General features: G+C 41.7%; 2 protein-coding genes and 1 long non-coding RNA gene across 3 annotated transcripts in view; 2 read left to right on the forward strand and 1 right to left on the reverse strand.

Moving 5' to 3' along the window:
• Positions 1-655: 655 nt before the first annotated feature.
• stard10 (StAR-related lipid transfer (START) domain containing 10) lies at positions 656-81,564 on the reverse strand. Its single transcript, XM_034168190.1, has 6 exons — positions 81,269-81,564; positions 27,370-27,517; positions 25,022-25,125; positions 16,020-16,137; positions 12,966-13,018; positions 656-3,037 (listed from the first exon to the last, which is right to left on the reverse strand). Exons 1-6 carry the CDS (start codon positions 81,425-81,427, stop codon positions 2,828-2,830), a joined length of 792 nt encoding a protein of 263 aa, XP_034024081.1. The 5' UTR covers positions 81,428-81,564; the 3' UTR covers positions 656-2,827.
• Positions 81,565-81,619: 55 nt separating this feature from the next.
• Positions 81,620-82,704, forward strand: LOC117508429. The gene is made up of 2 exons (XR_004560090.1): positions 81,620-81,755; positions 81,863-82,704. It is a non-coding gene; the product is annotated as an uncharacterized LOC117508429 (long non-coding RNA).
• Positions 82,705-112,193: 29,489 nt separating this feature from the next.
• clpb (caseinolytic mitochondrial matrix peptidase chaperone subunit B) overlaps positions 112,194-121,596 on the forward strand; it is a 128,828-nt gene continuing 119,425 nt past the window's right edge. The window contains exons 1-2 of the mRNA XM_034168191.1: positions 112,194-112,755; positions 118,014-118,065. Of these exons, the coding sequence (XP_034024082.1) occupies positions 112,332-112,755; positions 118,014-118,065 (476 nt within the window). The 5' untranslated portion in view covers positions 112,194-112,331. The remainder of the gene's footprint in view (positions 112,756-118,013; positions 118,066-121,596) is intronic.

Genomic DNA, 121,596 nt, shown 5'->3' on the forward strand with positions numbered 1-121,596 from the left:
TTTGCTGCATTATGGAATTCCACTTTTGTATATTCAGCAGCAATTTGCTCGGATGAGAATGTTTCTGTGTAGGCTCTCAGTTGTCCAGGTGGTTTCCATAGAGAAGCTTGAATCTTCGACTGGACTGGGTTGCTTGACGCGCGTCAAGCAACCCAGTCCAGCTGAATCGATTTGCTGATATCTCAGTGTCGAGGAAGTGGTGATTTCACCACTTCCACCATGGTGATTTTAGTAGTGTTTTCTCATGTATGCATACAACACTTTTGTACATCACAGGTTTCCCTTTTGTTACAGTTTGTAAACCAATATACCGAGGCATCCTGATGGATAAATGATGCATATGCACCATGCAATCACAACATCCAAGGTTTGAAGTCCACCTAGGGGCCATTGCTGTACACTGTCCCCTCTCAAACCCAGGTTTTTTTTTTTTTGTTGTTGTCAAGAATACAAAATCTGTCAAAATACGCTCTAAAAAAGAAATAAATAAAAAATCTGTGAGTGTGGGTGATTGTTTAACTGTTACTCAGGTCAGTGATTTTTTTCAAGCCCCCTTTTTTTTAGCATCAATGCAATTACACAAAACTGCAGCCAGCTGACAGACACATTCAACGGCGCAAAGGTGTCTCTAGAAATCAAGACTCTTGACAGCCAGTGAAATTTGAAAACCTTTGTAGGAGTCTATTTAATTGTTAAACTCTACCTACACTCATACATTTCTCAAACAGAGTAGCAGACAGTACAGGTGTGTGTAAAATGTGTATGTGTGCACTAAAGTGGGTTGGGAGGTCCAGCTGCCTTTCAGCACACCTGCATATTTATGTGATCCAGAAAGATCATGGAAATATTTATGCATGTATGCAGGAATATGGTCTGTATGTGCACACAGAATGTATGGACATATGTACACATGGTGAGCAGCAGCAAAATTTACACAGATGTTTAACTTTGAGAAGGAGAACTGTACAAGTTCATTCATATTTTAGAATAAAGGTCAAATTATCCACATTTTCAGCAAAACAACACTGATCACCAGGTGTCTTAAAAACAGACATTTCAAGTCTTCACACAGAAATACCTCACAGATGTTGGGATGACGAATCATTTAAAAATAACTTTCAAATCTTTTAACAAATAAAATCCAGATAAAGCTTTTCACCAAAGATTAAACCAAAAAACTTAAAACCCAAATTGTTCCTTATAGCCAAGAATGTCAACATGCACAATAACAGAAATGTGGTACTTCATGAATGTTTGACATAACACCTCACACAAACGCAATTCTTAAAAAAAAAAAAAAAAAAAGTAGATTAAAACAAATTATGCCCAATATGACCCCTTTCAATGGAACAGCAGCTGGACGGGCACTGCCCAAGGTTTACATCAGTTTAACACTAGGCTGTACTGAAAAATATATTTAACAGGAAACCTGTTAATCTGCATAGGGCTCGGCAATGTATTGTATCACAATAATTCCTGTACAGAAATGAAAAAATTGATCAGTTGCACCCCCCACCACCTTTTCTGTTTTTTTTTTTGTTTGTTTTTTTTGTTTTTGAACAAATAAACTGAATCTCAACTCAAGTTCTAAAAAATAAGTCGTTTGGCCATTCTTTTTGGGCAGGTCTGCACAGCACCTGTGCAAACATCTACTACAGAATGTTCGTGATTATACATCGTATGTAAGTATGAGACGGAGATGGTGAAGTATGAATTTGTCTATTTAGATGAATGTGCACATACATACAGTATGTGCACATTACACCTGCATATGCATTTGTACAATAATTGCATACACACATGATTACGAAGGTGTTCTCTTGTGTACGTACAGAGACCTGTGTTCATGGCATCAGGACAAATGAAGATTTTTATTAATAGGCATATTTTTCTGGTTCCAAAATGTAGCAAAAAGTGGCAATTGATTAATCTACAGCCACATTTTCTAATTTGATGCCTCATTTTAAGTAAGACTTTCATTTTAGTAATTCAGCCCCTTAATTTGATGGCTTCCTCAAATGCCTGTAGCAGTTTTTACAGACAAGTATTTCATTTAGCTTTTTTTGTGTAGGGGTGGGGGAGAGGGGAGAGAATAATTTGTAATTTTTTGTCAAGGAAACACCTGGCAGTACCTGAAAATTTAATATTTGAGAGGCACTTTAATCAAATATTGCATTAGGACAAATTGGGTCATGATTCTCCAAAATGCACACCAACTGTCGCAGGGCTTGCAGAATATTGTGCTGTTGCAATCCTTTGTGCCTACAGCAAAATTAATGACTTTTTAAAGTGTAAAAAACTAAATAACGCAACTCACTCCCCCCAAAAACCTGCCTTACGATATCATGAAGATATAACCTTAAGAGCGTGAGTCTTTACTCATTCATTTGCTGATCTCAATGTAATTTAAACTTAAACCTGAACTATGTTTCACTCTGATTTTGGTTTTTTTGATTAGATTCATTGAGCCTTTATGGTCGTTTTGCTCTGATCACACACACCAGCATAGGGTGTAGCTGCAACGCCAGTATCCAACAACATTTTTCTTTGGGCATTCACAGTATTAATATTACTATTTATGACATTTAGAAAGTTGTTTTACACAGCTGCTGAAGTTATCAGTTGTCACTATAACAGGGGAGAGTTGTAGAAATTAGGAATATTTAGTCAAATCTGTTTTAGTTAAAACAAGAGAATGAATATGATTTAGTCGTGCTATGCTTCTGTTTTTCCCCTGATGTATTTGGTTCTCTGTACATACGTACATGTTTCCCTGCATTTCTGAATGAGTCTGTGTATGAATACATGACTGATGTGTCTGTGTGTGTTAGTCGCTGTCTTCTCTTCCCTCCTGGGTCTCAGCCAGGGAGCTCTCATCAATATTCTCCAGGCTCTCAACACGCTGAATGCTTAGCTCAGAGAGTGGGATGCTGGGTAATGTAGTCTGTTCAGGGTACAGCCAGGGCTTGAAACCAGGGTTGTGTTTCTGCTTCCACTCTAAGTACTTGGCACAGGCTTTACCAATCTTCTTCATTACCTACAGAGAAATGATCAAATAACACAAAGGAGAGAACATGGTTATTTTCATTTATAGCTATGTATTAATTCTTAACAGCTCCAACTAACAGTCCAAAAACGACGGCACTGACCATCAGCAATAATTGATAGCAATATAAAAAGATCCACAGATACAATTCAACTCAATGCTTTACAAGGGGTGTAACACAAATGATAAATGGACTGCATTTATATAGCGCTTTTCCATCTGGGTCCGAAGCTCAAAGTGCTTTACAATGATGCCTCCAATTCATCCATTCACACACACTGAGACTACTGCCATGCAAGGGGCTTAATTGCACAGTAGGAGCTGGGGGGGGCGCCAAAAAATGCAGGGGAGGGGTGTGGGAAGGGCACAATAATGTAATTAATGTGAGATATGACAAGAATTGTTTCAGCGAGTCTTTCCCCATAGAGTCTATGTTTTTACCTCATGTCGAAAGGTGGAGAAGACATTGTTCAAATTTTAAAATATTTACAGCCCCCAGTTATGTTTTGTATGTTGTGAAAGGATTCTATCAAGCAGTTCTCAGCTTTTTATGGTTATACTATATTAAAGGTCTACTCAAATATTCATTTATTTACCATGACTAATTTATTTGTAGCCCCGGTGCATCTTAGCTAACTCCAGGCATGAAACTCTTCTTGATTTCTCAGATTAATTTTTTCTGTGCTTGGCAGGAAAACTGGACACCGACTTGATCCCCAGCGTGAACAAAGACATAGATTTACGTTATACCAGGAATAATTTAATTACTGTGTGTGTGAGTGAGTGAGTGAGCGAGCAAGAGATGGCATCACGATGGTGGCTGCACATTGTGATGTCCATGTCCAACTTTAGAACTCTGCACTATATTGCAACAAAATTTGGCTGTCATTAGGTGCAATTGTAAAATCTTTCCAAATATAAAAGAGATAAAGATAATATGTACCAAAAATCAGCTCACATGCTGCAAATGTGGTGAAATGACCCTGGTATAAGCAGGGCTGAGACTTTGTACTCACCAAGTGTGTGTGTGTGTGTGTGTGTGTGTGTGTGTTTCACATCCTTTAATGCTTCACTGACACTTATCCTTGGTCATCACGTGAAACACATAATGGTATCAGAGCCGATACTGTATTTTTGTTGTTAAAAGAACTTCATCAGCGCTGTGTTGGCCAATACACTCAGACTTTGTTTGTATTGGACATTCCAGGTATCAATCAGATCTGTAATCAGCACTGTGTCACTGCAGCACCGTGAGGAGAACCCTATCAGCAGAGCGACTAGCAGCAACCTTTACTGCTTATTTCAGCTTATTTTCTCTATTGTGCTGCATTCTTGCAGCTTTGCCGTAAGTTGTAAATGCCACAGATTTGGTTCAATGTTTAGACAAAGACAATGAGGAAGCTCTGTTCATACCACCTACATCTCAAGACAGTGTATGACATGCAAATCAGAGCGAAGTCTAATTAGTTGTAACTAATAAAATAAGACAGCTGCAGTGACACATCTATACTGTTAGTTTGTCACAAAAGAAGTTACATCACTTGTTTTATTATGAGACGTATGAACTATGCGTTTGTTACAATGTGTCCTGCCATGGGGTGTGTGCAATATATTTAATGTGCAATTTATTAATAATTTGTGGCACAGCTGGTGCTGTCTTGTTCATATTTAGTTTTTCTGGTAATTGTGAAGGCATTTACAGTGGATGAAGAAAGTATTCACAGCACTGCACTTTTTCCCCCCAATTTTTTTTTTTTTGTTACAGCCTTATTCCGAAATGGAAATTTAGTATTTTTCCTCTTGAGATTTTTGCAAACATTACACACACACACACACACACACATATATATACACACACACACACACACACACACATGTATTGGTCATATAATTAGAATATCATGAAAAAGTTTATTTCACTAATTCCATTCAAAAGGTGAAACTTGTATATTATATTCATTCATTACACACAGACTGACAAAATTCTCTGGTCTGATGAGACAAAGACTGAATGCCAGGTGTCATGTTTGGGGCAACCAGGCAACATCCCTACAGTGAAGCATGGTGGGGGCAGCATCATGCTGTGAGGATGTTTCTCAGCAGCAAGAAATGGGAGACTCGTCAGGATTGAGGGAAAGATGAATGCAGCAATGTACAGAGACACCCTGGATGAAAACCTGGTCCAGATCACTCTTGACCTCAGACTGAGGTGACGGTTCATCTTTCAGTAGGACAATGACCCTAAGCACACAGCCAAGATATCAAAGGAGTGGCTTCAGGACAACTCTGTGAATGTCCTCGAGTGGCCCAGTCAGAGCCCAGACCTGAATCCAACTGAACATCTCTGGAGAGATCTGAAAGTGGCTGTGCACCAATGCTCCCATCCAACCTGTTGGAGCTTGACAGGTGCTGAAAAGAGTAACGGGCAAAACTGCCCAAAGATAGGTGCACCAAACTTGTGGCATCATATTCAAGAAGACTTGAGGCTGTAATTGTTGCCAAAGCTTCATCAACAAAGTATTGAGCAAAAGGTGTGAATACTTATGTCCATGTGATTTCTTAGTTTTCTTTATTTTGAATACATTTGCAAAAAATGTGGTGGGGTGTTGTGAGTAGAATTTTGAGGGACAAATGAATGCAACATAAAATGTGGAAAACGTGCATAGCATTGTGTGACAGAATTACATATGAGACAAAGTGTATCATATTGTAAAAATGTGACAGTGGAGAAAACTTTCAATCCAGAAAAAAATGGTCAAATCTGGCTCAGTTCTGCTCTCCTCCTTCTGGCAAACTATTAATGAAATGTCATCTTTTTCAGCAAAACCTTCTCTATTTCACTCCATGAATATGTATAACTGCTCATACAGACTAAACTTGCACAATCCCCAGTATGGTGGCTCCACTCACGAGTTGTCTTCTTGTGTAGCCCAGTTTTTTAGAACTCCTTACTGCAGGCAGATTTAACATAAGATAGTACACAGTTTTTAACTTCTTAATGATTGATGTAAATAAATTCCAAGAAATATTCAGTGACTTGGAATGTATTGTATCTATACCCTGACTTGTCTGAAGAAAAATGAGTGTAAGATGATTTACTATAAATTCAAAGTGTGCCATTAATTGTCATGCATATATGTTATGCTAGCATTTTTTAACAATGTTTAACATTTTCTTAAATATTGTTTCAGGTGGCTGGTGGTGGTGGGGTAATTTGTATCTATTTGGAACATATTTTAAAATCCGGACTTCAATTTCAGAGGTGCCAACATTACCAGGGGCGTAGCACCAAATTCTGGGCCCTAGGTACTAGCCACACACACACACACACACACACACACACACACACACACACACACACACACACACACAGTTATTTTTATTAACGCAAACATCAAATTTCTAATGCGTATTTAAACCAGGTCTAAATCATGTATATCTTAGAACACACCTGGGAGTCAGAACCCTTATTAATGTTGGGGGAGCAATATTTAATATTTAGCAATATTTATTTATAATGGAGCAATGGTGCAATTTGGTGCATTTACGTCTGTTAAAATGCACAGGAATGCACCAAATTGCACCATTACTGGTTATTATTACTATTATTGTTGTTGCTATTATTACTAATATATAAATAAAAAAATTAAAAAAATTACAATTTGTAATACATTTAACTCTTTTACATCAAACACTGAGCCATGAATTATTATTATACAGAAAACAAATGCACACAAATGTGATGACAGCTGCAACAGCTTAATGCTAACTTTAACACAGAAAACGCCATAGACATGCTAACGCGTTAGCATCGGTCCCATTTTTAAGTTATAAAATACATCTAAAACTGTTTCAGAATACCATAACAGGTCAGATTAACATAAAAAGATAATTACTCACAGACATATACTCTGGGGTTTTAGTAGGGAAAAACTGAGATAAAGCGAAATAAAATAATGAATCAACAAAACAGCAGATTGAGTGCTTCGATCTGCGAATCACTGCTTCAAGGTTCAAAGTAAAGCCGCGCTGCAGAAATGGTTGATTTACGAGGTCTGTCCGTAAAGTATAGGTCCTTTTTATTTTTTCCAAAAACTATATGGATTTCATTCATATGTTTTTACGTCAGACATGCTTGAACCCTCGTGCGCATGCGTGAGTTTTTCCACGCCTGTCGGTGACGTCATTCGCCTGTGAGCACTCCTTGTGGGAGGAGTCGTCCAGCCCCTCGTCAGAATTCCTTTGAGAAGTTGCTGAGAGACTGGCGCTTTGTTTGATCAAAATTTTTTCTAAACCTGTGAGACACATCGAAGTGGACACGGTTCGAAAAATTAAGCTGGTTTTCAGTGAAAATTTTAATGGCTGAGACATTTTGAGGTGATTCTGTCGCTTTAAGGACTTCCCACGGTGCGAGACGTCGCTCAGCGCTCTCAGGCGGCGTCAGCCTGTTCAAGCTGAAAACCTCCACATTTCAGGCTCTATTGATCCAGGACGTCGTGAGAGAACAGAGACGTTTCAGAAGAAGTCGGTTTCAGCATTTTATCCGGATATTCCACCGTTAAAGGAGATTTTTTTAATGAAAGACATGCGGACGGGTCCGCGCGTCGGGACGCAGCCGCCGTGACGCTCCGCCACAGGAAAAACACCTCTGTTGGAAGCCTTGAGGACAAGTTGGAACATCTCCAGCTGATAAACAATTTCTCATATACTCACTCCACTGAAAGCCATCAAAAGCCAACTGGATTTTAACAAATGGTTATCAACACGGAGGTGTTTATCCTGTGCCGCCGCGCCGCGTCGGCTGCGTCCCGACGCGCGGACCCGTCCGCACGTCTTTCATTAAAAAAAATCTCCTTTAACAGTGGAATATCCGGATAAAATGCTGAAACCGACTTCTTCTGAAACGTCTCTGTTCTCTCACGACGTCCTGGATCAATAGAGCCTGAAATGTGGAGGTTTTAAGCTTGAAACAGGCTGATGACGCCGCCTGAGAGCGCTGCGCGACGTCTCGCACCGTGAAAAGTCCTTAAAGCGACAGAATCACCTCAAAATCTCTCATCAGCTGTTAAAATTTTCACTGAAAACCAGCTTAATTTTTCGAACCATGTCCACTTCGATGTGTCTCACAGGTTTAGAAAAAATTTTGATCAAACAAAGCGCCAGTCTCTCAGCAACTTCTCAGACAAAGGAATTCCGACGAGGGGCTGGACGACTCCTCCCACAAGGAGTGCTCACAGGCGAATGACGTCACCGACAGGCGTGGAAAAACTCACGCATGCGCACGAGGGTTCAAGCATGTCTGACGTAAAAACATATGAATGAAATCCATATAGTTTTTGAAAAAAATAAAAAGGACCTATACTTTATGGACAGCCCTCGTATATGGAAAAAACAAAACATTTGCGGGAAAACAAAGTTATTTAACAACTAATCGATGACTAAATTAGTTGACAACTATTTTAATAATCAGTTGTTTCAGCTCTACTAAATACCTCCTCTTTCTGTCAGATCCCATTTGGGGTGTGTGTGTGTGTGTGTGTGTGTGTGTGTCAGCTTGCCACCTGTGCGCCTGGACTAAACCATTGTACAACTGTGCAGGGGTGGAAAGGGCCATCAGAGATCTTGCAATATTATTGTTAGAGCAGAATTATGTTTCGCAACATTTATACGTTCATTCTAATTATATTTTTACAACATGAATTGTATGGACATTAATAACATGTAACACAAAAAATGTATTTAATGCCAGTTTTTTGTGTGAACTTCCTATTTTTTGGCCATGTTGGCATATTTTAACATACAGTGACCATAACAAAAATTAACAAGCCTGGCATGCTCACTGTGAAGCCTTGCTAGTACTCACAGGTCTTGGAGGCCACAAAAGCTAGTGTTACTTTCTCTGCCTGGGAATCATCCTGGAGGAAATTTAGGATGCGGTGGCGGAAATCAGCTTCTGGGTTATAGTTACCACAGTGACCCATACTCAAATAAGTGGTGGACAGTGGTAGGCACTTCAATAACAGATAATCAGATAACTGAAAAGTTATCTTTGATAAAGATAAAACGATAAACCACCCAAAAATGTATTGGAAGTTACAGATAACCGATAAATTCCAGTATTGTCTCTGGTACATTTGCAACTACTAACAAACTGAATTTGTGTTTTAACACCACGATCGCTTCTGGTAGCATCAAAAGCGACAGACCCAAACAATGAGCCCACACTTCTGTCTTTGAACTTCTTGCCCCCTGCTGGAAGCTCTTGTTTACTACATGGCTTCCACCAGAGAAGCAAGCTAAGAGCAGCCGCAAAGCCCAGCTCTCACAACACTCCGGTCAGGCGGAGGTCTTGGAAAATAAAGCCATGCTGACTTATGGTTTGGTGTATAAATAAAATGAATACTGATAGAATAACTCCATTAATGTCAATTCTGTCATTTGGGCAAAGTTAAAATATAACATATCTTTTAATGTTGAATAATGCACTAATTCTGAAGTTTTGTAAAAAAAAAAAGACAGATCGCAAAGGATTCTGGGTAAAATGTGCCTCTTCTGTTAAACACTGATTGGTTGAGTCATTCATTATGTAAACCAACACGTTAATGTGACGTGTGTCGTGTGTTGGTGTTTACAGATAAATGTGCTTTTGTAAAATATTCCATTTTTAATTTGTAAAAACAGGCATTTTTACGGAGCCCTGGAAGTGTCATCGAAAAATGTTTTGCATATGGAGAGAATGTGCGCTCATTTTATTATATTGTGCGCTCATTTTATTATATTGTAAAATGTGCACTCGCCGCGCTGTGAGATCTCAGTAACATTGAGAACTGCATTGAGATGCTCTGATCATGCTGCACTAACCACTGCACACAAACAACACCATTAACATCGCAACATTAAACTATTTTTATATTGTGCTTAAACTCTCGTAAATATATTCTCTGGGTTTTTAGACGTTATTGTGTTTATTTTATGTAAACATGCGAGAATCACAGGCTGTCTCTCCGGAAATTGAAGTTTGCTCTTTAACGTCTTGATTATTGTTCTTTACAACACTGTTTGTCCTCTTTGTTAGAGACTAATATATATGTCTGAAATTCGGTTTGCATTTATTAAATTCCACGCAGATTAAACGTAACAGACATGGATTATTTGTTATAATTGTTTTAGCGATTTTTCAGGGTATCATGCAGCAGTCTCTTATTAACGTGACGAAAAACATAAAAAATTAAATTTTTGTAGTATAATATTCATTTACAACTGTCACCGTGTTGATTATATGTTATTGACTGCAGCGACTCTCTGGCATGCAAAGGATTATGGGATACGTCAATAGGGCGAATGAACACTACTGGCCAGTAGAGACCTTGAAAACTTGCCAAAACAAAAATTCCAGATAATCGTGTCTGCTACATTTAAGATGCGTGGAATTTAATAAATGCAGACACAATAACAACGTCTATAAACCCAGAGAATATATTCACAAGAGTTTTAGGCACTAGCGTTTAATGCTGTTGTCCGTAGAGCCTGATCAGTGTCTGAAATGCATTTCTCATGTCGTGAACGTACTGAGATTACCCTATCCTACCCATAATGCACTGCTGGGCACAGCATATAGCCACACTAAACCCTTAAATATTAGCGCATTACTTTAAAACTAAAACATATATCTGATATTTTCACTTTATAAAGCTTCAGACATGATATTAATTTAAATAACTTGTCCGAAATTAGTTTGGTTAAAAGTTGAACCATAAGTTAAAAATATATGCCTCTGGATGACTTGGGTGATACTGCCCGCGTATCAGTATGGGGTTAAAAGAAATGGTTTTTTTGCGACTACATCTCCTTTGCCTGCAGAGGATAGAGCGGTTTCTTCTTAAAGCAGCTCTTCTCTGTTTTGCAGAGGGTAGAACTACACATCAGCTATGAAACATTTAACAGGTAGGTGTTCAATTGATTTTAAGTTTTATAAATATTTGTAGCTGTTCAGCTTTATTTATCACATTATCGGTCTAAAAATTATCGGACAAAAATTTATTGCAAGATAATTAGTCCGATAATGGTTTTTAAAGTTATCTTTTTAAAATGATCTTCGATAATTATCAGTTATCGGATTATCGGAACTGTGCCCACCACTGGTGGTGGAAAATGGATTGGTGGATTATGAATAAATTCACATTAAAGTTTGTGTACATTTATTAGCCATAATTACGCTGTCATATTCACAAGATAAATGTGTTTCTCTAAGCTGCTACTTTATCTTTTAGTTTTCAATTCCAGAGTGTTCTCTTCACACGTGCCCAGGCTCATACACAGACAAACACAGCATCTTTATTCTAATCGCCAAGTGGCCTCTGTGTGCATGTATGCATGTGTGTGTATGGCCTCGATCACGGAGAAACTGGGGAGAGCTTACATTTGCTATTTGTTATGCTTATGTATTTTGGGTCAAGGATGAATGCTGCGAAGTCAAAGTTGATAGGACTAATTTTTGGAGAAACGATTGATATTAACTAATAACAGTGAACAATGGATGTTGTGCTGCAATGCACCATGGGAGTTCAGGGTTTTAAATAGTTATTGTGGTTCATGGTAGTTTAACAGTGTTAGTGTTATTGATTTGCGTTTTTGTAGTTCAATTGGTTGAGTCAGTTTAGTTAAGTGCCATGTTACCGTTGCCATGAGTGGGAAGTGTAGTGGGATTGATGTCTTTTGCACTGTCTCTGTATTTGGGTGTGTAACAATAAAAGCACCTGCTTGGAGCAGAATGCATAAAAGACCAAAAGCTCTGGCTCATTTTTCGTTCTGCGCAGCTTGCCGCAATATATTAAAAGTGAAGTGATGTCTGTTTATATGTGTGCGTGCGCATGTGTATAACTTTGACCACAGACAAACTGTGGATAGCTGACACTAGCCGTTTGGTACGCTTATGTATTTTGGGTCGAGGATGAACATCGCCAAAATGGAATGTTGAAAGGACTAATGTTTTTGGAGAAACTATGGATATTAGCCAACAACACTGAACAATGAACATTGATTATTACATTCTGGACTCGCACGTCTTTCTAGCAGGGGGCAGTAAATCTATATATTAAAAGCGACGTGGTGTCTGTGTATGTCTATGCATGCCTGATTTTATTTACTAAGTTCAACATATGTACATAATATAACTGTAAATACGTTAAAAAACAAATGGATGACAAGAAAGGGAAAACATATTTACAATTATATTATGTACATATATTGAACTTAGTAAATAAAATCACATAAGCACGCACTCACGCTTTCAATATAAAGATGATTTCCTGCTCCCTGCTGGAATGGCATTAGTCCAGAATGTAATTAGCAACAGCTAACTAACGTTAGCTTTACGTTTTGGTGGTGTTCATCCTTGACATAGAATACATAAGCATACCAAATGGCAAATGTCAGCTCTGCACCCTTTCTCCATGATTGAAGTTACATGCATGCACTCAGAGCTTTTTCTCTTTTCTGCATTCTGCCAGAAGCAGGTGCTTCTAATTTTAGACATGCAGAAACAAAGATGGTGGCAGAAGACATCAAATGCAATACATGTGTCACTTATGGTACCAGCAACATAAGACTTAACTAAACTGACTAAACCAAATGAACTACAGAAACCCATCAAATAAATAACAACACTAACATGTACCACCACCACAACAACAACATTTATAACCCCAAAACCCTAACTCCCATAGTGCCCATGGACCCCACGGGCAACACGCTAGTCCAACATAATTTGGGAATCTGTAGGAGAGAGTTTAGTCTTGCATAATATAAAATCTAGATATTCCTCAGACAGATGCTGCTTTGGGAATAACCTTAATATGTGCATTGAATAAATCCCACACATAAAATGACAAAAATAATTAAATAAGTGCAACTGACTTACATTTGGAGCAAAGATTTGATAAGACTTGTTAACAACCCACTTGGGGAGCGAACCTGCAAACAGACATAAGATGACACATCATGGTATCAAAGATCAAAGTACAGCTTTGTTAGTCACTGCAGCTCAGGTATTTCAAAGGGGTGTTTAAAGAGATTAACAAAATCAGTACTACTGTGCATCATGTGAGCAAAAATAGAGTAAGAAGAAAGAAGTAAAGAATAGGAAAAGAGTGACTGGAAAGAGTGCAAGAGATGGAATCGGTCCATATGGTTACTATGGTGACAGTGTGACAAGGTCAGGAGAATAAATCATTCATTAGAATGTTGGGCTCTGAGTGTGTCTGTACCTATGTGCTTTTATTCATTTGTGTTTCTTTTATTCGTTTGTACGTTAGTGCACATACAGACCTTATGCCAATTGTAGCCTTTCCATAAATGTGATAACTTATTTCAAACTATTTAAGCCACAATCTTAAATGTTTAAAAACATTACTGAATTTGTATGTTATCACCATCAGCACTATTTGGCAAGTATCCATAGCTTGGTGATATTAGCTCCACTGTTACTGTTATGGATATTAAGGCAATAATCTGGTCATAATTTAATAGCCACATCCAAGTCACTCGTTGCAGTGGCGGTGGCCAAGTGGTTAAGTGCGCTTGTTTCCAGTGGTTCCCAGTTCAGGATCACCCCTGCATATTGTTCATTTAATGTGGAGTTGCGTCAGGAAGGGCATCTGATAAAATGGGTGCAAAATCAACATGCACATTCACCACGGATCTACTGTGGTGAGCCCGAGTGAAACAAGGGAGAAGCCGAAGGGACATACTATCCAAGCCACTTATGAAAACCACTGCCCAGTCCACAAACTATGCACTGCTTGAACCAAGATTAGTCTTTTCATTTAGCTTTTTTAGTAAGTATGACATGGGTGGCATGTTCAAGATTAGTCACTTGCTCATACAGCAGCTAGTACTCTGCTCTTCTGCCCTGAGTTATGTTTTTGACTCCTCCCACTCGCTCTCCTTGGGATGCAAGTGCACCATTTCCAGCAAGGGAGGACAACGCTTTGACCAGTCAGCTAAAAACCCGGGCTCTGGCCTGAGTGGCCAGAGAATCCTTTAGCTGTCAGTGGAGTGAGGCCTATTGACTATAATATGCACAGTGACTCCTGCTGGTCTCTGTCACACTCAAACTCCACCTCTCTACCCATTTATGGGTTGGCTGGGAATTATGCGGTATCAGACACTACCAAGATGACGACATTTGTAATCACCACATTTGAGCTATGTGTGACATCATGGAGGGTTTGCCCAGTATATTGTTTTGAAACAATTGCTTTAAAACAGTTGGTGACATAATGGGGCTCCAATTAACACTGCATATACACTCACTGGCCACTTTATTAGGTACACCTGTTCAATTACTTGTTAACACAAATAGCTAATCAGCCAATCACATAGCGGCAACTCAGTGCATTTAGGCATCTAGACGTGGTGAAGACAACCTGCTTAAGTTCAAACTGAGCATCAGAATGGGGAAGAAAGGGGATTTAAGGGACTTTGAACATGGCACAGTTGTTGGTGCTAGATGGGCTGGTCTGAGTATTTCAGAAACTGCCAATCTACTGGGATTTTGACAACCATCTCTATGGTTTACAGAGAACGGTCATGAAAAAGAAGATATCCAATGAGCTGCAGCTGACTGTCCGATGCCTTGTTGAGGCCAGAAGAGAATGGGCAGACTGGCTGAATGAGTGACTGCGTGAGGCCATCATGTCAATATGGACCAGCATCTCTGAGGAATGCTTCCAACACCTTGTTGAATTTATACCACAAAACAATGAGGCAGTTCTGAAAGCAAAAGGAGGTCCAACCCAGTATTAGCAACGTGTACCTAATAAAGTGGCCAATGAGTGTATGTTCCTTTTGATATGGATTCTGGAACAATGTGTTGAAACAGCAGTGCTGCAAAGGTTTTGAAAATGTGCCAAACAGCGTTTTGAATTTGCAATCAATAATTTGCAGCACCAAAGAAAAGTGTTGGTATCATAAAAAAAAACATGAAACAAACACAAAGAACATAAATTGTAATATGTGGAAGCATAAACATGTAGATTCCCAAAAAAGTTGAGCATGCGAAGATCAGATGACCACCAAGATGCAAAAAATTAAATGAACTTTGAGAGTAATTTCTATTCAATATAAACTTCACAGTACAGAAAGTATTAACCAAATAAAAAAAATACTATGAAATAAAAATGTGGAAGATGATTTTAATCAACAAATTAATTGATTTACTCTGGCTTCACCACCTTGAGGTGATGGATTACTATATAAGCTCAAATAGGAACATGTATGATTTTAGGGCTCACAAACATTTTTTGACCATCAAACTGTATTCAATAGAGGCAGGGCGTCTACTCTAAGCAGTACAGGTCCTGGTTCGTACTTGGATAGGAGACCTCTTCGGAAGACCAGGTGCTGTATGTGTTTCTCCAGGTAAAACTGGAGTTGCGACAAGAAGGGCATCCAGCATAAAACCTTGTGCTAAATACCGATGTGGATCTGGCTGTATGTGCTGTAGCGACCCTGTACAAATGTGAGCAGCCGAAAGGCAAACAACAACAAAAATTGTATTCAAAACATTAGCCAAATTAAAGTTAGCAGAACTAAATTTAGCAGATGTTAACTGTCTACTAACGGTTTTACATGTTAGCTGAACAGCTAATCGGATGACAAAAAGTTAGCTTTACTAATTAGCTGTTAGCTGAACTGTGCCCAGCTACACTAACCGTCCACAAGGTGGCAGACATCAATTGAAATTTTTGATTGCTCACATCATAGTTGATCACAGTCTTATGACTACATCCTCATCATTTGTTCTTTTAAGTAGGAGAGATTCAAGATTATTTTTGAGTTGTTGCTTACAGAAGGCTAAGATGGACAAATACACCCACTTATCTGAACACTTTGCTGTTACCAGCACAGGGTATAGTCTTTGTTAGTGTCTTCCCATGTGACTAAGACATTTGTGTTTCTTGACATTTCATACCTCGTGGATCTACCTGGGCCATGTATGTGAGGTTACTGGTTTTAGGTCCTTGACTCTGGATCAGGTAACCAGTCTGAAGGGACACTGCTCTTACCACACCCTTCTTTGGAGGATATTTCTGCAAAGACAATAGGCGCACACACAGAGAGAGGGACAGAGAAGACAGAGAGAGTTGGTGTTCATCTGTATTCCATACATGTCCAACAGTTGTAGGTCCTGCCAAAATGTCATTCATCAGGACAAGAATCCCAGAAACATTTGCCATCCATATAAATTACTCGAGAGTATTTAAATTATCTAATATTGTGTATAAATGTTTTAGAATCACTAGACGTTTGACACTCAGGGTGTTTTCACACCTGTGCTTTTTAGTCTGGTTAACATGGACTCTGGTTTGTTTTCTCCCTCACTACAATTTGTTTGGACAAGTGTGAACATAGTTGTCACACTTGGGTGCAGACCAAAATAATGTCACAAGACCTCTTAGAAAAGATGTTCTCCGTTCAGACCTCTGAAGCAGTTGTTTGTGGTGATGCAACAAAAAAAACACAAAGAAAAAAAAACCCCTATCAACCAAATAACTGAACATGTGAGTAACTCATGTTAAACATTTTATTTAGCTACTAACAACATATCAAAGACACTGATCTGCCTCTGACAGATCAGCTGATAGGACGTGTCTCAGATGCCAAACAGGAGTTCAGTGACATATGTCACAGTATCCAAAGGCAAAATGCTTCAGGCATAAATTTTGCTTAAAGCAGGGGAGTGCGTATAATTCCAACATAGAATCATGTGAATTTGAGGAAGTTTAACATGAACCCCCAAATACATTAAACTGTAAAATGTAGCGTAAATTTTTATTACAGTAATTGAACACCTAAAAGACCATTTTAAGATGGATCTGTCTATTTATTAAATAATCTTAAAATTGCATTTTTAAGCAGGACAAACAAAAATAATTAACACAGCTATTACCTTTTAGCTTAGAAGTATTTCTTCCAAAGTCCTATTCCTATTCCCAGCATGTAAACATGAAAGCCTTACGTCTACATGACGTGTATTTTTTGGGCATCCCACTTGACATCTTACTGCTTCAAATCCAATCCACGCTTCCCTATGAATAACAGAGCAATAACAGCCAAATATAGTGCAAAATTCCAGCACCTTCTATTCTATCTTTTACTGCATAGCTTATGTTATCATTTATTTTAATATATAGTGCTGCTTAGCCTGAGCCAATTGAATACGAGGTCTGTCCAAAAAGTATCGTACCTTTTTATTTTTTTCAAAAACTATATGGATTTGAATCACGTGTGATTACATCAGCCAAGCTTGAACCTTTGTGCGCATGCGTGAGTTTTTCCACGCCTGTCGGTTGCGTCATTCGCCTGTGGGCAGGCTTTGAGTGAGCACTGGTCCACCCCTCCCGTCGGATTTCTTTTGTCTGAGAACTTGCTGAGAGACTGCCACTTTGCTCCATGAAATTTTTTTCAGAAACTGTTAGAGACAGGCAGTTGGAAACCATTCGATAGATTCAGTTGGATATCGGTGAAGATTCTGTCGGCGTCACGCGGATTATGGACTGTTAAAACCTTTTTAAAGACGGCCCACAGCGGCGGAGGGCGCGCGGCGCGCCGAGCGGCCATTCGACAGGCTGGATCGACCAGATCATTTCTAAACTGAACGCTGTGTTGATCCGGGACATCATGTGACTACCACAGAAATGGCAACAGAGCTGGACATAGCACTTTTGCGGCACATTCCACTGTTACAGGAGATTTTGTAATGAAAGACGTGCGGAGGATTTCGCGCGTCGGTACGAAGCACCTCAGGACGCACAGCAAAAAAAAAACAAAACAAACAAAACTAAAACAAAAAACACCTCCGTGTTGGAAACCATTCAGAAGATTCAGACTGCTTTCGATGGCTTTCAGTCGAGTCAGTATCCGAGAAATTGTGTAACAGCTGGACATGCCCCAACAAGTCCTGTGAGACTTTCAAGACGGAGGTGTTTTTTTGCTGCGCGTCCTGAGCTGCTTCGTGCCGACGCGCGAAATCCTGGAATGTGTAAGAAGCAGCCAGCTGAAAACCCTTTAAAGCCCCTTTCACAATGGCGTATTGTGTGTCTGATCAAACCTGTGACTTTAAAATAAAAGCGCACTCGCTGCATGTCGGTTAGGATCGTGGCATTAATGCAACTGTTATACCTCTGATACAGTCCACTGTTTTCCAAGTGCATGTGTTCTGCACAGCCAGCAGGAGTGAACTGGGTTTAAAGAGCGCAAGGTACACGCGACTGTGTGCACACATTAAAAAAAGCGAACACACGCAGCTGCAATTATGAAACGAATATGGAAAAAGGCTGAGTACGCACGCATTTTGGGCGTATTTAAATGAAACAACACTGCAATACACAGCTCTACGAATACGCCAATGTGAAAGGGGCTTAAGAGAGGAGACCTTCAGATAACACTTCATCTTTCCCCCAGCTTTACTTCATCTATCTTTCTGGCCGATACACTGCTGAACTTAGAAGTTAGACTGCACAAGTTCTGCTGATATGCTTCATGTGACTTATATCTGCAGCTTTTAGAAATTCAGACAGCGACATGATGATTTGATTGAGTTAACTGACGCTGCTACACACACGCGCACACAAAAAAATCCACTCCACTTAAGCCTCTGGATGCATGAAGATGCATGCAACGCTGATGTGATTTTTGGCTGGACTGAGAAACTACATAGTCTTTTTTTTTAATGGAAGTCTGAAGTCAGTGCACAGTATCACTGGACTACACATCACAGTGGAACACCAAAATGTAAGTCCCTTTTCTGTTGTTTATAAATTAATAAAATATCAAATGACAGTGATCTATTTCAGCCATTATATAAAAAAATAATGAATGTTTTTACATTCTTTCAGTGGTACGAATATTTCGTACCATTGAACTCAAACATTCATTATTTGTATATTATGTGATACTTTACTTGACCATTCACTTCACTTGATATTATATTTATGCATAGCATTTTTTAAACAGTTTTCCCCCCAAATGGCAGTTTGATCGTGACCTCTGAGAACAGGTTAACTTGCATGTACTTTGAGAGCACAGACTGTATTTTAACAAATTCTAATGAAATTATTTTAAAAATATATTAAATTAATTTCATGAAGAGACAGGGTTTTTTTAATTTTATTTTTGACTTGTTGATGCAGATGTTTAGATTTTTTTTGTAAACTATAAAATATCAAAAAATAAGAAAAACTGTTTATTCTTGGTGGATGCATGAAGTCAGTGTTCCAGTATCATCTCAAATTACACTTCACAAGTCTAACTTCTCAAATTCTATCAGCAGTGACCTTGATTAATCATGCACACTGTTGGTTGTGTGCATAAGGACTCACTGAAGCAGGAATGCGGAAGACAAGGCGGACCTCTACAGCTAATAGTCACATGAAAGATCTTATCCGTCTGTAAACATTAGTGAGAGTGAAACTGAGAAGCAAAGACGTAAAGACATGACAAACTGAATGACTGACAACAGCAAGACAAAGACAGGGAAATGAGACACGGAAAAGGGAGACAAAGAAGAGACAGGCACATGAAGACGAGGAGAAGGACAACAAACATGCTTTTACACAAAGTAATTCCTGCTCCCTTCCTTTTGCTGGATACGATGCATCCGGCAAGTATTCAGTGCCTCACGTTTTTCTGCATTTTGAAATGTACACAGAATACCCCATAATGACAATGTCAAAAATGTTTTTTTTTGTTGTTTTTGTTTTTTAGATTTTTGCAACAAAAAAAAACAAAACAAAACAAAAAAAAAACAAAATGGCAGGGGTGGTGGCCAAGTGGTTAATGCACTTGGTACTTGGTTTTAGTGCAGAGGATTCGCAGTTCAAACCCCACCCCTGCCACATTTCTCCATGCAATGTGGAGTTGCATCAGGAATGGCATCCGGCGTAAAACTTGTGCCAGTTCAACATACAGATCCACCTCAGATTTGCTGTGGTGACCCCAAATGCACACAAGGAAGCAGCTGAAGGGACTTACTATTAAAAAAAAAACTAAGAAATCACATGTACATAAGTATTTACAGCCTTTGCCATGAAGCTAAAAACTGAGCTCAAGTGCATCCTGTATCCACTGATCATCCTTGAGATGTTTCTACAGCTTAATTGGAGTCCACCTGGGGCAAATTCAGATGACTGGACATGACTGGAAAGAAACAGACCTGTCTGCATATAAGGTTCCACAGCTGAAAGTGCATGTCAGAGCACAAACCAAGCATGAAGTCAAAGGAATTGTCTGTAGACCTCTGACACTGGGGAAGGGTACAGAAACATTTCTGCTGCTTGGAAGGTCCCAATGAGCACAGTGGCCTCCATCATCCGTAAATGAAAGAAATTCAGAGCCACCAGGACTCTTCCTGGAGCTGGCTGTCCATCTCTAAACTGAGCGATCGGGGGAGTCAGAGAGGTGACCAAGAAGCCGATGGTCACTCTGTCAGAGCTCCAGCATTTCTCTGTGGAAAGAGGAGAACCTTCCAGAAGGACAACCATCTCTGCAACAATCCACCAATCAGGCCTGTATGACAGTGGCCAGACAATAGCCACTCATGTCAGCCCGCCTGGAGTTTACCAAAAGGCACCTGAAGGACTCTCAGACCATGAGGAAAAAAATTCTCTGGTCTGATGAGACAAGGATCCATTTATAAAGTTTGTTTAAAAATCTATTTTTTTCTCCTTGGCTTTTGGCCAAGTTTTTAAATTGTACTTCTTACTCATTTATTTAAATATCTTTTAACCCTCTGGGGTCCGAGGGCATTTTTTGGACAGTTCACTCACCTGGCATAAATGTTTTATTATTGCTGTTAACAGCTCTCCCTGCATCCCACAGTCAAGTTTTATGTGTCTATTTTCAGGACAGCCTGTACTTTCAGAATATATATGCTATAGTGATGTTTTATAAGTGTAATAAAGATTTACAATCAGAAATAAGAAAAGAAAAAGTAAAGCGGCAAATAATTTCCCACACACACATTTATTCAAAACACACAGCAAACTATAACAACTGTTTTGACACTTTATAAAGGTAATCTGAGGTCTTGTGTGAAAGACTGTACAACAAAAAGGTTCAAACAATAAACAAATGCACATTTTGAACAATATATACAAAATGGTCTATGCGTTTTGTTTGTCTTCATCTCAAAGCAATTTCTGTCTGCTATTACACAAAAAGGTCACATCACAAACTTCTAATTCTATGAAGTTGAATGTGTTTTTGTTCTCTCCTGCTCTGAAAGCAGCTTTAGCATGGGTCCCACCGAATAATGAAGGATGAATAATGAGCCACGCAGCATATTTTCTTTGGTACGAGAGGGTTTCTTCAACTATTGTGGGAGTTTCATGGCTCTGAATGGCTCTTAGAAGCATTATCTTCAGTTAACGAGGTTCCTCTCTGAGCGTGGCGCTAATTTCAAGATGTTCAAATTTTAGCAACAACAGCGTGGCGCAGTTTGTGTTCGAGAAACTGCGACAGAGGCATTTGCGTGGCTGCTAAAAGCCCATTATCCGGGCGCCTGGAAGCTATGCAGGACCTGAGAGGATATTTTTGGAGCAGCTGCCCTCTTGCGCACACAATTCCACCTGCTCTGGACTTTATATAAAATACTTTTGTAGCGGATTAATCACTTTCTGCCAAACCTTGGATGCTGAAAACACTGCTAATCTCTTCCAGAATCACAGAGGACTGTTTCATCTGGACACTTTTTTCCTCTCTTTCCTGCTCCATGTGGAATGTATTTTAAACAGCTTAAAGTAACTAATTTTAATGTTTTTTATAGCGTGATAAAACAGTTCCTAGCTGTAAAAGTATGTCTGTTGTATGTTGATGTCTGTTGTATGTAAAAGTACATTGATTTAATATCTTGTTAATGGATCACATGAGCTCCGCTGTGTGTGCGCACTGAGGCAGTGACTCATCACGCTTCAAACAAGCGTTTAGGCAGAACGACAGGTCACAAAAGAGTGATTTTTCAGTCAATACTGGATGAACACAAAGTTAAAATTTGGGTGACTATGTGAAAGTGGCTGTGTGTTTAAAGGCGCAGAAGAAATAACTCCAGTGAAGCCGCTAAAAGCAGAGCAGAAGCTGTGCACCAGCACAGAAGGAGAACACGCAAAAGGCCGATTTTGAAGACATAACAGTTAAAAGTTGTAATCACGGTGATTTGTAAGCTGCGGATATACACACACACACACACACACACACACACACACACACACAGTCTATTAGAAAAGTATCCGACATTATTAAAAAAAAAAACATGGATTTGAATCACGTGTGATTACATCAGCCAAGCTTGAACCCTCGTGGGCATGCGAGAGTTTTTTCACGCCTGTCGGTGACGTCATTCGCCTGTGAGCACGCCTTGTGGGAGGAGTGGTCCAGCCCCCTCGTCGGAATTCCTTTGTCTGAGAAGTTGCTGAGAGACTGGCGCTGTGCTTCATCCAAATTTTTTCCAAAATTGTGAGGCACATCGGAGTGGACACCATTCGACAAATTAAGCTGGTTTTCGGTGAAAGTTTTAACGGCTGATGAGAGATTTTGGATTGTTTCCATCTCTGTAAGGACTTCCCACGGAGCGGGACGTCGCGCAGCGCTCCGAGGCGACGTCGTCATCCTGTTTCAAGCTGAAAACCTCCAAATTTAAGCCTCTGTTGACCCAGGATGTCGTGAGAGAACAGAGCACTTTCAGAAGAGGTCGGAATCAGCAGTTTATCCGGACATTCCACTGTTAAAGGAGATTTTTTTAATGAAAGACGTGCGGACAGATTGGCGCGTTGGCTCGCAGCCAGCGCGGCGTGCCCGCCACAGGAAAAACACCTCCGTTGGAAGCCTTAAGGACAAGTTGGAACATGCCCTGCTGTTAAACAATTTCTCAGATACTCAACTGAAAGCCACCAAAAGCCACCTGGATTTTACAAATAGTTAACACGGAGGTGTTTTTCATACATATACACATATATACATACACATATACACATATATATATATATATATAAAATGATCCACAGGTGTATATAATTAAAGCGGCCACCTCATTGTGCATGCAGAACGGCACCGCGCGCAAAAGAGCGATTTTGCAGAAATAAACGGACAAACAAAGTTTATAGTGGGCTCACAGTTTGTATGTTTAAAGCCGCAGAAGAAATAAAGCCAACGAGCCGCAGAGCCAACGAGGAGCACAGAGGCAGCTCTCCAGGAACCCGTGGTTCGGTTCTAACTGGTCTGGCGCACTACATGTGGACAGCAGCCTGGTGCACAGCGCACAACCATGGGACTGTACTGGAGCATCTATTTTTTGGACTGCGTTTAAAAAATGTGACATCTTTAAATGCTGCTGTGAATCTGAATTGAAAACCCACACTTTAAAAGGGACCAGGTGTGGGAGGGCTGGAGGTTTGGACCAAACCCATGCCTAAATGTGCGCCAACATGGCATTATCACAGCACAGTGCTTTACGCCGGAGCTTGCCACAGGCTTGTCCAATAACATTCACAGGCAAACTAGTGGAGCAATCCTGATACTCACACACTCTGAGCACGTGAGATTGTATGAGAGGCCCTCCATTTGCTCACTTTCACTGATTGCTGTGCGTAATGGTGCAGGGTGCATTGGAGCCAGCAGCCAGGGGGCTATTCAAAACAGGCCAACTAGTAACACGTCACTCCTAAAAACAACCTTTGGTTTATCACGTGAGGTAAATCTGTCCTACGATTGGATTTTGGAAAACCATGTGACGGTGAACCAATTCCGATTGGACAGTCACATTGGGCAGGTCATCACGCAGCTTCTATTAAAAGTACAAAGATGGTGGAAAGCTGGCTTGAAAGTCCGCAGAGTTAACTCTTCATCCAAAAAAAAGTAAATTTCTATCTCATTATCATTAAAACATTATTTATAATTTAGTAAAACTTGGTCTCAGCCATCATATACGACGGCGTCGGCCCCAGAGGGTTAATGTACAGCACTTTGTCTCATCTGTGGTTGTGTTAAAGTGCTTTATAAATAAAGTTGGCATGGCAAAGATTGAACTCTTTGGTGTGAATGCCAGGTGTCATGTTTGGAGGAAACCAGGCGCCATCCCTACAGTGAAGCATGGTGGTGGCAGCATCATGCTGTGGGGATGTTTTTCAGCAGCAGGAACTGGGAGAGTCAGGTTTGAGAGAATGACAATGACCCTAAGCACACAGCCAACATATCAAAGGAGTGGCTTCAGGACAACTCTGTGACTGTCCTTGAGTGCCCCAACCAGAGTCGAAACCTGAATCCAACTGAACATCTCTGGAGAGATCTGAAAATGGCCCCATCCAACCTGATGGAGGTTGAGAGGTGCTGCAAAGAGGAATGGGCAAAACTAACCAAAGATAGGTGCACCAAGCTTGCGGCATCATATTCAAGAAGACTTGAGGCTGTAATTGTTGCCAAAGGTGGATCAACAAAGTATTGAGCAAAGGCTGTGAATACTTACGTACATGTGACTTCTTAGTTTTTTATTTTTAATTTGCAAAAATAAAAAAAAATAATTATGGGGTGTTGTGAGTAGAATTTTGAGGGAAAAATTAATTTACTCCATTTTGGAATAAGGCTGTAACATCACAAACTGTGGAAAAAGTGAAGCACTGTGAATACTTTCCGGATGCACTGTAAGTAATAGAATTTGGAGGAAATCTGAAGCCTGAAACTTCTCAGCGAGTTTTGCCACAAGTATCTCAGCCTTCACTGATCACAAGGCTGGACAGGCCAGAAATCATGGGGAAACAGTGTGTTAAACAAAACCTAAAGATACTGTACAAAAACTCAAGTGAGCTGAATTTTCAGTACATCTACCACAGTGTCCCTGACAGGCATGTTCAGAGTTTTTAAACATGCACGTGAATGAGCAGCGCTTCATCTGATGGGGTCTGCACTGTGTGTGCCTTTACTCACAGCATGTTTAACAGAATAGTTCATAATGATGTAATCTTTTCCCATCGGCAGCCAAGAGCGAAGCGTGACGACATCTCGGTCCAGAAGAGGCTTGGGACACGACCCTGTGAATGAGTGACAGAAATCTTGTGAATTCTGTCTTGCGAGCTGTTATACAGAGTACAGTATGCATGAAGAGAGGTGATGACTTATTAACAATCTGTTTATTATTTGTGTTGTTAACTGAGCGAGTGTTCATAACTTGACCACATAACTGTGTGGTCTTTTGGCACTGGAAAACTAATCACTATTTTTATTTTTTTTTTTCCCCCTAATTGCAGCTTACAGACAAACATTCTTTTTACAATTCCTAAACTGTATGATTGTTAAAACAGATCACATTATTAACAATGAATGGAAATATTAGTTGCAGCCTAACAATTTTTTTCCCCATTCCCAAAATGCCATCTTAAAAATGATCCAAATTCATCCCCTGCTCTTGTTCAGGATTTGGGGGATGGTTGTAGTGCATCTTAATGAACAAAGGACAGAGTTCAGCAGCAATACAAATTAAAAAGGTGTTGAAAGTACCACTGTATAAAACAATGGGAAGGGGGGAAATCTGCATTTGAAAACTGTAATTGGTAAAAATCTGGTGTTTTAGTTGCTAAATACCTTCAATGCTCAATTATCAAAATTGATGATGTTTTCAGTGCCGTTTGGTGTTTGTCTGTTAGCAGGATTACACAAAAACTACTGTACTGTAGAAATGTTCTTGATACTTGATGTAAAGGTGGTTTACAGGCGAAGGAGGAAGCCAGTAATTTCTGGAGTGGATCTGATGAAGGTGGCAAATTCACAATCCCCTTACTTTCCTTAAGACCCCTTCACATATAACAACTGCGGCAGAATGGTGCATGGAGGAGGATTCGAATGGCACTCATGGGAAATCGGAGCCGCACTCTGAAGCCTCGTACAGCAGTTGCCACATCCATTTAGCACAGCACATGCACTCTATGTTCCCATGCCGCTCGCGCCGGAAAACCATTCCAACGGCGGGCAAGATGAGGTTGCACTGCCATCTGATTGTGTTCGCAACATTTGCACAGCATTTTTGGCCAAATGGCATGATTGAGGCAGCCTTCACACCAGTGGCTAAATGTCACCAAATGCCATACAAATGGCCACTCGACGCACTCTCAGCCAGAATCCAGGTGCCACCTATGAACATCCAACACCACTCGTGGGGCACTTACAAAAAGCAGAGCCATTCATGCAGCCAACGCACAGCTGGGGAACACATATGTTACATGTGCGCCAATCACCCATGTGAATGGCACGGTGTTGCACACGTGTCTGCAAACGATGACGACATGGGGAGAAATAAAAAATGAACTGGATCATCCCAACCACATCTCCGTGCGCATGGTGATGACCATGCAGTCAAAGCTGCACCTGACCGCTGCATCATCGCTATGCACAGCAGCGGAACACACGTCGTCCAATGCAGAATATCACCTAACGAGACGCCATTGCGAGGCGCATGCATAGGCAGGCTCTCCTCACGCTGTAATAAATTAAACCACATATCACCTTTGCAACGCAGTCACCAGCGCTCCAGTGTGCGATGGACAGAGGGACACGCGGAGCCGGGCTGATGTGTTAATGATACGAGCGGATCAGGTCACTTGTGGAAAAAAATAAAAATAAAAGTCATCCATATCAGTTCAATACTTCCGTGTTTATGTCAAGGAAGAGAATAAATCTTGTATTGTCTACTCTTTATAACAGGAATTAAATGTTGAAAAGTGCGGTTGTGGTTTTTGTGTGTGCATTCATTGTTCTTATGATATTCTCTGCACTCATTTTGTGCTTTCACATTTCTGTTGATTTATGCACAGCATAAATACGTCCAGCATGTAATCGCTGCTGCTGCTGTTGTCTGAGTGCGATGTATGTCCTCGCAGTGTGTTTGTCCACGCTCACATGCATGTGCACAAAACTGTGGCCACAGGATTGTTCACACTTGTCCGACCGTGTGTCCCTCCCAACAGCGGGTGGAATCTTTGGCGGCTCACCAATTCCTTTTTTGTCACTCGTTTCTGTCTTCCGCCCAACTTTTGTTATGTGTGAAAGGGCGATTAGCATTGCGAGAGACAACATTTAAATAATAATAATAATAAAAAAATCCAAGGATGCACAACAAAACTTTAAAGTTTCCTCCATAGTAAATGCCCTACCCTTCCACCAAGTTTAAAGAAAATCAGTTCAGTGGTGTTTGTTTAATCTTGCTAAGACAAACAGCATATAGCCTTGTTAGCAGACATAAAGCTTTTCATGAGAGTGAGTGGTGCGAGTGTGAGACATACATGAATAGTACCCAACATCTGCATTGACTGTGAGTTTCCCAATATCAAAGGTCTCGATGACATTTTTGTCCCACTTTTTTCGGTATTCAATGTCGTGAAGCATGTCATACACCGTCTCAGCTGACACGTCCTTACACACCAGCTGACACTGAAAGACAGAGAAGTTCATTTTTAGTGCAGTAATAAAGAAAAAGGTAACTGTATGGAATATAATTGAAATACAGATTTTATTTATATCAAGCTACTGTTCTGAAAATGCAGTGTTTCACTTTAAAAAAACAACAAAAAAAAAAACAGCTCAGACATTTACACAAGTTAGCTGATTGTAAAAGACTGAGGACTCAAATATTACATAAAATGTATTCCACGAGTATCATAAAGCTTTTTTTTTTTTTTTTTTTTTTTTTACATTGAAGACATTTTTTTTTTTACATTAAAGAAAAATAAGTGCGGATGCACCTCAATTTTGACCTTCATGGCAAAAGGTATGAATACTTATGTACGTGTGATTTTAGTTTTTTGTTTGTTTGTTTGTTTTTGGGGGGAGAGGTGGATTCATTTTAAATAAGTTTGCAAAAATCCAACCCCCCCACCCCCAGCTTTTCACATTGTCATTATGGGGTATTGTGAGTACATTTTGGAATAAGGGTGTAACATAAAATGTGGAAAAAGTGAAGCTGTGAATACTTTCTGGATGCACTGAAGGAAAAACATCTAAGAACCATTGGGCTACAGCCTTTAATAAGCTACATCCTGTCTGCTGATGCACTGCGTTGGAGCTCTGCGGTTGAAGTGTAGGACTACCTTATAGTTTACACTAGGATTCCCTTATATTATAATTTACTGGAACTGTACATTAAATTTAAGATTTAATCAGTACTATCAGTGTGAGGTAGTGAAGGGGGCAAAGCCATTACAATTTTCCAACTTGCTTCCAATGGAGTCACTGCAGTGTGCTGCTGCTAAAGAGAGTTAAGAAGACAGAAACACTTTGTTGGTACTGATATATTAGAACAGGGGTGGGCAACCTGTTCCAGAAAGAGCCAAGAGGGTGCAGGTTTTCTTTGCAGCCACTGACTCCACCAGGTGATTTTACTGATTAATATCACTTTGAGCAGATGGAATCAGTTAATCAGTGAAATCACCTGGTGGAGTCAGTGGCTGCAAAGAAAACCTGCACCCTCTTGGCTCTTTCTGGAACAGGTTGCCCACCCCTGTATTAGAAGAACTGTGTGTGGGGTTCGAACATGATGAAATTTTTAAGATGAAATTAAACATGCTTCAACTGATGTGCAAATGCAAGTGGAAGATGTACACATGAGAAAACATACGGTTATTACTCCATTAAAACAAAATCCAACAAATGTGTAAATGAATGAATGTGACCTCACAGAGAGAAAGCGAGAGCGAAGGAGGAATGGCGAGCAAGAGACACAGGCCACTGACCACAGATGAGTCATAGACCTGAGCTTTTAAATGGACACCATCAGTACAGGAAACAGACAGCTACAGTCTGACCATTAGTGTGTGAGTAGAAAGATAAGTAAACACAGGGTCAGAGGATGAGAGTATGGTGCACATCCACAGGGTTCTCACTGCTTTTTTTTTCTTTTACTTTTGTATTATGAAGCATGCACAGTTTTTAATGTAGATACCAATATGAGATGAACAGACTCTTCTTGCAATCCAGATTTATGAATTCTCACTTCATGCAAGTCAGATCCTGGAATCAACTTTGGATCCTTTAGTTTACTTAAAGGGGCAGTTTTTTAGTTGGTTGCCATCAAGGACGCAAAGAGGTTCTGTCGTGTGATGGATGCTGTGACTTTCTGCAGTCTGCACTGCATGCTCCCAGACTTGACCTGTATTTAAATCTTCACAAATATAAATAGATGTTACCATGTGTGTTCACAAATATGTAAACTAATCAAGAGTTTCTAAAAACAATTTAATTGCCTTGCATTAGCCACCTTTAAAATATTTGTCAACTTTTTCAGTTTCAGTGCAGACAGGTTTCAAACCGGTTTTTGTACTTCTGTTGTAAGGTGACACTTCTGCAAATACCTGTGTCACATGTTGCTGCAAAGAAGATTGTGATGTTTTAAGGGGGCCACTGATATATTAACGGTGGCGTAGAATAGATAAAACTTGAACAATGTCACTTCATTTAAGCACAACCAACAAGGTTTTGCCAGATTCTGCAATTCTATCAGGACTCTAGACAGAAAGACTTCTTCAGATTCCTTAAACATTTGGACAAGAAGTTTTTTCAGGTCCAAATATACTGAACAAAAATATAGAAGCAACACTTTTTTTTGCTCCTAATTCTCATGAGCTGAACTCGATCTAAAACATTTTCTATATACGCAAAAGACCTATTTCTCTCAAATAGTGTGCACAAATCTGTCCAAGTCTGTGTTAGTGAGCAGTTCTCCACAATCCATCCCATCTCACAGGTGTAGCATAGACAGCATAGTTATCGTACAGGTGTGCCTTAGGCTGGCCACAATAAAAGGCCACTCTATCAGTTTTCAGTTTGAAATAGCACAATGCCAGAGATGTTCCAAGTTTTGAGGGAGCGTGCAATTGGCATGCTGACTGCAGGAACGTCCACCAGAGCTGTTGCCCATGAATTGAATGTTCATCTCCCTACCATAAGCCGTCTCCAAAGATGTTTCAGAGAATTTGGCAGTACATCCAACTGGGTTCACAATCACAGACTACGCATCAGCCTAGAGTGCCTTAATTGAGAAAGTGGTGACGAGTCGTTCGCTGTTATCTAATCTGTCTGCATGGAAATCCAGCTATTTTATTTATTTATTCGCTGAAAATGCTGGGTTGTTGTGTATTTGGATGCACAAATAGACATAGCAAGGACTTCAAGATGTACAGATTCCCTTCAGATCTAAACAGAAGAAAAGCTTGGGAAAATAAAGTCAGCTGTGTGGGATGAAAGACGACATCAAAGTTTTGAGAGGTAAATTTATTTTTCAGTCCGATGTACAGTAAAACTCACCTAAACCGTCACTGTATAAACCAGATGTTCGCAGTCAGTGGACAAAAAAAAAACAAAAAAACAATGTTTTTGTATCGTTTTCCATGTACTAAACAGTGTATAACAGATTTTGTATAACAGATTTTTTGCTCACATCGGACAAAATGTCTGGTCCGATCGCAATGTATTTCCATTAAAAACCCACAGCAGTCTGGACGTGCACAGTAACGGTACAAATTAAAGTTCAGCACTCTGACACTCGCAGATTTGAGTAAAGTGGGACCGGAGTCATTTCCCTGATTAAAAGCCTGACCGTTTTTTGTGTTTTTTTTTTACACTGTGCTCAGACACGGATCCGCAGCCTGACATGCACCTGTTAAATCAGACAAAAGGTTGTTATTTGACACTTTTCTGCTTTTACTCCTTCGTCTGCCATCATATTATAGTAATTTTTGTAGTTTGCATGCCGATTACAAACGGATCAGAAAAGTCCGCACATTTACAGCACAAAGTTGGTAACAAAGGAAATTGTACACCTTACCTTTGATTTGGAGGTGATTGTATAAAGAAAAGCTTGTTGAGGATCAAATAAGTAATAAAGCATAATCCAGAGACAGAATTTTGAAACTGTCACGCATGTCATTGCATGACACGGAGTTAGAGCTGCAGCTGCATAAATCAGGCTTTAAATTAATTAAATAAGTCATCATAAATTGTAAATTTGATAGCTTAACTATTTTTAGATTTATTTTGATAGCACCGGTACCTGGATGTGTTGCTGTATGTGGTTAAATGATTTTAAAAGTGTTGAAAACAAAGGTTCATTCAGTAGTTCAGCGCAGTTGGAACCGAAATGGCGCCATGTTCTGAGTTCACGCCACTCTCTCAATTAAGGCACACTCCATCAGCCTAGGACCTCAACATCCAACATGTTCACCTCCAAGATGGTCTGAGACCAGCCACCTGGACAGCTGCTGCAACAGTCGGCTTGCAGAACCAAATTTTTTTAAACATGTTTAATATTTTTGCAGACATACAGTGAGTCTATGCAACACTCCGCTAATGTATGCAAGTCTACGTAACATTGCGCTACTGTATACCAAGCCTCCACAATTGTACACTACCCTACCCCAGTCTGGCAAAAAACCCTTCAGTACCTGCATTGCTAGAGTTTATTCATCCTGGTGGACTCTGCTGAACTTTGCTGACAGTGAAGCCACAGAAGAAGGGACAGTGTGAAAGGGGCTTTAGTCACACTGTGGCAGATTGAGGAAAAATTATGAGTCACAGATACAAAATTTTGATATCCATTTGTGTCAGTTTTTGTACAAATCTTTCACATTTGTTAAATGCTTTCATTGTCAGCTCATGTCTGGTAAGTCCCACGGAAAGTTTTGTGGATGCTCAAAACCTTGAGCAGACATCTGACAGAGCTTCTCTGGTGGTTGCACATTTGTTTTGTCCTGTACTTGTTAGCAGTTTTCCAGTGGATGTTCGTTTTATCCGTACATTATCTTTTTGTCTTTCATTTGCGTCCAGAAGCACTGTCCACTCATTCCATTGGAGCCCCAAATCTGTGCATTTTTATATCTATCTATCTATATCGTCTGATGAATGAAGAAAATGAACGAGAGAAAAGGGTGGATGATGTGGTGAGAGTAAATCAGGAAGTACAAGAGATTAGTAAGGAAGAAGTGAGGGCTGCTGTGAAGAGGGTGAAGAGTGGAAAGGCAGTTGGTCCAGATGACATTCCAGTGGAGGCATGGAAATGTCTAGGAGAGATGGCAGTGGAGTTTCGAACCAGATTGTTTAATAAAATCTTGGAAAGTGAGAGGGTGCCTGAGGAGTGGAGACGAAGTGTGCTGGTTCCTATTTTCAAGAACAAGGGTGATGTGCAGAGCTGCAGTAACTACAGAGGAATAAAGTTGATCAGCCACAGCATGAAGTTATGGGAAAGCGTAGTAGAAGTTAAGCTTAGAAAACAGGTGAAGATCTGTGAGCAGCAATATGGTTTCATGCCGAGAAAGAGCACTACAGATGCAATGTTTGCTCTGAGAATACTGTTGGAGAAGTACAGAGAAGGCCAGAAAGAGTTACATTGTGTGTTTGTGGACTTAGAAAAAGCTTATGATAGGGTGCCAAGAGAAGAGCTGTGGTATTGTATGAGGAAGTCTGGAGTGGCATTGAAGTATGTTAGGGTAGTGCAGGACATGTACAAGAATAGTGTGACCATGGTGAGATGCGCAGATGACAGACTCATTCAAGGTAGAGGATCAGCTCTGAGTCCTTTCTTGTTTGCAGTGGTGATGGACAGGTTAACAGATGAAATGAGACAGGAGTCTCCATGGACTATGATGTTTGCAGATGACATTGTGATCTGTAGTGAGAGTAGAGAGAAAGTTGAGTCTAGTCTGGAGAGGTGGAGATATGCTTTGGAGAGAAGGGGAATGAAAGTCAGTAGAAGCAAGACTGAATACATGTGTGTGAATGGGAGAGAGCCCAATGGAATACTGCAGTTACAAGGAGTAGAAGTGGTGAAAGAAGATTAGTTTAAATATTTGGGGTCAACTGTTCAAAGTAATGGAGAGTGTGGTAGAGAGGTGAAGAAGAGAGTGCAGGCAGGGTGGAGTGGATGGAGAAAGGTGGCAGGAGTGATTTGTGACCGAAGAATATCAGCAAGAGTGAAGGGGAAAGTTTACAAGACAGTGAGACCAGCTATACTGTACGGCTTAGAGACTCTGGCACTAACAAAAAGACAGGAGGCAGAGCTGAAGATGTTGAGATTCTCTTTGGGAGTGACGAGAATGGACATAGAGGGACAGCTCAGGTGGGACGGTTTGGAGACAAAGTCAGAGAGGCGAGATTGAGATGGTTTGGGCATGTGCAGAGGAGGGACCCAGGGTATATAGGGAGAAGGATGCTGAGGATGGAGCCACCAGGCAGGAGAAGAGGAGGCCAAAGAGGAGGTTTATGGATGTGCTGAGGGAGGACATGCAGATGGTCGGTGTGACAGAGGAACATACAGAGGACAGGGTGAGATGGAAACGACTGATCTGCTGTGCTGACCCCTAACAGGAACAGCCGAAAGACAAAGAAGAAGGTACAGGTGCTATCAAATTTACATAAATTGACAATTTGATGATTTATTAATTTAAAACCCGATTTATGCAGCTGCTGCTCCTTAAATCCGTGTCACGCAATGACGTGCGTGACAGTTTTTAAAGATCTCCATCTCTGGATTATGCTTTATTATGGACTAATTTGACCCTCAACAAGCTTTTCTTTCTACAATCATCACCCCCAAATCAAAGGTAAGCTGTACATTTTCCTCTTTTACTGACTTCATGCTGTAAATGTGATGCAGACTTTTCTGATCCATTTATCAGCGTGTACGCTATAAAACCCATTACAATATGATGGGAGACGAAGGATTAAAAGAAAGATGTTTGATTTAACAGCTGCACGTCAGGCTGCGGGTGCGAGTCTGAACAGATATGAAAAAATAAACAGACTTTTAATCACAAATGATTCCTCTCCTACTTTCCACAAATCAGCGAGTGTCAGAGCTGAACTTTTATTTGTACCCGAAATACATTGCGATCGGACGGGACATTATCTGATGTGAGCGAAAAATCCGCTGTACAAAGTCTGTTATATATGGTGTTTACTACATGGAAAACAATACAAAAACTTTGGGACATTTTTTTGTCCGGTGACTGCGAATATTTGGTTTATACGATGACAGGTTAGTTGAGTTTTACTGTACATGGGACTGAACAATAAATTTACCTCTCAAAACTGATGATGTTGGCTTCCATCCCACACAGCTGACTTTATTTTCCCAAATTTTTCTTCTGTTCGGATCTGAAGGGAATCTGTACATCTTGAAGCCCTTGCTGTGACTATTTGTGCCTCCAAATGCACAACAACCTGGTGTCGCAGACCGAACGGTCCCCCTAAAAATCAGTCCCCCCAATGACGTGGTTCACGGATTAACACCTTGTTTCTGCTTCAAACTGCACTGCAATCATCATCTATCTCAGCGACAGATATCTGAAGCTTTTATACAACAATCATCCACAAATTCAGCATTATTTCATCATTAAAGGCTGCATAAGCGATCAGAGCGCCGCAGCTAATGAGCTGCTAGCTGATGCGTTCACTGTGCGTCTGTCATTTCAAAGCGTCACAGAATTTTGTCTCATTTCTGCTTAAAACTGACTTTAGAATGATTTAAGAGGTTTTACCTTTATCATCTGATGATAATAATCCCATTAATTCATTTTAAGAGACTCCATCTCACACATGTTGCTGTGGTCCGAAATGATGCATGCATAGATGCTAAAGGCGGACCGATTTATGGGCGGACCGTTCAGTCTGACACTGACATTTTCAGCGAACAAATAAATAAAACAGCGGGATTTACATGCAGACACATCAACAGCCAATGCTACGTTTGCCCCAAGATGGCACCATGAGTCACATGACTGATTTTTTTCGGCTTTTCATGTCACCACTCTCGCTAATAAAGGCACTAACTCTAAATTCCCCCCACCCCCATCCCTTTCAATCAGGGATTCAATTAGGAAAATATTTACCATCACCATCATAACTTAAAATTAATGTAGCAGCTTTTCAGAGATCTTCAGTCATAGTTAAGATAATCAATCCCTAGTGATTCCTCCCTCCATAAATCAGGACATGAGGGCGACCTCTCCCACATGAAATGACACCAGCACGTACATTATGGTGGGAACACATTTAAAACAACCATGTCTTCTCATACTGTAGTTGTGAACAATCAATTTTTGTTAGACTCTGGGGCTACTGGTGTTAAATGTGGTATCGCGCATATTATCATTGCAACAGTGCTACAAGGAATACCTCAGATCAAATTTATTTAACAGATTACATTGAACATGACTAGAAAGAATCATGGATCTGTCACACAAACAGGCACAGTGAAAGAAGGAAAATTAATTGAAAGGGTACAACAGCTGTAGAGAGAGACCAAAAGATACGAATGAAGGTAATGAAGACAAACAGCCTGATAAGTCCATGGGAATAAAATTCTATTCCATGCTAAATTGGCAGACAAGGAGCAGTGCAGATAGACAGACATACAAGACGACCTCTTCACATCCAACCCAATTCATCTGCTTTCCCATTTTGCCATATGCCTCCTTCATTTGTTCTCTCCCTTCCATTCTGTTTTCGTTCCACTTGTGCCTCCTTCCAATGTGTTAACTCTCAGCATTTGCTCCTCTAGGCACTGATAAATACTGTTGAAGTCAATTATTACAAACACTCAGAGCAGAGTTTCTCTGTGTCAGCAGGGAAGTCAGTTTGGTTAAAAGAGCCTGCTGAACATGCAAGGTAGGTGTGCAGTTTTCAGTCCAGAGTAAATCCCAAGATAGCTCTGATTCTGAGGGGGACACTGGCCTGGTCGTCACAAAGGAGTCATTCATTTTTATACCTAAGACTAGGTTTTTGGATTGTTCTACCTTTCGTAAAGGTCAGAACATTTCTAGAGATGTATGTACGAGGTCTGTTAGAAAAGTATTGGACCTTTTTATTTTTTCAAAAACCTGATGGATTTGAATCACGTGTGCTTGCATGGGCAAACCTTGAACCTTCGTGCGCATGCGTGAACTTTTCCACGCCTGTCGACTGCATCATTTTCTGGTAAGCAGCCTTTGTGTGGGACGTGTGTCGTGTGCTCTGCATTTTTTCATCCAAGGAAAAAGACGTCTGAATAATCAGAAATGTTTCCACCTGGTTGTCGCCCAGTTTCTGGCAAAATTTGATGCGGCGCTACTCCAGTCGTTCCGTCTTTTTCCTTGGAATGAAAAAACGCCGAGCGCACAACACACCTCACACAAAGGCTGCTTACCAGAAAATGATGCAATCGACAGGCGTGAAAAAGTTCACGCATGCGCACAAAGGTTCAAGGTTTGCTCATGCAAGCGCACGTGATTCAAATCCATCAGGTTTTTGAAAAAAATAAAAAGGTCCGATACTTTTCTAACATACCTCGTATGTACACACACACACCTCAATCAATCAATAAGTCGATGCATCGTCAGCAGAAGTGAAATACGAGGTCTGTTAGAAAAGTAACGGACCTTTTTATTTTTTGCAATAACCATATGGATTTGAATCACGTGATTGCATCAGCCAAGCTTGAACCTTCGCACGCATGCGTGAGTTTTTTCATGCCTGTCTGTTGTGTCATTCGCCTGTGAGCACGCTTTGTGGGAGGAGTGGTCCAGCCCCCTCTGCGGATTTTCATCGTCAGGAAAATGGCCGAGCGACTGCCGCTTTGCTGCATCAATTTTTTTTCAGAAACAGAGACAGCCAGGTGGAAACCATTCGGAAAATTCAGATGGCTTTCGGTGAAGATCTTATGGGCATCACACAGATTAAGGAGCATTACAACCGGATTAAAGATGGCCCACAGCGGCTTAAGGTGCGCTGCGAGCGGCCATTGACAGGCTGAAACGACCAAATCATGTCCAAAGTGAAGGCTGTGTTGATCCGGGACGTCGTCTGACTACCAGAGAAATGGCAAGAGGTGGACATAGCACTTTTCCGGCACATTACACTGTTACAGGAGATTTTGTAATGAAAGACGTGCGGCGGAATTCGCACGTCAGGACGGAGCCGTTAATGGCACAGAACAAAAAGCACCCCCATGTTGGAAGTCTCAGGGGAGATGTTGTGACATGCCCAGCTCTTCCACCATTCGGAAGATTCAGACGGTTTTGGGTGGCTTTTCAGTCGAGTGAGTATCCAAGAAATTGTGGAAGAGCTGGGCATATCACAACATGTCCTGTGAGACCAACACGGAGGTGCTTTCGTTTGGCGCCATCAGCGGCTCCGTGGCAAATTCCTCCGCTCCTGTTTTCATGACAAAATCTCCTTTAACAGTGGAATGTGCCGGAAAAGTGCTATGTCCACCTTTTCTGCCATTTCTCTGGTAGTCAGACGATGTCCCGGATCAACACAGCATTCAGTTTGGAAATGATCTGGTCGTTTCAGCCTGTCGATCGCCGCTCGGAGTGCGGCGCGCCGTCCGCCATTGTGTGCTGTCTTTAAACCGGCTGTACCACTCAATCTGTGTGATGCCCATAAAATCGTCCCTGAAAGCCATCTGAATTTTCCGAATGGTGTCCACCTGGTCTCTCAGTTTCTGGAAAAATTTGATGCAGCGCTGCTCCAGCCATTCAGACATTTTCCTCACAATGAAAATCCGACGAGGGGAGAGGACCAGTGCTCACTCAAAGCCTGCTCACAGGCGAATGACAACCGACAGGTGTGAAAAAACTCTGGCATGCGCACGAAGGTTCAAGCTTGGCTGATGCAATCACATGTGATTCAAATCCATAAGGTTATTGCAAAAAAATAATAAGGTCCGATACTTTTCTAACAGACCTCGTATGCATGTGCTGAGTGTGTATTTAAGAATTTTCCAGGATGCACATGGGACAATCGAACTTAGAGTTTAGATTTTCTTATTTTCTTTTGTGCCACTCAACCATGAAGCTGTGACTGCTGAACCAACTGGAAAAAGTGACTGCATGGTGTCTAACAGTCAGAGGCATCTTGGTAATTTCCTTTGTCTTCTTTGACGTTCCATGCAGCTTTACAATACTGTACTCTTTCCAAATCTCGACAACTTATTTAAATAAAAGATATTAACTTAAATTTCCTTGTATCCACCCCTAAAGCACTTCATAGGAAGAAAGCAATGACAGATTGTAGGAAAGTGTTTCCCTCTGTGTGCATCACACACGAGCATGAGTACTAGTTATGTGCACCCCTGTATACAAATGGTTCCACCAGTTTGGCTTTTACCATCACTATATATGCAGACAGGGGAAACGGGAAGAAAAATAAAGTGTCGAGGTCGACATTTGCTTAATTTTTCTTTCGTTAGTTTCATTCCTTTTTGTGCTCTTGATTCGCAGGCTTTTTGGTGATGGGAAAGGTGCAGGATCATTCGTACACCTTGTCTTGATGATGTGTGACTTTTTGACTTTATTCTTCGTTCAGCTATCACTGTGTGTTGTGTGACTGGGCCCTAACATGGAATAGTCAATTGTCTGTAGAAACTGACTTACATCATAAGTTGTAATATTTTATTAGGACTAAATATTCATTCAAACTATTCTTTAGTGTTTTCTGTTATTAGATTTAGAAAATATGATTGAGATTGTTTTTCCACATTAAGACTGACAACCGCAATTTAAAATCTCTGTCACTTGTTCATGAAAACTGCACCTTTCCACAGTTGGCGAATTTGAAAGTGTTTTTCATGTGACTGCATCCTGAATTTTTTTATTTTGATTTGCTGTCACAAAATAGCTCGAGATGATTTTTTTTTTTTATTAGGTACTGTATATCTGATAAAGTAAATTAGTTAAAGCTTTAAATAAGTTCATTTTAACAAGATGGTCACAATTCACTTAATTTCGCATTTTGAGTTTCATATACATACATATACATACACACACACACACTCAAAAATATAAACGCAACACTTTTGGTTTTGCTCCCATTTTGTATGAGATGAGCTCAAAGATCTAAAACGTTTTCCACATACACAATATCACCATTTCCCTCAAATATTGTTCACAAACCAGTCTAAATCTGTGATAGTGAGCACTTCTTTGCTAAGATAATCCATCCCACCTCACAGGTGTGCCATATCAAGATGCTGATTAGACACCATGATTAGTGCACAGGTGTGCCTTAGACTGCCCACAATAAAAGGCCACTCTGAAAGGTGCAGTTTTATCACACAATACAATGCCACAGATGTCGCAAGATTTGAGGGAGCGTGCAATTGGCATGCTGACAGCAGGAATGTCAACCAGAGCTGTTGCTCGTGTACTGAATGTTCATTTCTCTACCATAAGCCATCTCCAAAGGCGTTTCAGAGAATTTGGCAGTACATCCAACCAGCCTCACAACCGCAGACCACGTGTAACCACACCAGCCCAGGACCTCCACATCCAGCATGTTCACCTCCAAGATCGTCAGACCAGCCACTTGGACAGCTGCTCAAACAATCGGTTTGCATAACCAAAGAATTTCTGCACAAACTGTCAGAAACCGTCCCAGGGAAGCTCATCTGCATGCTCGTTGTCCTCATCGGGGTCTCGACCTGACTCCAGTTCATCGTCGTAACCGACTTGAGTGGGCAAATGCTCACATTCGCTGGCGTTTGGCACATTGGAGGGGTGTTCTCTTCACGGATAAATCCTAGTTCACACTGTCCAGGGCAGATGGCAGACAGCATGTGTGGCATCGTGTGGGTGAGCGGTTTTCTGATGTCAATGTTGTGGATCGAGTGGCCCATGGTGGCGGTGGGGTTATGGTATGGGCAGGCGTCTGTTATGGACGAAAAACATGTGCATTTTATTGATGGCATTTTGAATGCACAGAGATACCGTGATGAGATCCTGAGGCCCATTGTTGTGCCATACATCCAAGAACATCACCTCATGTTGCAGCAGGATAATGCACGGCCCCATGTTGCAAGGATTTGTACACAATTCTTGGAAGCTGAAAATGTCCCAGTTCTTGCATGGCCGGCATACTCAGACATGTCACCCATTGAGCATGTTTGGGATGCTCTGGACCGGCGTATACGACAGTGTGTACCAGTTCCTGCCAATATCCAGCAACTTCGCACAGCCATTGAAGAGGAGTGGACCAACATTCCACAGGCCACAATTGACAACCTGATCAACTCTATGCGAAGGAGATGTGTTGCACTGCATGAGGTAAATGGTGGTCACACCAGATACTGACTGGTATCCCCCCCCCCACCCCAATAAAACAAAACTGCACCTTTCAGAGTGGCCTTTTATTGTGGACAGTCTAAGGTACACCTGTGCACTAATCATGGTGTCTAATCAGCATCTTGATATGGCACACCTGTGAGGTGGGATGGATTATCTCAGCAAAGGAGAAGTGCTCACTATCACAGATTTAGACTGGTTTGTGAACAATATTTGAGGGAAATGGTGATATTGTGTATGTGGAAAAAGTTTTAGATCTTTGAGTTCATCTCATACAAAATGGGAGCAAAACCAAAAGTGTTGCGTTTATATTTTTGTTGAGTATATATATATATATATATATATATATTGTTTGGACACAGTAGCTGTAATGAATAATATTGGAGTTAAGGTATTGCACCAAACAAGGGTGCACATAACAATGAACAATCCAAAATTTGTACACCGAAATAAAATGTCCCCCATTTATTCTAATCATTAAAAACAAACGATTGCACAGCCCCCCCCCCCCCCCCCCCACACACACACACACAGTGTATGTGGTACGTGTAATCATGCCTACATTCTCATGAGTACATACAACTGTGATTGTACTGGGATATTAAAAGATTGTTGCTGATTAATTTGGCAATGATAATCAATTTAATGAGGGCAACAAGCTGTTTATGATGCTGGTCAATTCCATTTCTGATCGTCTTTACTTTTGCTAATGCCGCAAGTGTGAATGCATTACATCACATCAGTCATTAATCACTTGCCATGCATTAGCTAAGATCCAAGCATTTATTCACGCTATAAATAGAAGAGCTGTAACTGTGGCATTATCAAAAGGCTCCTCCTTCACAAGCATGAGAGAGACACACACACACACACGATTCTTTTCACCTGTGTTCATTTGCAGTGAAAGATATATACATATATACACACACACACACACTTTACAGACACATTGTTTCTTTTTAACTGGTAAAACAGAAAATGCGTGAATACTATACTGAACATGGGTTCCCCCTCTGCGTACAATTAATTCAATTTATTTATATAGCGCCAAATCACAACAAACAGTTGGCCCAAGGCGCTTTATATTGTAAGGCAAGGCCATACAATAATTACGGAAAAACCCCAAAGGTCAAAACGACCCCCTGTGAGCAAGCACTTGGCGACAGTGGGAAGGAAAAACTCCCTTTTAACAGGAAGAAACCTCCAGCAGAACCAGGCTCAGGGAGGGGCAGTCTTCTGCTGGGACTGGTTGGGGCTGAGGGAGAGAACCAGGAAAAAGACATGCTGTGGAGGGGAGCAGAGATCAATCACTAATGATTAAATGCAGAGTGGTGCATACAGAGCAAAAAGAGAAAGAAACACTCAGTGCATCATGGGAACCCCCCAGCAGTCTAAGTCTATAGCAGCATAACTAAGGGATGGTTCAGGGTCACCTGATCCAGCCCTAACTATAAGCTTTAGCAAAAAGGAAAGTTTTAAGCCTAATCTTAAAAGTAGAGAGGGTGTCTGTCTCCCTGATCCGAATTGGGAGCTGGTTCCACAGGAGAGGAGCCTGAAAGCTGAAGGCTCTGCCTCCCATTCTACTCTTACAAACCCTAGGAACTACAAGTAAGCCTGCAGTCTGAGAGCGAAGCGCTCTATTGGGGTGATATGGTACTATGAGGTCCCTAAGATAAGAAGGGACCTGATTATTCAAAACCTTATAAGTAAGAAGAAGAATTTTAAATTCTAGAGTTAACAGGAAGCCAATGAAGAGAGGCCAATATGGGTGAGATATACTCTCTCCTAGTCCCCGTCAGTACTCTAGCTGCAGCATTTTTAATTAACTGAAGGCTTTTCAGGGAACTTTTAGGACAACCTGATAATGAATTACAATAGTCCAGCCTAGAAGAAATAAATGCATGAATTAGTTTTTCAGCATCACTCTGAGACAAGACCTTTCTAATTTTAGAGATATTGCGTAAATGCAAAAAAGCAGTCTTACATATTTGTTTACTATGCGCTTTGAATGACATATCCTGATCAAAAACGACTCCAAGATTTCTCACAGTATTACTAGAGGTCAGGGTAATGCCATCCAGAGTAAGGATCTGGTTAGACACCATGTTTCTAAGATTTGTGGGGCCAAGTACAATAACTTCAGTTTTATCTGAGTTTAAAAGCAGGAAATTAGAGGTCATCCATGTCCTTATGTCTGTAAGACAATCCTGCAGTTTAGCTAATTGGTGTGTGTCCTCTGGCTTCATGGATAGATAAAGCTGGGTATCATCTGTGTAACAAGGAAAATTTAAGCAATGCCGTCTAATAATACTGCCTAAGGGAAGCATGTATAAAGTGAATAAAATTGGTCCTAGCACAGAACCTTGTGGAACTCCATAATTAACCTTAGTCTGTGAAGAAGATTCCCCATTTACATGAACAAATTGTAATCTATTAGATAAATATGATTCAAACCACCGCAGCGCAGTGCCTTTAATACCTATGGCATGCTCTAATCTCTGTAATAAAATTTTGTGGTCAACAGTATCAAAAGCAGCACTGAGGTCTAAGAGAACAAGCACAGAGATGAGTCCACTGTCTGAGGCCATAAGATCATTTGTAACCTTCACTAATGCTGTTTCTGTACTATGATGAATTCTAAAACCTGACTGAAACTCTTCAAATAGACCATTCCTCTGCAGATGATCAGTTAGCTGTTTTACAACTACCCTTTTAAGAATTTGAGAGAAAAGGAAGGTTGGAGATTGGCCTATAATTAGCTAAGATAGCTGGGTCAAGTGATGGCTTTTTAAGTAATGGTTTAATTACTGCCACCTTAAAAGCCTGTGGTACATAGCCAACTAATAAAGATAGATTGATCATATTTAAGATCGAAGCATTAAATAATGGTAGGGCTTCCTTGAGCAGCCTGGTAGGTATGGGGTCCAATAGACATGTTGATGGTTTGGATGAAGTAACTAATGAAAATAACTCCGACAGAAACCAAATTAGAAACCAAAATAGAAATGTAACGCAATGCTAAAATACCCTCGGCCTTACGAGCATTGGCTTATTTATAATTTGCAGTTTAATTGCTATCCCACATAATTAATTACAATTTACTGTTATTTACATCAATTAAGATCCTATTGTCTTACGTACAATTTACACATGTTCAATAAATCTCAGTCAAACAATCACAAAAATGACATTTTAACAGTGTCCACGCTGATGTCTGCGAAATGTCTTGTAAATCATTCCAGAGGTGTTATGTTCCAAAAACCACATTTTCAGTTTTAGAAGTGTTTATTTCTTAGAAGCTTTTACATAATATATGACAAAGAGGCTATATTTACACACAAATGAAACAGAGTTTGCACCTAGCTAGACCAGCCACTGATGTCAAGGTGCCGCTCTACTCTGATTGGCTGTCACGCCCGCCCCTCAAAATAATAATAATAAATCAACAAAAGAAGAGAATGAAACAAAATGAGACTTTTTAACCTCTTAAAATGGGTCAAGGTTAGCAATCTTTGAACTTGTCCAAGGTCTGTGTCCCAATAATGTTCCCTATGAATCTGAAGACTCTGGCAGTACTAGGACTGGACTTATGATGAGCACAGACAGACGGATGGACCCTAAGTCTTCGCAATACCCAATGGCCATATCTGATGGCCTCGGGTAAAAATTCTAACTTCATAGGAACAGTTATCCATGGTGATGTTTCAAAAAAGGTCTGTGTTAAGACGATGTATTTTTGTGTTGATTATCCACATAAACACACAATTCAGACAATTCACACAGTGCATCCGGAAACTATTCACAGCACTTCACTCTTCTGCATTTTGTCATTTTACAGCCTTATTTCAAAAGGTAGTACATTCATTGTTTTCCCTTCAAAATTCTACTCACAATACTCCATAATGACATGAAAAAAACTTTAAAAATTTTTGTGACGAATTTATAAAATCACATGCACATAAGCATTCACACCCTTTGCTCAATACTTTGTTGATGGAGCTTTTCCAGCAGTTACAGCCTCAAGTCTTCTTGAATATGATGCCATGCCACAAGCTTGGCGCACCTATCTTTGGACAGTTTAGTCTATTTCTCTTTGCAGCACCTCTCAAGCTCCATCAGGTTGGATGGGGAGTGTCGGTGCACAGCCATTTTCAGATCTCTCCAGAGATGTTCAATTGGATTCAGGTCTGGTCCACTCAAGGACATTCGCAGAGTTGTCCTGAAGCCACTCTGATATCTTGGCTGTGTGCTTAGGGTCACTGTCCTGCTGAAAGATGAACCGGCCACCAGTCTGAGGTCAAGAGCACTCTTGAGCAGGTTTTCATCCAGGATGTCTCTGTACATTGCTGCATTCATCTTTCCCTCAATCCTGACTAGTCTCCCAGTTTCTGCCACTGAAAAACATCCCCACAGCATTCCACAGAGGAATGCTGGAGCTCTGACAGAGTGAACATCGAGTTCTTGGTCACCTCCCTAACTTTGGCCCTTCTCTCCCAACCGCTCAGTTTAGACGGGTGACCAGCTCTAGGAAGAGTCCTGGTGGATCCCAACTTCTTTCATTTATGGATATTGGAGGCCACTGTGCTGAATGGGACCTTCAAAGCAGCAAAAATGTTTCTGTATCCTTCCCCAGATTTGTGTCTCGATGACAATCCTGTCTCAGATGTCTACAGACAATTCCTTTACTTCATGCTTGGTTTGTGCTCTGATATGCACTGTCAACTGTGGGACCTTATATGTAGACAGGTGTGTGCCTTTCCATATCATGTCCAATCAACTGAATTTGCCCCAGGTTGACTCCAAATAAGCTGTAGAAACATCAAGGATAATCAGTGAAAACAGGATGCACCTGAGCTCAATTTTGAGCTTCATGGCTGTGAATACTTATGTACATGTGCTTTCTGAGGTCTTTTATTAATAAATTTGCAAAAATCTAAGACCCCCCCTCCACTATTTTCACAGTCATTATGGGGTATTGTGCGTAGAATTTCAAGGAGAAAAAATTCATTTCATCCATTTTGGATGTCAATTCAACAGAGAATCTGCCAACATGTCTTGAATTTTCATGAAAATTGGTGGAGTGATTGGGACATATGAAAAACTGCCAGAACTCAAACATTTTTGCTAACAGACTCCTAATTAGTGAGCTAGACACGAAGAAACTTGACTAATTAGCGTGTAGTCACATTCAAATAGCTATAACTCAGAAACTATAGCACCAACAGAGTTGGTTCTAGGGATGGGTATTGATAAGATTTTATCGATATCGATGCCATTATCGATTCTGCTTATTGATCCGATTCCTTATCGATACCTCGTGAATTTTGTCCTAAAAGTAGGCTTTACAGGTTTTATATGTATTTCATTGAATCTTAAAGTAAATAAATATGAAATTGGTCAATGTATCTTTGATCTCTGGACATAAATAAAAATATACGAAATGGTGTTTCGCTTTGAAAGTTATTAATTCAGACTGGATTCTATCGTTCTAACTTGACTCGTCAGACAGCCGCGCAGCGTTTGGAGCTGCGTGAACAGAACAGAGGAGGATTCTCTTTTCTTTCTCGCAACAAGACAGGAGTCCCAGTTAGTAACTTAAATCCACAGAAAAGTAACTCATGATTGACATATTCAGGGATGAAAGTGGTAAAAAATAAAAAAGCTGAAACCCAAAAATTACCCCCCAACCCCATGTGCACGAAAATGTTTGAATTCTAGAAGCTCTGAAATGCAATCTGGGACTATTCCAGACAATAAACTGGAGTGAGTGCAGCATCCATTTAGTGAGAAAAAACAAAACAAAAACAACTTTCCTTATTCAAATTCATTCCAGTAGTATTCTGCTCTTACTAGGATGCAGCAGTTTTCTAGTTTGGCAGATAGTTCTGAAGGAAATCACTGAAGAAATTAACACATTGAAAATGTGGATGAAATGGAGGTGTAAGAGTCACTAGGTGTTCACAGAAAACACTTATTTCTATATGTATGTATTTATTTATGTATGCTCATTGTTAGTTGCTTTTATATTTTCTGTTGTGTTTCTATTCAGGTTCTTTTTGTCTCTAAAATTGTATATAATAAGTATATATTGTATATAATAATCATTAGATTATTAATATATAAACAAAAATAAATTTAAGAAATATTACAATTTGAAAACAAATGCACCTGAACGTGACGACAGCTGCAACTGCTTAATGCTAACTTTTAACACTGAAAATGCCATAGACATGCTAACGCGTTAGCATCGCTCCCGTTTTTAAGTTATAAAATACATCAACTGTTTCAGAAGACCATAACAGGTCGGTTTAACATAGAAAAGGTAAATAATACTCACAGACGTAAGTTCTTTAGGGTTTTAGTGGGAGAAAATTAAGCGAAAGAAAGAAAAAATAAACAAAGCAATAGATCGAAGCATTGCTTCAATCTGAACCACTGCTTCGACTGGTTCAAGGTTCAAAGTAAAGCCGTGCTGCAGAAAAGTTGATTACGGACCCGCTGCAGGGTCTGTAATCAATGTAGAGAAATTATAGTTTTCCTGACAAACACCCCCCAAAACAACGGCCACTCTGAAGGACCAATAACAATCATTAAGCACAAAGCTTATTGATGTAGGTGGATCGAATCATTTCGTAACGATACCCGAAAGGAACCGGTTCTCGATACCCATCCCTAGTTGGTTCTGGTGTCATTTTAAATGTCTTGCATAGCTCTGTTCTGAAATTCTCCACAAAAATGTTGTAACTACAACCCTTGGCAAAAATTATGGAATCACCGGGCTCAGAGGATGTTCATTCAGTTGTTTAATTTTGTAGAAAAAAAAAGCAGATCACAGACATGACACAAAACTAAAGTCATTTCAAATGGCAACTTTCTGGCTTTAAGAAACATAAGAAATCAGGAAAAATTAAATTTTTTTAAATTTAATATTTTGCCAGTGTACGAGGTCTATTAGAAAAGTATCCGACCTTTTTTTTTTCAAAAACCATATGGATTTGAATCACGTGTGATTACATCAGACATGCTTGAACCCTCGTGGGCATGCAAGAGTTTTTTCACGCCTGTGGGCAGTCTGAGTGATGAGTGGCCAACCCTCTCGTCGTTTTTTCATTGTTTAGGAATGGCTCACTGACTGCTGCTTTGTTTGATCAAAATTTTTTCAAAACTGTAAGGCACAACTGAGGACACCATTCGATAAATTCAGCTGGTTTTCAGTAAAAATTTTAACGGCTGATGAAAGATTTTGGTCTGGTAGAGTCACCGTAAGGACGGCCCACGGCGCCTGATGGCGATCTGCGCTTCGAGGCGGCAGCGTCTCACCGTTTCAAGTTGAAAACTTCCACATTTCAGGCTCTGTTGATCCAGGAAGTCGTCAGAGAACAGAGAACTTTCAGAAGAAGTCGGCATGAGGAGTTTATTCGGACATTCCATTGTTAACAGACATTTTGTAATGAAAGAACGTGCGGGCAGAGACGCATGTCGGGCCGGACCCGACCGCGGGGGATCACGACAGGGAAAACACCTCCGTTGGAAACCTTAACGGGCAAGTTGGAACATGCCCAAGCTGTTAAACAATTTCTCAGTTACTCACTTGTTGAAAGCCATCAAAAGCCGCCTGAATTTTACAAATGGTTCTCAACACGGAGGTGTTTTTCCTGTCGCGGCGCACACAGATTTGCCGAGTCGTCACGGAAACGACTCGGCGAATTTGCGCGCACGTCTTTCATTACAAAATGTCCTTAAACAGTGGAATGTCCGCATAAAGTCCTCATGCCGGCCTCTTCTGAATCTTCTCTGTTCTCTCACGACGTCCTGGGTGAATTAAGCCTTAAATTAGGATGTTTTCAGGTTGAAACAGGCCGATGACGGCGCCTGGAAGCGCTGCAGGACGCTGTGGGAAGTCCTTACACTGACAGAAACACCCCATAATCACCGAAAACCAGCTTAATTTCTCGAATAGTGTCCACTCGGATATTCCTCACAGGTCCAGAAAAAAATTTGATAAAGCAACGCGCGCCGTCTCGAGCAGCGTGTGAAACAAAGGAATTCAGCTGAGAGGGCGGGACCACATCTCACTCAAGGCCTGCCCACAGGGAAATGTCACCGACACGAGTGAAAAAACTCACGCATGCGCATGAGGGTTCAAGCATGATTGGTGTAATCGCACGTCATTCAAATCCATATAGTTAAAAAATAAATAAATAAAAGGGTCGGTTTATTATCTAATAGACCACGTACAACAGCTTGCAGTCTGAGGCATGGACTTAATGAGTGACAAACAGTACTCTTCATCAATCTGGCTCCAACTTTCTCTGATTGCTGTCGCCAGATCAGCTTTGCAGATTGGAGCCTTGTCATGGACCATTTTCTTCAACTTCCAAAGATTTTCAATTGGATTAAGATCCGGACTATTTGCAGGCCATGACATTGACTGTCTTTTTGGAATGTTTTCACAGTTTTTGCTCTATGGCAAGATGCATTATCATCATGAAAAATGATATCATCCCCAAACATCCTTTCAATTGATGGGATAAGTGTCCAAAATATCAACGTAAACTTGTGCATTTATTGATGATATAATGACAGCCATCTCCCCAGTGCCTTTACCTGACATGCAGCCCCATATCATCAATGACTGTGGAAATTTACATGTTCTCTTCAGGCAGTCATCTTTATAAATCTCACTGGAACGGCACCAAACAAAAGTTCCAGCATCATCACCTTGCCCAATGCAGATTTGAGATTCATCACTGAATATGACTCATCCAGTCATCCACAGTCCACGATTGCTTTTCCTTAGCCCATTGTAATCTTGTTTTTTTTTCTGTTTAGGTGTTAATGATGACTTTCGTTTAGCTTTTTTGTATATAAATCCCATTTCATTTAGGCGGTTTCTTACAGTTCGGTCACAGACGTTGACTCCAGTTTCCTCCCATTCGTTCCTCATTTGTTTTGTTGTGCATTTTCGATTTTTGAGACATATTGCTTTAAGTTTTCTGTCTTGACGCTTTGATGTCTTCCTTGGTCTACCAGTATGTTTGCCTTTAACAACCTTCCCATGTCTGTATTTGGTCCAGAGTTTAGACACAGCTGACTGAACAGCCAACATCTTTTGCAACATTGCGTGATGATTTACCCTCTTAAGAGTTTGATAATCCTCTCCTTTGTTTCAATTGACATCTCTCGTGTTGGAGCCATGATTCGTGTGATCACTCCTTTTTAGATGCAGACTAATGAGCAGATCTGATTTGATGCAGGTGTTAGTTTTGGAGATGAAAATTTACAGGGTGATTCCATAATTTATTCCTCAGAACTGAGGAAGTCCATATTTTTTTCCCCTCTGCTTGGTCTAAAAAAGTAACCGTTACTGACTGCCACAATTTTTTTTCTTGATTTCTTAGTGTTTCTTAAAGCCAGAAAGTTGACACAAAACTAAAATCATTTCAAATGACATTGCCATTATATACTTATGCAAATTCCAAAAAAATTGTTGTGTGGGCCGCTGAAGAGGAGGTACTGCTGGCCCACCACCACAAGATGGCGCCCTGCTTGAAGTGCTGGCTTCAAGCACGAGAGAGCGTCGGAGCGACCAGGAGTGACAGCTGTCACTCATCATCCGTACCAGCTGTCACTCATCCACTACTCATCACCACCACCATAAAGGCCGGACTGCAACTCCACCTCCCCGCCGAGAAATCAACTACCAATCAGGTAACTTTCTCTGCTGACTCAAAACATTGAGTAATCTGTACTTCTTTGCAGCCGTTTTCCTGTGGTGTGTCCTTATCTGTGGGATTGGCGTTTGGTGTGATCAGCGACGGCTTCGCTTCACACCCCAACCAGATAAGTGGTTAGACACGAGCTGCACGAGTGTGTAATTGGAGGTGGAGGTTCTCCCTCCTTTAATGAATACAGACTGTGGGATTACTGAGTGTGCGACCTCACACATCTGGACTGTCTCTGTTCTCTGCCAGCAGTACCGGGTCTGACTGCTGAAGACAGTGGCCACCTGGGGCGCAAGGCTTGGCGGCTCCGGTGTTGTTCAGCTCCGTTGGCGGTGGAAGCTGTGTGGATCCGGCTTTTCTCTCGCCAGGCGTCTTCTATCGTCGAGCCTGCCCACACGTCACCTGGTGTATGATTGACAGTCACTGTATTGTTATTGTCTGTACATCGTTGTGTGATTCACAACATTAAATTGTTACTTTTTGGCTTATCCATTGTCCGTTCATTAACGCCCCCTGTTGTGGGTCCGTGACACGACACTAACAAAAATATCCCCTTCAATTTTTTTTTTCAAATTTCTACTAGAGATACCTTAGGCTGTATTGATTCATCCCTGAAAGTTTTGTGATGGGCACTCTAAGAGTTATAGAGCAGTCAATAATAAGTCGCATATCTACTCGACAATGTACTGTCATACATAATAGCATCATATTACTAAATTGTAATATACACATGGAGAATACCAATCATACTATATCCAAAGTAAGACATTTTCCATTTTAATCTGTGCTTTAGGGTAATTCCTGTATACATGTCCATAAATGCTTTTCATGTGTATGTAGATACATTTTTCTGGAGAATGTCTGGGGTGATGATGTTGATCGCTGAGCTTAAGTCCACGAACAGGATCCTCACGTACATCCTTGCAGAGTCCAGGTGCTGCAAGATGTAATGCAGTCCGTGTTGACTGCATCCTCAGGTGGTAGGCAAACTGCAGGGGGTCCAGAAGGGACCCTGTGATGTCCTTCAGGTGGCTCAACACCAGCTGTTCAAGAGACTTCATGACTACAGATGTCAGGACGATGGGCCTGTAGTCATTTAGTCCTGTTATGGAGGGTTTCTTTTGGACTGGCATAATAGTGGAGCATTTGAAGCAGGAGGGGACCTCGCACAGCTCCAGAGAGCTGTTGAAAATCCAGGGGAAGATAGTAGCCAGCTGATCAGCACATGCACTCTGTCATGAGGGAAAAACTCCATCAGGTCCTGGAGCCTTCTTGATCTTTTGTCTGTGAAACTGCTGGCATACATCCTCTTTGCAGATTGTTAGTGCGCATGGGGTTACAGAGGGAAGAGGAAGGGAGAAAGAGGTGTCCAGTGGGGTGGACACTTGTCTGTTTTGGGGGTGGGTGAGGGATGTGTGAGGGTCTCAGCTAGTTCAGCTCCTCAGCTAGTTGGGGGGTCTCCATAGGGTGGGGGGGATTGTCTCCTGTAGTTGGTGGCATGCTGAAGACCTGTCCACACTGTCGCAGGTAACTGGCTGAGAATTATTTTTTCAACCTATCAGAGTAGCTTCTCTTTGCTAATCTGATCTCCTTTGTGTGTTCCTGGCCTTCTTGTACAGGAGCCTGTCCCCACTTCTGTACGCCTCCTTCTTGGCCTGGCCGAGCTGTCTCAGTTTCTCAGTAAGCCAAGCTTTGTTGTTGCTGTATGTGCAAATATTTTGGCCCGCCCACACAGGTCCTCAAAAACTGATGTAAGATGTCAGTGTCACAAAGTTCATGAATGTTTGTGGATGCAGCTTCAAAGATGCTCCAATCTGTTAATTCAAAACAGACCTGTAGCCCCCTTCTCGGCTCATCCGTCCACTTCCTTACCATCCTCATTACAGGCTTTGCAGATTTTAATTTCTGCCTGTAGGTAGGAATGAGATGAGATCAGACAGTGATCAGAGTCCCAAATTTGCACAGGGAACATAGCGATAAGCGTCCTTTATAGTGGTGTGACAGTGGTATTTACAAAGTTTTTGGCTGAGATTTGCTCTGTTAAACTCCCCCAAAATGATGAGCAGGAAGTCTGGATGCTTTCTCTCCGTGATCTGGTTAGCGAGCTGCTGCTGCGCCTGTTACGCACATCCGTGATGGAATACAAACTGACCAACACAAACGCGGAGAACTCCCACAATGAACAGAATGGGTGACAGTTTATGAAAAAAAAAAAGCTTCCATCTGCAGGCTGCATGTCCTCTTCAGCACTGACAGCTGTTCCTCAACCTTCATTTATATAAAAGCAAATTCTGGCTCCTCTCATCTTCCTAGAGAGCTCTGTTACGCGGTATATGCACAGCAATGGGAAACTGGGAAGGTGCAGAGCACTATCAGGGATATGTCCACTGAGCCAGGTTTCAGTGAAACATAATGCTGCGGTTCTGCCAAAGTCTGAGTTATTTCTGTTGAGGAGCAGCAATTCAGAGCGTACGTTGGCAAGGTGAACTGACGGGAGCGCAGAGCACCGCCCCCACTGTCTCAGTTTCACGAGGCTCCTGCCGGCTTCCCTCGCTGGCGTCTCCTGAAAACTCCATACACGTATGCTGCTCCTCCAACCAAAGCATCTGTGAAACTCCCTGGTTCGGTGCAATCCAGTGAAAATGTTCCAAGCAATGACAGCCCAATGTTTATGAGCTCTTCCCTGGTGTAAGAGACCAAAGAAGGCATGCAGAGGGCAAAAAAAAAAAAAACAGAACGCACAAAGTAGAGTGCAGTATTGTGGTGGCCATCTGCGGCGCCATCTTGAATAATGAAGATAGATTCTTTATTGTCATTGTAACCAGTACAACGAAAGGTAAGGTTCAAGCTTTTCAGTACAAATATAAACCTGCGTAAACCACGCGCAGACTTGAAAGGTCTGGAGAAGAAAAGAAAAACATAAAATTTAACCAAATGAAACAAGTATGTCTGGAGCACAAATTAATAATAAAACAAATATAAGAATGTAGTAGCAATAAAAAAAATTGCATATAAAAAAGAGAGAAAAGTATGTACAAAACTGGATATTTCAGGGGCAAAGGATATACCACAAAACAAATATTGCACTCATTTCAAGTATGGCATGTGATATAGCCATTTGGTTCCAGTGGCATTCACAGCTCTATCAACAGTTGGGTAAAAACTGTTTATTATATTTGTACTTGCTTTAATGTCCCTGTACCTGATGGCAGTAGCTCAGAGAGTGGCCAGGGTGGGACGAGTCCTTTAGGATGGTGTTGGCTCTCCTGAGACAGTAAGAGCCATGAAAGAATTTGTGATGAATGCATGAATGGGGGTTTTATCTGCAGAGGTGGTATGTGATGGGTGGCGTCTGGAGATGTTAAACATGAGTTAACATCATGTTAAACTCATCAGGTAAATATCATGGAAACGAACTGTTGCAGGGCAATGGTGGCATTGTTCAGCAGAAATTAAAATGACTCCCCGGCATGTATCAGGTACAACCCCAATTCCAGTGAAGTTGGGATGTTGTGTAAAATGTAAATAAAAACAGAATACAATGATTTCCAAATCCTCTTCAACCTATATTTAATTGAATACACCACAAAGATATAGAAAACTGATAGAGTTTTTTGTGCAAATATTTACTCATTTTGAAATGGATGCCTGCAATACATTAAAAAAAAAAACGGACAGTGGTATGTTTACCACTGTGTTACATCACCTTTCCTTCTAACAACACTCAATAAGCGTTTGGGAAATGAAGACAATTACTGAAGAATTCTTTCCCATTCTTGCTTGATGTATGACTTCAGTTGTTCAACAGTCCAGGGTCTCTGTTGTCGTATTTTGAGATTCATAATGCGCCACACATTTTCAATGGCAACAGGTCTGGACTGCAGGCAGGCCAGTCTAGTACCCGCACTCTTTTACCACGTGCAAAATGTGACTTGGCATTGTCTTGCTGAAATAAACAGGGATGTCCCTGAAAAAGACGTTGCTTAGATGGCAGCATGTGTTGCTCCAAAACCTGGATGTACCTTTCAGCATTGATGGTGCCATCACAGATGTGTAAGTTGCCCATGCCATGGACACTAATACACCCCCATACCATCACAGATGCTGGCTTTTGAATTTGCGCTGGTAACAATCTGGATGGTCTTTTTTCTCTTTTGTCTGTAGGACAACGTCCATGATTTCCAAAAACAATTTGAAACGTGGACTCAAACCACAGCACACTTTTCCACTTTGCGTCTGTCCATTTCAAATGAGCTCGGGCCCAGAGAAGATGGCAGTGTTTCTGGATGTTGTTGATGTATGACTTTCACTTTGCATGGTAGAGTTTTAACTTGCACTTTTAGATGTAGCGACAAACTGTGTTAACTGACAATGGTTTTCTGAAGTGTTCCTGAGCCCATGCGGTAAGATCCTTTACACAATGATGTTGGTTTTTAATGCAGTGCCACCTGAGGGCTCGAAGGTCACAGGAATTCAATGTTGGTTTTCGGCCTTGTCGCTTACATGTAGAAAGTTCTCCAGAGTCTCTGAATCTTCTGATTATATTATGGACTATAGATGGAATCCATAAATTCCTTGCAATTGAACATTGAGAAACATTGTTCTTAAACTGTTGGACTAGTTTTTACACAGTTCACAAAGTGGTGTTCCTCACCCCATCTTTGCTTGTGAATGACTGAGCCTTTTGGGGATGCTCCTTTTATACCCAATCATGACACTCACCTGTTTAACCTGTTCACCTGTGGAATGTTCCAAACAGGTGTTCTTTGAGCATTCATCAACTTTCCCAGTCTGTTGTTGCACCTGTCCCAGCTTTTGTTAAATGTGTTGCAGGCATCCAGTTCAAAATGAGCAAATATTTGCACAAAAACAAAAAAGTCTATCAGTTTGAACATTAAATAGCTTGTCTCTGTGGTATATACAATTGAATATAGGTTGAAGAGGATATGCAAATCATTGTATTCCATTTTATTTACATTTCACACAATGTCCCAACTTCACTGGAATTGGGGTTGTATTATTTAACTGCTGAGTGGATCCTTGTCATTTGATTGGTGCTTTGTATGTCACATGGATCATACATCCCATTTGTGTTGCATTGCATTTAGAGTGCAGTTTGGTTCCATTTAGACTGCAAATTTGGTTCCATACATTTGGTCCCTCTACACGCGTGCCCTCACACACACACACAACAAATCCACTGCACTGTCTGGAGGCTGTTAACAGGAAGAAAGAATGAAAGCTGGACTAATTTCTGACGTGTTTTTTTTTCCCCACTGCACTGAGGATGCACACAGTCTTTTTTTGGTAGCATACATGCTCAAGTGCCGACCCGGTTGTGTGCGCGCATGCGGGGGACAACAACTCTACCGAGACAATGATTTGATTGAGCTAACTGACGCTGCTAATTCTTGTAACACACACACACACCACTCCGCTGTAAGCCATCTGGATGCATGAAGAACTGCTCAGATGAAAAGCCGACATGATTTTTGACTGGACTGAGGAACTACACAAAGTCTTTTTTTTTTCTTTTTTTCATGGAAGTCCGAAGTCAGTGCACAGCATCACTGGACTACATGTCACAATTTGGACTTTAGCAGCAGTGGAACACCAAAATGTAAGTCCCTTTTCTGTTTATAAATTAATTAAATATCAAATGACAAGGATCTATTTTAGCCATTATATAAAACAAATAATGAATGTTTACATTCTTTCAATGGAACAACCTATTCAACTCAGCTTCACCTCATTGAATGGTATGTTCCAGCTTTCACCTCATGAAATATTTGTACCAGTGAACTCAAACATGGTAAATGGACTGCATTTATATAGCGCTTTTCCATCTGCATCAGACGCTCAAAGCGCTTTACAATTATGCCTCACATTCACCCCGATGTCAGGGTGCTGCCATACAAGGCGCTCACTACACACTGGGAGCAATAGGGGATTAAAGGCCTTTTTCCAGTCAGGTGGGGGTTTGAACCCATGATCTTCTGGACTCGAGCACAACACCTTAACCACTAGACCATCACCTCCCCATTCAAATCAAATCAAACATTCATTATTTGTACACAATATGTTGTGCAAGAAAGTTGGAAGAGCAAAGACATTTAGCAACCCTGAAAGACTCCCACAAACCACCTCAGCATGTAAATTTTTCTCCCTGCAAACAAACTACAAGTTTGTTTAGTAGATGGGTTGCAGTAATGAAATGGAGCCATTTGAATTGAGCTGGAAGGTAGAACAGGGAAAACATGCTCCAGTGATGACAGACAAAAGCCCAGCTTCAGAGACACTTATTTTGATGATTCACTGCAACTGTTCAAGAGGATGCAAGATAAAAAAAAAAAATGTACCTGCAGAAAGTATGGGATGGAATGTACCAGTAGATGTGGGCACTGCCAAAGAGGCAAGTGTCACAATATAATAAAAACTGGACCTTTCATGAACAAAACTTCATCCAATCTGTCAAAAGACAGCCAGCTATTTGTCATGACATCAGTATTTTTGTTTCGTTCCATAATTGATGACATCAGTTCGAGTTATTTCATTTCAAATGCTCACATTTGCACATATAGTCAACAGTAAGCATGGTGTACATGCGTCATTAAGCAGCTTAAGTAAGGCGCATAAGAATAAGATTGTATTTAAATACCACAAATACTTAAATACAAAAAACTTTTGTTTCCATGCAAACATGCCAGGTCTGTGCCCGACCACACCTCATTTTTAAACCAACATGCCAACAAGTGCTGAAGTGGAATCCTGATTTAGAGGACGTGGGGACAGTAAAATGTGAAGACCATTCAGCACTGGTGGAAGCTCACAATAATGCTTTAGTTGTGCGCCACCATTTGCTGGAAAGAAGATAGGGCCTACGGTCTGTTCACATGGCCAACTTTAAAATCAGCCAGTAAAGGTTGAGAGAAATCACTCTGGCCACTATGCAATATTGCTTCCAGCATACAAACACAAACAAATAAAACTGACAATTTTTACTTTGACACAATTTTGTACCATTGGTTTCTCAGTACAGCCACATGTTTGCACTACATTTGTCTTCCTCAGGCTATTTGTTCTGGAAGAATAAAAACTGCTCACCTCCCCCAGCAAGAGGGAGGAGGGGCAGCCCTGCAAACTAGCTTCAGAGGAGGGGCACTGGTCACCCCATCTGGGTGCAGGCTGGCACTCCCTCTCACCTGACAAAGTTTGATCCTGATCTGTTCCAGATCAGGGATTTTGTGGACATTTGAATTTAATACTGAAAAGCCCATTTGGTGTACATTTTGCATTGTATCTCAATAAAAAGTGCCTCAGTTATTCTCATTTTTCAGCTATGGATTTACCTACACCACCAAATTTGGATGAGGTTCCAATTTTATGCCTGTTTGTCTATCCTTCGGTTATCAGTCAGAAACCAAGTGCCAAAAAGCAATGACAAATTGTGCATAGCAAAGATAACCAATGTTCTGATGTTCTGTGAAAATTATCTGAAAAAGAATTCAGAAACTGAAAAAGTTGAGAAAAAAGAAAACCTGACAATGACAAAAAAAAAAATAAACTTTGATTCAAGTCAGTGAACTAAATACATACTTCTGACATTTGATCACATCTAATTTAGCTTATGAAAAGCCACTTCAAACAGGACTCTGACCTTGAAAATTTTTTCCAAGGTAAAATTTTGTGGAATGGAAACTAGTGTTGGCGGGGAACAAAAAGGAACGTCGGTGCAACACAGATGTCTGTGCAAAAAAATTATTTAAGGTGCAAAACACATTGCACCTTCAATATTTTAATTTGCACAGACATTTGTATTGCACAGGCATTCCTTTTTTTCTTCACGTTTAGTCCTGACCTGGTTGCATTGGCTTATTGTGCTTGGCAGAAGTGCAGGGAACTTTTCCTTTTTTGTTTACTGTTGGTGGAGGTTTGCGTGGTGTTCTAGTTGTAAGTAGTTGAAGATGAGCGAGTGAGTGTTTAATTACTCCTTTTGTGGTGGGGCAAGGCCGTGCAAAAGAGTACGCGCGCTCGATGACGTGTGTCAATATCTACATGCTCTGCCTAACGGACAAGAGGGTCCTGCTGGAGGTGGAAACCCAAGGCAAGCCAAACTTAACTGTTCCAAACTGCACCATACCAAACCGGACTGCTTGGTGGAAACGGGGATGTCGGTATACGCTGACTAAATCTTTATGGTGTGACAGCTGCATAACTTATTCGATGTATCCAGCATATTCGCAAAAATTTTTCGTAAGTCAGCATATGCCGGCTAAATCATCAAGGTGTGACAAGCCTATAAGCAGTGACAAAGAAAGTTGTTTGGTTGCAGGCATATTGTCATATTCAGACAATTCCACACATGAGGTACACAAGAGTGTGCTGCATCATCTGAATGGTTCTCTTTTTAAAGACACCATTGCTGGGTTGCAGAAGCTTCTGAAACCACAATGGGAAACAAAAATCCAGAAAATCACATTGTAGGATTTTTAAAGAATTTATAAATTATCATGGAAAATAAGTATTTGGTCACCCACAAACAGGCAAGATTTCTGGCTCTCACAGACCTGTAACTTCTTTAAGAAGCTGTTCTGTCCTCCACCTGTTACCTGTATTAATGGCACCTGTTGGAACGTATCTGTATAAAAGACAGCTGTCCACAGCCTCAAACAGTCAGACTCAAACTCCACCATGGCCAAGACCAAAGAGCTGTTGAAGGACACAAGGAAGAAAATTGTAGATGTGCACCAGGCTGGGAAGAGTGAATCTACAATAGTCAAGCAGGTTGGTGTGAATAAATCAACTGTGGGAGCAATTGTAAGAAAATGGAAGACATGCAAGACCATTGATAATCTCCCTCGATTTGGGGCTCCACGCAAGATGTCATCTCGTGGGGTCAAAATGATAATGAGAATGGTGAACAAAAATCCCAGAACTACATGGAGGGACCTGATGAATGACCTGCAGAGAGCTGGGACCAAAGTAACAAAGGCTACACACTACGCAGACAGGGAATCAAATCCTGCAGTGCCAGGTGTGTCCCCCTGCAAGTGTCCAGGCCCATCTGAAGTTTGCCAGAGAACATATGGATGATCCAGAGGAGGGTTGGGAGAATATCATGTGATCAGATGAAACCAAAATAGAACATTTTGGTAAAAAAAAAAAAAAAAAAAAACTCAACTCATCTTGTCTGGAGGAAGAAGAATGCTGAATTGCATTCCAAGTATTCCATATCTACTGTGCAGCATGGGGGTGGAAACATCATGCTTTGGGGCTGTTTTTCTGCAAAGAGGACAGGACGACTGATCCATGCTAAGGGAAGAATGAACAGGGCCATGTATCGTGAGATTTTAAGCCAAAACCTCTTTTCGTCAGTAACAGCACTGAAGATGCAACGTGGCTGGTTCTTCCAGCATGACAATGATCCCACTCGGGCAACGAAGGAGTGGCTCCGTGAAAAGCATTTCAAGGTCCTGGAGTGGCTAAGCCAGTCTCCAGACCTCAGCCCCATAGAAAATTTGTTGAGGGAGTTGAAAGTCCGTGTTGCCCAGCAATAGTCCCAAAACATCACTAGATCTGCATGATCTCTAGAGGAGATCTGCATGGAGGAATGGGCCAAAATACCAGCTACAGTGTGTGCAAACCTGGTGAAGACTTACAGGAAACGTTTGACCTCTGTCATTGCCAACAAAGATTATGTTACAAAGTATTGAGATGAACTTTTGTTATTGACCAAATACTTATTTTCCACCATAATTTACAAATAAATTCTTTAAAAATCTGTGATTTCCTGGATTTTTTTTCTCATTTTGTCTCACAGTTGAAGTGTACCTATGTTGAAAATTACAGACCTCTCATATTTCTAAGTAGGAGATCTTGCACAATCAGGGACTGACTAAATACTTTTTTGCCCCACTGTATGTATGTATGTATGTATGTATGTATGCGGCACAGTTTGTGTTCGGAGTGAACTGCCACAGTCATTAAGCAATCGACACCAAACCTGGTATGGTGTCTGGGGGCACCAAGGGGGATGTTTTTGGCACCCTTAAGTTGAAAGCACATGTGCACAAACACACACACACACACGGTCAGCCTAATAAGAATTTTAGCCATGTCATTGTATATTTCATGTCACTTTAGTTAAGGTGTAGTAAGTTGCATTGCGTTGTGTGTATGCTGTTATTAATTTTCATAGAGCAATATGTGACCATAGACATCCCATAATAGACAGATATTTTGGTCACGTGACCTGAAGCGCTGAGCCACCCAGCGATCCACTGCAGCAGTCTCGCGCTGTGAGTGGAAAATGCATGCTCTGGCTTGTACTCACTGTCGATTCTCTGGCCGACTTCTCCACCGTTATTTACATTTAAGACGTGAAAACTTGTGCTTAGGTCAATTCAGATAAGTAGATTTGATTTCTGAAGCCAGATTTATCATAACTGTTGATCGTTTCTGCAAATGGAGCATAAAGTGAGGCTCCTGTCAATAGAAAACTCATGTCATTGTCATCTGGCTGATTCCTCTTTTTTCTCTGTGCTTTAACAGCGAGGGATTAGAATGAAATCATGTGCAGAAGAGGCAAAACAGGCGGATTGCAGTTTCCAGTTTTTCTAAATATAAATATATATATGCACCAAGGGAGAGGTCACTGGGGCCCTTAGGTTAAAAGCGCATGTGTGTGACCACACACACACGGTCAGCCTGTTTCCTATACGAACAGTGAAAACAAGGGAGCAGCAGAAGGGACTTAATTATAATTTGATTAAAGCCATAACTTCATACATTTTGATTCAAACTATAAATCAATTCTGATGGATCGATCAATCGGGTTCTTACTTTCTGCAACTGCTTCCTACTTTTTGAAAGTATACAAAACAATATATGCCAAAGATTTGCAGCTCTGTGGCAAAAGAGTGGCAAAACTATATGGCATCTGCATCTAAAAAGCACAAAGATGGTCAGCTATATTCAACCTCTGCAAAAAGCCAAAAACATGAAGATGTCTGAGAACCTGGGAGACTGATTAGGTCAGAGGTCTTCAACTCATTTCAGAAAGAGCCAAGAGGGTGCAGGTTTTCTTTGCAACCACTCACTCCACCTGGTGATTTCACTGATTAACATCACTTTGAGGAGATGGAATCAGTTAATCAGTGAAATCACCTGGTGGAGAGTGGTTAAAAATCTGCACCCTCTTGGCCCTATCTGGAATCAGTTTGAGACCACTGGATTTGGACATTAAGAAGCTGAAGGAAAATTACTGCAGCAGATGGGAATGTGTGTTCCTTTGGTTATGTGCTGAGCTTTCTGATTCTCTCAGCATCGGTTCTTTTAAAACTGCAGGACATCAACTTCAGCTTCACAGAGAAACCAATCTACACAAATGCGTAGAATGCACTCACCAAAACCTCAAAACTGTGTATGCCCGAGGCTCATTTACACCATCCAGACATTTTAAGCACAGGCCATCACTGCCCACTATGAACACGAAATTGACACCAGATATAAACATGTAACTGCAGACTAGTGTAATCTGAGCTCCCTCCTTTATGCAGAAGCTCAGATTTCACTAGTCTGTCAGCGGGGAAATGAATTTAATCATGTGCATCAAGACCTCTTCTCCAATTTTCTATCTCAGTTTGCTTTCTTAAATTTAATGTTCAAACACTACATGATCCAAAAAAGACAAATGAGAGAAATGGTCTTTGCCTTAATATATACAGATTCAAAAAAATATTCTTGCATATTACAGACATTTTGTTTGACAACTACTTTATCCCTCGCTATTTTCGGTAGAATTATGAAAAAGAACAGAATTATTTCCTCCGTGACCCTTAACTGGAGCAAGTGTTTGAAGATGTGTCTGTGTATGACAGAGAGAATTATTTCAGCATTTTTTGTATAATTATATCCAGTATGCAGACACCTCTGAGCACATTCAACATACGAGGTCTGTCCGAAAAGTAACGGACTTTTTAATTTTTTTCAAAAACTATATGGATTTGAATCACGTGTGATTGCATCAGCCAAGCTTGAACCTTCGTGCGCATGTGTGAGTTTTTTCACGCCTGTCGGTTGCGTAATTCACCTGTGGGCAGGCTTTGAGTGAGCACTGGTCCACCCCCTCATCGCATTTTTATTGTCAGAAATGGCAGAGCGACTGCCGCTTTGCTCCGTGAATTTTTTTCCAGAAACTGTTAGAGACAGCCAGTTGGAAACCATTCGAAAGATTCAGATGGCTTTCGGTGAAGATTCTGTCGGCGTCACACGGAGTAAGGAGTGTTTAAACCTTTTTAAAGACGGCCCACAGCGGCGGAGGGCACGCGGCGCACCGAGCGGCCATCGACAGGCTGGATCGACCAGATCATTTCCAAACTGAACGCTGTGTTGATCCGGGACATCGTGCGACTACCACAGAAATGGCAAGAGAGCTGGACATAGCACTTTTGTGGCACATTCCACTGTTACAGGAGATTTTGTAATAAAGGACGTGCGGAGGAATTCACGCGTCGGCACGGAGCACAAAAAAAAAAAAAAAAAAAAACACCTCCGTGTTGGAAGTCTCACAGGACATGTGGCATGTCCAGCTGTTACACAATTTCTCGGATACTCACTCGACTGAAAAGCCATCGAAAGCCGTCTGAATCTTCCGAATGGTTTCCAACACGGAGGTGTTTTTTTTGTTGCGCGCCATGAGCGGCTCTGTGCCGACGCACGAATTCCTCCGCACGTCTTTCATTACAAAGTCTCCTGTAACAGTGGAATGTGCCACAAAAGTGCTATGTCCAGCTCTCTTGCCATTTCTGTGGTAGTCACACGATGTCCCGGATCAACAGCGTTCAGTTTGGAAATGATATGGTCGTTCCAGCCTGTTGATGGCCGCTCGGTGCGCCGCGCGCCCTCCGCCGCTGTGGAGCGTCTTTAAAAAGGTTTTAACACTCCTTAATCCATGTGACGCTGACAATCTTCACCGATATCCAACTGAATCTATCGAATGGTTTCCAACTGGCTGTCTAACAGTTTCTGAAAAAAATTTCATGGAGCAAAGCGGCAGTCGCTCTGCCGTTTCCATGACAATAAAAATGCGACGAGGGGACTGGACCAGTGCTCACTCAAAGACTGCCCACAGGCGAATGACGCAACCGACAGGCGTGAAAAAACTCACGCATGCGCACAAAGGTTCAAGCTTGGCTGATGCAAGCGCACATGATTCAAATCCATACAGTTTTTGGAAAAAAAAAAAAAAAAAGGTCTGTTACTTTTCGGACAGACCTCATAAAGAAAAAAGAAGAACTCAATGCTTGTGGGCAGGACTACAGGGCCAACGGGGGGGATGCAAATTCTGAAACTGATGGTGGCTTCATGGTTAGCACCTCACAGCAAGATGGTCCCAGGGTCTAAATTGACCATAGGTGTGGGTGGGAGTCTGAATTGCAAAAATGTATTTATAACAATGAGGGGGGGGAAAATCACACTTGAGAAATAATGAGTAGCTGTTAAGAGCAAAAAATAAAATAAAACAAGGATCCGTGCATATACAGTAGTGTTCAGAATAATAGTAGTGCTATGACTAAAAAGATTAATCCAGGTTTTGAGTATATTTCTTATTGTTACATGGGAAACAAGGTACCAGTAGATTCTCACAAATCCAACAAGACCAAGCATTCATGATATGCACACTCTTAAGGCTATGAAATTGGGCTATTAGTTAAAAAAAAAAAAAAGTAGAAAAGGGGGTGTTCACAATAATAGTAGCATCTGCTGTTGACACTACAAACTCAAAACTTATGTTCAAACTTCTTTTTTAGCAATACTGTGAATCACTAAACTAGTATTTAGTTGTATAACCACAGTTTTTCATGATTTCTTCACATCTGCGAGGCATTAATTTTGTTGGTTTGAACCAAGATTTTACTCCTTTACTAGTGTGCTTGGGGTCATTGTCTTGTTGAAACACCCATTTCAAGGGCATGTCCTCTTCAGCATAAGGCAACATGACCTCTTCAAGTATTTTGACATATCCAAACTGATACATGATACCCGGTATGCGATATATAGGCCCAACACCATAGTAGGAGAAACATGCCCATATAATGATGCTTGCACCATGCTTCACTGTGAACTGTGGCTTGAATTCAGAGTTTGGGGGTCGTCTCAAACTGTCTGCGGCCCTTGGACCCAAAAAGAACAATTTTACTCTCATCAGTCCACAAAATATTCCTCCATTTCTCTTTAGGCCAGTTGATGTGTTCTTTGGCAAATTGTAACCTCTTCTGCACGTCTTATTTAACAGAAGGACTTTGCGGGGGATTGTTGCAAATAAATTAGCTTCACACAGGCATCTTCTAACTGTCACAGCACTTACAGGTAACTCCAGACTGTCTTTGATCATCCTGGAGCTGATCAATGGGTGAGCCTTTGCCATTCTGGTTATTCTTCTATCCATTTTGATGGTTGTTGTCCGTTTTCTTCCATGTGTCTGTTTTTTTGTCCATTTTAAAGCATTGGAGATCATTGTAGATGAACAGCCTATAATTTTTTGCACCTGTGTATATGTTTTCCCCTCTCCAATCAACTTTTTAATCAAACTATGCCGTCCTTCTGAACAATGTTTTAAACGTCCCATTTTCCTCAGGCTTTCAAAAAAAAAGCATGTTCAACAGGTGCTGGCTTCATCCTTCAATAGGGGACACCTGATTCACACCTGTTTGTTCCACAAAACTGATAAACTCACTGACTGAATGCCACACTATTATTGTGAACACCCCCTTTTCTACTTTTTTTAACTAATAGCCCAATTTCATAGCCTTATGAGTGTTCATATCATGAACGCTTGGTATTGTTGGATTTGTGAGAATCTACTGGTACCTTGTTTCCCATGTAACAATAAGAAATATACTCAAAACCTGGATTAATCTTTTTAGTTACATAGCACTACTATTATTCTGAACACTACTGTATGTCAGCCCAGCAACAGACTGGCGGCATGCCCTGGGCGTACCCCACATTTTGCCCAATGACTGCTGGGATAGGCTGTAGCCCCCCCATGACCCTGAACTGGAATGAGCATGTTCAGAAAATGGACTGCACTTACGTAGCACTTTTTTCCAAATTACTTCAGAATAAACACACACACACACCAGGAGCAACTTGGAGATTAATAGCCTTGGTCATTTTCTGGTCTGATGGGGATACAAACTGAAGATTCTCTTGTCTGAAGTCGGCCTCTCTCACATCTAGAATCCATCATGGAGTGCTGGCCATGGAAGAACCAGTTACATTTCAGTGCAAATTAAGTATCTCGCCAATGTGTGAAATATGTTCATTAAGCTCTCCTGTGATTGGCATAGCTGCAAAAAAAAAAAAAACGCTACCAATATAATGATATTCAGCACACTTCCAGCTTAAAGTCTCACATCAGTCAAACTGCACTTCCGCTAACTAAAATGTAGCGGAGCCTAAACACGCCAACTGAGCTACTGTACTGAATGCAATGTGTCAATGAGCCTGTTCATCGAAGACGGTCAGTCAAACTTTGACCAACAAATAAAATCTGTCTTCTCTTGCACAACCATCCAACATGGAGAGGGTTCTGCAACAAGTTAGTGTTCCACAGCTAAAAACATTCAGTGAAAAGACAGCTGGGAATCAAACCATGAGTTCCATGCACATGTTGTAGGTTAGCTGTATAAGTTTAGCTGTGGAGGTTTGATTGTTCAATACAACAACCAACATTTTCTACATGTTTTTATGTTGAATCCATTTCAACCACAATTACATTGATTAAAAAAGGGGGTGGAATTAAGCTTGAATTAATATCCACATTTTTTCCCTTATATATCAATGTCTATGCAAAATGTAGTGCTTTTACCATAAAACGCACAATAGTTTCACATATCTGCCTCGCTATTACAAGGATCGTTCTTAACAGGATTCAGTTCCAGTTGCTTCCTGTTCATTGACAGAAACAGTTTGCTTTCACACTAGGGATGCACCGATCCACTTTTTTTTTTTTTTTTCTTTTTTTTTTTTTTTACTTCCAATCTGAACCCAATTGATGAATTTGGATATCTGCTTGGGCTGGGCAATTTTGTCCCCCCCCAAAAAATCTTTGATTTTTAAATAAAAGACGATTTTTTTTCCAATTTTTTTTTTTCTTTGACCAAATTATCCTTCCAAGTTTTTTTGGTTAAAAAATAAAAATCTAACAAAGGTGATTTGGTATGAAAAACATTACTTTAGTAATCAATGACATCAGGTTAAAATAAAATAACTTCAATTATTCAATAATATCAAATTTATTATTGTCAATTGAAGTGCAAAGCAAAGCACAGTAGTAATGATAACTATTTCGATATTTTGTTAAAAATTACACAGTCACACTCACAGACTAAATGTGGGATTATTAGTTCATACAAACTTACCAAATGCATTGTGCAGGTGATGTCCAAAGCACTTAGGATTGGGCCATTTATTGTCTTTCATAGCTCTGATTACATTGGTGCCACTATCTGTAGTCATACAGGTGAGTCGGTCCTCTGAAAGGCCCCAGGAGTTGAGGGCATCCTTTAATTCCTGGGCAATCAAAACACCCGTATGATCCTCTGGGAAATATGTTTGAAGACAGATGCTTCGCAGATTCCAGCTGTCATTGATGTAATGTACAGTGAAACATGTACGGCTGCATTGTTCGGCTCGACCATAAGTCAGTGGTGGCAGCATAAAAGTCCAGTCCATTCAGCTCGTCTAACTTTTTGCCGTGTAGTACTGTATAGCTGGGGAAGTGCAACGTCAAAAATACTTGCGGCTAGGGACGGCATACCAAGGGTACAGAACTTTTAGCAAGTGTTTAAACCCCCTCTTCGACAGAATAAACAGGCAGCATATCCGTGGCAATGTATAAAGTTATAGCCTCCGTAATCATGTTCCACCTTGCTCCACTCTTCTCATATGGTACACAGTTTGAAAATGTTTGTGGAATAGTTGGTTGCTTTGCAGGCTTCGCGCTAACGCTACTACAACCCATGGCAAAAATTATGGAATCACCGGCTTCGGAGTATGTTCATTCAGTTTAATTTTGTAGAAAAAAAAGCAGATCACAGACATGACACAAAACTAAAGTCATTTCAAATGGCAACTTTCTGGCTTTAAGAAATCAGGAAAAAAAAAAAATTGTGGCAGTCAGTAACTTACTTTTTTAGACCAAGCAGAGGGAAAAAAAAACATGGAATCACTCAATTCTGAGGAATAAATTATGGAATCACCCTGTAAATTTTCATCCCCAAAATTAAAACCTGCATCAAATCAGATCTGCTCGTTAGTCTGCATCTAAAAAGGAGTGATCACACCTTGGAGAGCTGTTGCACCAAGTGGACTGACATGAATCATGGCTCCAACATGAGAGATGTCAATTGAAACAAAGGAGAGGATTATCAAACTCTTAAAAGGAGGGTAAATCACGCAATGTTGCAAAAGATGTTGGTTGTTCACAGTCAGCTGTGTCTAAACTTTGGACCAAATACAAACATGGGAAGGTTGTTAAAGGCAAACATACTGGTAGACCAAGGAAGACATCAAAGCGTCAAGAGAAAACTTAAATATGTCTCAAAAATCAAAAATGCACAACAAAACAAATGAACGAATGGGAGGAAACTGGAGTCAACGTCTGTGACCAAACTAAGAAACCACCTAAAGGAAATGGGATTTACATACAGAAAAGCTAAACGAAAGCCATCATTAACACCTAAACAGAAAAAAACAAGGTTACAATGGGCTAAGGAAAAGCAATCGTGGACTGTGGATGACTGGATGAAAGTCATATTCAGTGATGAATCTCGAATCTGCATTGAGCAAGGTGATGATGCTGGAACTTTTGTTTGGTGCTGTTCCAATGAGATTTATAAAGATGACTGCCTGAAGAGAACATGTCAATTTCCACAGTCATTGATGATATGGGGCTGCATGTCAGGTAAAGGAACTGGGGAGATGGCTGTCATTACATCATCAATAAATGCACAAGTTTACGTTGATATTTTGGACACTTTTCTTATCCCATCAATTGAAAGGATGTTTGGGGATGATATTTTTCAAGATGATAATGCATCTTGCCATAGAGCAAAAACTGTGAAAACATTCCTTGCAAAAAGACACATAGGGTCAATGTCATGGCCTGCAAATAGTCCGGATCTTAATCCAATTGAAAATCTTTGGTGTAAATTGAAGAAAATGGTCCATGACAAGGCTCCAACCTGCAAAGCTGATCTGGCAACAGCAATCAGAGAAAGTTGGAGCCAGATTGATGAAGAGTACTGTTTGTCACTCATTAAGTCCATGCCTCAGAGACTGCAAGCTGTTATAAAAGCCAGAGGCGGTGCAACAAAATACTAGTGATGTGTTGGAGCGTTCTTTTGTTTTTCATGATTCCATAATTTTTTCCTCAGAATTGAGTGATTCCATATTTTTTTCCCCTCTGCTTGGTCTAAAAAAGTAACCGTAACTGACTGCCACAATTTTTTTTCCTGATTTCTTATAGTGTTTCTTAAAGCCAGAAAGTTGTCATTTGAAATGACTATAGTTTTGTGTCATGTCTGTGATCTGCTTTTTTCTACAACATTAAACAACTGAATGAACATCCTCCGAGGCCGGTGATTACATAATTTTTGCCAGGGGTTGTACTAGCAGCACGGTCTTCATAGCGCTGAAGGCAACACTTCTCCCACTCGGTAAAATGTCTCTGCTTCAAATGTTGGAAGAGATTTGTCGTACTGCTACCTGTGACAGCAACTGCTTTAAGGCACAATTTGCAGCGAGGCGTTTTCTGCTCCGTATCAGACGGCAAGTATCCATACCAATTCCAAACGACTGAATTAGATGGATTTTTCTTGGGCTGGAGCTGCTTGTTTGCTTCTTCCATGCTGTGTGGCGCTGCCTCTGTGTGTTTGTGTGCTGCACGTGAGGGGGAGGGGGACTGGCTCTGCTGCTGCCTGAGCAGCAGTCACTACGGAAGTGCGACGGAAAGCGACTGGTGGCAAATGCAAATATAATGTACAGAAAAAAAAATAAAAATAAAATCGATTTTCTAAAATCAAAATCGATTTGAACTCAAAACTCGATTTTTATTTAAAATCGATTTTTTGCCCAGCCCTAATATCTGCCGATACTGATATTATTCCAATACAAGAGCTCTGTTTGCTTTATTATTATCATCATTATTGTTGATTTTATATGAGGATATTTTGTATCCCCAGTTATACAGTTTAATGATGAAGTGGTATAGAGAAGGATTTTCTTAAAAAGAAGACATGAAAGTTCAGCTGAAATTTGACAGAAGGTACATCTAAGAGGCAAACTTAGATTTGATGTTTTGGTGAAAGAATTAAATGTATTTATTGTTGGGTGAGTGGTTGAAGTTTCATCTCTTGAACACATTAAGCGTTTACGTGAAGCAATCAGAGTATTTCCTCATTTACAAAACTCAACACGAAACCACCAATAAATAAATAAGTAAATAAAACAAACGTACTTAATATATTCATATTTGAGGTAAGTCTGGGTAAATCGTCCTATCCTGGCTGACGGCCCGTCCACCTCTCGATTCACTGGCTTTGCAAATATTTGACGTTGCTGTCTTGGGTTTGCAGTGATCATGGGACATGTCAGCAACAGAACTTCTCAGTGCTTGCTTGTTAGCCGGCTGCTCACCATGGAAAGGACCTCCCGAACGGAGTTGTCTCACATACAGCACTCACTCCATTCAGAAACCCCCTCCCCCTCCCCTCCTCTACAGTAAAGGCAGCACTTGTGGTTCACAGACGTTTCACAGAGTTTTCCTATATCGGAAAACCCCACAGGTTGTATCGGAAAATTGCGATCCATGAATTACCTTGGTATTGGAACCCGATACATATACTGGATCAGATTTGCCCCAACACTATTTCACACCCAAGAAGTCAACCATCAATCACATCCTACCTCCGAGAGTACTTACTGAACACCAGTGTAAATAGTAGCCATATTTCTTTTTCACAAAAAGCTTGGTTCAGTTGGCCAGGCTGGTCTCTCAGACATCTTGAGAACTCATGGGCTTCCCAAAGAGTTGTTGGCCATCATAGCCAGCCTAAACGAAGGTACGAGTGCGGTGAGGGTAGCTTCTTCAACTTTTCCCCAGTAGTGCAGCAGATAGGCAAAATAAGCATGCATTTCTGTGATAAAAGCATTACATTTGGCACACATTCTAAATTAACTAATTTATTTTCAAATGTGGAGGAATCCTGGAGCTGACCTCTAATGAACTACAGGGGTCAATGAAGAATTACACAGGGGTCAAAATTTAAAAGTGTTCCAGTCGTATTGATAGGTGTACCATATTATTGGTCTGATCATAAAGATTCCAAAAAGGTAGAGTTTAGACTACTGATGAATGCAAGTTATGGAGTTATGGTGTTAAAAACAGCAAAAAATTGTGACAAAGGTCAATTTTAATTTTTACAGTGGTCAAAAGCTAAAGTTGCTCCTATTTTCTGGGTACATGAATCCTGTGTCCACATGCATGGAGAAATCAGCATCAATGAATCAAAGTCTATTCTGATTCAAACCAGTGAGAAAGATCCCGATTTACTTAGATGAGCAGGGGTATATTGTAGTGACAGTGTACAGGTTATAAGGAGAAAAGCGAGTGACGCATTGTTGTTTCAATTTGTATAGATTTTGTGAATATGAGCTTTGTCCAAATGAGATATGGACCACATCAGAACTACACTGCTGCACAAGACTCCCTGAAGTGAGCAAAGTCATAGTCTAGATGAGAAAATATTGTCCAAATCTGTTTGTGTGTGTTTTACATAGTTTATACGCTAACCCAGATCCTTATTCTGATCCTGAATCAAAAGCCATTTGCAAAGTTGCAAAGTTTCAGAGGGCTGATGCAAACCCTGCACACTGGGATGTCTGATAGCTCCTGTTACCAATCAATCAAATATTTTGCTGATCATTAGAAACTTTACATAATCTCTCTAGCCCTCTTGGTCAGTTAGATAAAGCAGAAAAATGTGTTTTTTGCACCATGTTTGTCTATTTTGAGCTTTGTCCGATTCGCTCCAAAAGTTAATCCTCTCAAGATATCTACACAAGCGGTGGTGGGCACAGCTAACCAAAAGGTTAGCTTCGATACCCATTAATCAGATAACTAAAAAGTTATCTTTTGACGATAAACTGCTAAAAAAGTTATTTATTATAGGTAACCGATAACTATTAGTACTGATTTGGACGCGGCCACAATCAGATTACATTGTCGGCGCCTCAGGGGCTGCTGGGTAAATTCAAGGATCACAAACACAAAGAACACACAAAAAAATGAATAAAAAAAACCCAAACACTAGCTTAGCACAGCTACTAGCTCTTAGCCGGTTTAGCATGGCGGCTTCTGTCTCTCCCGCACTTTTCTGCTCTGGGTGTGAAATGTTTAGTTATTCCTCGGCCCCCTTTAGCAGTAATGGTACTTGTAATAAGTGTAGCTTATTCGTAGCTTTGGAGGCCAGGCTGGGCGAATTGGAGACTCGGCTCCGCACCTTGGAAAATCCTACAGCTAGCCAGGCCCCTGTAGTCAGTGCGGACCAAGGTAGCTTAGCCGCTGTTAGTTCCCCTCCGGCAGATCCCGAGCAGTCGGGAAAGCAGGCCGACTGGGTGACTGTGGAGGAAGCGTAGTTCTAAACAGAAGCCTCGTGTACACTGCCAACCCGTTCACATTTCTAACCGTTTTTCTCCACTTGGCGACACACCCTCCGAGGATCTAACTCTGGTTATTGGCGAATGTTTTGAGAAATGTGAAGTTAGCGACACCAGCAACCATAGTCAAATGTCTTCCGTGGGCCAGAGCAGGAGACACTGAAGGAAATTTGAAACTGCTGGCTAAGGCTAATCGTAAATTTGGTAAGATTGTAATTCACGTCGGCAGTAATGACACCCGGTTACGCCAATCGGAGGTCACTAAAATTAACATTGAATCGGTGTGTAACTTTGCAAAAACAATGTCGGACTCTGTAGTTTTCTCTGGGCCCCTCCCCAATCAGACCGGGAGTGACATGTTTAGCCGCATGTTCTCCCTGAATTGCTGGCTGAGTGGTGTCCAAAAAATGAGGTGGGCTTCATAGATAATTGGCAAAGCTTCTGGGGAAAACCTGGTCTTGTTAGGAGAGACGGCATCCATCCCACGTTGGATGGAGCAGCTCTCATTTCTAGAAATCTGGCCAATTTTCTTAAATCCTCCAAACTGTGACTATCCAGGGTTGGGACCAGGAAGCAGAGTTGTAGTCTTACACACCTCTCTGCAGCTTCTCTCCCCCTGCCATCCCCTCATTACCCCATCCCCGTAGAGACGGGGCCTGCTCCCAGACCACCAATAACCAGCAAAAATTTATTTAAGCATAAAAATTCAAAAAGAAAAAATACAGCACATTCAACTCCACCACAGACTAAAACAGTTAAATGTGGTCTATTAAACATTAGATCTCTCTCTAAGTCCCTGTTAGTAAAGGATATAATAATTGATCAACATGATTTATTCTGCCTTACAGAAACCTGGTTACAGCAGGATGAATATGTTAGTTTAAATGAGTCAACACCCCCCGAGTCACACTAAGTGTCAGAACACTCGTAGCACGGGCCGAGGCGGAGGATTAGCAGCAATCTTCCACTCCAGCTTATTAATTAATCAAAAACCCAGACAGAGCTTTAATTCATTTGAAAGCTTGACTCAGTCTTGTCCATCCAAATTGGAAGTCCCAAAAACCAGTTTTATTTGTTGTTATCTATCATCCACCTGGTCGTTACTGTGAGTTTCTCTGTGAATTTTCAGACCTTTTGTCTGACTTGGTGCTTAGCTCAGATAAGATAATTATAGTGGGCGATTTTAACATCCACACTGATGCTGAGAATGACAGTCTCAACACTGCATTTAATCTATTATTAGACTCAATTGGCTTTGCTCAAAATGTAAATGAGTCCACCCACCACTTTAATCATACCTTAGATCTTGTTCTGACTTATGGTATGGAAATTGAAGACTTAACAATATTCCCTGAAAACTCCCTTCTGTCTGATCATTTCTTAACATTTACATTTACTCTGATGGACTACCCAGCAGTGGGGAATAAGTTTTATTACAGTAGAAGTCTTTCAGAAAGCACTAACTAGGTTTAAGGATATGATTCCTTCTTTATGTTCTCTAATGTCATATACCAACACAAGGCAGAGTAGCTACCTAAACTCTGAGTGAGATAGATTATCTCATCAATAGTTTTATATCCTCTTTGAGAACAACTTTGGATGCTGTAGCTCCTCTGAAAAAGAGAGCTTTAAATCAGAAGTGCCTGACTCCGTGGTATAACTCATAAAATCGCAGCTTAAAGCAGATAACCCGTAAGTTGGAGAGGAAATGGCGTCTCACTAATTTAGAAGATCTTCACTTAGCCTGGAAAAAGAGTCTGTTGCTCTATAAAAAAGCCCTCCGTAAAGCTAGGACATCTTACTACTCATCACTAATTGAAGAAAATAAGAACAACCCCAGGTTTCTTTTCAGCACTGTAGCCAGGCTGACAGAGTCAGAGCTCTATTGAGCTGAGTATTCCTTTAACTAGTAATGGCCATGACTTTCTTTGCTAATAAAATTTTAACTATTAGAGAAAAAATTACTCATAACCATCCCAAAGACATATCGTTCTCTTTGGCTGCTTTCAGTGATGCCGGTATTTGGTTAGACTCTCTCTCCAATTGTTCTGTCTGAGTTATTTTCATTAGTTACTTCCTCCAAGCCATCAACATGTCTATTAGACCCCATTCCTACCAGGCTGCTCAAGGAAGCCCTACCATTAATTAATGCTTCGATCTTAAATATGATCAATCTATCTTTATTAGTTGGCTATGTACCACAGGCTTTTAAGGTGGCAGTAATTAAACCATTACTTAAAAAGCCATCACTTGACCCAGCTATCTTAGCTAATTATAGGCCAATCTCCAACCTTCCTTTTCTCTCAAAAATTCCTGAAAGGGTAGTTGCAAAACAGCTAACTGATCATCTGCAGAGGAATGGTCTATTTGAAGAGTTTCAGTCAGGGTTTAGAATTCATCATAGTACAGAAACAACATTAGTGAAGCTTACAAATGATCTTATGGCCTCAGACAGTGGACTCATCTCTGTACTTGTTCTGTTAGACCTTAGTGCTGCTTTTGATACTGTTGACCAGAAAATTTTATTACAGAGATTAGAGCATGCTATAGGTATTAAAGGCACTGTGCTGCAGTGGTTTGAATCATATCTAATAGATTACAATTTGTTCATGTAAATGGGGAATCTTCTTCACAGACTAAGGTTAATTATGGAGTTCCACAAGGTTCTGTGCTAGGACCAATTTTATTCACTTTATACATGCTTCCCTTAGGCAGTATTATTAGACAGCATTGCTTAAATTTTCATTGTTACGCAGATGATACCCAGCTTTATCTATCCATGAAGCCAGAGGACACACACCAATTAGCTAAACTGCAGGATTGTCTTATAGACAAAGACATGGATGACCTCTAATTTCCTGCTTTTAAACTCAGATAAAACTGAAGTTATTGTACTTGGCCCCACAAATCTTAGAAACATGGTGTCTAACCAGATCCCTACTCTGGATGGCATTACCCTGACCTCTAGTAATACTGTGAGAAATCTTGGAGTCATTTTTGATCAGGATATATGTCATTCAATGCGCATATTAAACAAATATGTAGGACTGCTTTTTTGCATTTGCGCAATATCTCTAAAATTAGAAAGGTCTTGTCTCAGAGTGATGCTGAAAAACTAATTCATGCATTTATTTCCTCTAGGCTGGACTACTGTAATTCATTATTATCAGGTTGTCCTAAGAGTTCCCTGAAAAGCCTTCAGTTAATTCAAAATGCTGCAGCTAGAGTACTGACAGGGACTAGAAGGAGAGAGCATATTTCACCCATATTGGCTTCTCTTCATTGGCTTCCTGTTAATTCTAGAATAGAATTAAAAATTCTTCTTCTTACTTATAAGGTTTCGAATAATCAGGTCCCATCTTATCTTAGGGACCTCATAGTACCATATCACCCCAATAGAGCGCTTCGCTCTCAGACTGCAGGCTTACTTGTAGTTCCTAGGGTTTTTAAGAGTAGAATGGGAGGCAGAGCCTTCAGCTTTCAGGCTCCTCTCCTCTGGAACCAGCTCCCAATTCGGATCAGGGAGACAGCCACCCTCTATACTTTTAAGATTAGGCTTAAAACTTTCCTTTTTGCTAAAGCTTATAGTTAGGGCTGGATCAGGTGACCCTGAACCATCCCTTAGTTATGCTGCTATAGACTTAGACTGCTGGGGGGTTCCCATGATGCACTGAGTGTTTCTTTCTATTTTTGCTCTGTATGCACCACTCTGCATTTAATCATTAGTGATTGATCTCTGGTCCCCTCCACAGCATGTCTTTTTCCTGATTCTCTCCCTCAGCCCCAGCCAGTCCCACCAGAAGACTGCCCCTCCCTGAGCCTGGTTCTGCTGGAGGTTTCTTCCTGTTAAAAGGGAGTTTTTCCTTCCCACTGTCGCCAAGTGCTTGCTCACAGGGGGTCGTTTTGACCGTTGGGGTTTTTCGTAATTATTGTATGGCTTTGCCTTGCAATATAAAGGGCCTTGGGACAATTGTTTATTTATATAGCGCTAAATCACAACAAACAGATTGATTTAATTTAAATAAACAGGAATCGATTGCAATGATTCCAGTTGAAAACAATGCAGAAGCAACCTGAGCTTCTTCTGGCATTTTTACGTAAAACAAACAATAACGTCTACAAACCCAGAGAATATATTCACAAGAGTTTTAGGCGCAATATACTAAGAGTTTATTGCTGTTGTTCATGTGGAGCTTGATCAGAGCGTCTCAAATGCATTTCTTCTGTTGTGAATGCAGTGGCATTACCCATAATGCACTGCTGGGCACAGCATATCCACAGTAAAACCTTCAAAGTTAGTGCATTAATTTAAAACTAAAACATATATCTGATATTTTCACTTCATAAAACTTCAGATGTGACGTTAATTTAAATAACTTGTCTGAAATTAGTTTGGTTAAAATTTTAACCATAAGTTAAAACTGTATGCTTCTGGATGACTTGGGTGATATTGCCAGAGTATCAGTATGGGATCAAAAGAAATGAGCCTTCTTTCTTTTCTTTGACCAGTTCTCCTTTGCCTGCAGAGGATAGAGCGGTTTCTTTTAGAACCACCTCTGTTTATGGAGGATAGAACTGTGCATCTACTACAAAACATTTAACAGGTCGGTACTCAACTGATTTTAGATTTCATAAATGTTTTTAACTATTCAGCTTTGTTTACTACGTCTGCAAAATACGTTAGTCTAAAAATTATGGGACCAAAACTTATTGGAAGATAGTGTGATAATGGTTTTCAAAGTTATCTGAAAAGCTAATCTGATAATGAAAACATTATCTTTGATAATTAGCGGAACTGTGCCCACCACTGAAGATGAATGATGAGTGTGAATTATGACTGGTCAGAATGATGTTGTAGATACCTGATACTGGAATTATAGACAGTCACAATGCTATTGTAGATAACTATCAAGTTATTGATATCTTGAAATACATTTATGTTAGACATGTGAAATCATACACTGAGGAAAATGAACACCCTGTGATTTTACAAGTTCTCCCACTTAGAAATCATGGAGGGGTCTGAAATTATCATCTTAGGTGCATGTCCACTTTGAGCGACAATCAAAAAAAAAAAAAAAAACACATCCGGAAATCACAATGTATGATTTTTTTTAAATTTATTTGCATGTTACGGCTGCAAATACGTATTTCAACACCTGCCAATCAGCAAAAATTCTGGCCTTCAAAGACCTGTTAGTCCACCTCTAAAAAGTCCACCTCCACTCCACTTATTCCAAATTAGAAGCACCTATTTGAGGTTGTTAGCTGCATAAAGACACCTGTCCACCCCACACAATCAGTAAGACTCCAACTACCAAAATTGTAGACCTCCACAAGGTTGGAAAGGGCTACGGAGCAATTGCCAAGCAGCTTGGTGAAAAAAGATCAACTGTTGGAGCAATTATTAGAAAATGGTAGAAGCTAAACATGACTGTCAATCTCCCTCGGACTGGGGCTCCATGCAAGATCCCACCTCGTGGCATATCAATGATCCTAAGAAAGGTGAGGAATCAGCCCAGAACTGCACAGGAGGAGCTGGTCAATGACCTGAAGCGAGCTGGCACCACTGTTTCCAAGGTTACTGTGGGTAATACACTAAGACGTCATGAGTTAAAATCATGCATGGCACGGAAGGTTCCCCTGCTTAAATGCTTAAATCAGCACACATCCAGGCCCGTCTTAAGTTTGCCCATGACCATTTGGATAAGCCAGAGGAGTCATGGGTGAAAGTTATGTGGTCAGATGAGACCAAAATGGAACTCTTTGGTCTTATTTCCACTTTCCGCGTTTGGAGGAAGAAGAATGCTGAGAACCATCCCCAAAACACCGTCCCTACTGTGAAGCATGGGTGTGGAAGCATCATGCTTTGGGGGTGTTTTTCTGCACATGGGACAGGACGACTGCACTGTTTTAAGGAGACGATGACCGAGGCCATGTATTGCGAGATTTTGGGCAACAACCTCCTTCCCTCAGAGCATTGATGATGGGTCGTGGATGGTTCTTCCAACATGACAATGACCCGAAGCACACAGCCAGGATAACCAAGGAGGGGCTCCGTAAGAAGCATATCAAGGTTCTGGAGTGGCCTAGCCAGTCTCCAGACCTATACCCAACAGAAAATCTTTGGAGGGAGCTCAAACTCTGTTTCTCAGTGACAGCCAGTAACCTGGCTGATCTAGAGAAGATCTGTGTGGAGGAATGGGCCAAAATCCCTGCTGCAGTGTGTGCAAACCTGGTGAGAAACTACAGGAAACATTTGACCTCTGTAATTGCAAACAAAGGCTACTGCACCAAATATTACATATAAATATTTTCACAGGTGTTGAAATACTTATTTGCAGCAATAACATACAAATAAATAAAAAAAAAATCATACATTGTGATTTATGGATTTTGTTTTTAGATTATATCCCATAAGGGTGTTTAAATACTTATTTTCCTCACTGTAAAGCTTTAACTCTCATTCTGCCCAGGCAAAATGACATCACAGATATGTGTTACTTCAGAATCAATGCTATTGCAAGTGGAAAGCAGGAGGGAGCAGTTTTTTTTTTCCCCTGAGCCTTTAGCTTTCAGGGAGCACAGTGTTGTGAGTCAGATTTCCATACTAAAGTCAGTAATGCATGATAGTAAAGTGGTGACACTCAGAAAAAAAGTTGTTTTAAATCACTTTTTAAAAGTAAATTTGAAATGTTCTAGCTATAAGAAGTCAGGATGCTACATACAGTATAGAACTCGTGTATTTCCCTACATAGTGTGATTGAGTGCTTGTTCCATAACACATGGATTGGTGGTTTACATTCCACTGGAATGATGCTTCAAAATGCACCCGATTTGCTATTCGGGACTAAACGGGAAGGAATGGCACCCTATGGAATAGTCACCTAATAAATATTTAAACGGCTTGCCATAAAATCTCCCCATATTGCCCCCACTTTGCAAAAAGAACATATACATTCTTCTGGATCTTCGTTTCTAGCAGGTAAGAAAAGGATCTGGGTAGGTACATGCGTATGACCTAAATATGGCGTCTGTTGCTGTGGCTGTATCAGCTGCACCTGGATTGCGAGACTTTCCAGGCAAGAGTGCTCGCGCTACGAGGAATGCATTTATTTTTTGACAATCGGGAGTCTCCCTATATGATGTAGATGAAATCCCCCCTACAACCTCATTTTCAAATGGTATTCCTGTGATGAGTAGAAGTTAGGAAACTCTGAAAAACTGAATTGAAAAATTGTGTCAAAAACATTCGCTCGTAAAGGTGAGTAAGATCGGTTTTCAAATAATATAGAACATGTAATTCATGTGATTATGTACCTTTCTGTGACGTTTGATGGTGATCGAAGCCTTCGCATGCATATTTTTATGATCCGCAACACCGATGTCAAGCTGGCAAGACGGTGGACATGGTGAAATAGCAAGGGTTTTTTTAAGCTTGGAAACTACTGTCAGAAGACAGCGTTTATATGATGATCGTTGCAAATCACATTTAAATGAGATAATAATTAGGTTTGACAGAGTACCATCATTTTGAAATGTAAACAATGAGACACCAGTCACAGCTTTCTGGTGTTTTTCCCTTAAGCACACAGATGTAAATTACCAAGATCTTCTGACCTTCAAATGCTCATACCTTTCTTCTTATGTGACATAGAACAAATATTTAAACAATTTTGAAGGTCTCTATGGGCTCTTTCCAACCACCATGTTTTAGTTTTAAATCACGTACATGCACCTATTGTGGGTTGGCAGAGACCACAGACTTGGAGTCGGGAATGAGATCTGGCTGAATGAGTTGAGTGAATTAAGACTACAACCCCTGGCAAAAATTATGGAATCACCGGCCTCGGAGGATGTTCATTCAGTTGTTTAATTTTGTAGAAAAAAAAAAGCAGATCACAGACATGACAAAACTAAAGTCATTTCAAATGGCAACTTTCTGGCTTTAACACTATACGAAATCAGGAAAAAAAAAATTGTGGCAGTCAGTAACGGTTACCTTTTTAGACCAAGCAGAGGGGAAAAAATTATGGAATCACTCAATTCTGAGGAAAAAATTATGGAATCATGAAAAACAAAAGAACGCTCCAACACATTACTAGTATTTTGTTGCACCACCTCTGGCTTTTATAACAGCATGCAGTCTCTGAGGCATGGACTTGAGTGACAAACAGTACTCTTCATCAATCTGGCTCCAACTTTCTCTGATTGCTGTTGCCAGATCAGCTTTGCAGGTTGGAGCCTTGTCATGGACCATTTTCTTCAACTTCCAAAGATTTTCAATTGGATTAAGATCCGGACTATTTGCAGGCCATGACATTGACCCTATGTGTCTTTTTGCAAGGAATGTTTTCACAGTTTTTGCTCTATGGCAAGATGCATTATCATCTTGAAAAATGATTTCATCATCCCCAAACATCCTTTCAATTGATGGGATAAGAAAAGTGTCCAAAATATCAACGTAAACTTGTGCATTTATTGATGACGTAATGACAGCCATCTCCCCAGTGCCTTTACCTGACATGCAGCCCCATATCATCAATGACTGGAAATTTACATGTTCTCTTCAGGCAGTCATCTTTATAAATCTCATTGGAACAGCACCAAACAAAAGTTCCAGCATCATCACCTTGCCCAATGCAGATTCGAGATTCATCACTGAATATGACTCATCCAGTCATCTACAGTCCACGATTGCTTTTCCTTAGTCCATTGTAACCTTGTTTTTTTTCTGTTTAGGTGTTAATGATGGCTTTCCTTTAGCTTTTCTGTATGTAAATCCCATTTCCTTTAGGTGGTTTTTTACAGTTCGGTCACAGATGACTCCAGTTTCCTCCCATTCGTTCCTCATTTGTTTTGTTGTGCATTTTCGATTTTTGAGACATATTGCTTTAGGTTTTCCGTCTTGACGCTTTGATGTCTTCCTTGGTCTACCAGTATGTTTGCCTTTAACAACGTTCCCATGTTTGTATTTGGTCCAGAGTTTAGACACAGCTGACTGAAAACCAACATCTTTTGCAACATTGCGTGATGATTTACCCTCTTTTAAGAGTTTGATAATCCTCTCCTTTGTTTCAATTGACATCTCTTGTGTTGGAGCCATGATTCATGTCAGTCCACTTGGTGCAACAGCTCTCCAAGGTGTGATCACTCCTTTTTAGATGCAGACTAACTAGCAGATCTGATTTGATGCAGGTGTTAGTTTTGGGGATGAAAAGAAAATTTACAGGGTGATTCCATAAATTTTTCCTCAGAATTGAGTGATTCCATATTTTTTTCCCCTCTGCTTGGTCTAAAAAAGTAACCGTTACTGACTGCCACAATTATTTTTCCTGATTTCTTATAGTGTTTCTTAAAGCCAGAAACTTGCCATTTGAAATTACTTTAGTTTTGTGGCATGTCTGTGATCTGCTTTTTTTGTACAAAATTAAACAACTGAATGAACATCCTCTGAGGCCGGTGATTCCATAATTATTGCCAGGGGTTGTAGTCCAAGTCTATGGTGAGGACAGTCCCGGTGGAACAAGTGGAGTTACAACAGTGCCCAGTCTCCCCTACTGTAGTGATCAACTTTATTATTTTCATTCTAACAACCGCCATATTACCGCTCTGGCAAGTACTCAATGGTTAAACGGACTCACCTTAATTTTGTGGACGGAGTTGCCCGCTTCCAGTTTCTGGGTCCACACCATGATGCCCCCCTTGCTGTAGGTCACACGCCAGCCGTCCTCGCTCAGACACTCCGCCTTGAAGCTGGCGAACGCCCGGTCGTCCGGGATGGTCACGGATTGTTCAGACATGTCCGAAAACGGCTTTAAAATTACTCCTACTGGGCCCAAAGGAGACACTGTGAGCCCCGCAGAAAATTAAGAAAATATAATTAAAAAAGAAGAAGGGCAGGCGAAAAGCACTTGCTCCTGTCCCGCACAGCTGTGCAAATAACTTATCTAATTGAGTCTCCTCCTCCAGGAGCTGACGGTCTGTGCGCGCGACGAGGAGGTCCACCCGCCGCAGTCCGCGCGCCACAAATCACACGGAGAGAGGAGCAAACACACCGCCTCACAGGTGGGAGCGCCCCGAAATTATTCAGACAAGAGTTCACAACCAAGTCAGCGAACAAAACGCACGGTGAGTAAGTTTGACCACCTGCCGCTCCTCACGTAAAACCATATGTTTCTGTTTCCGCTTGTCCCTCAGCGATTTTCTCTCTTTCTCTGTTTCCTCCCGAAATATAGCTTTCCCATGAGGTTATAATAATATGCACTGGCTCTCCATCGCTGCGTCGTTGCTGTGGCAGGTGGCGGAGGAGATGCGGTGGGAAATAAGAAAAAGGAGGAGGAGGAGGAGGAATCGGGCCGAATCGACGAGCACCGCATCGAGAGCTACAACGGAACACCCCTCCCGTCATGCCTTCAAGTGCTCCTCGCAAAGTCGTACATCACAGTGCTGACGCGCTGGCCTGAAAAGTAGCTTTGTTTGTTGTGTAGAAATAGGATTTATGTGAATAATTGTTGTGCAGACTAGAAATGTTTCATGAAAATCCAAAAGGGGTGGATATTGGTAAGCGAATCAGCAGTACATAGGTCCCCTTTGGAATTTACAATAGTGTCAGACAGGGAGGAATTTACTGTTTGTGTTGATTTGTGTATACAACAGAGCCTGTTACACTGGGCGTATGACAGGCAAAGGTGAGCCATTTTATATATACAGATGACTGTAATCCTCAGTCCAAGTAGTGGTGGTTTGCAGCAGCTCTGTAATATAGTGTCCAATATGATATTAAATATGATGCCAACAAGCAGCTTTAATGGCTTAAATTTACAGCATTCAAATATCCAACAAGTGTTGGTCTGTAAAAGGTTTATAAATACCTTGGTCATTTTTATAACCAATCAAATGAATGATGACCTGAACAGAAGTAATCTTATGCTCAGGCAAATACATTGCACGCAAGTTTAGTCTCTGTTCCACTCAAGTGAAAGTGACTGTTTAAAGCATATTGCACACCACTGCCTATCTGTGGTTAAATTACAAAACAGTCTAGCAGGCAGAGGTTGTAAGCTGCATACACTGATGCCACAACAATCCTTCTTGGAGTGCCAGTCAGATGTTTGTTGCTGCATGAGTGTGCACTTTCAATGCACTTTTAAGAAACTTAATGTTTAAGTTTATTCAATGCCTGGATGAGTCTGAAAATTCAAATCCTAGCTGCTCACGCTGTTATTCCAGGCTGAGAGTGAACTGGCTTAAATGTATGTATTTAAACTGATTTTATTTTTAATACATTTTTTAGAGCTTTTAATCTGTCCTGTTTATGCATATTTGTGGACCTCAAGTCTTACAATAAAAGCTCCATTCATTCCTCTGTATCTGAACAGGCTGACATGGATTTGATTTTCTAGTGCAGTGCCCATAGGAAGTTTGTATTCCTATAGAAAATTAGGGGCTTAAGTATATTTCTCATTGATGGTCATATGAGGCTGTGTTTGAAGGTGGGATGTACAAAGAGGTGGACTTATATTATTATTTGAATATAGTATTTCATATTGTTTCAAAATATCAGTTTTAGTATTATCAATTATATGAAAATAAAAGGATTCCTATTAAAGAGGTTATTGGAAGAGACTCAGACAAAATTAAACAGCACATTTAGAATATTTGAAACAGCAAATCCTCAGTACGTAGTAGCAGCTGGCTTGGGTGCACTTTAATTACTATCTGAACGGGCCAGCACATGCCACATGCGAGTTAAGGTGTGCGTTTTTTCAGTTAAAATGTACCTGCTGTGTACGGCATGCCAGGGCATTGCAGTGATGTGACATGCTATCACGTTTTTTTCTTTTATCATCATTCACTTGAGTCTCATGAATGTCACGAATTGCTCTATGAAAATCAATGATGACATACACACAATGCAATGCAACTTACTGCACCTTAACTAAAGTGACATGAAATATACAATGACATTGCTAAAAAATCTTCTCTATTACATCTCTATTACATACATCTCTATTGCATAGAACAGGTAACTCAGCAAGTATATACAGTTGTATGGAAAAGTTTGGGCACCCCTGATAATTTTCATGATTTTCCTTTTTAATCATTGGTTGTCTGGATCAGAAATTTCAGTTAAATATATCATATAGCAGACAAATACACTGATATTTGAGAAGTGAAATGAAGTTTCTAGTATTTGCAGAAAATGTGCAATAATTATCTAAACGAAATTAGGCAGGTGCATAAATTTGGGCAGCCTTGTCATTTTATTGATTTGAATACATTTATCATTAATTACTGGAACACAAAATTGGTTTGATAAGCTCATTGACCCTTGACCTCCTTGCACCGGTGAATCCAATCACTAGAAAGGGTATTTAAGGTGGCCATTTACAAATGGTTCTCCTCTACATCTCTTCTAATGAGTTGCAACATGGGAGCCTCTAAACACCTCTCAATTGACCTGCAAAACAAAAATTGTTAAACATCATGGTTTAGGAGGAGGATACAAAAAGCTGTCAGAGATTTCAGCTATCAGTTTCCACTGTGAGGAACATAGTTAGGAAATGGAAGACTACAGGCACAGTACTAGTTAAGGCCCGAAGTGGCACTTATTGAGTGTTGTTAGAAGGAAAGGTGATGTAACAGTGGTAAACATACCACTATCCCAGCTTTTTTGAAACGTGTTGCAGGCATCCATTTCAAAATGAGCAAATATTTGCACAAAAACAAAGTTTATCAGTTTGACCATTAAATATATTGTCTTTGTGGTTTATTCAATTGAATATAGGTTGAAGAGGATATATATATATAGTTTCCCATTTGGCTGCTCCTATTTTTTTGGTTCAGGGTCGCCACTGTGGATACAGCCAGATCCGCATTGGTATTTGGCACAAGTTTTACACCAGATGCCCTTCCAAACGCAATTCCAGTTTTCCCTGGAGAAACACAGCCACTGGTGTTTTGAAGAGGTCTCCCATCTAAGTACTAACCGGATCCTGCACTGCTTAGTACTTCATGCTATGGCACGTTATGATTCATTAGGTCTATTCGGTAGTATACCGTATTATATAACGGCTGAGTGGATTCTTGTCATTTGATTGGCGCTTTGTACGTCACATGACATGGATTAATTCATCCCATTTGTGTTGCATTGCATTCAGAGTGCGGCTTTGTTTCATTTAGAGTGCAAATTTGGTTACATACGTTTGTTACCATTGCACTCTCACGTGCACATGCACACACAAGCGCATACGTCCTCATCCACACGCGCATCTGCACGCACGTCCTCGTGCATGCGTGTGCATACTCGTGCACACCCACACATGCTTGTGCACGCACACATGCTCGCGCACCCACGTGTGCATGCATGCTCACGCACACACAAAACCAATCCACTGTGCTGTCTGTTAGCAGGAAGAGAGAAAGAAAACCTGGACTCATTTCTGACGTGACCTTTTTCGCTGCACTGAGGACGTATACAGTCTTATTTTTGTTGTTCATGCATGCACAAGCGCCGACCAGGTTGCGTGTGCGCGCGCGGGGGACACGACTCTCCTGAGACATAATTTGAGCTAACTGACACTGATAATTCTTGTAAGATACACACACACACAAAACAAATCCATTGTGCTGTCTGTTAGCAGGAAGAGAAAGAAAACCTGGACTCATTTCTGATGTGACTTTTTTTTTCGCTGCACTGAGGACGTACACAGCTCGACCAAGCCAGTTGCATGCGCGCATGCGGGACAGCGACATGATGACTTGATTGAGTTAACTGAAGCTGCCACACACACAATCCACTCCGCTGTAAGCCATTTGGTTGCATGAAGAGCTGCTCACATGAAATGCTGATGTGATTTTTGGCTGGACTGAAGAACTACTTTTTATGGCAGTCCGAAGTCAGTGCACAGCATCGCTGGACTACACATCACAGTGGAACACCAAAATGTAAGTCCCTTTTCTGTTGTTTATAAATTAATAAAATATCAAATGACAATGATCTATTTTAGCCGTTATATAAAACAAATAATGTTTTTACATTCTTTCAATGGAACAAATATTTAATTCGTTGAAAGCTGGAACAAACCATTCAATGAGGCCTTGTTGAATGGTTTGTTCCAGCTTTCACCTCATGAAATATTCATACCATTGAACTCAAACATTCATTATTTGTACATTTATTATTTCAACATTTATTAGCACATGCCACAGGTAAATGCTTAAAAATGCAAATTTAATTTTAAAGGCAAGATATATATGGATTGAACACTACAGTAATGCAGCTTCTATGCTTTACTTACTAAAGTGCATAAGTGTGAACTTTGACCAGGAGATTTGACATGGTTATGGCGCATGCATGTTGATAATGCTGATGTGGCATATTTACCCACTCATGGTGCTATAAAATCCAATGAAGATCCATCATCCACCTTCAAAGCAAAGAAAAACACAGGTTGAACAACATCAGAATGATGTGCAACATTAACGGTTAAAAAAAAATAAACTGACCGAAGTAAACTTGTAAGACTGACAGAATATTGGCATACACTATTTCTTGCTTCTGGCTACCCACGGTTGTCTGGGACCCCACAGCGATGCAGTGTTAATCTGAATAGAGATCTGGCACAACTTTTACTCTGGACCCCCTTTTGGAAGCGACTCCAGTTATGAGTAGAAAAACACGCACAGCTACTGCGTTGCTACGTGGTCTCCAAGCCAAGTGCTAATCAAGACCGACTCTGCTTAACTTGGGCGATCTGACGATGTGCACAGACTGGGATGGGTGGCTTTGATGTAATACTTAAATACTTAATTCTTAAAGTAAATAAGTACACCTAGCTGCCCATATTTCTTCAAACTATAAGACCACAATCGTTTTAATATGACTAAAGGTGGGAAAAGTGAGTTTATCCTTTAAGGGTGTTTTGACTGTGGGCTGCAACAACAGTGTTTTCCTATAGATGTTACAGATCTCCAATCTTACGGACAGAACTTGAACGCAACGCTCACTGCCAAGCCAAACGCGCACACCTTTGTGTGGTCACACAGAGCAGCGGGGACGCGTCTGGCTCCTGTTGGCTGACGTGTTGATAATTACACTTCTCCATCTATGTTTGCTTTTCTGTCTTTCTCTCTGTGCCAGCTGATGACACATGAAAAAAATAAATGAAATATATGACATTGTCGTGACTCGTGACACAGTAATCATAAAGTAGTGTTACACAAACGTCATTAAAAACATTAGAGAGGAGCGGACACATATTTGTCTTTCATGATGTCTCGCCTTCATTTTGGTCTGTGGAAATAATTTCGGATTTGGCAACTCTTACACAATCCAAAAGTCTATTAATCTGAAGTTCCATCTCCAAATGTTACATCCACATTATATTTATGCAAACATTCAAAAGGATACATTCTGAAACATTGTGTCACATGTTAGTTTCTGTTTCTTGTGAGTAGCATATGGTGTTAGGTACAGTCATTTATGAGCCTAACAGCATATACACACACAGCCCGCACGTCACTGTGGTTCCATCACAGTCTCACTTTGTCTTTTGGGTGTGATCACTTTCTGTCAGCACAGTTTACCCACTAACTCTTTTGCACAGTTAAACCTGTTAGACCTGTGATGAAACCACTGCCGAATCAAGTTTGGTAGTAGGTACAGGTTTCCATTCCATTACTGACGGTAATCCAAATGAAGCATTCTACTGCCATTAACAAAATATAAATTAATCAAAAACTCTCAAGTGACATTTGTTATCTGAAACTACAACCCCTGACAAAAACTATGGAATCACCGGCCTCGGAGGATGTTCATTCAGTTGTTTAATTTTGTAGAAAAAAAGCAGATCACAGACACGACACAAAACTAAAGTCATTTCAAATGGCAACTTTCTGGCTTTAAGAAACACTATAAGAAATCAGGAAAAAAAATTCCCATGTTGTTTGTATTTGGTCCAGAGTTTAGACACAGCTGACTGTGAACAACAAACATCTTTTGCAACATTGCGTGATGATTTACCCTCTTTTAAGAGTTTGATAATCCTCTCCTTTGTTTCAATTGACATCTCTCGTGTTGGAGCCATGATTCATGTCAGTCCACTTGGTGCAACAGCTCTCCAAGGTGTGATCACTCCTTTTTAGATGCAGACTAACGAGCAGATCTGATTTGATGCAGGTGTTAGTTTTGGGGATGAAAATTTACAGGGTGATTCCATAATTTATTCCTCAGAATTGAGTGATTCCATATTTTTTTCCCTCTGCTTGGTTTAAAAAAGTAACCGTTACTGACTGCCACAATTTTTTTTCCTGATTTCTTATAGTGTTTCTTAAAGCCAGAAAGTTGCCATTTGAAATGACTTTAGTTTTGTGTCATGTCTGTGATCTGCTTTTTTTCTACAAAATTAAACAACTGAATGAACATCCTCCGAGGCCTGTGATTCCATAATTTTTGCCAGGGGTTGTACAATTGGATCCTAAACCAAAGCAGGCTTATGAAAGGCAAACTGAGCTGGGCAAAATAAAGAGAGACAATTTCTACATTTCAATAATGCATACCGTGTCACTTCATTAATAAGCACACACAAAAAACATTCACAAACACATAGGCTTTATACAGCTCAGCTTGGTCCAAGCTGCTGACGCTCAAGTGCCCTCTTATGTGACAGATGTCATAAAGCCATATGTGCCTTCCTGTGCTCTATGTTCTCAACACGTAGAATGACTGTATCCCACAGGTGAGAAAAATGAGCAGCTCTGAGGAGTTTCTCATCTTTTTTACTGAAATAACTTGTCTGCTGAGACAAGTCAGTATGATTCTGTTGAGTTCTTTAAATGTGAATTTAAAACATATCTGTTCTTTTAAGCAATTAATTAGTTGGTGTGTATTTTGGCTAATATGGTGTCTTTTGTTCAACATTACCTTTGGTGGGTAAGGAGTTAGTTTTATGTACACCAATATAAGTAATGTGAAGCGTTGGCATCTCCTGCTGAGAAATAAGTAAGTATGATTTTATTCTTTTCAGTGACTAATTTTTCTTCTTTTAAGCCCCTTTCACACCGGGCTTGCATACAGTTGCGTTGTGATACGTATAGAGTACGTTGGAAAATTGGGCAGCTTTTGTCATAGTCCCTCTGGAGGTTGGTGTGTGTTTGCGTTCCTTGTCTTGCTTTCAGTTGCTTACTGCCACATATGTAGCCCTCGCCGCTATATTTTCTGTCCACTCCTTACTTTTTTTTTTTTTTTTTTTGACAGTGTGGAAATGTGCTCCGTTCTCAAAACGATACATGAATAGCACTCACGTTGCATGCAGGGGGAGAGAAAGAGAGAGAGACAGAGACCTTGCTCAGATGGGAAATGTTTAGCTCCAGACACTACAGACTAACATGAAGATGGATTTGATACATTGGAAAAAGTCACAAGAAATTATTTCCAGGAGTTAATGGACTTTATTAATGGGCCACAATCATGACAGAACTGGAAGAGGTGAAAAGTGAAGCGAAGGAGAGCTGCTTCTGGTGTGACCCACCGTGAGAAGTGGACAGTGATCTGCTGGTGATCTGTCCATGAAGAGTGAACGTAGACATGTCCTCTGAACGTGGAAGCTTAGCTCGCCTCTTCTTCCATGGTTTTGAAGCTTCACTGCCAGGAAAGTCCAGCAGGATGAATAAAATCTATCAATCCAGGTTTGTACTGATAAAAGGATTTTTTGCCCTGGCGTGTAGAATTGTGGAGGCTTGGTGTACAGTAGCGCAGTGTTGTGTAGATTTACAAACAGTTGCAGAGTGTTGTGTAGACTTGCTTAAAAACTGCGCACTGTCTGTGTCCGGTGCTCTACGTCAAAAAAATTAAATAGGTTTAATTTTTTGCTTCCACCTTGCGTAGCCCTCAGCATACTGCTACGCAGGAAGCAAAAACTGGGCGTAGAGTTGCATAAACTGAGCACAGAACTGCTTAACTCGGCATAGTCAGTACGCCAGGAACATCCACTCACCACCAGGCCCAGGCTCCAGCTACTACCAGGCCTAGACCAGAAGTAGTTACTACCAGGACTAGCCATTAGGCTAACTTCACAATAACTTCTCAGACACAGGGTCTCCTCTGTTACTGGTAAGTTGTTAACAAGATGCCACCAAAAAGAAATGTCACAGATGAGGAGATTGAAGAGATAATGAAGTCACTTATCTTCATGTCTGAAGAAATGGCAACAATTTCAAAACAGCAAAAAATGATTATCAGTGATGCCAGTATCGTCAAGCAAATGGTCCCCCCTAAAAATTGGTCCCCCTGCCTTCACTGCGCATGCATCATTTTGGAGCATCAGCAGCAATTCACCGATTATTCTGCTTAAAACTGCACTCCAGTCATCATCTATCCCAGTGACAGATATCTGAAGCTTTTTTACAACAATCATTTCCACATAATTTCAGCATTATTTCATAATAAAAGACGGGGGACCGATCAGAGTGCCGCAGCAGCACGTGAGACTGACTCTCTGAGTTTGACTCTCTACACTCAAAGCGATTAATAGGAACAATGTGATTATTAACAATCAGATGACAAAGTAAACCCTCTTAAAAAGTCAGTTTTAAGCAGAAACGAGGCGATAATTGGTGAATTGCTGCTGATACTCCGAAATGATGCATGCACAGTGAAGGCAGGGGGGGGACTGATTTTTAGGGGAGACCGTTTGGTCGACGACACCCGTAATGCATTACTTAGTAATGTGTTACTCTAATCTGACCTCTTTTTTCAGTAAGGAGTAATCTTGCAATGACCAGATGGTGTCTCCCCTAAAAATTGGTCCACCTGCCTCCACTGCGCATGTGTCATTTCGGAGCTCAGCAGCTCATCTGACTCTCTTCACCCAAAGTGATCAAATGGATTAATGGGATTATTAACCACCAGATGACAAGACAAAACCTCTTAAATCATTCTAAAGTCAGTTTTAAGCATAAATGAGGTGATACTTGGTGACGCTTTGAAACGACCGACACGCAGTGAATGCAGCAGCTAGCAGCTCGTGTAGCTGCTGTGCTCTGATCGCTTCCTCCATCTTTTATTATGAAATAATGCTGAATTTATGTGGACATGATCACTGAGATAGATGATGACTGGAGTGCAGTTTGAAGCAGAAATGAGGAGATAATCGGTGAACCGTGGCTGATGATGCATGCGCAGTGAAGGCTGGGCAGACCAATTTTTAGGGCGGACTGTTCTGTCAGTGACACCGTTTGGTCAACGCAAGTGGTTTTACTCCAACAAGAGTTGATTTTACACTGTGTTGAGTTGATTAAGCCCTGTGATAGAGTATATGTAACTCTATTTGGACTGGGATCAAATGTTCTCCCAGCAGAGTAAATTTTACTCTGCAAAATTTACTGTGTATCTGTCCCACTAGAGGCCAGCGGTGACCATGTAATCATTCACAAATCCCAGGCCTGACAATATCCACAAATTAGTACAGGGAGCTATATTTTCGGGCATGAATGATTGTCTTGTCAGGCGCCCACAATGATAACCCACACTGACACACCACTGTAGCATTCAGATGAGGTTATCTGCATGGTGGAGGTGGATTTATGATGGCACATCTCACGGTGTTCTCATGATTCAGGTTTGGTGCAACAGAGCAAGCCCACCTGCTCTCAAAAGCACATGACCAAGTAAGTTGTCACTCCACTTTTGAAGAATCATTTTCATGCGGTCTAAATCACCGTGATTCTGCTTTAATTACTGTAGTTACTACAACAATAAATGGACCACAATGGAAATAAGTGTTTTCACTTTTTAATGTATTTACAATTATGTGCACTTACATTGAACTTACTACATAAAATCGCACACTCACACATTTACTATAAAGATGCTTTACTGCCCCCTGCTGGAAAGGCCAACTGAACTACAAAATCACAATAAATCAATAACACTAACACTGTTAAACTAACATGAACCACAATAACAACATTTAAAACCCCCAAAACCCCAAACTCCCATAGTGCATTGCAACACAACATCCACTCTTTATTGGTTAGCTATAATTGCTAAATTCTTCAAAAGTATTTTGTTCTTGTTCTATCAACTTTACGTTTTTGCAGCGTTCATCCTTGACCCAAAATACATAAGCATGCCAAATTGCAAACGTCAGCTCTCCCTGGTTTTTGCATGATTGAAGCCATACGCATGCAGGCGCACGCGCACGCGCACGCACACACACACACACACACACACACACACACACACACACACACACACACACACACACACACACACACACACACACACACACACACACACACACACAGGCCACTTGGCTATTATAATACAGATATACCATTTTTAATTGTACAAAGTGCTTCACAAAATAAATACAATAAAAATCAATACCACTAAATAATTCACTGATTTAAATATAAAACTGCAAATAAATAAAACACAAATTTAACTATTAAGACAATAAAACAACAAAAACATAATCAATTATAGGCAGTCAAAAACAAAAAAGTCTGGTTTTTAAAACTTTTACATCTGTATGTGACCTTGTGACAGACCGGCATCCTGTCCAGGGTGTACCCCGCCTCTCGTCCTATGACTGCTGGGATAGGCTCCAGCCCCCTGTGACCCTTAATTGGAGTAAGCAGGTGTAGAAAATGAATGAATTCCTTCCAAGCCTGGCTTCTATTTGTACAGTCTCTTGTTAAGTGATATCACACCAATGTTGAGGCTTGAGCAACATGACATTAATATCTGTTTCACCATCTTGTTTCAACAGGAAATGCACATGAAGTAAGATGTTCTCAAAATGCTGTTTCATTTGACCTTCAAGATCAGAAAGCATATCATCGATGTCAGATGTGTTTTCTGGTAAAAACATAAAAAAGTAAGGCACCAGTGCTTATCCTTGGATAAAGTGAAGTAGAGATAATCTACGACAAGATGCCAGTCCATTGCAGGTTACTTCCTCAGCCAAGGCCCATTTACAGCTGGGTGGATTGAGATTGTACAGATGATGGGTCTTATCCAATGACAGAAAGGTAGCATCACCTGAAATTTAACCCCGGTCCATGTGTTTGTTTTCAACTCCTCTCCTGCTATATTTTCTATAAACTTTCTGCTTTCTGGAACAAGAAGAAATTATTTTAAATTATTTATTATTTATTATTTATTTTAAATTATTTTCTTGAAACAATTTGTCTAAAATTTCAGCTGCAGCTCTCTCTTTGTGTGTGTGTGTGTGTGTGTGTGTGTGTGTGTGTGTGTGTGTGTGTGTGTGTGTGTGTGTGTGTGTGTGTGTGTGTGTGTGTGTGTGTGTGTGTGTGTGTGTGTGTGTGTGTGTACATACATTTGCAGAGCCATAGCCAGGGTCTGAAGATTGGTGAGGTCTCTTTTGGGGGTTGGGTGTCAAAACTACAGCTACAAACTCAGCTCATTCTATCTAGATTTATGCACTATACCCAGATACATATAAATCCATTATTATGCTCGGCTTGTTCTTGTTCTTGGCTCATTTTTAAAACACTGCAGAGACGTAGCTGACAAACTTCAACACTTCTGCCTCCTTCCACATACTGTACACACCAACCACTAGCCAAGTCTCCAAAATACCTCAGCAATACTGTAATAACAATATATTGTGCTGCAGAAAAGCCACATCTGTCTAGACCACATAAATTGAGCTCAGGTACATCCTGTTTCCGCTGATCATCCTTGAAATGTTTCTACAGCTTAATTGGAGTCCACCTGGGGTAAAATCAATTGATTGGACATGATATGGAAAGACACACACCTGTCTACATATAAAGTTTGGTTTGCGCTCGCGTTATCAATTATTTTAGTAATCAAGTATTCTATTAATTATTCTGGCGATTAATCAAGTAATTGGATAAAAAGTACTTTTGCGTTTTTGAACAATATCAACAGTCCAGAGCTCTCCCTAAGCAATGGCACAATGTCGCTGTCCCACAACGCAGATTGTCAAATTTAATCTATCCCTTTGTTTTCTTGGGTAATTATTTATTTTTTCATGTCTGTACAAGTTTTAGATCTTTCCCGGTGTCAGGAGCTCAGCCGTCCCCTGACACCGGACTGTAAGTGCAGGCGGTTGGTGTAATCCTCAGTCAGTCAGGCTGCATGTGATCGTGAGCACAGCCTGTGAAAAACTGGGCTCTGGGAGGGGTGCAACGATTTACCCAAACTGACTCCAACAGTTTACCCAATGTGCTCCGTTCTCAAAACAGTACATGAAGTAGAATGCTGAAACAATCAACAAGGGATGCTTAAGTACGTTTGTGAGTACTGGCAATGTTTTTTGGTGGTGGTGGTTGGGGGGGGGAGCACATACAACGGACTCTGAACTTTAAGATCTGATGTTACGAGCCCTGACGAGGCAGCAGTGCGTCCCACTGTATGTCTGCAAAGGCAAGTGCCGTTTGCCTTTCATGTACCGTTTTGAGAACGGAGCGCATTTCCCGAAAATAAGTATATGTACTTAATTTAATCATAATAAGAAGCAGTATTACTGTGATTTGTTTGAGAAAAATAAAACTAACATCAGGGGAACCTGGAAGCTCTTAAGTGAAATCATTAAAAAGAAAAAAGTTGTTAAAGATTATCCAGCTTACTTTTATATAGACTCTGACAAAATTGTAAAAGGAAATAAAATTATTGCTGATTATTTCAATGATTATTTTGTGAATGTTGGTAAAAATTTATCAAACTCAACTGTAACCACGACAAAGTGCTCTATGGACAACTGTAAATGAATTAATACAATTCTGGATTCAATGTTTAATAGAGAAACGGATGAAAATGAAGTTATTAATATAGTTTGCAAAACTAAGGGGAAGAAATCCACTGATATCGATAGCTTTGATATGGTTTTGATTAAGAACATTATTGGCTGTATTATCAAACCTTTAACATATATTTGTAATCTGTCACACATGACCGGGAAATTTCCTTCTAGAATGAAAATTGCTAAAGTGATACCATTGTTTAAATCTGGTGATAAACATGTTTTTTCAAATTATAGGCCAATATCTTTGTTACTACAGTTTTCAAAAATCTTGGAAAAAATATTTGTAAAGAGGTTGAATGATTTTATAGCGAAACATCATATACTTAATGAACAGCAGTATGGTTTCAGGAAAAATCGAACAACTTCTTTGGCTTTAATCGACTTTGTGGAAGAAGTTACAAATGTGATAAAGAAGCAATACACTGTTGTTGGTTTTTTTTGTTGTTGTTTTTTATTTACAGAAAGCATTCGATACTATTGATCATACTTTACTTCTACAGCTAGCCAGGCCCCTGTAGTCGGTGCGGACCAAGGTAGCTTAGCCGCCGTTAGTTTCCCTCTGGCAGATCCCGAGTAGCCGGGAAAGCAGGCCGACTGGGTGACTGTGAGGAGGAAGCGTAGTTCTAAACAGAAGCCCCGTGTACACCGCCAACCCGTTCACATTTCTAACCGTTTTTCCCTACTCGATGACACACCCGCCGAGGATCAAACTCTGGTTATTGGCGATTCTGTTTTGAGAAATGTGAAGTTAGCGACACCAGCAACCGTAGTCAATTGTCTTCCGGGGGCCAGAGCAGGCGACACTGAAGGAAATTTGAAACTGCTGGCTAAGGCTAAGTGTAAATTTGGTAAGATCGTAATTCACTTCGGCAGTAATGACACCCGGTTACGCCAATCGGAGGTCACTAAAATTAACATTGAATCGGTGTGTAACTTTGCAAAAACAATGTCGGACTCTGTAGTTTTCTCTGGGCCCCTCCCCAATTGGACCGGGAGTGACATGTTTAGCCGCATGTTCTCCTTGAATTGCTGGCTGTCTGAGTGGTGTCCAAAAAATGAGGTGGGCTTCATAGATAATTGGCAAAGCTTCTGGGGAAAACGGCATCCATCCCACTTTGGATGGAGCAGCTCTCATTTCTAGAAATCTGGCCAATTTTCTTAAATCCTCCAAACCGTGACTATCCAGGGTTGGGACCAGGAAGCAGAGTTGTAGTCTTACACACCTCTCTGCAGCTTCTCTCCCCCTGCCATCCCCTCATTACCCCATCCCCGTAGAGACGGTGCCTGCTCCCAGACCACCAGTAACCAGCAAAAATCTATTTAAGCATAAAAATTCAAAAAGAAAAAATAATATAGCACCTTCAACTGCACCACAGACTAAAACAGTTAAATGTGGTCTATTAAACATTAGGTCTCTCTCTTCTAAGTCCCTGTTAGTAAATGATATAATAATTGATCAACATATTGATTTATTCTGCCTTACAGAAACCTGGTTACAGCAGGATGAATATGTTAGTTTAAATGAGTCAACACCCCCGAGTCACACTAACTGCCAGAATGCTCGTAGCACGGGCCGAGGCAGAGGATTAGCAGCAATTGTTGTGGGCTGGGGTGTTTGGCTGGCTTGGTTTTTGTTTTCTGTTTCTCCCACCAGGTGGTATGCATTCAGGACTGAGTGGCTGAGCATTAGGACCTCACCCTGAACACCTGAGGCTTGTTTTCACGTGCAGGTCATCAGGACTCACAGCTGTGGTGTATTTTGTCTTGATCAGAGATTGCTGCATTTAAATCTTGAATGCACAGTGTGTGATTGCCAGAGACTCGACCTTGTGAGCAGACGTGTGAGATCGACGTCAGGAGAACAATCTCACCATCACGGACGCACAGACCGCTCCAGGTTTGATGCCACAGTCTGTCAGGTCTCACGCTCTTCAGCACACTTCCTGAGGTAATTTGGTTTTGGTGCCTTTTATGAAGTAATGACAGTGGATTTGGTGTCCCTCACACCTTGTGTTAGTGAGCTGTCACGTTATGCTAATTGTCTAATCAGCTTCTGCTGCAGTGGAGATTTGAACTGAGTTGTTCCGTGCCTGCAGGGTGAGAAGCTGATGTATAGATTTAAGCCAGGAAGTGTTTGCTGATTGCGTGCACCTTTGAGTTGTGTCTCTCTGTGTGGAGTTGGACTCACCTCCATGTTTTCTTTCTTCACAGACTTGGTTTGTCGCGGCCACCTGGGGGGTGTCGGCGGGGTCCCTGGGTCCGAACTGCTGTGGCTCCGGACCGTTTGCGCTGTTGAGAGCGCGCCGTGTTTCCACCTCACCAGACCACGGACTTTTAAGTTGTTTAGCACTTCACCCACTGTTATGTTTATTAAATTCTGTTACCTTTTGAACCGTGCTCTGCTTATTTTATGCTGGGTCCATTCAAACGCTGGGTCAGTGCTCCGACCGCGTCCGAAACATAACAGCAATCTTCCATTCCAGCTTATTAATTAATCCAAAACCCAGACAGAGCTTTAATTCATTTGAAAGCTTGACTCTTAGTCTTGTCCATCCAAATTGGAAGTCCCAAAAAACAGTTTTATTTGTTATTATCTATCGTCCACCTGGTCGTTACTGTGAGTTTCTCTGTGAATTTTCAGACCTTTTGTCTGACTTAGTGCTTAGCTCAGATAAGATAATTATAGTGGGCGATTTTAACATCCACACAGATGCTGAGAATGACAGCCTCAACACTGCATTTAATCTATTATTAGACTCAATTGGCTTTGCTCAAAATGTAAATGAGTCCACCCACCACTTTAATCATATCTTAGATCTTGTTCTGACTTATGGTATGGAAATTGAAGACTTAACAGTATTCCCTGAAAACTCCCTTCTGTCTGATCATTTCTTAATAACATTTACATTTACTCTGATGGACTACCCAGCAGTGGGGAATAAGTTTCATTACACTAGCAGTCTTTCAGAAAGCGCTGTAACTAGGTTTAAGGATATGATTCCTTCTTTATGTTCTCTAATGCCATATACCAACACAGTACAGAGTAGCTACCTAAACTCTGTAAGTGAGATAGAGTATCTCGTCAATAGTTTTACATCCTCATTGAAGACAACTTTGGATGCTGTAGCTCCTCTGAAAAAGAGAGCTTTAAATCAGAAGTGCCTGACTCTGTGGTATAACTCACAAACTCGCAGCTTAAAGCAGATAACCCGTAAGCTGGAGAGGAAATGGCATCTCACTAATTTAGAAGATCTTCACTTAGCCTGGAAAAAGAGTCTGTTGCTCTATAAAAAAAAGCCCTCCGTAAAGCTAGGACATCTTACTACTCATCACTAATTGAAGAAAATAAGAACAACCCCAGGTTTCTTTTCAGCACTGTAGCCAGGCTGACAAAGAGTCAGAGCTCTATTGAGCCGAGTATTCCTTTAACTTTAACTAGTAATGACTTCATGACTTTCTTTGCTAATAAAATTTTAACTATTAGAGAAAAAATTACTCATAACTGTTGTGTGTTGGGGGGTTTGGCTGGACATTTTGGTGTTGTTTTCTTTTCTTTGCTCTCCAGGTGGTATGCAAACTGGTTTTTGTCTGTGGAGAAGGTGCTGGCAGAAGAGTCCTTCACCCTCATCAGCATTATTGGCTGCACTTGTGGAGGATGTTCACGTGCAGGCCTAATGACTTGCAGCACCTGTGGATGATGCTCACGTGCAAACTTAAAGACTTTCAGCTGAAGCAGATAATGAGATGGCGTTCTGCATTTAAGCCATGAATGATTCGAGCAGAATTGCCGGGAACTCGACCTTGTGACGTTCATTTGTGAGACGCTGAGGACCGCGCCTGGGTTTGACACATCGTGCCTGTGAAGGAGGACGGGTGAGGGACACATGCTGTCAGCACACATCAGAGGTGATGATTGTCTGAATAAGTGTTAACAGTAATTTGGTATTTTGTTACGCAGTATATTTGAACATTGATGAGAATTGTGCAGTTTGCTTCTCACTGCCGTGGCGTACGGAATGATGATCCTCCACCTGTTGTGAGAAGCTGCTCATTTACGTAAAGCTTAAATTCAGACCTGAATGTGTTGCTGATAGTGTGTGCCTCTGAAGGATATTTGTGTAGCTCTGTTGACTTACCTCACCTTTTCCATCCTTCACAGAGTCAGTTTGTCGTGTTCGGCGGTGAGTCTGGGTCCAGAAGCGCCGAGCTTTGATCCATTTGGGCGCTGGGAGCGCGCCGTCCTTCACCTCGCCAGACAACCGCACATTTATGTTGTACACAAATTATTGCACAGGAGGGAAATAAATTTTTGTTTTTGGAACCGCTTTCTGGTTATTTAGCGCTGGGTTCAGTCAGACGCTGGTCCACTCCTCAACCCGCGTCTGCACATAACAATAACCATCCCAAAGACGTATGATTATCTTTGGCTGTTTTCAGTGATGCTGGTATTTGGTTAGACTCTTTCTCTCCAGTTGTTCTGTCTGGGTTATTTTCATTAGTTACTTCCTCCAAACCATCAACATGTCTATTAGACCCCATTCCTACCAGGCTACTCAAGGAAGCCCTACCATTATTTAATTCTTCGATCTTAAATATAATCAATCTATCTTTATTAGTTGGCTATGTACCACAGGTTTTTAAGGTGGCAGTAATTAAACCATTACTTAAAAAGCCATCACTTGACCCAACTATCTTAGCTAATTATAGGCCAATCTCCAACCTTCCTTTTCTCTCAGAAATTCTTGAAAGGGTAGTTGTAAAACAGCTAACTGATCATCTGCAGAGGAATGGTCTATTTGAAGAGTTTCAGTCAGGTTTTAGAATTCATCATAGTACAGAAACAGCATTAGTGAAGGTTACAAATGATCTTCTTATGGCCTCAGACAGTGGACTCATCTCTGTGCTTGTTCTGTTAGACCTCAGTGCTGCTTTTGATACTGTTGACCATAAAATTTTATTACAGAGATTAGAGCATGCCATAGGTATTAAAGGCACTGCGCTGCGGTGGTTTGAATCATATTTATCTAATAGATTACAATTTGTTCATGTAAATGGGGAATCTTCTTCACAGACTAAGGTTAATTATGGAGTTCCACAAGGTTCTGTGCTAGGACCAATTTTATTCACTTTATACATGCTTCCCTTAGGCAGTATTATTAGACAGCATTGCTTAAATTTTCATTGTTACGCAGATGATACCCAGCTTTATCTATCCATGAAGCCAGAGGACACACACCAATTAGCTAAACTGCAGGATTGTCTTACAGACATAAAGACATAGATGACCTCTAATTTCCTGCTTTTAAACTCAGATAAAACTGAAGTTATTGTACTTGGCCCCACAAATCTTAGAAACATGGTGTCTAACCAGATCCTTACTCTGGATGGCATTACCCTGACCTCTAGTAATACTGTGAGAAATCTTGGAGTCATTTTTGATGAGGATATGTCATTCAATGCGCATATTAAACAAATATGTAGGACTGCTTTTTTGCATTTACGCAATATCTCTAAAATTAGAAAGGTCTTGTCTCAGAGTGATGCTGAAAAACTAATTCATGCATTTATTTCCTCTAGGCTGGATTATTGTAATTCATTATTATCAGGTTGTCCTAAAAGTTCCCTGAAAAGCCTTCAGTTAATTCAAAATGCTGCAGCTAGAGTACTAACGGGGACTAGAAGGAGAGAGCATATCTCACCCATATTGGCCTCTCTTCATTGGCTTCCTGTTAATTCTAGAATAGAATTTAAAATTCTTCTTCTTACTTATAAGGTTTTGAATAATCAGGTCCCATCTTATCTTAGGGACCTCATAGTACCATATCACCCCAACAGAGCACTTCGCTCTCAGACTGCAGGCTTACTTGTAGTTCCTAGGGTTTGTAAGAGTAGAATGGGAGGCAGAGCCTTCAGCTTTCAGGCTCCTCTCCTGTGGAACCAGCTCCCAATTCAGATTAGGGAGACAGACACCCTCTCTACTTTTAAGATTAGGCTTAAAACTTTCATTTTTGCTAAAGCTTATAGTTAGGGCTGGATCAGGTGACCCTGAACCATCCCTTAGTTATGCTGCTATAGACTTAGACTGCTGGGGGGTTCCCATGATGCACTGAGTGTTTCTTTCTCTTTTTGCTCTGTATGCACCACTCTGCATTTAATCATTAGCGATTGATCTCTGCTCCCCTCCACAGCATGTCTTTTTCCTGGTTCTCTCCCTCAGCCCCAACCAGTCCCAGCAGAAGACTGCCCCTCCTTGAGTCTGGTTCTGCTGGAGGTTTCTTCCTGTTAAAAGGGAGTTTTTCCTTCCCACTGTCGCCAAGTGCTTGCTCACAGGGGGTCGTTTTGACCGTTGGGGTTTTTATGTAATTATTGTATGGCCTTGCCTTACAATATAAAGCGCCTTGGGGCAACTGTTGTTGTGATTTGGTGCTATATAAATAAAATTGATTGATTGATTGACTTTATTATTGGAGAAATTACAGATGTATGGTATTAGAGGACTGGCCTTTAACTGCATAGCTAGTTATTTATGTAATAGATATCAGTGTGTTCATGTTGGTGGGATAAAATCGGAATTGTTGAGGATTATGTGTGGGGTGCCCCAGGGGTCAGTCCTTGGGCCATTATTGTTTTTGTTGTATATTAATGATATAGGTTTGGTTTCTAGGTTTTTGTTTGCTGATGATACAACTGTGTTTGGTAGCAGGGATAATTTAGGACAGCTCTTGGACGTGGTGGAGAGGGAACTGCAAAAATTTAAATATTGGTTTGACTCTAATAAACTATCACTTCATTTCGGTAAATCTAAGTGCATCATATTTGGAAATAAGCCTAGAAATATAAGTAGTAAATTATTGTTGAATGGCGTTGAAATTGAAATTGTATCTCAAACTAAATTTCTTGGAGTTTTTGTTGATGATAAGCTCTGTTGGAAATGTCATATAAAACATGTTGAGTCTAAAATATCAAAAGTTATTGCTATCCTGTAAAAAGCTCAATACTTTCTCCCCTAGCATCTGCTGGTTTCCTTGCATCACTCATTATTTGTTCCTTACATGACTTATTGCATTGAAGTTTGGGGAAATACATATAAAACAAATACTAATCCATTATTTCTATTACAAAAAAGAGCTATAAGAGTGCTAAGTAAAAAAAACATATCGTGAACCAACAAATTCATTGTTTGTGCGTCTTCCGTTTTTGAAATTTTATGACTTGGTTGATTATTTTACAATTCAGATCATGTATAAACATGGACTCTTGCCTCAACATGTCCAAGAGCTGTTTAAAATGGAAGAGTCCAGTTACAACTTGCGAGGAACCTTGGTATTTGATAGAAGGAAGTATCGAACCACTGCCAAAAGTCATTGCGTTTTGTTTGGTAAAGGGTGTCAAAGTTTGGAATGATTGTTTAGACTGTATTAAGGTATCTAGTACATTGGCTTGTTTTAAAAGACTTTATAAAAACAATTTATTAACTTGTTATAGTTTGAAGAATTAAGTAATTTGCCCGTGTGGCTATTTTTTGTTTGTTTGCTTGTTTCACTGAGTCTGACTGGTACTTGACTTTCGTGTGTATTTTTTGTTTGTACATACAAACGTATGTACGGGGTGGGCTGTTGTGAAAGTGAATGCACGGACCCACGTTAGGGGGCGTAAATGAGCGGTCAATAGGAATTTCAATAAATCACAATTTATTATGGAAAAGGTGCAAAACAGATTCCAAATATGCTGAGTCCCATTAATAATAATGGTGACACGTGGGCAGGCCCGAGGGTAGGAGACGCCTATCCAGAGAAGAGCCGGGACCCACGAAGTTCCACCACCAGCCGGAGGCCTGCAACACACCAGAGCCGCCAAGACCTGGTACCCCAAGGTGGCCACCGCTCGAGGCTGTCGGACCGGTACTGTTGGCAGGAGCAAAAACAGGTTAAGGTGGGTGTGTGTACACCCAGCAAACAGTCAGCAACTCACAGTTATCCTCTTGGAGGAATACATCCAGATACTCCCAGAGTGCAGAGGTAAAACTGGAGGACGTGCAGTGTCAAAGGTTATACTCAGTAAGTCAGAAGTGAGGAGTGGAAACGCCAACTCCTCCAACTTCCACAAACTCGGCTACAAGCTGCAAGTATAAGTCACAACTGCAAAGACTTCAGTTACAATGAATGTGCGAACGGCACAAAATGGCTGAGATAGTTTACTGTGTGGTAAGCTGATAACTCGGCAGAGTTATGATGTCTTTCCCAGGCTTTTATGGACACAGTGATGAGGTGATGAAATGCAGCTGATGACAGCCTAGCGGTGCACACCTGGTGGTGCCACAAGGCCAGTGCGCCCTCTTCTGGGCCAAAGGTGCCCGCATGGCAGACCGCCATCTGGTGGTAGGCCAGCAGTACCTCCTCTTCAGCGGCCCACACAACATGGCCGTTAATAAACTTCTGCTTCTGCCCATCCTTTCAGCCACACCAAATTGGTAATTATTTATGAGTTTTGTTCTATATGTTTTTAATTTTGTTTTTCTCTTGATTTATTTTGTAAATGAGAGATTTTGTTAGTGCGTGCGTGCTGAATAAACCATTTATTCATTCATTACTCATTCATTCAGATTGGCTCTTACACGGATTGTGCGCATGCTAGTCTTCTTCTGTTTTTTTTTACTGGGGAAATTGTTGTGTGGGCCGCTGAAGAGGAGGTACTGCTGGCCCACCACCACAAGATGGCGCCCTGCTTGAAGTGCGGGCTTCAAGCACGAGAGGGCGTCGGCTTTGCTGGAGGTGACAGCTGTCATCAATCAACACAAGCTGTCACCCATCACCACCACTACAAAGACCGGACTGCAACTCCACCTCCTCGCCAAGAAATCAACTACCATTCAGGTAATTTCTCTGCTGCCTGACACTGTGTGTGTTTAACCTGAACTTCTGTTTGCAGCCGTTTTCCTGGAGTGTTTCTTTATCTGGAGGATTGGCGTTTGGTGTGACAGCGACGGCTTCGCCTCACACCCCAACTCAGATAAGTGGTTGACCAGGAGCTGCACGAGTGTGTGTGATTGGAGGTGGAGGTTTTCCCTCCTTTACTTAATACAGACTGTGGGATTACTGAGTGTGCGAACTCACACTCATCTGGACTGTCTCTGTTCTCTGCCAGCAGTACCGGGTCTGACTGCTGAAGACAGCGGCCACCTGGGGCGCAGGGCTTGGCGGCTCCGGTGTTCTTCAGCTCCGTTGGTGGTGGAAGCTGTGTGGGGATCCAGCTCTTCTCTCTCCAGGCGTCTTCTATCGTCGAGCCTGCCCACACGGCACCTGGTGTATGATTGACAGTCCACCATATTGTTATTGTCTGTACGTTGTTGTGCGATTCACAACATTAAACTGTTACTTTTTGGCTTATCCATTGTCCGTTCATTAACGCCCCCTGTTGTGGGTCCGTGTCACGTCACTTTCACAACAGGATTTCTCGGCCAGCGTCATGGATCCCGAGGGGCGTCAACCATTGCTTGAACAGCCAATGGGAGAGCGAGGTGCACAGGCAGGAGGCGTGTTGGGTGAGCTGCAGCACATCTTAACCGCCTTTGCCGCTCGGCTGGACTTAGTTACCGAGCAGAGCAGTGTTCTCAATCGTACGATGGAGGCTCTCACCTCCCAGGTGGAAGCGCGTGCTCAGGGCGCTGCTGCAGCACCTCCTCCTGCTGACCGTGTGCCAGAAACAGACATTCCGCTGGTTGTTCAACGACCCCCCCACCTTCCCCTGAAGCATACATAAGCCCTCCGGAGCCGTACGGAGGCTGTGTGGAGACGTGCGCAGACTTCTTGATGCAGTGCTCGCTCGTCTTTTCACAGCGTCCTGTCATGTACGCGTCAGACGCCAGCCGGGTGGCTTACGTTATAAACTTGCTTCGAGGAGAGGCACGCGCCTGGGCTACGGCGCTTTGGGAGCAGAATTCACGGCTCCTAATGGTTTATACTGAGTTTGTGAGGGAGTTCCGACAGGTGTTCGACCACCCTCATAGAGGCGAGACCGCTTCAAGTGTGCTGCTGTCGATAAGACAGGGGTGTCAGAGCGCAGCAAAGTATGCAGTCGACTTCCGCATCGCGGCAGCGCGAGCCGGCTGGAATGCTGTTGCGCTCCACGCCGCCTTTGTAAACGGACTGTCTCTGGTCCTCAAGGAGCACCTGGTGGCGAAGGACGAGCCGCGGGATTTAGATGGGCTTATCGACCTGGTTATACGGTTAGACAACCGATTAACAGAACACCGACGGGAGCGAGACGAAGGGCGTGGTCAGGCACAAGCCGTCCCTCTTCCTCCCGGGTCTGAAAGGGAGCCGACTTCCCCACGCTCCACTGCCAGGGCTCTCCACGTGACAACAGCTCCCCCTGCTGACGTTGCTATGGAAACAAGCAGGGCCAAAAAACGATCAGATCAGAGACAAAGGAAGCTGATCCGTGGAGAGTGTTTTCTCTGCAGCTCTACTGAGCACACACAGAGAGAATGCCCCAAACGATCAAAACAGCAGCACTCGTCCTTAGAGACTGGGCTAAGGGTGGGTCACAATACCCACGTGGGGAGACCCCGTAAATCTGCACGAATCCCAGTCACGATCCTGAGTGAGGATTTAACCCTTCACGCCCCAGCACTGGTGGACACGGGGTCGGAGGGAAATCTGCTGGATAGCAGATGGGCAAAGGAGGTTGGGCTCCCTCTAGTGGCCTTACCATCACCATTGTCGGTGCGGGCACTAGATGGCACCCTTCTTCCACTAATCACACACCAGACTCAGCCAGTGACATTGGTGGTGTCTGGGAATCACAGTTTTATGTTTTATGTAACACCTTCTACCTCCCGAGTGATATTGGGTTTTCCATGGGTGTTAAAACACAATCCCCAGATTGATTGGCCGTCTGGGGTTGTGGTTCAGTGGAGCGAAACCTGCCACCGGGAGTGTTTAGGATCCTCGGTTCCACCCGGTGTGACAGCTAAGGAGGAGGTTTTAGTCCCCCCCAATCTGGCGGCGGTGCCAGCCGAGTACCACGACCTTGCTGACGTCTTCAGCAAGGATCTGGCACTCACGCTGCCCCCGCACCGTCCGTACGATTGTGCCATTGATTTGATACCGGGCGCTGAGTACCCGTCCAGCAGGCTGTACAACCTCTCACGTCCGGAACGCGAATCAATGGAGACCTACATCCGGGACTCGTTAGCTGCCGGGTTGATCCAGAACTCCACCTCCCCGATGGGTGCTGGTTTCTTTTTTGTGGGCAAGAAGGACGGCAGACTCCGTCCATGCATTGATTACAGAGGGCTGAACGAGATCACGGTTCGAAACCGATACCCGTTACCTCTGTTGGATTCAGTGTTCACGCCCCTGCATGGAGCCCAAATTTTCACGAAATTGGATCTTAGGAATGCTTATCACCTGGTTCGGATCCGGGAGGGAGACGAGTGGAAGACGGCATTTAACACCCCGTTAGGTCACTTTGAGTACCTGGTCATGCCGTTCGGCCTCACCAATGCGCCCGCGACGTTCCAAGCATTGGTTAATGACGTCTTGCGGGACTTCCTGCATCGGTTTGTCTTCGTATATCTAGACGATATACTCATTTTTTCTCCGGATCCTGAGACCCATGTTAAGCATGTACGTCAGGTCCTACAGCGGTTGTTGGAGAACTGGCTGTTTGTGAAGGGCGAGAAGTGTGAGTTCCACCGCACTTCTTTGTCCTTCTTGGGGTTCATAATCTCCTCCAACTCCGTCGCCCCTGATCCGGCCAAGGTTGCGGCGGTGAGAGATTGGCCCCAACCAACGAACCGTAGGAAACTACAACAGTTCCTCGGTTTTGCAAATTTCTACCAGAGGTTCATCAAGGGCTACAGTCAGGTAGTTAGCCCCCTGACAGCCCTGACCTCCACAAAAGTCCCCTTCACCTGGTCGGATCGGTGCGAAGCCGCGTTTAGGGAGTTGAAACGCCGTTTCTCAACTGCACCAGTTCTGGTGCAGCCCGATCCCAAGCGCCAGTTTGTTGTTGAAGTGGATGCCTCTGACTCAGGGATAGGAGCCATGCTATCCCAGAGCGGGGAGTCCGACAAGGTTCTCCATCCATGTGCCTACTTTTCCCGCAGGTTGACCCCAGCTGAACGGAACTATGACGTCGGCAATCGGGAACATCTTGCGGTGAAGGAGGCTCTTGAAGAGTGGAGACACCTGTTGGAGGGAGCATCGGTACCATTTACAGTTTTCACGGACCATCGGAACCTGGAGTACATCCGGACCGCGAAGCGTCTGAACCCCAGGCAAGCCCGCTGGTCGCTGTTCTTCGGGCGTTTTGACTTCCGGATCACCTACCGCCCCGGGACAAAGAACCAACGATCTGATGCCCTGTCCCGGGTGCACGAAGAGGAGGTCAAGACTGAGTTGTCAGACCCCCCTGACACCATCATCCCCGAGTCCACTGTCGTGGCCGCCCTTACCTGGGACGTGGAGAAGACCGTCCGGGAGGCCCTGACACGGAGCCGGGACCCGGGGACCGGTCCGAAGAACAAACTGTACATCCCACCAGAGGCCAGGGCTGCGGTCCTTGACTTCTGTCACGGTTCCAAGCTCTCCTGTCACCCAGGGGTGCGAAGAACCGTGGCAGTGGTCCGGCAGCGCTTCTGGTGGGCGTCTATGGAAGCCGACGTCCGGGAGTATGTCCAGGCCTGCACCACCTGCGCCAGGGGCAAAGATGACCATCATAAGGCCCAAGGCCTCCTCCAGCCTCTGCCAGTGCCTCGTCGCCCCTGGTCTCATATCAGCCTGGACTTTGTCACGGGCCTCCCGCCGTCCCAGAGAAACACCACCATCCTAACGATAGTGGACCGGTTTTCCAAGGCGGCCCACTTCATGGCCCTCCCGAAGCTCCCGACAGCCCAGGAGACTGCAGACCTCCTGGTCCACCACGTCGTGCGTCTGCATGGGATTCCATCAGACATTGTCTCGGATCGTGGTCCTCAGTTCTCCTCCCAGGTCTGGAGGAGTTTCTGTAGGGAACTGGGGGCCACCGTCAGTCTCTCGTCTGGGTACCACCCCCAGACAAACGGGCAGGCAGAGCGGACAAACCAGGAACTGGAGCAGGCCCTCCGTTGCGTGACCTCCGCGCACCCGACGGCCTGGAGTGACCATCTGGCCTGGATCGAGTACGCTCATAACAGCCAAGTCTCGTCTGCCACCGGCCTCTCCCCATTTGAAGTGTGTTTGGGGTACCAGCCCCCAATGTTCCCGCTAGTGGAGGGAGAGGTCGGGGTGCCCTCGGTCCAGGCCCATCTGAGAAGGTGCCGTCGGGTGTGGCGTACCGCCCGCTCTGCCCTGCTCAAAGCCCGGACAAGGGCCAAGAACCATGCAGACCGCCGGCATGCCCCGGCCCCTGCGTACCAGCCTGGGCAGGAGGTTTGGCTTTCTACAAAGGACATTCCCCTGCAAGTGGAATCCCAAAAGTTGAAGGACAGATACATCGGACCGTTCCCTATCCTCAAGGTCCTCAGTCCGCAGTGAAGCTGGCAGCTTCAGCTTCACTGCGGATCCACCCGGTTTTCCATGTGTCCCACATCAAACCTCACCATGTGTCACCCCTCTGTACCCCCGGACCGGCGCCGCCTCCTGCCCGGATCATCGACAGGGAGCCGGCTTGGACCGTGCGCCGGCTCCTGGGTTCCAGTATTTGGTGGACTGGGAAGGGTATGGACCCGAAGAACGCTCCTGGGTGAAGAGGAGCTTCATCCTGGACCCGGCCCTCCTGGCCGACTTCTACCGGCGGCACCCGGACAAGCCTGGTCGGGCGCCAGGAGGCGCCCGTTGAGGGGGGGTTCCTGTTGTGTGGGCCGCTGAAGAGGAGGTACTGCTGGCCCACCACCACAAGATGGCGCCCTGCTTGAAGTGCGGACTTCAAGCACGAGAGGGCGTCGGCTTTGCTGGAGGTGACAGCTGTCATCAATCAACACAAGCTGTCACCCATCACCACCACTACAAAGACCGGACTGCAACTCCACCTCCTCGCCGAGAAATCAACTACCATTCAGGTCATTTCTCTGCTGCCTGACACTGTGTGTGTTTAACCTGAACTTCTATTTGCAGCCGTTTTCCTGGAGTGTTTCCTTATCTGGAGGATTGGCGTTTGGTGTGACAGCGACGGCTTCGCCTCACACCCCAACTCAGATAAGTGGTTGACCAGGAGCTGCACGAGTGTGTGTGATTGGAGGTGGAGGTTTTCCCTCCTTTACTTAATACAGACTGTGGGATTACTGAGTGTGCGAACTCACATTCATCTGGACTGTCTCTGTTCTCTGCCAGCAGTACCGGGTCTGACTGCTGAAGACAGCGGCCACCTGGGGCGCAGGGCTTGGCGGCTCCGGTGTTCTTCAGCTCCGTTGGTGGTGGAAGCTGTGTGGGGATCCAGCTCTTCTCTCTCCAGGCGTCTTCTATCGTCGAGCCTGCCCACACATCACCTGGTGTATGATTGACAGTCCACCATATTGTTATTGTCTGTACGTTGTTGTGCGATTCACAACATTAAATTGTTACTTTTTGGCTTATCCATTGTCGGTTCATTAACGCCCCCTGTTGTGGGTCCGTGTCACGTCACTTTCACAACAGACGTTACGGCACCACACACATGCCTGGCATATGTACCACAATGTTAAACAGAGCTTCGAGACACAGAATTTGCCTCAAACATTATTTGTAATCAAATTATTCAAGTTACTCAATCGTTTCAGCCCTAGAATTGTCTGTTGACCCCCGAGACAGGATTGTCTCAAGGCACAAATTTGGGGAAGGGTACAGAAACATTTCTGCTGCTTTGAAGGTCCCAATGAGCCAGTGGCCTCTATCATCTGTAAATGGAAGAAGTTCCGATCCACCAGGACTTTACCTAGAGCTGGCCGCCCATCTAAACTGAGCAACCGGGGGAGAAGAACCTTAGTCAGGGAGGTGACTGAGAACCCAATGGTCACTCTGTCAGAGCTCCAGCATTCCTCTGTGGAAAGAAGAGAATCTTCCAGTAGGACAATCATCTCTACAGGAATCCACCAATCAGGCCTGTATGGTAGAGTGGCCAGACGGAAGCCACTCCTTAGTAAAAGGCACACGGCAGTGTGCCTGGAGTTTGCCAAAAGGCATCTGAAGGACTCTCAGACCATAAGAAACAAAATTCTCCAGACTTATGGTGATGGCAGCATCATGCTGTGGGGACTCCACACACTTCTCCCAGCGGTGTTGCCACTGTTGGAAGCATTCCAAAAGCGCATTTTTCGGGATGGCGCGCAGCTCCGCCGTCGTCGCAGCCATGATGTCCTCTCTTGCCTCAAATCGGGTTCCTTTTAATGGTATTTTAAGTTTTGGGAAGAGCCAGAAGTCGCAAGGGGACATGTCAGGGGAGTAAGGTGCCTGTTGAACCACCGGAGTCTGGTTTTTGGTCAAATAAGTCTGAATTAAATGAGAGGAATGAGCTGGCGTGCTGTCGTGGTGGAGGCGCCAATTTCCTCTGGCCCACAACTCCGGTCTCTTGCGCCGCACACCATCACGTAGACGACGGAGGACATCCCTGTAATACTCCTTTGTTATTGTTTGACCCTGTGGTGCGTACTCGTGGTGTACCACACCACAGGAGTCAAAAAAACAATCAGCATTACCTTGATCTTGCTGCGCACTTGGCGCGCCTTCTTCTGTCTTGGCGACGTGGAATGCTTCCACTGTGACGACTGGAATTTCGTTTCCGGATCGTACCCGTACACCCAGGACTCATCTTCGGTGATTATAGTGTCCATAAAGCTGGGATCAGTGTGAATGGAGTCCAGCATGTCTTGTGAGACTTCAACACAATGTTGCTGTTGCTCCGCCGTCAGCAACTTTGGCACGAACTTCGCCGCCACTCATTTCATGCCCAAATCTTCCGTCACGATGGAATGTGCCAAAGTCCTGTTAATGTCCACTTCCTCTGCAATTTCTCGGACAGTCACACGACGATCCCGCATAACCACAGCATGCACTTTGGAAACGATCTCGTCATTTCGGCTCGTTGATGGCTGACCGGAGCGCGGCTCGCTCTCCACCATTACGCGCCCGTCTTTAAACCGGTTGTACCACTCCTTAATCCGTGTGCTGCTCATGGCTTCATCTCCGAAAGCCGTTTGGATTTTTCAAATCATTTCTGCCTGGCTGTCGCCAAGTTTCTGGCAGAATTTAATGCATTAGTGCTGTTCCTAGCGTTCGGCCATTTTCTCTCAGGAAAAAATCCGACGAGGGGGGTGGAGCGCTCCTCCCACAAGCCGTGCTCACAGGCGAATGACGTCACTGACAGGCATGGAAAAACTCACGCATGCGCACAAGGGTTCAACCTTGTCTGATGCAATCACACGTGATTCAAATCCATATAATTAAAAAAAAAATAAAATGGACCGTTACTTTATTGACAGACCTCGTGTATATATATATATATATATATATATATATATATATATATATATATATATATATATATATATATATATATATATATATATATATATATATATATATATATATATATATATATATATATATATATATATATATATATATATATATATATATATTAGGTCCCATGATGTCACTATGAGAAGAAATATAATGGTGACAATAAAATGTCGATAATATATTTATAAAGCAAATTCGTGGTAATTTAGCAAATTTGTCCAACAGGACTCTGGAGCTCAGACTTGCTCAATGAAGACAAATTAGCAACATAAAGCATTTTGCTCACAAACAAACTCAACAGAATTCTTTTTGATCCAGCTGGAGGTCATTGGGGCCACCGGGCTACATGTTCTGACCGTCTGCAAACTACACTGATCTGTTTAACAGTTTATACTTTGGAAATGAAGAATTTAGGAGACCTATATAATACTTGCATGATTCTGGACATTGCCTTAAAAGTCAACAGAAGCACTTCGTGATCAGTCTCAGGCCTCAGGCTCATGTCAGACTTCACTACATTTGAACTTTGTGCCAACAATTAATGGGGACTGCTGAAACAAATCTATTACCTCCTGATGAAACAATGTAGACAAAGTAAAGGAAAAAGAAACAAATCAAGGCTGACATGAAGGTGGAAATTCAACCCAATGCTGAAATGATAGTATTGTATTTTAAATTTAAAGTTTGTCGTGGTATTTCACTGTGTGTGTGATTACAGTACAGTGTATTCGGTCTTCTTCTGTTCTTTAAAGATTGAGAGGTTTGTTTACCTTACCCAGAGCCTGTTCTATTCACGAGTCAGTCAAAATAAATTGTCTTTTTGCAGCCATTCTGAACATCATGTCCAAAACTGAAGTCCTTATAAATAATTATCAGGCAATATTTGACTTCAGTACGCTTCAATGGCGTTATATTATTCAGACAAAATCTAAATGCACTGTATTTTACCGCCATCTGGTGGCCATGAGGATATTACATTATATTGTAATTAAATGCAACTAAAAAATAAACACGATGTATTCTTAAAAATAATAATAATAATATCAGAGTGCAAAAATATGCATCCCCATTTATAAGGCATAGATGAACTAGCATGTTTTCTATTTATTTAAAATAAAACAAGAATATCTTATACATGAGAGACATGTGATAAATATGCCCTTTGTATGAGTAGTAATAAGACTAGTAATATGTCTAGTTTATGGGTATACGCATAAACTGCATGTACTACATTTCCCATGCTGCACTGCGCGTTCTGGTGGTGACATCTCGACGTCAACGCAGACGTTTTTCATCGTGGTTTTCATTAGTTGCCAGTGAAGTGAAATACAACAAATTAACACAGTGTTCTCCGCTCGTAGGAGGCACGTGGTGCATTAGAATCACACACACTCTGACGGCTTCTTTTGAACGGTGAGTTTACCGCCATGTTATCGTCTGTCCCGAGCAGGCTGTTTGTACGAAGGTCGCGCAGTCTGTCGCCGTGTAGCCGCCTGCTACAGACCACCGTCGGCGATGCTTCACTGCAGGAGACCAACCGAAACCCCATCGTGTCCACGTCGCGTGTCTCCAAGAGGAGCATTCTATCTGAGGAGACCCTGACCACTAGCGGGAACCGGTCCATGCACTACCACCACCTCGCCCCTAGGTGGCTGTCCAATCTTGAGGACCGGCGCAACTCATGGGCGGCGTTGGCCAGCAGAGGGCGCGATAACAACAGGTTTTGGGAGGAGTGCAGTGGTCAGGACCGGGGATCAGGCGGAGGTGCGAGCCGGGCAGGAGTGTCTGCTGTCGGTGTGCTGTCTGCTGCAGCCGTGGCTTTCTGCCTCCAGAATAACTTCGACAACAAAGGTACCGAGGTCATTACTGTCAGCTGTCTCACACATATCATACTGGGACTGAGTAAAAAAAAGTGTCATTCATCAAATAGCAAATCAAAACATAGCTGTTTAAAGGGCACAGCTCGCTCCAGTCAACATTATCTTTTAAAAAATTATTCACCGGATTATAAGTCATTCCTACCAAGTCTATAAAAAATGCATGACAGATTCACAGCCACTTTTATCCATAATCATTATGCAACATCTGGAACCAACCTGTACACATAGCTGCCTGAAAGTCACTCTGCCTGGGTCCAGGTACAGTCCACTTCATGCTTATGTGACTCTGGATTGCTTTTGTCTACAAATGTAATATGGCTTTAGTTTGGCTTTCAAACCAAATTCTTGTATGTTGCGATCAACATACGGTGCATCAGGAAAGTATTCACAGTGCTTCACTTTTTCTACATTTTGTTATGTTACTGGCTTATTCCAAAATAGATGAAATTCCATTTTTTTCCTCAAACGTCTAGATAGATAGATAAACTTTATTGATCTCACAGAGGAGAAATTCACGTTACGTCAGCTCTTAAGACAACACACAAGGTGGGTGCAAGTAGAGGAAAATGTTCATCGAACAGCGTGTGCAAGGATAAGCAATATAAGCAATAATAATAATACTTGTAACAGTACAAGACATAAGAAATGTCTTAGAAATAGAATATGTATGTATATATATCCCCCTAACGCCTATTGTCGCATATATGCGACAATATTTGACTCAAATATGCAACATACCAAATTGACCAGTATGCCTGTTGTTGCATATTTGCAACATACCAGTATTATTATTATAACATTATAACATAAATTACCAAAATACCAAAATTACTATTTATTTATTATGCAAAAGTGAAATTAATAATCTCAACATTATTTACCATCTACTTAAAGGCAAAAACACACACAAAACATTTTTTTATATACAGCTATATAAATTCAGGCGTTAAGGGGTTAAATAAATATATATATATATATATATATATATATATATATATAGTTGATAGGAGCATCTTCTTCACAATTTGTGAAATGGAGTTTAGATGTGGTAAGGTGACATTAGTGCTGGGATTTGTAAACGAGTTGTTATTGCACATTATATGTGGACATATTAATAATATTGCATGTGATTTGTGGACATATTATTGCATGTGGTTATTTCACGGTGTTATTGTACAGTCTGACAGCAGCAGGGAGGAACGACCTGCGGTATCGTTCCTTCTTGCACTGAGGGTGCCTCAGTCTGTCACTGAACGAGCTGGTCAGCACTACAGTCCGGTGCAGAGGGTGAGAGGAGTTGTTCATGATGGATTTGAGCTTAGTTAACACCCTCCTCTCTGCCACCTCCTTCAAGGAGTCCAGAGGACAGCCCAGGACAGAACTGGACTTCCTGACCAGCTTATTCAGTCTCTTTCTCTCCTGCTCTGTTCTGCCCGGGGCCCAACAGACGACAGCATAGAGGAGAGCAGAGGCTACGACAAAGTTGTAGAAGGTCTTAAGCAGAGGCCTGCTCACTCCAAAGGATCTCAGTCTCCTCAGGAGGTGGAGGCAACTCTGACCTTTTTTGTACAGGGTGTCGGTGTTGTGAGTCCAGTCCAGTTTGCTGTTGAGGTGAACACCCAGGTATTTGAGACTGTCCACAGTCGTTATGTCCTCCCCCTGGATGTTCAGCGGTGAGTGAGGTGGTGGTTTCCTCCTGAAGTCGATCACCATCTCCTTCGTCTTACTGGTGTTGAGACACAAGTGGTTGCGCTCACACCAGTCCACGAAGTCTGTGATGACCAACCGGTACTCCAGCTCATTCCCCTCAGACACGCGACTCATAATGACGGAGTCATCAGAGAACTTCTGGAGGTGGCAGCTGTCCGTGTTGTAGGTGAAGTCCGAGGTGTAGACGGTGAAGAGGAAAGGCGAGAGGACGGTGCCCTGGGGGGCCCCGGTGCTGCACCTTACCACCTCAGACTGACAGCCGCGCAGCTGCACGTACTGCGGGCAGTCAGTGAGGTAGTCGATGGTCCAGGCAGTGAGGTGTCCATCCACACCTGCGTCTTCCAGTTTCCCCCTCAGCAGTGCCGGTCTGATAGTGTTGAAAGCGCTGGAGAAATCAAAGAACATGACTCTCACAGCATTCCTGCCGGTCTCCAGGTGGGTGAGCACTCGTTGCAGTAGGTAGATGACAGCGTCATGTACCCCGATGTTGGGTCTGTAGGCCAACTGCAATGGGTCCTGGGTGTCGCTCACCACGGTGCGGAGGTGAGACAGGACGAGCCGTTCCATGGTCTTCATGAGGTGGGAGGTCAGGGCAACTGGTCTGTAGTGGGCCGGTTCCTTGGCGTGCGGTGTTTTGGGAACCGGGACCACACAGGAGGTCTTCCACAGGGTGGGGACCACCCCCAGGCTGAGGCTCATGTTGAAGATGTGGCTGAGGACCTCACAGAGCTCATCTGTATAGGTCCTCAGCAGCCTCGGGGAGATCCCATCAGGTCCTGCTGCTTTCCTCTGCTTCAGCCGCAGGAGCTGGCATTTCACCTCGGTTGGAGGTAAAGGTGGGGGGGGTGGCTGGGGTGTGAGTTGAGGTGGGCTGGTGCTGAATACAGTCGCGGTAGGGGGGTTGGGTGACGAGCACACAATACACACAATACCCTATAATGACAATGTGAAAAAGGTTTGATTTTTGTTGTTGTTTTTTGAGATTTTTGCAAATTTATTAAAAATGGAAAAAAAAAAACAACAAAGAAATTACATGCACATAAGTACTCACAACCTTTGCCATGAAGCTCAAAATTGAGCTCAGGTGCCTCCTGTTTCCACTGATCATCCTTGAGATGTTTCTACATCTTAACCCTGAAAACTGCGAGTAAAACCTGATTTTTACCTGTTCACACAGAACCATGTAAAATTATTTTTCAGCTTCGTGCTCTGTCATTTCAAAGTTCTTATTAATTGTCTCCTTTTGGAGAAATTTAGTTTGGTGCATGAGGGGGCTCACCTGCACAGACAATAAAAACAGGACCAGCCTTTACTCAGTAAAAGCCACAAAAATACGAGGTCTGTTAGAAAAGTATCCAACCTTATTTAAAAAAAAAACATGGATTTGAATCACGTGTGCTTGCGTGAGCCAACCTTAAACCTTCATGCGCATGCGTGATTTTTTTCACGCCTGTCGGTTGCGTCATTCGCCTGTGAGCAGGCTTTGAGTGAGGAGTGGTCCACCCCCTCGGTGGATTTTCATTGTCAGGGAAATGGCTGAGAGACTGCTGCTTTGCTTGATCAAATTTTTTTTAGAAACTGTGAGGCACATCCATGTGGACACCATTCGAGAAATTCAGGTGGTTTACTTTTCTAATAGACCTCGTAAATATCACCAACAATAAAATAACATAAATAACCAAAAATAACCTTAAAAGTCACTGTAATCAACCCATTATATACTACCAAAACCACACAGCCATTTACCACTCGCCATTCAACTGAAAAATGTGTAAAATTTATCTTATGACATAAGTACAGTTTAAGCTTGTTCATTAAGAAGCTTAATAGACAACGGAACAAATGAGTGTTTGTACCGGTTACATTTGCACAAAAGCACAATTTGTCCGTAACAAACGACATTCTTCTACTAGAATCGCCAGCTCCCGGTAGCTTAGCTTAGCGTGTCATTTTGTGGTGCACCCACTGATAACACAAACAGCTGGAAGCTGTTCAACATTACGGCTCTCCTGTTCACAGTGATCACCGGCGTCACTCGCCATCATGTTCTCTCCGTGATCATGGATGCGGCTTCTTCAGTCATACTCGCCAGCACAGCAGCAGCTTAGCTTAGCATGGCACGAGGCAGCAGCACAAACCACCGATATGGCCAGTTCCATGCTTTCACGAGAGGCTACGCGCTTTGTTAGAATTCTCTTGGCCACACAAATGGAAAGGATAGAATCCTTGGTTACAGTCGTTTCTTTTTTTTGTTATTGGCTTTTTTTGTTTGTTTGTTTTTGTTTGGTTTTTTAAGCCCATTCCAATGCTGTGCTCAGCTTTATTTCTGTAGTCTGTCCGAGAGGCACTAAAAAAAGCTCCCACTTTCCTCCTGAAAATCTTATCTTTGGGAATACTGTCCACCTAATAAACATCCCAAAATAGACCTGTTCATCATTTTGATGTATTGACAATCAAAGTCCACAAAAACACATTTCAAGCTGCAAAAAATTCTGGTTTTCCCCATTAGTTTCATTGATTGGGTCCGAGGGGGTGGTCCCTAACATGATGTCACTGAAGCCACAGGCTATCATTTCTGAGCGTTATCAGCGGCAGATGAAATCAAGCCAACTTCTCCATGTTTATGACTTAATTTCTCAGGGCACATGGCACCAAATATAAAGCACAATACATCAATATTTTTACAATTCTTTATTTATTTAGAATAATCAGTTCATTTGACATTTAATTTCCCAGAGATATGCACTTTAAGGTACTTCTGAAAATTTAACATGAGTAGTATGCACATAAAGCTGGCTGTTGCTAAAGGTTCAGACGAGGGGTGCAACAGTACGCCTTTTTCATGGCGACCCTAACCACTACAGGCAAGATAAAACAATATTAATGTAATGTAATGCAATGTGATTTTGCTGATAGACAGAACTGAGAGAACTGTGTCAAAACCTTAGCTCTATCTCCTACTCTGCTTCAATAGAATAATTATATTACTTGTTCAATAATACCAGGAACTAATGGACAGAATTTCTTTGTTTCAGGCTTCTGCAGACTAAAGAAGATACCTCCAACTGTTGTCGCAAGCGTTACGCTCTAGCACATTATAGTATATATGCACTGATAATTTCTAGCAATGACTGAACCGAGACCAATAGAAATATTGAAACTCTGATATATAACAATACCTAAAATGATAACATTTCACAAAAAAGGACCACTTTTAAATTTTGATGATCATGTCACACTTTGGCTTCCTTATTTTTGAACTAGGCCATGGCAGAATGGGACGGCACATGTTAACTGGAAATGGTACGGTGATACAGGACAGAAGCCTTCCTAATTCCAGCGGTCTAGACACTTTAGATAAAATATAATGCAGACACTATAAAACAGTGCTTGAATATGTCTTCAGACCATCTGTACACAGTACATCTAAATTGCTTATAATCACATGTTTACACATGCTTTACTACTGTACATTTTTGTAATATTTTTTGTTTCTGTCTGTGGCTTTGCATTGGCAAGGTGAAGCTCTTCTGGAGGCAGCAAGGACCAATAATTATCAAGATGTGGCCAGGTACAACACGGACACAAACTGACAGTACTGTTGACTAACATCATGTCCAAAATATATCATTTGTGTGTACTTTCTTAAAGGCACTTAATGTGTATTATACAGGGAAGAATTACTGTCTGTAACTACTAACAGCTAATGGAAATTTTTACATTTGAATAAGCTCATTGACTCATTATTCTGCACATAGATATGTAGTGCCAACAAAAATCATCCCTTATATGATATTGCACCGGAAAGCTGTGATTAAATGCAGTGCTGTGCTCTTCTTTCATAAAATAAAAGAAAAAGAAAAATCTCCCTCTCACTTTCCCTGGGGAGAGTGGTATGTGTGTTCCTCAAGCTCAGGTCCTCTATCAGAGGCCTTGGAGATAAGGAGTGAGTATGTGTGTATGAGTGTGTGTGTATGTATATATATATATATACATACACACACACCTTGCCTCTACTGGTGGTTGGCTCTCACTGCGGTATTGTATCACTTCCTGTTCCGGAGCACAGCGGTGTTTTGGTGTATCTGTTAGCTGTTTAATCTGCGCAGTTAGATTGATCTAGATAACTAGATAACGATTTGTTTCACAGTGTAATCTTCACGTGCCTTAACTAAAGCACTCCCTTTGCTGAATCACCTCTAAATTATTTACACATTATTCACTTTGTGTGTTTTTAGGAATCCGCTAGCTTAGCGCAGCTACTAGCTCTTAGCTGGTTTAGCATGGCGGCTTCTCCTGTCTCTCCCGCACTTTTCTGCTCTGGGTGTGAAATGTTTAGTTATTCCTTGGCCTCCTTTAGCAGTAATGGTACTTGTAATAAGTGTAGCTTTGGAGGCCAGGCTGGGCAAATTGGAGTCTCGGCTCCGCACCGTGGAAAATTCTACAGCTAGCCAGGCCCCTGTAGTCGGTGCGGACCAAGGTAGCTTAGCCGCCGTTAGTTCCCTTCCAGCAGATCCCAAGCAGCCGGGAAAGCAGGCCGACTGGGTGACTGTGAGGAGGAAGCATAGCCCTAAACAGAAGCCCCGTGTACACCGCCAACCCGTTCACATTTCTAACCGTTTTTCCCCACTCGGTGACACACCCACCGAGGATCAAACTCTGGTTATTGGCTGTTTTGAGAAATGTGAAGTTAGCGACACCAGCAACCATAGTCAATTGTCTTCCGGGGGCCAGAGCAGGCAACATTGAAGGAAATTTGAAACTGCTGGCTAAGGCTAAGCGTAAATTTGGTAAGATTGTAATTCACGTCGGCAGTAATGACACCCGGTTACGCCAATCGGAGGTCACTAAAATTAACATTGAATCGGTGTGTAACTTTGCAAAAACAATGTTGGACTCTGTAGTTTTCTCTGGGCCCCTCCCCAATCGAACTGGGAGTGACATGTTTAGCCGCATGTTCTCCTTGAACTGCTGGCTGTCTGAGTGGTGTCCAAAAAATGAGGTGGGCTTCATAGATAATTGACAAAGCTTTTGGGGAAAACCTGGTCTTGTTAGGAGAGACGGCATTCATCCCACTTTGGATGGAGCAGCTCTCATTTCTAGAAATCTGGCCAGTTTTCTTAAATCCTCCAAACCGTGACTATCCAGGGTTGGGACCAGGAAGCAGAGTTGTAGTCTTACACACCTCTCTGCAGCTTCTCTCCCCCTGCCATCCCCTCATTACCCCATCCCCGTAGAGACGGTGCCTGCTCCCAGACCACCAATAACCAGTAAAAATCTATTTAAGCATAAAAATTCAAAAAGAAAAAATAATATAGCACCTTCAACTGCACCACAGACTAAAACAGTTAAATGTGGTCTATTAAACATTAGGTCTCTCTCTTCTAAGTCCCTGTTAGTAAATGATATAATAATTGATCAACATACTCATTTATTCTGCCTTACAGAAACCTGGTTACAGCAGGATGAATATGTTAGTTTAAATGAGTCAACACCCCCGAGTCACACTAACTGCCAGAACGCTCGTAGCACGGGCCGAGGCGGAGGATTAGCAGCAATCTTCCACTCCAGCTTATTAATTAATCAAAAACCCAGACACAGCTTTAATCCATTTGAAAGCTTGACTCTTAGTCTTGTCCATCCAAATTGGAAGTCCCAAAAACCAGTTTTATTTGTTGTTATCTGTCGTCCACCTGGTCGTTACTGTGAGTTTCTCTGTGAATTTTCAGACCTTTTGTCTGACTTAGTGCTTAGCTCAGATAAGATAATTATAGTGGGCGATTTTAACATCCACACAGATGCTGAGAATGACAGCCTCAACACTGCATTTAATCTATTATTAGACTCAATTGGCTTTGCTCAAAATGTAAATGAGTCCACCCACCACTTTAATCATATCTTAGATCTTGTTCTGACTTATGGTATGGAAATTGAAGACTTAACAGTATTCCCTGAAAACTCCCTTCTGTCTGATCATTTCTTAATAACATTTACATTTACTCTGATGGACTACCCAGCAGTGGGGAATAAGTTTCATTACAGAAAGCGCTGTAACTAGGTTTAAGGATATGATTCCTTCTTTATGTTCTCTAATGCCATATACCAACACAGTGCAGAGTAGCTACCTAAACTCTGAGTGAGATAGAGTATCTCGTCAATAGTTTTACATCCTCATTGAAGACAACTTTGGATGCTGTAGCTCCTCTGAAAAAGAGAGTCTTAAATCACAAGTGCCTGACTCCGTGGTATAACTCACAAACTCGCAGCTTAAAGCAGATAACCCGTAAGTTGGAGAGGAAATGGCGTCTCACTAATTTAGAAGATCTTCACTTAGCCTGGAAAAAGAGTCTGTTGCTCTATAAAAAAGCCCTCCGTAAAGCTAGGATATCTTACTACTCATCACTAATTGAAGAAAATAAGAACAACCCCAGGTTTCTTTTCAGCACTGTAGCCAGGCTATTAGAGAAAAAATTACTCATAACCATCCCAAAGACATATCGTTATCTTTGGCTGCTTTCAGTGATGCCGGTATTTGGTTAGACTCTTTCTCTCCAATTGTTCTGTCTGAGTTATTTTCATTAGTTACTTCCTCCAAACCATCAACATGTCTATTAGACCCCATTCCTACCAGGCTGCTCAAGGAAGCCCTACCATTAATTAATGCTTCGATCTTAAATATGATCAATCTATCTTTATTAGTTGGCTATGTACCACAGGCTTTTAAGGTGGCAGTAATTAAACCATTACTTAAAAAGCCATCACTTGACCCAGCTATCTTAGCTAATTATAGGCTAATCTCCAACCTTCCTTTTCTCTCAAAAATTCTTGAAAGGGTAGTTGTAAAACAGCTAAGTGATCATCTGCAGAGGAATGGTCTATTTGAAGAGTTTCAGTCAGGTTTTAGAATCCATCATAGTACAGAAACAGCATTAGTGAAGGTTACAAATGATCTTCTTATGGCCTCAGACAGTGGACTCATCTCTGTGCTTGTTCTCTTAGACCTCAGTGCTGCTTTTGATACTGTTGACCATAAAATTTTATTACAGAGATTAGAGCATGCCATAGGTATTAAAGGCACTGCGCTGCGGTGGTTTGAATCATA

Source organism: Thalassophryne amazonica, chromosome 4 (genome assembly GCF_902500255.1).
Source record: "Thalassophryne amazonica chromosome 4, fThaAma1.1, whole genome shotgun sequence".
In the NCBI taxonomy this organism is placed as follows: domain Eukaryota; kingdom Metazoa; phylum Chordata; class Actinopteri; order Batrachoidiformes; family Batrachoididae; genus Thalassophryne; species Thalassophryne amazonica.

Bases quoted from the DNA above. Each gene is read 5' to 3' on its own strand.
- stard10 (XM_034168190.1), bottom strand. From the start codon at position 81,427: ATGTCTGAACAATCCGTGACCATCCCGGACGACCGGGCGTTCGCCAGC. The intron at 16,138-25,021 runs GTGAGTAAAGGC...TTGTCTTTGCAG, and splicing joins ACTATTCTGTTAAACATGCT to AAATATCCTCCAAAGAAGGG. The intron at 3,038-12,965 runs GTAAGTCAGTTG...ATTTCTCTGTAG, and splicing joins ATCAAATCTTTGCTCCAAAT to GTAATGAAGAAGATTGGTAA.